Source organism: Acomys minous, assembly GCF_964271855.1.
Source record: "Acomys minous genome assembly, chromosome: 16".
Classification (NCBI taxonomy): domain Eukaryota; kingdom Metazoa; phylum Chordata; class Mammalia; order Rodentia; family Muridae; genus Acomys; species Acomys minous.
In genome coordinates this window covers 25,975,369-26,119,082 of record NC_140498.1, presented here as the reverse complement: position 1 = coordinate 26,119,082, position 143,714 = coordinate 25,975,369, and the positions used below count along the sequence as shown (strand labels likewise).

General features: G+C 44.1%; 3 protein-coding genes and 1 long non-coding RNA gene across 9 annotated transcripts in view; 3 read left to right on the top strand and 1 right to left on the bottom strand.

Annotated features, from left to right (window-relative positions):
• IL12B (interleukin 12B) overlaps positions 1 to 3,872 on the top strand; it is a gene marked incomplete at both ends in the record, with an annotated part of 10,445 nt that extends 6,573 nt beyond the window's left edge. The window contains 3 exons of the mRNA XM_084762319.1: positions 628 to 845; positions 2,067 to 2,269; positions 3,744 to 3,872. Coding sequence (XP_084618445.1) covers positions 628 to 845; positions 2,067 to 2,269; positions 3,744 to 3,872 — 550 coding nt within the window. The remainder of the gene's footprint in view (positions 1 to 627; positions 846 to 2,066; positions 2,270 to 3,743) is intronic.
• A 32,041-nt stretch (positions 3,873 to 35,913) lies between these two features.
• On the bottom strand, positions 35,914 to 53,344 carry UBLCP1 (ubiquitin like domain containing CTD phosphatase 1). The gene is made up of 11 exons (XM_084763360.1): positions 53,265 to 53,344; positions 50,312 to 50,509; positions 49,499 to 49,590; positions 49,063 to 49,148; positions 48,869 to 48,984; positions 47,212 to 47,310; positions 44,959 to 44,996; positions 44,373 to 44,471; positions 41,577 to 41,693; positions 38,494 to 38,621; positions 35,914 to 36,984 (listed from the first exon to the last, which is right to left on the bottom strand). The coding sequence occupies exons 2-11, from the start codon at positions 50,463 to 50,465 to the stop codon at positions 36,957 to 36,959; spliced, it is 957 nt and encodes a 318-aa protein (XP_084619486.1). The 5' UTR covers positions 50,466 to 50,509; positions 53,265 to 53,344; the 3' UTR covers positions 35,914 to 36,956.
• LOC311586991 lies at positions 53,338 to 91,319 on the top strand. 4 transcript variants are annotated; one of them, XR_014775724.1, is made up of 8 exons: positions 53,338 to 53,596; positions 61,828 to 61,919; positions 62,559 to 62,679; positions 65,457 to 65,543; positions 71,741 to 71,916; positions 81,928 to 82,019; positions 90,588 to 90,720; positions 91,015 to 91,319. It is a non-coding gene; the product is annotated as an uncharacterized lncRNA (long non-coding RNA). The 4 variants fall into 4 exon arrangements; XR_014775725.1 differs by lacking the exon at positions 62,559 to 62,679 and having other exon boundaries at positions 53,341 to 53,596; XR_014775726.1 differs by lacking the exon at positions 71,741 to 71,916 and having other exon boundaries at positions 53,342 to 53,596.
• Positions 91,320 to 97,546: 6,227 nt separating this feature from the next.
• RNF145 (ring finger protein 145) lies at positions 97,547 to 140,429 on the top strand. Of its 3 annotated transcripts, none has more exons than XM_084763843.1 (11): positions 97,547 to 97,732; positions 103,093 to 103,309; positions 108,339 to 108,447; positions 119,476 to 119,567; positions 125,370 to 125,605; positions 128,334 to 128,509; positions 130,274 to 130,414; positions 132,276 to 132,458; positions 134,997 to 135,144; positions 136,386 to 136,742; positions 138,849 to 140,429. In XM_084763843.1, the coding sequence occupies exons 2-11, from the start codon at positions 103,126 to 103,128 to the stop codon at positions 139,209 to 139,211; spliced, it is 1,989 nt and encodes a 662-aa protein (XP_084619969.1). In that variant the 5' UTR covers positions 97,547 to 97,732; positions 103,093 to 103,125; the 3' UTR covers positions 139,212 to 140,429. The 3 variants fall into 3 exon arrangements, with proteins under 3 accessions (XP_084619969.1, XP_084619968.1, XP_084619967.1); XM_084763842.1 differs by having other exon boundaries at positions 97,619 to 97,757; XM_084763841.1 differs by lacking the exon at positions 97,547 to 97,732 and adding an exon at positions 98,139 to 98,157.
• Positions 140,430 to 143,714: the final 3,285 nt, after the last annotated feature.

Below are 143,714 nucleotides of genomic sequence, written 5' to 3'. Positions count from 1 at the left end.
AACAAACTGAACAGTATCTTTATCTGGCACTCAGATTTAAGTTAAAAGGGGGATTTCAGAGACACAAATGTTTCCTTTATAAGCATCTTTGTCACTTTAATTCTTTATACTTAGTACCTATCAATATTATGAATGATATAGAGAAAATTTAAATTTTTTTTAAAAAAGATTTATCTATTATGTATACAATGTTCTGCCTGCATATACACCTGCCCACCAGAAGAGGGCACCAGATGTCATTATAAATGGTTATGAGTCACCATGTGGCTGCTGGGAATTGAACTCAGGACCTCTGGAAGAGCAGCCAGTGGTCTTAACCTCTGAGCCATCTCTCCGGCCCTGAAAATTTAAATTTTCAATATGAGGGTTTTAAGCAGGTTCTCTTGCATTAAAATATTCCCAAATTCATTCAGGCCAGAAATGTAAGTTTTAGTCTTTTACAGCTAAGTTTCCACTCCTGGAAAGGGCTGGGGTTTTTTTATTTGGTTGTTTTCAGTCTGAGGGTTTTGTTGCCCCTCCCACAGGAGAACTCTAAACAGCTGGATAGTCTGTTCTCAGACTGTAGCCACCAGGCACTTGTTCTCCGATCCTGTATATACAACACAGAACTCTTTCTGTCTTGGCCAGCTCCCCTGACTCCAGAGCAGTGACATGTGGAGCAGCGTCCCTGTCTTCAGAGAAGGTCAGAGTGGACGAGCAGGACTTTGAGCAGTACTCGGTGTCATGCCAGGAGGACGTCGCCTGCCCCACTGCCGAGGAGACCCTGCCCATTGAGCTGGTGCTGGACGCACAGGAGCAGAATAAATATGAGAACTACAGCACCAGCTTCTTCATCAGGGACATCAGTAAGATTTGCATGGGAGTGTGTGTTTGCCTGGGAAGCCAAGATGCCTGGGAAGCCAAGATGCTATTTGTCACGTGTTCGTGATGCCCTTGGGTATAGGACTCACCTGCGTTCTTTTTCAACCTGCACCTCCTGAAAAGCATGATACAGACACTACTGTCTACATTTTTACAGAGGAGGACATTGAAGGGTTAAGGCACCTTTCCCCAGATTTCAAATCTCACAGGCCAGCAGGCCAGACCCAGATCTGCCCAATGTAGCAGTCATTTTACGACATGTCTAATCTGCTACCCAGGCAGATGATGCAGCAAACCCAGGAGTCACTGAAGCATAGTACCTGTTCCCAGAGCCACAACTTTCCCTACCAACTGCAGTTTTCACGACTCTTTTTTCTCTAGCATGGAAATGCATATGTATGGTTATAAATTCCCTTGGGCATTTGCTTCTAAGTCAACAGGCAGAGGGGTTGTCATCCTCGTTTCCTTTACCATGTACCCATGGAGGGCTCATCTCGATAGGATGTGGTGGGATTCGAGAACCAGATTCAGGATTTGCAGAAAGTCTGTAGTCCATAGGGATGCGTCTTATTCATGAGAGATGGCCAGAAAAGAGACCTCTGAGGAGATGACTTTTGGCAGAGGCCTAAAGCAAAGATGTTGGTAGTATTAACCATACTACGGAGGGTATTTGTGAAGTGTCTATCAGGAACCATATAGTCATGGTGTGGAATGGGGCTAAGCTTCCTGCACTGGACCGCACTCCACAGAGGTCCCTCCATGTAGAAGAAAGTGCCACTGGATGACCCCGACACACACTGTATCCTCATACAGAATCCACTGGGGGGCACATAATGGATTGTGAGGTCTGGGTCAACTACATGCTTAGTATAAAAGTTGGGGATCAAACCCAGAGAGGGTGTCCCTGGACGCAGAGCCCAGATACCAGTCTTTATTAAGCAGGACAACCCGACCATCAGGGACTGCCAGTCTGTGCCATGAAGAAAAGGTTCTAAAATATAGGGTGTGGCTAATAATGGCGACTTCCTTGTATGGGAGAAGCCTCCTCAGCAGGGGTCCCTCACAGGTGCTGCCCTAGTGCTCAGAGAAGTGAAGGAACTGTCCTAGAGACTGAAAGGAGGAGGAGGGCTCGGTCATCTCAGAAGCCTAAACCCCGGCTCCAAAGCCCTGCCAGGGTCTCAAAGGATGCTTGTCTTCTTCTGCAGTCAAACCGGATCCGCCCAAGAACGTGCAGGTGAAGCCTTTGAAGAACGATGAGGTGGAGGTCAGCTGGGAGTACCCTGACTCGTGGAGCACTCCCCATTCCTACTTCTCCCTCAAGTTCTTTGTTCAGATCCAGTGCAATAAAGAAAGGACTAAGAAGAAGAGGAAGAAGACTGAGGTGGAGATTGAGAGGAAGTGTAAACAGGTAGGATTTACGAGGCCCATGCTGCAGATCCCAGCAACCAGGACTAGAACCGTGCTAAGGGCTTTCTGCATGTGTCACTCACAACCTACACACACACACACACACACACACACACACACACACACACACACACACACACAAACCCGAAGGCAGCCAGTATTGCTGTCACCTCTTCACAGAGAAGGACAGTGGAGCTCAGAGATGCTATGACTTGTCTAAGTTCGCCCAGCTAGAGCAGCGACAGAACCAGGACCCGGTGTCAGTCTGCTGGAGGCAAAGGCGGTTACCCCAACCACCCCAATCCTTCCAGTAATCAACCATCAACTCTCAACTCAAATTATCCATGATATAGAGACCTAGTAGGATCCAGGAACCTAAAATGACTAACTCAACTAAGTGAATATAATAAGTGCTTAGAGCATTGGTTCTGGGCTTCACCCATTATGGATAATCCCTACTTCTCTAATATACTGTGCAATGCTTTCACTAAGCAAGGTGCCCACACCTACCCAGGCTAATGTGGTGGCTTTCCAGCCTTCTGGCCCTTAACAAGGGATCTCTTGCAAAGTCTGGGCAACAGTTTCACAGAACAGTTAAAATAAATGGCTTTTTCCTACATACATTGAAAATGTGGCAACAATTCGGGTCAGAGATTAAATCATTCCTTTAAATCAGTAGCCCCCAAAAAATGAGGTTATTTTGAAACAGTTTGACTGTTACCTAAAATCTTGCTAAGTTTCAGCCCAGTGTACATTTATTCAATGTACATATCTTAAATAGGTAGTGCTGAGTGCTTTCTACTTGCTAGAAACCTTCTACACATTTTATATAAATACTGTACTTATCTGCTGCAATTCTTAGAGGTAGGCATTATCATGGGACCTATTCATAAATAAGGAGAAAATACAAAGGATTTTTTTCGGGGGGATCCAGAGATCCAAAGACATTTTCCAAAAGCACCACAGCTGTTCAGTAGCACCGCTAAGATTTAAAGTCACCTTGGTAAACTGCCAGGCACGGGGGGAAGGTATTTCTTGATAGCCAGAAGACAGCTAAGAAAAGTTGGTCTCAGTCCCAACATCAGCTTCATATTCTGTGATTGCCTACGAGGCCTTGCTGCAAGGCCGCTACTCAGAGAGATGGGAGGTGAAGCAAGTCATTGCTGTTGGTGCTTACGAAGTAGAAAAGTGAGGCAGGGGAGATAGGTGAGTCATGCTGAAGCGAGAATCCCTGAATTCTAACTCCCAGAAACTATATAAAAGCTGAATCATAATGCCTACAACCCCAGCTAAGGGATGAGGTGGGACACACACACACACACACACACACACACACACACACACACACACACACACACACACACCTCTGTTTGTAGCTTCTGCCAGCAGGTGGTGCAAGGGTAGCATCCCAAGGCAGGAACATGCCAGCCTGCCCTGTATTGCCTAAAACTCTTAAACTTCTCTCTCCTTTGCAGAAAGAGCCATTCCTAGTAGACAAGACCTCTGCCACAGTTGAATGCAAAGGTGCAAAAGTCTGCGTGCAAGCTCAGGATCGCTACTACAATTCGTCATTCAGTAAATGGGAGTGTGTACCCTGCAAATAGGTGAGCAGGTCTAGGAGACCCAGCCGTACCCACATAATCAGTGGTGCTGGTGAAGGACAACAGTGGGAGCTGGGGGTTGGGCGGGGGGGGGGGGTAGAGTTCCTGGCGTAGACATACCAGTCAGAAACACATTTGTTCATTAGCAGATAGTAATTTGATGCCTATGTTAGGTCAGGCACCGTCCTGAGGCCAGGGATATTGCAATAAAGAAAACAGGCATGGTCCTACCCTTGTATGGGGAAAGGAAAGAAAGACTGGATGAGGAAGACACCAGCAGCCGGAGTAAGGGGGACTTGGAAGTGCACAGAAGTTAGAACCTTGTCCTCAGGGCTTTAGGGAATCACTGAAGCATTTTTAAATAAGGAAATTTCCTGATCAGATGCCCTTAAAAAAAAAAAAAACTCTTTCAAGAAAAGCCTTGGCAAGCATGAAACCAGGTGAATTGGAGCCCTGTAAGAAAAGGCTGGGTGTTCTCACATGGAGACCCCCAAGACCCAATGGCTGGGGATCATGTATGGTGAGGAGCAGGAGGGCGTTGAGGATATGTTCCTGATCAACATGGACTTACCACATTCCTTTACAGGATCCAATCCCAGGATGCAACATTGGAAGGAAAAGAAGTGGAAGACAATAGGAAAGGAAAGTTTCACCTCATGATGGAAGAGACCCCCAAAGCTATTTTCTGCTTGGCTGCCTTTTTCCAATTTTTAGGTTCAAAATGACACCTTTGCTATATTTCTACATTTAAATGTTAAATGCCTGCTGAGACAAAGGGCTAATTTATGTACAGATATTTTAGCATTCTACTTGGTTTTATGCTATTGAAATATTTAAGTAATTTATGTATTTATTAATTTATTTCTATATTTATCATTTGTATACCAAGATGTACTGAATATTTCATGTTCTCATGACCTGATCCACAGGGATCAAAATATAAGCTTGTTATCTTTTTAACAACTCTTCAACCGAGGCTGCATAGGTCCGTGGGCTTTGGGATAACCAGTAAGAACATAACATTCTGACACAAGCAGTTGTGGCCAATACAGACACAGGAGGCATTTGGAAATGTGAAGAAGATGTGAAAAAGATTCTGAAGAACTCAGTGCTAGTTCCAAACTTTAAGGAAGATTTCCTAGATGTGATATTGATAAGAAACCAGGGCCACATGTTTTTCTATTAGCCATGGGTAATATTGGTCCAATGCTAGCCTAAATTTAAAAGAGTGTTTTAAAACTAGAAATTGAAATCCAGGTTTGAGTAGGTAGCTCAGGGGGCAGTGCTTGCCTAAGACTCTGAGGCACTAGATTTGGTCCCCAGGACTCCATAAACTAACATGGCGCTGCTACCTTAATCCCATCCCTGGGGGGCATTGAGAGGCAGACAAATCTTAAGTTCAGTGTCCTCCTCAGCTATATAACAAGTTCAAAGCCATCCTGGACTGCGTCCTATCCTATCTCAAGAAGAAGGGCAAGGAAGGGGCAGGTGGGGGGGGGGGAGTTTACTGGCTGCCTCCTCACCTCCAGTACTCATAAGACTTGGGAGCAGAGACCTCCTAGGTGTCTGGAAGAAAAAGCAGCTCTTGTAAGATGAGGGGAAAGATAAGTGTAGTTGTGACTAAAGGACATAAAGCCAAGAGTGGCTTAATAGCCACGCAAATGGATGCAAATAAAACCCTCCAGCATCACCATTTCATGAGCCAGAGTGAACCTAAGGTGCAGATATGATGAGACAAGATCCATCACGCCACAAAGGGGTACTACTGCTGCATAATGGCATTAACGGCCATACTTCTTGCAATGACTGCGCTTGTTTTCCATCCGTTTATTTATTGTTTATTTATTTATTTATTTATGCCTTCTGAGAGCAAATGAATAAAAAGTCTTCTTTGCAGTCATCGTCTTGTACTTTCTTGGCTGACTCAGGCATTCCGTTTCCAAGCCTATGTGGGTGCATCGCCCTCACCCCCATCTTCTAAGAACAGCTTCTCCTTGAGGTGATTTCATTCCCAATTGTGCAGAGTGGCTCTTTCCCTTTATAGTATTTCCAGCATCGGCATCTTGCTGAGCTCAAGGAAGGTCCCTGCAGGGGCTCCACTAGGGCACAGAACTGCACTGTGCCCTCCTTAGGGTTTTGTTGCTCCATCACCAAACCTAAAATGACCCCTTTTCTTAGTTTGCTCTCTATTGCTCACCATTACCAAAAGCAAGCTGGGGAGGAAATGCTGTACTGCAGCTTACAGCTTGCCGTGCACTGTGAAGGGAAATGAGAGTAGAAACTCAAGATAGGAACTGCCCCACAGCCTTGCCTATAGGCCAATGCAATGGGGAAATTTTCTTAGTTGAGGTTCCCTCTTCTCGATGACTCAAGCAAGTTGGCAAACAACAACAACAACTAACCAACCCACTCCTACCACTAAGTGAGGTAGATGAACCTTGTCCATGTCTTCCCAGTTCATCCATTCATCAACAGGATTTATAGACATCTGTATCATGACTTGACTTGGTGCATTCGCTCTTAATGTTTGGGGTTTCCAATGACTCTCATGTTATTTTCCTCTTAAAGAGTGCCCATTCCTGACATTACTTGTAAAACAAGGCTGAACACATTTACTCCCATTAAATGCTAAGATGCTCGGCATATATGATGTTTCAGGATCTCGACAAACTGAACAGAAAAGTCTTTTTTTTTTAATCTGTTTTTAAAACAAAAACTTCATTACCAGGAAGAACATGGAGGCCGCGATAGAAGCATTAGGCTCCTAGAAGAATCACAACTGCCAGAGAGAGGCAGGTGGTCAGGTCTCAGTGCAGACGCTCTTAGAAACTCCGAGGCTTACGCAGGTAATTATAACTGCATTGAGGTCAAATGTGCAATGGCCATGTCACTTCTGGAATGGAACCTCTCACAGCACTCCTTTCCATCCTCCAGCAGGTACATGCTTCCACTCTGACGCCGATACAGATGTCCCATTTAGAGCTAAGCAGTCAACAACCATTCATTCTTAACACATGGATCAGTTGTGAATTTCTGCATTAACTGCTGCCCACAGCAGAAGCTTCTCTGGTTGGGGTTGAGACCAACACTAATCAACGCGTATCACCACAAATATTTAAGAGGCAGGTTTGATGGCATGTCCACTTGGCAAAACAATAGTTGTAAGTAGTGCCATGACTTCACAAACCATTGCCACTTGACCGGGTTTGTACCAGGCATGAACTCCTATTATGAATCAGGCCTCAAATTCAAAAGAAAGTGATGATTGGTTGCCACCATACTGTTCATGCCACTGGTGCACCAGTGGGCACAACGTACAAGGCAGGACAGGATTGCAGCATTCTGGGCACTCCACTGGGTAATACCACTGATAACTTTTCACTCTTTCAGAGGCCTGCATTGTACTTTCCAGCACTATGAGAACTGGCCAGCAAGAAGTTTTCAGGTCAGTTCCAGCTTTACTTTTCTATGTCCTGACATCAGAGTGGTCTGCTTTTATAAATAAAGTTTAATTGGAACTCCTCCACTCCCAAAATCAAGTCTCTTTATTAAAAAAAAATCTATTGAAGATCTGAGCAGAAAAATCTCAAAATGGAACCAGATGGCCAGGGCCTAAGCCAGACCTGTTATGTGAACACGTGACCTTGAACAGGGCATCAGGCATGATCTGCTGTCTGTCCAATCAATATCCACTCCCAAATTCCTTCTCCTTTTAGAAAGCTGAGCACACACTTTCAAGGCACTCTCCCTGCTCAGCAAAACCAAAGAGGCCGTTTCTGGCCTATGGGAAGTAAGAAAATTCTACTGGAGAAATGCTGAGACACCCTGGCTTTCCTGATGAGAGATTAAAAACCATGGACGTCACTGTTTCTCTCCTTTCTCCCTTGAGCAGACAAAACTTGAGAAGCTTCAGAGGGACATCTGGTACTTGGGAGGAAAGCAGTAGAGTCTATTCAGGTAGATTCTGGACCCTACTGGCAACGTCATGCCATTAAACAACTCTCTAATAAAGAGCTACCCCCGGAATACTTCTTAGTGATGTCTTTATAGTGTTCTTTATAACAAAATGCCTCAGGCCAGATAATAAATTAAGAATAGAGATCTATTCAGTTATGGATCTGAAACTGGGAGATCCAACGGTGTGATGCCCGTGTCTGCTGGGGATCGTTCTGTTATGTAACATGCTGGAAGCCATCAGAGGGTTCAATGTAGCTTTTCTTATCTTCTCACAAAACCCCTACTGCCACCATAGAGCCCCCACCCTCACAGCATCACCTAATCCTAATATCTCCCAAACAGGAGAGCCTCACCTTCAAATACAGTTAACACATGAATTTCAGTATTACATTTTTCAAGACATAAGTGACACCCCAACAGACTGGGAGAAGATCTTCATCAAGCCTACATCTGACAGAGGGCTAATATCCCAACCAAGGACCATGCATGGTGAGGACCTAGACCCCCAGCCCAGATGTAGTAGATAGGCAGCACAGTCTCCTGTGGGTCCCATAATATGGGGAACAGAGACTACTTCTGACATGGACTCTGGTGCCCATCCATTGATCACTTCCCCCTAGTGGGGCGACCTTGCAAGTCCACAGAGGAAGAGGATGCAGGCAGTCCAGATGACACTTGATAGGCTAGGGTCAGATGACAGGGGAGGAGAGAGGTGAGGGAGGGAGGATGGGACCAAGAGGAGATGAGGGAGTGGGCTATAATTGGGATGTAAAGTGAATAAATTAAAAATTAAAAATTAAAATGTTTTGGTTTGAGGTTTTTGGGGGGAATGGGGAGGGTCTCATATAGCTCAGGCTATCCTCAGATTTACATCCTATGTTGCCAAAGATATCCTTGGAACTTCCAATCCTTCTGCTTCCACCCCCTAAAAGCTAGAATCACAGGCCTGCACCCCACATTCAGTTTTTAAGTGATTCTGATCTAACTTAGGGCACACTACAGGCTGGGCAAGCACACTACCAACTGAGCTACACCCCAACCCAACACATGAAATGTGGGGGAACACATTCCTTTTGGCCACAGGAGAATGTTGGGAGATTCTCACACAGTTGTGGCTCAGGAAGAAGACAACAAAGACAGAAAGCAGAAGTGTGACTTTCCAGCCAACTTCCACCTCCCAAGGCCCTGCCACCTTCAAAATAGTGCCACATGCTGGGGGGCAAGTGTTCAACAGATGAGGCCATGGATGTGCTCCAGATTCAAAGCACAAAAAGGTACACTGCTTATCACCAGAAAGGAAAAAAAAAATGCTAATTGTGCACTGTGTGTTGGTTTTTAGGGGTGAGGGTGGAAGGCCAGATGCTGATGTCCAGGTCTTTGAGAACTAGGCTGAGACCGAGGAATCATCCATCAATGGGGGCGTGGGGAGGAGATAATTTGACATAAAGTCCTCTTCTTACAAGTAATTGGCAAACCCTCCTCCATGTGGAGCTACCCAGACGCAGTGATTCCCCACCCCCTGACCTCAGGGACCATACAGTCTGTTAGGAGAGTGTTTAATACACCGCTAAGGTGAGTGAATTAAAACACAGCCCAGCTCTGATAAAGGTATTTGCACAATAAATGTTTCCTTTACGGAGGTTTCCAGCTCCTGGGAGGAGCCTTTTCTTTGTCATCTTCCCAGAACACAGTCGTTTAGCATAAACCTATCGATTCACCTTGCCTATAAATCAGACTCGAGCCTTGTCCTTCTGTTTCCACACAGCCCTTCTTCCCGGGCAGCGTTTGTGAAGAAAATGTCTTTAGACAAGAACTTTCTCCAGAGGGTCGTATTATACCAAGGAAATTAATTCCCTCTTTCAGGCTCATAAAATGCAAAACGAAAATCAGCATTGGAGCTGAAGGCTGAAGGAACCAGGTGCGCATACTGAAAACCCTTCTTCTGCGACAAGCGCGCTGGAGGGGCTCATTTGCATTTCCCTTCACGCGGGGCGCCGGGCCCGGGTTCTGCAGAGTCGGGGCACTCTGGCTGCCCTCCCGCGGAGCAGTACAGCTTCCGCACCGGTAGATGCCAGCCTTGTTGGGCTTGAGAGCTCCACAGCTGTTCACCGAGCTCCTGCCTTGCCTCACAAAGAGCGCAGACCACCTCTAAACTCCACCCCACCTGGCACCTTCCCCAGGTGCTAGTAGAAGGTGGTAACCAAAGCGTGAGAGAGGAGTGGGTATCTCTACACCAAATGTCCTCTAGTGGCCTTGGGCTTGACGGAGAGGGACACACTGAGGATGTCCACTGTGGTTGTTGGGCTTCTAAGGTCAGACACAGGAGAAGCGATCCTAAATCCTCTCTTCCTCCTTCCTCATGGTTTAGGCCTTGTCTTTTTGTTTGTTTCTTTGTTTTCTTTTGTTATGTTTTTTCGAGATAGGGTTTCTTTGTGTAGCCTTTGGCCTTTGACTCACTTTGTAGACCAGGCTGGCCTCGAACTCACAGAGATCAGCCTGCCTCTGCTTCCCTGAGCGCTGGGATTACAGGTGAGCCCCACCCACTCCCAGCTTGGATGGTATCTTGATGTAAAGCTATGTTTCTCCACCTACCAGGCACATGGCAAAGACAGGGCTCCCAAATCACAGCACGCACGCAGAGCAATGGACTGTTTCCCAAACCCATGGGGCACTTTCTAGAACACTCTGCTTTCTTCAGCCATGGCCAGTCCCTTTCACTGAAATCCATCCACCCACCCACCCACCCCGTCACACCCAACATCACCCCGACTCCCCACCCCCTCACACACAAACACACACATTTCCTCAGAGGCTCACAACCAAAAGTTGTCTGACTGGTTTTGAGCCGGAGTCTCTTTGTTCAGCTGGGCGTCATAAATGAAGTGCCACCACACAGAGTGATTTGGCAGGAGGCGTGTAACAAGAGTGCCAGCTGCACCTGCAAAGCTCTGGTTCTTTTCAAGCAGAATTTATTGGTTTATTTTTCTGTGTAATTAAATGTTAAACTTTGGGAGTTCTACTATGAGAAGCAGACAAAAAGCATAATTGTCCCACCCCAGTCTCCCCTCAACCCGACTTCCCCACAGAAAGCCCTGGACTTCTTGACAGATACCCCCTACAGCTTTGTAGGAAACAGTTGAAGAATTTCTGGCTCTGTAAAAGGAGAAAAATGAAGGCAGTCTGGTGCCTTGCCCAAGGACTAGAGCCTGATTGATGCCAGTGCTCAAACTTGAACTTGGAGCTCCTGACTCCCGTTTTGTCCGTCCCTTGTAATGAGTCATAATTCCCAGGAGATTGGCATTAAAATGGCCAGTCTGTCACCAGAGTGAGACAGCGCGTTAAAATTTACTATCTCCTACCAGCGCGCTGGCACTAATTACCTTCTCAAAATAGTTGTCCGTCTCCTCGGATCACGGTGTTCAGAGCCTGCAAAGTGGCTTTTTTTTTTTTAATTCCACACCATGAGAAGGTGGAAAAACACCAGCCGCCGTGTGACTTTGTGTGGTGGGTTTTCTTGATTGTGTTCTTGAGTCATGGAAGCGAAGCCCAGAGCACACCTGTAAGCAGGGTTCTAGATCGGGTTTCCTGAGGCAGGACGACCCACCCTGTGTGGGTGACAGAAACTGAAGAAAGATAGGCAAAGAAAGTGAGGACTAGCCTTCATCTCTCTCTGCTTCCTGACTGCAGATGCAATGTGTCCAGCTGCCTCTGTCTCCTGCCACCATGACTTCTCTCCCTGACGGACTGCACTCTCCAAGTTTGACTCAAAAGGAACTATTCTTTGTTCTTATCAGATGTTTTGTCACAGCAACTGGTGCAGCTTCTCACCATGGAAGTGGTCCTGGCGTGGCTCGTCCTGCACTGCCTGCTGCTACAAATCTTCAGCAGCCCTGTGCTACTTAGGTCAAAGTTATGCCTGCTGCAGGCACACAGCCTCATGTCAGCCCCCTGTGGTTTGGCAGCAGAGAGCAGGCTGTTAAAGTCCTCACTTGATGCATTTGTCATCTGTTCTCAGAAAAAAAAGACGGTGGTGCCGGGAGAAATTGAAGGAGAAGGAAGAGTTTCTTTCTGTTGTTTATTCATTCTTTCGTTAGCAAATAGTTACTCTGCCTGCCACTGTGTGCGGTGCAAAAGAGCCCACATGAACAAGGTGGGCAGAAGAACTGCCCTTTAAGTAGCCAGGTAGGACTTCCAGTGTAGGGAGGAGGACACCAACTCACCCATAAAACCTTCAACCCAAAATTTGTCTTGCCCACATGAAGTGTAGGGATAAAGATGGAGCAGAAATTGAGGAAATGGCAAATCAATATCTGGCCCAACTTGAGACCCATCCCATGGGAGAGAGCCAACCCCTGTCACTATTAATGATACTCAGCTATGCTTGCTGACAGGCGCCTAGCATAACTGTTTTCTAAGAGGCTTCATCCACCAGCTGGTGGGAACAGATGCAGAGACCTCCGGGGCTGAGCTCAGGGAGCTCTGTGGAAGAGTGGGAGGAAGGATTGAGGGTGAGAGCACCAGAGGGGTCAAGGACTCCACAAGAAGACCTACAGAGTAAACTAACCTGGGCCCATGGGGCCTCACAGAGACTAAGTCACCAACCAAAAAGCAAACATGGGCTGGACCTAGATCCACTACACATATTTAGCAGATGCTTGGTCAACATATGAGCTCCCTAACAATGGGAGTAAGGTTGTCTCTGACTCTGTTGCCTGCCTTTTGATCCCTTTTCCCCAGCTAGGCTGCTTTGTCTGGTCTCGATGAGAAAGGATTTGCCTAGTCCTACTGTGACTTGAGGTTCCAGGATGGGTTGGCACCCCTTCTCTGAGAAAAGGGAGAGGGGGTCATGGGGGAGGGGCTTAAGATCATGATAAAAAGCAATTAGATAGATAGATAGATAGATAGATAGATAGATAGACAGACAGAGAGAGACAGACAGACAGACAGATCGAGATGATAGATAGATTTTAAAACTAGATCTTCCAACCTAGACAAGGTCACAGATAACCTAAGGATAGTATGTGTTGCATGCTTGCCTAGGTGAGGAAGGTAGTTATAAATTGGGATACTTTGAGCTGCAGGTAAGAGGGCCTCTATTAAAACTGGCTTGAGCAATAAAGGGCATGAAGGATTAAAAAAAATGCTAGGAATTCTGGCAGTAAAATGTAGCACAATAAATTAATCCAGCAATCCAATGACATCATCTACAAGCTCAGATCTTTTCCCCCAGCCTTAAATATTTTGTCCTTCCTCCCACCAGGTAGCTGCTAAATAACCAACCATCGCACCTGTTTCTTATCATGCATCAAAACTGGAAGGGTAGGTCTCTTCTAAAGGAGTGTTTGTTTGTTTGTTTGTTTGTTCTTCAACAATGGAAGACAATTGTCCCCAGAGTCCCCTGGCACATGCCCACATTTTAACTGTAACAGGAGCTTAGAGGATAAGAAGCTGGTCTTTCCGCCCACTGAGAGCAGGAAGGACCTGGGTGTGGGAAAGCCCATGGTGTGAGACGACTACCAACAGTGCCTGCCACCAGGTCCATCGTAGAGGAGGAACGTGAAACCCAGGCTTGCAGGGGAGGCCATGTGGCAGAGAAATCTTAGTCCCCTCTGGTGTCCACCCTAGCTCAATTCCTGTGGCTGTGATAAAGTAGTCTGACAAAAACCAACTTAGGAGAGAAAGAAAGGGCTTGTTTTAGTTCACAATTGAAGTTACCGTCCATTGAGACCTCAAGATGGCGGAGACTTTTGAACAATTGGGTACACCACAGCCAGGGTCAGGAAGGGAGGGAAGTGAAAGTATGCAAGCCAGTGTGCTCAGGGCAGGGCAGAACTGATAGGGTTTGTTGAGGGTACATGAAGGGTGAAGGGGAAGAAGTGAGAAAGAAGTGAATCCATTGATTACTAGCACTCTCCAAAGACAGATAGACGTAGACAACAGGGCAAGATAGATATCATCTCTAGTCACAAAGAACAGAGAGACTTCTCTCTTAATCAGCTTGGCCACTGGAGTCACCATTCTTCTACAGGGACAAGAGCAGGATTGAGCTGAGGAACAAGCAAAGAGAGCAAATGATTGCCACTTCGTATCTGTGGATGTTCATGGCTCAGTCAGTGGCGGGATCCTCTAAGACTGAACTAATGGAGCCTGGACTATCTGTAGGATTTGGCCTGGGTGTAGGGACTGGGGATCTCCAGAAGACACAAGGCAATGCCACGGACTCATTCAGATGGTGGAACTATAGCTCAGTGATCAAAGGCATACTTAACATGCTGAAGTGAGAGGCCAGCTGAAAACTGGGACTGCCTTTCCCAAGTCATGCTGGCTGAACTGGTGCCAGGAAGCGCCAGGAGTGCGCAGTAAAGATAATTGAGTGAGGGAATGGCTGAAAAGGGCAAATGAATGAAAACCAATAGGCAGTTCTCTCTTAGACTGTTCTATATAGAAAGAGAGGAAAGCCCTGCTCTCTGTCTTTTTTTAAAAAGTCATCCCACAGCCGCAGAATGTCCTCCCTTGTGGCTTCAATGCTGAATTAAGTCTCTAGTTTCCATTTAGATTAGTTGGTGCTTTCAAAGGGGAGCCTCTCCCCGGATGACTGATGCATTCTCTTGGGAGGCCTCACAAGTCTGACTTCCAGTGTTTCCAAAAAGGTAGATATTTCCTTTCACAAGGCTGAGGTGGTTGAAGCCAGCTGGGCAGTAATGAAACTGGATATGGTATCCACGTGTGCAGTCCACTGTGTTTTGTCCTTGGAGATTATATATATGGCGTATGCCAGGAAATTCATAGGAACCTGTCGTGGTTTGAATACGAGATATCCCCCATAGTGTTGAGTATTTAAACACTTAGTGGTCCCCACTTAGTGGTGGTTTGGGGGGAGGTTTAGCTCATACAGCCTGGCAGGAGGAACTCACTGCGGGGCTGAGTTTGAAAGTAAAAAAGCTTTGCCTCCCTTTGTTTTGCCTTCTATATTTCATGTTTCTGCCCACCACGTGCACTCTCAGCTTCCTGCTCACATGCTTTCTCTACCGTGACAAGTCTAACGCTCTGGAACCATAAACCAAAATAACCTCTTTCTTCTCGAGCTTATCTTGGTCACAGTGTTTTATCACAACAACAGAAAGGTTAATTACTCCAGCAGCCATCTCATATATAGTAGGAAGTCTATGGAATTAGAATTCAGGAGAAATAAACCATTGCACAGGTAGTTAGGAATATGCTGACGTCAGCTGAAGAGGCCAACAACATGTTCTTCCACTTCCCCACTGCAACCCCAAGACGGATGCAAGATGATTAACTCACCTACTCGATGCATCAATTCTCTCGACTATGCAGGGCAGTAGCAATGCCTACTGTAAGGGGGCCTGAGGCAAAGAGCTCAGCGTAGATCCCTAATATCAGGGTCTCAATACACGGCTACCTAGTGCATTCATTTTCCAAGGCTCCTGTTACAAAGTAGCAGGTGGCTTAGACAATAGGTTAGCAACTTTTGAAGGCTGTGAGAGATGGATTTGAACTGTGCCTCTCCCTAGTCCTTGGTGTTCTGCTGACTGGCAGACACCATGCAGGAGGAACTGCAGTGGGCAAGTGAGCTTCCTGGAGACAGTGCACCATGTTTTACACAGATGCGATGGATGTACCTCAGAGAAGCACAGCTCCCCTCCCCACGCCCCGCCCTGGGGTCCGGGGTTCGCCTCTGGATTGCTTCTTGCTGCTGCTGTGCCTTCTCATGTTTGTCATGGTTATATTCTTCCTGTGTCTAGCATGGTGTGACTGGGCTTGGGGAGACCCTCACTGCCTATAATGTGGTGTGAGTGTTTCTTTGGGCAATGGCCACTCTATTGGGCAATTTTCCTGCTAAGCAGTATGAAGATGAACTTTCACAGAATAATATTCTTTAAACAAATTAATGATTTTTTTAAAAAAAATTCCTAATTTGATTTAAGTCATTTTAGCAAATTGGGATAGTTGATAAGAAAGATTAAAGACTTGGTTTAGGGCCGGGCAGTGGTGGCGCACGCCTTTAATCCCAGCACTCGGGAAGCAGAGGCAGGCGGGTCGCTATGAGTTCGAGGCCAGCCTGGACTACAAAGTAAGTCCAGAACAGCCAAGGCTACACAGAAAAACCTTGTCTCGAAAAACAAAAAATCAAAAACAAAACAAAACAAAACAAAAAGACGTGGTTTAGGTTGTTTTACCAGGAAAACATAATAAAGATAAAAGTAAGAGTAAAATGTGCCCTTTCTTTGTAGAGTAGTGAGGGCTGTACAGGCTAAAAAAGAAAGACAATGACGTCTCATGCATTACAGGCACATAGCTCTGCTTGTGGAAAGGAAAATAGGCTGGAGACAGGTTATGATCAAAGAAAACATTCATTCTACGTTGAGTCTGTGACCCTTGATCTTGTTATCCAAGGATGCAGTCTCAGGTTTTGCTGTGCACCGTGAATAGGCAGGCTTACGAGCAAAGAGTGAAGGATACTATTATAAGTATAACAATAGCGAATAGATGATTAGGCGGTTTAGCCGAAAAAGGTCTCAAAAAATAAGGTGTAAGAGAAATGATTTATTTCTTGGTAATCAGGTAATTTGTTTCTTGGTCATCAGCTAGCATAGGAAAAAAAAAAACTAGCTACAATAGACTTAGCAAAAGAATTATTACCTTGAGGTTAAGATGAAGATGTAGGAAAAAAAAAGATAGATGGGAAATGTTCAGTTAGATGTGGGTTTCAAAGGAAGAATATATATTCAAAAATCATGTTATAATTTCTCTCTGTGCAATGATTTTAATGTTTTTGAAGAATAAGAATATGTTTTGTGGTGATGGTTTTTAGAGAATATGTAATTCGTGGCTATGAGATGATTTTTTTTCTTATGTAGAGAATTTTTGTCTTAGGTGGTATAAAAAGGCTGAAAAGAAAAATAAAGTTGTCGGGGACCTTGCTTCACTCAGCAAGTGTGTGTGTGTGAGTGCATGCATCTGTGTGTCTCTGTCTGTCTGTATGTGTGTGTGTGTCTCTCTGTGTGTCTGTGTCTGTGTGTATCTGTGTCTGTGTGTCTGTGTGTTTCCCCCTTTCTCACTGGCCCCAGAGAATTAAGTTTTGCTCTCTCAGAGAAAAAGTCTGCTGAGCTATTAGCTTCTGCCTCCACACATCCTCCTCAGTGTCTGTCCTATTGAAGCTACCCTTCGGTAGCTTGCAATCCTACTGTCCCTCAGCTTTCTTGCACTATCCTGTCTCTGCCTATATCTTAAGATAACTCTTTGTGTCCCCATGGATCTCCAAATTTCTACTTCTAATAAGAACACAAGGAATAGTGGATTGACGACACACCCTACTGTATAGGACCTTATCTTAATAATTATATCTACAGAAGCCTGCTTCCAGCACGTGTGAAAACACCAAGTTGCAACTTTCTACACTATGTATTTTACAGAAACATGTTCCAACCTTAACAGCTAGGCATTATGGCATTTAGCATCACTATCATATTCATTGCCAAGTAAAGATATGTATCTTTCTTTTTTTGTCTTTCAGTTTTAGTTTATTTGAGGCTTTAAGATATTTGTTGGTATCAAGTCTCTTCTTGGTAGCCTACTATCCTTCCTCTGATTGCCACCAGGCCTCACCATCAAGGGGACACGGTCAAATATGGGGCACTAGAGTTCATGTGAAAGTCAGTCCCCGCTCTCTACTCAACTGTGGAGAATGTCCTGTCCTTTGGCTACATCTGGGGAGGGGTTCGATGTTTACTATGATCATATAGAGGGGGAGGAGGTCTCCCTCAGTCACAGATACAGGGGAGGGGAATAGGGTGAAAGCAGGAGGTAGGGAGGAATGGGAGGATACAAGGGATGGGATAACAATTGAGATGTAATATGAATAAATTAATTTTAAAAAGATATTTGTTGGTATTTCCTATTACTGTCACAAATTTTCCCTAATGTTAATATAATTGTGCTATAGTTATCTACACCAGGAATTAATGTTTGCACAACATTATCACCTTACTCCTACATCTTAATTCAGATTTGCCCCACTAATGTCCTTATGGTGGTGTAAGATCCACTCCAGAATTCAATGTATTTAGTTTCTTACCAGCACTTCAACTGTAGGAAAGTTTCCTTGGTCTTCCTTATTCACACATTTGCCCTGGCACTTTTGAAGAGCAGTGGCCAGTTTGTTTGTAATTATCACTCAGATTTGTCTTCTTTCCTCATGGTTGCTGTTGGTTGTTGTTGCTGCTGCTGCTACTGCTGCCTCTTCTTCTTCTTCTTCTTCTTCTTCTTCTTCTTCTTCTTCTTCTTCTTCCTCTTCCTCTTCCTCCTCCTCCTCCTCCTCTTCCTTCTTCTTTACCAATAATCCCACACTGGTAATCTTATTTGTTTATTCATTTGCTTCTTTTTTCTGTATAACGGGGGAGGGAGCTGAGCATGCTATATCAGAATATAGAGATCAGAGATCGACTTCCAGTCCAAGATTGTTTGGTTCTCCCACCATGTGAATCCTGGAGACTGAACTTAAGCTGTCAGGCTTGGTGGGAAGCACTTTCACCCCACAGAGCCATTGCCCGGGCCCCTCCCATCAGCCATCTGTGTGCCTTTCTCAGTGACTCCTATCAGGAGGCTGCCAGTGTCAGGGTTGGTGCTGGTAACTTTGGATGGTGTCTTCAGGGATTCTCCGCTGTGCAGTCAGTCTTTTCCCTGTGGGATGAAGATTCCTTCTGGAGATACACGGTGAGGCTGTGTGAAACCCTGCTTAGGATCACACTTACACACAATAGTTTTGTTGCATGTCGCTAATACTGGCTTGTAGGAATCATTGTCTAGTAGTGATTTCTTATTTCCAGCCATTATCAGCCTGTATTCTATTGTGATTTCTATTATAATATGTAGGAGGAATGTATATACTCTTCCCATTACTACGATTTTTATTTTAGTTTAAACCTTTCTCTAACTTTATATACTATCAGAGAGCATTCTGTGGGCTCACTAGGACTCAGTTCTTGAGTCTGCCCACTTCTGAAGTGTCCTCTACACGATACACAAAGGAGGGGGGGGCGTAGAAATCCTTCTTTATTTTGCATTTAAACCTATGACTTCTCATTAATAGAACCTTTGAAGGCCCAGTGTGCCAGATGCTTCTTGGGGCAAAGAGGATGTTTAAATTATTCAAGAGAACTGTTTTTATACAACTGGATATACACATAAAAATTAATGCTAATTACATACAAATTCTAGCTATTCATTAAAACAAGCCCCAAGGCATTCCAAAAGTCCTTAGTTGGCCTAATGTTATTCTAGGTGCTTGAAAACAAATCAGCCTTTATTTAAAAAGGAAAACCCTGAGATAAGCTTTACAAAAACAAGTACCTGCACTAGCCATGAGCACATCCTGCTTCTGTTGCCCGGGTCTCCTTTTTTTTCTTTCTCCCAGGCATCCATTCCACAACCATGTATTGAAAACCTACTATGTGCCAACCAGATCTCTAAATGCTAGGTTGAAAGCTGGAAGCAAATAAAATTAAATTAAATAACCTCTGTGACTCCAGCTTCCAGTTTCATAGGAAAAGAGATATTGTCTATCATGGCTGCATGATGAAAACTTTAAGCACAGAGGCACAGAGGTGACACAAGAGACCTGCCAATTGGATAACTTGGACAAGGAAGCCACCTCAGGTGAGGTAGAAGAGGTCAGGTAGAACAGAGACCAGAAAGAAGGGACAGGAAATGCTATGGCTTTAGGGGAAGGAAAATTGGAGAAAAGTAAAGGACAGCACTGGATAATGGGGAAGGTGAGGGAGGGGCCCTTTTTCCATAGCCCACTCACCTTCTTTTGGCTAAGTCTTAAACTTTCTCCGCTTGGTATTTCTTAAGAGCCTTGAATATTTTCTTGTCTAGAAAGTCAGTCAGTACATATAATCCAGCTAGAGATAAGTGGGGAGAGAGTAGTGTAATACTGCTTTCTCCATATTTTATAGTATTGCTTAAATAGTGATATGACATGTATTTGTGCATAAGCAGAGATTAGGGGACAACATTCAGAAGTCAGTTCTCTTTTTTAAAGATTTATTTATTTATTAAGTATACCATGTTCTGCCTGCATGTACACCTGCACGCCAGAAGAGGGCACCAGATTTTACTGTAGATCGTCGTGAGCCACCCTGTGGTTGCTGGGAATTGAATTCAGGACCTTTGATGAGCAGGCAGTGCTCTTAACCACTGAGCCATCTCTCCAGCCCTCAGTTCCCTCTTTTTACCACGTGGGGTGCAGGGATCAAACACAGGTCCTTAGTTTTAGGAACAATTTCCTTTACGGGCTGAGCCATCGCGGGGTGGGGTCGGGGGGGGGGCTTTTTCTTTCGTGTGTATTGCGTTTGCTGGCTGCGCTCACCGCCCTCGTACCCTTCCGCTTCCGCACTCAGAGCTGGACAAGCTGCTAAGAGAAGCAGGAATACTTTCCTGTGAGTAATGGTAGGAAACAAGACCACAGCCCCCCGCACTGACTTGCACAGACAGGCATCCTGACCTCCACCGGAACTAGGGCAAGATGAGCCGTTCTCGTACCAGGCCCTTCCGATTAGACGTAAACTCACCCGCTAGTAACGTTTGAGCTGTTGTCTATTATGACCATCTCTTCTTACCACTAAGTTTAAGTATTGTTAACCTCTCTTTCACCTTCCTGTTAAATGTTGGTTCAAGAAAACATTTGTTCCCTTTTTACTTCTTTCAGACAGCATTCCTCTGCGCCAAAGTATTGACGGTGCTGTGCCCCGTGTTTTTTTTTTTTTTTTAATATCTTCTTTGGGCATCTGTAGAATCTTCAAGCATTCTTTAAAATTATAAATATAGGACTGGAGGCATGGCTCCATGGTGAAGAGTATTGTTGCTCTTGAGAGGACCGGGCCATGCACATGGTACACAGAGGCAAACAGGAACACCAACGTAAATGTAAATAAAAAATAAATAGGTAATTTTCAAATTATGACAACACCTCCTGGAGCTGTCAGCAGTGGAAAAAGGCTGTGATCTGCCAAAAAAACTAAGTGCATGGGCTGATAGGAAAAGCGGTGCCCACCTCCAAATGACTGTCCAGTAAAACTAAATTGAACAGAGATTGTGTCCATACCTTGAATCTTTATATAATGAACTACAACCTATTTTAGGAATTTTTTTTTTCAAACGAATAGCTGAGTTTCAGCCAACAGCAATACCCAAACTTCAGACTATCCCAGACTGCCAAGCCATCAGACTTAGCCAAATAAGGCTAAGATCCAGCTGCAGGGAGCCAAGCTTCTCTGCCCGCCCCACGCCCCCTTTTCTATCCTTAAAGTTTCCCTCACCACGCTGCATGATAGTCACTAAAAGTCACTAGGGAGGGCTGCCAAGCTGGTGGAGTGTTCTTCAGGATCAACTATCTATCAAACTTAATGTGTCTAAAGTTTTCACAGCACCCATACATCCTAAGGGACAAGCAGCCTCGGGGGTGGGGGGTGGGGGGTGGGGAATGGCAGCAATGGTGACAGTAGAATTTACAAATGGATTGATGTGCCTTGGCTTGTAAAGCTTTGCCCCATAGATCTCATGGCTGATGTCATAGAAAATGCAATGTACGCTGCGAAACCCACTGTATGGTGGGCTTTGACATCCCTAGGTGACTCTGTGAAACACACACTGTGGTCTTCTTTAAAGAAGGTTTAAGTTTTCTAGACCCTTGCCCATAAATCAGGAGGACCAAGCTGCTTGGGACAGGCATGGACTAGCCTGCTTTGCAGGGTGATGTTCTGAAGCAAGTTGTACATGTTTAATCAGCCTGGAATGTTCTTGTATTGAAGAGGTTAGAATTCAGAACATGCTTGGCTGATTCCACAATTGGGCTTAATTGCTACTGATTCTGATGAGCTGACATCTGAACTCTGGTCCCCTGGAGGAACTATATGTGTTGTTAGCTGCTGAGCCATCTCTCCAGAACTTAGTAAAAATCTCTGTAGCAACAAACAAATAAATAACAACAGACATTAATTAATTAAGGTACAGACTTGGGAGATACATGTAGAAAGTGAGCATGTATGTCTTAGTCTCTTTCAGAATGATGTCATGGAATGTCACATACAGGGTAGTTCATAATGAACAGGGATTTGCCTTATCGATATGACTAGAACGGCCATGATTAAAAAGCTGCATTTGCCAAGGGCCCTCTTGTGGTATCACACCTCAGAGAAAGGTTGGCAAGCAAGAAGGGGCTGAATTGGCTTTCGTTATTCATTTACTTTTGAACAGGCTTTCATGATAAGCCAGCTCCCTCAGTGAACGTGTTAGTCAGTCCTTGAAGGCAGAGACATCGAGACCAACTCCCCTCTCACAGGTTCCTGCCCTCAGCCCCACAGGACTTGCCATTTAGTGTTTAAGGCATAGGCTTTGACAGACATGTGGGAACCATAGCAACATGGCAAAAGTATCATCAGCTGTATGTATCAGGGTCTGGGGAAGATTTCACTTTTGACTAGACGGGCAGGAAAAGGGCCTGAAGCAAGGGCAAGGTTTACTGCAGAAGTCAGGCCAGTGCCTTTTTCCATTGATAAATGTTTCACGTGATTCTTTTTTTGGTGGTACAGACGTTAGAGCTGAGGGCCTCCCCGTGTCTACCACCAAGCTGCGCCAGCTCCTCTCGTCACTTTGCTTTCTGCGAAAGAGAAGGAGACACCTTACACATTTGTTCCTTATCCACATAGGCAGCTTATACTCTGTTCTCTGAATTTCTATATCTGTTGTTAGTCTATGTAAATATGCTGGCACATATCTGCAATCCCCTGTAGGTCAAAGCAGAAAGGCCAGTGGTTCAAAGTTACCCTCATCCACATAGCAAGTTTGAGTCCAGCCCAGGCTACATGAAACCCTTCCTTCCAGAGAAAAAAGGGGGGAAAACTAAAAATAATCCTTATACCAAAGAGGCTTATTTAGGGGATACATATATGTACACAGTATACACACATATTCTGGTCTCCAACAATCAAATCTGACTCAAATCAAATTCCGTTGCTGTGTCCTCACCTCCATTACTAATGAACTGGAAGTACTGTTTGTGGTAAACAAATAATTTTTTAAATGTCAACCAAATTTTTTCCCTTTTTGGTCTCTCTCTCTCTCTCTCTCTCTCTCTCTCTCTCTCTCTCTCTCTCTCTCTCGTGTGTGTGTGTGTGTGTGTGTGTGTGTTTGTGTGCTTGCTTTTGCATGCTATGGTCCTCCACATTCTCACCCTTATTCAGCCATTCATTGCCTAAAGAAATGGGTTGCGTAGGTAAAGGTGAAAGAGAATAGAGAATCTCTATTGACTCTTGAGTCTCAGAAGCAAGGCAGTGGGCTTGAGCACATGCAATGATTCAAGCAAACCTACAAATCCCTCTTCAACCAATGAAGGACAGAGAATACAGGGGGAAAGAGCCTGGCAGGGAAACCTGAAAGAACGCTGTTGGTCAGTGGTGTGACTTGACTGTATAGTGTCCCCAAAGGCTCCTGTGTCCCAACACTTGATCTCCAACAGATGGTACTGTTTAGGATAATTGTTTAGAAGGTGGAGCCTTGTTAGGGGAGTGGGGGTGGGCCTTAAGGCTTTATAGCCTTGCCCCACTTCATGATCAGTCTCTGCCTCTGCTGAGGCAAGGCAACCCGCCAGCCTTCTGTTCCTGCCATCATCTCTACATGCCTGCCGCCATGCCTTCCCCACCATTTTACACTCTACCCCTCTGCAACAAGGAAATCTCTAAGATTGTCTGCTTCCTGCCACTGTTACAAATATCAGAGATAATTATAAGGATAAAGGATTATTTTGGCTCATAGTTTCTGGCGATTTCTGTCCATGATTGATTGGACTGGTTGTTTTTGAGTCTGGTTGCTTTTGAGTCTGTGGTGAGGTAGCACGGCATGATGGTGGTACACGGCACTCTAGTCATATTTTGTCCAAGAGCAAAAATTTCTCATCATCTCCTTTAGAGGAGGGTAGAATCCAAATGACCAAAAGTCTCCACAAGGCCCCACCCCTTAAACTCCCCATCTCCCTGAGGTGCTGCTCTGAGGAACAAACCTTCAGCACTTGGATTTTTAGAGGACAGTCGGATCCAAATTGCCACAAACCTCTATCATAATATGACAAATGGAGCTGTGATGCTGCTCAGCGGTGACATTCTTCCTGTGCAAGCATGATGGCTTGAGTCCAGGTCTCAGGAACCAGCTCAAGACCTATGTATATATAACGTCACATAACTTCAGTGCTGAAGGAGCAGAGACAGGTACTTCCTGAAAGTCATCGCTCAGCCTAGCCACATCAATAAGCTGTAGACTCGATGAGAGCTCCTGCCTCAGAGTGTAATGTGAAGCCATCGCTGCAGCTGGAGCAAGGATAAAAAGCGCTTCCAGCCGCCATTGGATAAGCTTTGTTTTATTGGATAAGCATGATAATCAATGTAGAGACTTGTGGCTGCTCCGGGTACTGAGAATAAACACACAGCCCTATCCAGGACAGCTGCAGCATCCCCTCAAAGGGTCAGCCAGGTGAGCCAGAATCCCCAACTAAGCCAGGCATGGACTTCTGACCTTGGGACCTATGAGGTAATAAACGTGTGATGCTTATACTGTAAATGTGTGGTAGGTTGCTATGTGGTTTGCTGGCTAGCTTCATGTCTACTTGATAGAAGCTGGAGGAATCTGAGAGGAGGAGAACTCCATTGAGAACATGCCTCCCTAAGAGCTGACTTTAGGCAGGCAAACCTGTAAGGCATTTTTTTTTTAATTAGTGATTGATGGGGGAGGACCCATCCTATTGTGGGTAGTGCTATGCCCGGGCTGGTGGTCCTGGGTTCTATAAGAAAGCAGCCTAAGCAAGCCATGAGGAGCAAGCCAGTCAGCAGCACTCCTCCACGGCCTTTGCATCAGCTCCTGCTTCCAGGTTCCTGATCAATTTGAACTCCTATCTTGGTTTCCCTCAAAGAACTTGGGATATATAAGGCAAGTAAACCCTTTCCTACGTTATTTTGGTCATGGTGTTTCATCACAGCAATAGTAATGCTGACTAAAGACTTGTAGGAATAGAAACATGTAAAGGTGTTAAGTTCTTGCCATCTGTGCATGGAAAATAGCCAGCCAGGGTCTTCACTCCAAAGCCCACATTTACCAGCGTTCTACTCTGCCTGTCTGTTCACAGATAGAACTTTTAAGATTGTTTTAGGACCCAGCAGAACTCTAATACACAACTCAGGTGAATTCCTCAGGTCAGTCATACAGAAGGACCTTCCCTGGCTTGAGTCACATAGCAGACTACATTTATCTTTTCATGTATACAGAGCTGTCTGGGAGAACAGTGACCATGTGAGTTCATCTGGGCACATGTAAGACATGAAATGCCTAAGGGACACGTGACTCTCTCTACACTAGCTGCACACACAGAAGGGACTGATGTGGTGGTTCCCTGGCGACATGGGCAGCAATAGAACACTGAGCTTCACTTTCCACTTGCTGCTGGGTGATATCAGTTTTAACACCTCCCAATGTCCTAGGAACCAGAAGGGGCAATCATGTAGTCTCCAGCTCCCAGAACTCTCTGGGAGCATCATTATAAGAGAAATATTGGGGCATTTAGATCCGGTGCTGAGCATGCCTACTCTTCTTTTATGAAGGCATTTATAAATGATGTGAATCAATTTACTATAACACTAAAAGCAGAAGGCACTTAAGAGCTGCATCAAAACATCCATCATGCGTTACAGGGATCTCAAACTGCAGTAGTAAAACCCCACCCCACCCCTTCGCATCCATACCCAGGATCTGAAAATGTCTTCTTTTATAATAAGCTGTCATGACATTGTTTTTCTTATCACAATATATCTCCCTGTGAAGGCGAATTGAAACCTCAGCGGGAATGCATGATGTCCTAAGTATGATCACTTGGAACCTCGTGGCAAAAAGGGGAGAACCAATACCCAAAGGTTGTCCTCTGAACTTCACACACACACACACACACACACACACACACACACACACACACACACACACACCATGCACATACAAACTAAGTAAATGTAACGAAAAACATCTCACCCTTATACTTATGTCAAAGAAACTCAATAAAGCAGAACCCTTCATATGACAAAGAGATATGCAGAGACTCTGCTGCCTTTTTAAGGTCAAAGAATTTCCAAATCTCATAAAACTTCACTTTTAAGCTCTGTCCCTGAAAAGATTTTAAATACCTACTAGTTGTAAAGAGTTTTTCAATTATTTAAGGATCACTGTAATAAAATAAGGATTGTTTAAATTGTTCCTGAGATATTTCTCTGACATTTGGCTGTTTAGGATGAGATAACGCTGCCATTTTAGTTGTGTTTTTAAACAATACTACTTCTTTATTTCATGTTCTCTCTCTCTCTCTCTCTCTCTCTCTCTCTCTCTCTCTCTCTCTCTCTCTCTCTCTCTGTGTGTGTGTGTGTGTGTGTGTGTGTGTGAGAGAGAGAGAGAGAGAGAGAGAGAGAGAGAGAGAGAGAGAGAGAGAGAGAGACGTGGCCAGCATGTGAAGGGTAACTTGTAGGAGTTGTTCTTTCTTCTTATCATGTGGATCCTGGTGATCAAATCATGGTGCAACAGGTGCTTGTGTTCATTGAATACCTCACCTGTCTGACTTAGTCCTCTTTGAGTTTTTGTGTGTGTGTGTGTGTGTGTTTGTTGTTTGTTTGGGGCAGGGTCTCCCTGTGTAACCCTGGCTGTCCTGAAACTCACTGTGTAGACCAGGCTGGCCTCCAACTCACAGCTATCTGACTCCCAAGTGCTGGGATGAAAGGGCTGCCCCACCATGCGGGAACCTATTGCTATTTTTTAATCCTATCATATTTTTGTGGTCTCACAATTTTAATAGCATGAAGATGGCCAATTCTTGTGAAAAGATTTTCTCAGAACACACTGAACAAATCCATATGTGGCATTTCTTTACTGCGTTCTAAGACTTTGCATATTTTATTTCTCTAATATATAATGTTTCAAACTAGCCATGATGTGAACAGTAGTCTTTTATGAATATATAAAGAAAAAAAGCCCGAAATGATGTTGTTACAGGGCACTACCGGCTGAGGACCGCCTCTGCCCTCTTCCCCGCACCGCCTGTGCCTGCCTGCAAGAAACCATCTGGATTAGGCTTGTGGACTGCTGACACTGCCTCCTAGAAGGAGCAGGTGAGGACACAAATTAGAGTCTCACTTGAAATTCTGGCCAATCCTCCTGGCCAGCTGCAGGTTCCAGGAGGTGTTGAGAAGACATAGGCAGGGTAAGTGAGATGAACATCCACTATTGGTAAAGGCCTTCCAGTGCAGGTGTTCTGAGTTCTCCCGTGCTTCCACAGTGAATTCTCACCCATGCTCTGCAGGTAAACTTAATCAAACCATCGGTTCACCATATTAAACTTACTGTAGCTGTAGTTGGGGACTGTATACGGGAGTGGAGAGACATTGACTAGGGTCCCCAAGTGAGGAATTCCCACCACACATACACATCACACTGCCAATCCTGACCATAATGCAACTACATGGTAGTTACCTTGGGATGTGAGATTATACATATTTTTGTAAAGTTACGTATGTTTCCAAGACAAATAAAATAGCCCATAAAATAAAAATATTCATGTTTAGTATTAACAATTTCGAGGACCAATATGTTTCAAGGTAAGCTCATCAGAGAACATGCACCAGTACTCTTAAAGCCGAACTCAAAGTCTTTATTGCTGGCCAGCAGCTGCACCAGGAACTTGCCCAATTCATGCAGCCCCAAGCCCCATTCTTTGTCTTTTATGCACTAACACCACATCCTAATTGACACACTTTGGTTAAGAAGCACAACTTTCCCCTGCCTCTGTGTAGCCTTGGCTGTCCTGGACTCACTTTGTAGATCAGGCTGGCCTTGAACTCACAGTAATCCACCTGCCTCTGTCTCCCTGAGGAATGTTCTGGCTACAACATTTTTATAGGGAAAAATAATCAGGGTACTTCTTCCTGAATTTGCTTTGCCACATGATGCATGGCTCAGGCCGGCCCATGTTGGCTGTTCGATGTCAGAAGTCTGCACAGAGTTGACGGAAGTCACGGACGGCTTCCCACTGTAGGAAAATGATGAGCTTCGTTACGTGCCGGCTTGGAAACACTGGGTTCTCTGTTCTTCACACTGAGTCCTTTACTGAGTGAGAGACACGGGAGCGTAGTATTTCCCTTGCACGTACACAGCCACTCGCTCCTGTAGCAGAGATCTCATCATTTTGTTCCCACTGGGTACTTGGCACATCATGAAAGCTCAATAGTAGTTGTGAACTTAAATAATAGAACGAAGAAACGAACTTTCCTCTGCTTGCGTTGGAGGACTTTCAGGAGGATTTTCATCTAAATACAGTCTGTAGTCCCCTGACTGGTCCTGGCCTTTTATCTCTAAAAAACCATGGCTTTTTTAAAAAAAAAAAAAAAGGTATTCCCGATCAAGCCCAAAGCCTCACACATGCTGGTCAAGGACTCCACACTTGACCTAAACCCCAGATTGGCCACAAGCTTTCTAGCCTCCAAATCTTTTCTCTACACAAGAGCTGGAATGATTTTTATTAATTTTTTTAATTTAAGTTATCTTCATATGCTATACTTTGAACATAGTCTTTCCCCTCCCCCAATCTTTTCTGACCCTCCCTACCCACAAAAATTCATATTCTTCTTTCCTCTCTCTCAAAGGAAAAAAAGAAAAGAAAAAGAAAAAGAAGAATAGACAAACAAACAAACAAACAAACAAAAAAACAGAGCCAGTAAGGCAAAAATATCAACAACTACTTCTGGACATGGGGCCTGCCTCCGGAGTATGGCTGATGTGCCCAGTGCCAACCCACTAAAGAAAACTGATTTCCGCTTTCCCAGTAGATATCAATTATACATAGCTTCTTGGTGAGGGGTGGGACGCTATGTTCATTCCTCTCTCAGTGCTGGGATTTTGTCTGGTTTGAACTTGTGTGGGTTTTGTGCATATTGTCACAATCTCTGTGAGTTCAGAACAATTTTTATAAAGTTTTTTTTAAAGATTTAATTTTATTTGCATGTGTTTGTGCATTGACATGTGAGTATTTGCACATGAGAAAAGCTGCCTGCAGAGGCCGGAAGCTGGGGTTACAGGTCGCTGAGAGCCACCTACAGTGGATGGTGGGAAATGAACCCAGGTCCTTTGCAAAAGCAATACATGATGTTCTTAACTGCCAAGCGTCCCATCAGGCTTCAGACTGATTGTCTTTACATCAGAAAATTGATAACAAATAACAGCTCGCAAATACTCTAAGAGTCACTGGATCACACTTTAAGTGGAGAGATTTCCTAGTGCAGAAATTCTATCCCAATGAGACTGTAAGCACAAAACCAAACAAAAAACACTGTCATCCCCACTTTTAAATCTTACAGTGGACCTCTTATGCCCCTTAGTGTTCACCAGACTACTTCCCGTGACCTGCAGAACTGCACCTTTTCTGTGGACTCAATTACCTCCCACCTCACCACTTTTATCCCATTAGACCCTAAATCTGACGACTTGACCCTGCCTGCAGGTTTGTCACCTCTTTCCACTGTAATCTTCTCCACAAATCCTGAATAGCTCTTTCTCAGATCTCTGTGCAAATGCCACTGTTAGGCCTGGAATACGGTTCCATTGGAGAAGATGCGCTTGGTGGAAGCTTGGTCCTCCGTAGGTTAGTGCTGGCGAGTGGGGCCTCTAACAGGTGGGTCTCACAGGCAGGTCAGGTGGGTAGGTGGTGTGCTCTTGGAAGACAGGGCAGGAAGCCACCCTGCCTGGCAGTGGGCACTCTTCTAGCCCAGTCTCACCACTGTTGTCCCCCGCAGTGTGACAGAAGCAGTAAGCCCTCTCTCTGCATGGGCTGCACCATACTGTTTGGACTTTCTCGGCCTCTCAGACTGTGAGTTTAATAAACTTCTTAACAAACAGCCTGTCTGGGGGGGGCGGGGGTTGGTTTGCTCTGTTCCTGTGATCACACACCTGGACAAAAGCAGTTTTAAGGAAGAGAGGGTTTCTTTGGCCACAGTTTCAGGTTATAACTCATTATTGTGGGGAAATCAATGCAGGCACAGGAAGCAGCTGCTCACAGCCATAGCCAAGGGCAGAGAGACAATGAATACACATACGCCTGCTCCTGCTCAGATGATGCCTGCCCCTCCCCCCCAGACACACTTAACTAGAGCAGGACTGAGCTACAGGGAATGGTGGCCACCCACAGTGGGTCTTCCCACATCAATCAACAGGAAGCAAGGCAACCCGTGTCAGACCAGCACAGAGGCCAACCTGACCAGGACACTTTGCAGGTGATTCTGGGTTCGATCAAATAGACAAATAAAACTATAGGGATGGAGCCATGGTTCAGAGATAAGGAGCACACGCTGCTCCTGCAGAGGACTCAAACTTAGCTCCTAACACCCATGTCAGGCAGATCACAACTGCCTGTAAATCTAATTCCAAGGAATTCAGTACTCACTTGCACTCACGTGCACACACACACACACACACACACACACACACACTAAAATGTATTACATTTTAAGCTTCTTAGAAAAGCAAAGTAGCCAGGCATGGTGGCACATGCCTTTAATCCCAGCACTTGGGAGGGAGGAAGAAGCAGGTGAATTTCTATGAGTTTGAGGCCAGCCTGATCTACAAAGAGAGTTCCAAGGACAGCCAGGGCTACATGAGAAACACTGTCTTGGGGGAAAACAACAACAACACAAGGTAATATTCAACTTCTTTCCTTCTAAAGTCCACACTTGCTGATGAGAATTTCAAGAACAGGCCAGCTTGGCTGGGCAAGTAGGTCAAGGGTAAAGAGAGACCCGCAGTTCCGTCCATAGCACTGGAAAATATAAGGAATGGCACAGCTCAGTAACAGACATGAGGCTTGAACTGCGCTTGGTAACATCTGACGTTCACAACAGCCTTTGCTTAAGTCACTTGAGCCTCTGTCACCCCATTTGATCTTTGCAGAACAGTTTTCCTGTCAGTACTCCGTAAGAAAGACAGACAAGGGCAGGGCTGAGGTCCCTTGCCCAGGGACCTCCTGCCAGGAAACAGGAACCCCTTCCTGAACAAATACTTGCACTTTCTGCTCAGAGTCTTAGAGGGGACACCATAGCTGTCCTCCTTACAGAGGCTACCAAAAGCCATAGCCTGAAGTGTGGGAGCCAGGGGAAACTTAGATTCAACGAAAACCTGGTCACCTTGGCTGGGAGATAGCACAGTGGATAAAGCACTTGCTGCCCAAGCGTGAGGACACAAGTTCAGATCCCCAGCAATACAGGAAGCCATCTGGGTATAGAGACCTGCCTCTAATTCCCATGGTCTGAAGGCCAAGACAGGATCCTCAGAGCAACCCGCCAGCCAGACTAGTCTGTGTCTAGGAGCTGTGAGTTCAACTGAGAGACACTGCCTGGGTAAATAAGGCATACAGTGATCAAAGACATCCAACACCAACCTCTAGCCTACACACACACACATACACCACATGTGTGTGAGAGAGAGAGAGAGAGAGAGAGAGAGAGAGAGAGAGAGAGACAGAGAGAGAGAGAGAGAGAGAGACAGAGACAGAGACAGAGACAGAGACAGAGAGAGATGCAAACATTCTCACTCTAATGGCCCACATGCCTCTGAAAAGTCATCAGTTTAGTCTTCCTTATCCAGGTTACACACACTGGTTTGACAGGTGCTTGTTGCAGATGTGTAGACCTACAAGAACATCTCTGAGGCTTAGTAACTTGTGGTTTGGGAATTTGTAAGGTTTATGTTATTATTGTTAATTGACCGTGCTAAAAAGCCGTAGGTTCTAGGCAGCACAGTGGTGTGTGCCTATGACCCTGTATAAACCCAGGCTGCGCCCGACTGATCGGAGGTACGGCTGGGGAGGTTTTTAATTGTAGATGTGAGGGTGAGTACAGCCAGATGCATCTGCAAGATTCCAGACTCAGGAGAGAAAATAATAAACTGAACTTGGCCAGGAGTCTGGAGTGGACCATGAGAGGAGAGAGGGAGAAAAGAGAAGAAAGGCAAAACAGAGTACGTGGCCCCAAAAACCGTAGGGTTATATCGAAATGAGAAGCTGGAGAAGGGAAGCCTGTGAGCTGGAGCTTAGAGTAGGGGGCAGGGTGAGAAGAGCTGAGAGCCATAGGGTCCTTTCATGCTGTCCCGAGGCCAGCATGCGTTTGTTATGCTAATAGGCACCACACGCAGACACACACACACACACACACACACACACACACAGCCATTTGTCCCTTCAGGCAGTGCTAAGGAGTGGCTCCTTTGGTAGGGGGTTCCAGAATCTGGGGGAGAGGACTTTCTTCTGGGCCCAACTGATCCCAACACCCAGAAGCCTGAGGTGGGAAGATCTCTCACCTTTGGGGCTAGCCTGGGCTACCACAGCATCACTAGATCTCAAAACAGAACAATAGCCAACTTTTCATTCTTTTCAAAGGGAATAAGCATCTTTATTAGATTTTTATTTAGAGAGAGTACGCACACCATGGTGTGCATGTAGAGGTCAGGGGATAACCTCTTGTCAGAGGTTTTCCCCTTCTGCCATGTAGAATCCCAGGGACCAAACTCAGGTGGTTAAGCTTGGTGGCAAGTGCCTTAACTCGCTGAGTCGTCTCACCAGCCCTGAATCCATATTTTAAATAAGTTAACAATTTATATCAGGAAACTTCTTTAAGCTCAGCATTTGAGAAGTGCTTGCTTACTTCCAGATGTAAGGGTCCAAGAATCACTAAAGAAAGACCCCAGAGCAAAAGCAAAGAGCAATCACTCTGCAGAAGCAGCCCACACGCAGGGGCCAACCACTCAAACAAAATGGAGACCACGAGAGGAGAAGATTGCAGTGTTCTTTTAAAGCCAGTTATGGGATTTCGACCTTTGTTAGGATCGGTTCGGCTCATAATAAGAGGTACTTGTATGTTCCTGATTGGTTCCGACCTTGGGGAAGAAATGGTCACCTCATATCTAGTTTAGCCCCAGGCCAGATGTTGGGGCAGTGGCTAATTGCTTGCCCTTTTCTGAGGCTTTTTTTGAGAAATGTAATGATCCTTTCTGGGAAACCAAAAGTGAAGGCTCAACATGGTGGCCTAAATCAAAATGAAGTAGATTTGGCCTTTTCACCAGAGTTAAAAATGATGTGGCTCAGCGGGTGTGGTGGGAACCAGTTTGCATCCCCAACACCGAGACAATGCCAGGCAGACGTGGAAGCCCATTTATAATCCCTACGCTAGGAAACAGAGTCAAGACTATAGAACAGGCTAACACCACACATTCATGTCAAAAAGGAGAAAGAGGAGTAGATGATTGAAGGGGTGAAGGAGGAAGAGGAGGAGTAAGGGCAACACCTACTGTATTGAAAGGCTTCTAAGTTTTGTGGGAGGTTTTGTTGTTGCTTTGTTTTGTTGAAGGAGTCTTGATAGTACCATATTCTACAAAGGCCGGAACAGGCATTCCTAGTGATGCGTGTCTAGCCTGCAGGTCTGAGAGTCATCTCTCCTTCCTCTTCTAATGTACCGATCTGTTGTTAAGTCTTAGGTCAATCTAAGAATCTAAAAGTTCTCTTTTAAGTTCAAAATACTCAACAGCTACACTAAGACCCACATAGTTTCCCCCAAAGCTACTGTAGATAACAAACACTCAGCATCTAAAAATTAGATTCTTACTAAATTAGTTATTTTTACTATATTTTACTAAATTAATCTTATTAAATTAGATATTATTAAACAGCTAAGCACCTAATGTTCAAAGGCACCTCTTAAATTTTGATGTACAAATACTTATGTGGAAACTGTTATTATCATCTGTACCATGAGAGAGTTCTGGTGATGACCTGATAAGAGAAAAATCTTCAATATGCTTATTTGCTATTCATGGTGTGTATGTTAGTGTTGTGTCATGGTGACAAGATACCTGAGACAAACAACTTACAAGAAGGAAAGGTTTAGTTTAACTGGAGGTTTCATCAAATGGCCAGTTGACTTATTTCTCTTAGGCATTTGACAGAGACATGGTAGAGAAAGCTGTTTACCTGGGTAGGCAGGAGACAGAATTCGCTTCTGTAGCAAAACCCATGGATCTATTTATTTATGAGGTCAGTGTCCTTGTAGTCCAATGGATTCCCTGCTGGGATGCAAGTCTTCCAAGCATGAGTTGGGAGGGTGCCTTGAGAGCCAAAGTAATATTTTTTTAAATTATTTTATTTATTTTATTTATTTATTTATTTTTGGTTTTTTGAGACAAGGTTTTTCTGTGTAGCCTTGGCTGTCCTGGACTGGCTTTGTAGACCAGGCTGGCCTCGTCTACAAAGTGATCACAGTGATCTGCCTCCCGAGTGCTGGGATTAAAGGTGTACACCACCATGCCTGGCCCCCCAGAGTAATATTTCATTAACAACTAAATGACACTATCTAAGCAATCTTTTTTCCCCCCTAGTCTCTCGCCTCTGCATAGTTCTACCCCTACAGAAGAAAACTAGCTCACCCCCCATAATGGAACATGCTTCGCTTGCTTGTTGCTCACCTGCTGTCTCCCCTATAGGGCTGAATGTTATGGTAGATAACATTCAACAGCCCACAGTGCTGGCTAATGCAAACACAGAGGGTCCTGGATCTCAAACCATTCTTCGAATGTAAGGTTTCATGATGTTATGTAGTTGTCAGGCTAAATATACAGCACTAGATATGAACTATTTTAATCTTGGAATTATTTCTGGTAGAAGTGAGTTCTACCAGATACACCATTGAGTGGTCCGTTGTATGTCACAGAAATGAGTCTTTGCCTTAAGTCTCAAGAGTTAAAAGGTAAAAAGGGCCTCATATCCTGTGGAATTTATTAATCACACAAAGCCCGTGATCCCAAACGGCAGGTGGTTAATAACAAACTGGCTAGTACTTTGGTTTGGGTGCCCTCTGCTGGTAGGAAATGCACATGGAAAGCCCACCTGGCTAGCTGTAGAGTTGTGGGGTTTAACGTAGATTTTAGAAGTCTTTTTTTTTCCCCCGACCTATGTTAATAACTTATCTTTCAAGTTCAGCTCACTTTAAAGATGAAGCCCAGTCAGGCTTGGTGGCGCACACATGTCATCCCAGCAGAGGCAGGTGGATCACTGTGAGTTCAAGGTCAGCCTGGTCTACAAAGCAAGTCCAGGACAGCCAGAGTTACACACAAGGAAACTCTGTCTAGAAAAACCAATAAAAGAACGATAGATAGAAAGATAGAAAATAAATATGGAGCCCTTCCTTCTCCATTACTATTTGGAATAATAAACTATAATTACATGAGAAAAATGAAACAAGCCTTAAAAGCTCTTAAATTAAATGTTCTAGTCTAGGGCTGGGGCAATGGCTGAGTGGGTAAAAGGGGCTCCATATAAACGTGAGGACCTGTGTTCAGATGCAGGGAAGGGAGCTGGAGATGTCTCAGTGGGTGAAGCTTGCCACCTGAGTACCGAGGAGCAGAGTTCAGATTCCCTAGCACCTACACACAAGACAGATGTCTGTAATCCCAGCACTCGGGGATGGAGATAGGGAACCACCTGGCAAACTGGCTTAGATTCATTCTACCTGGTTCAGCAAGAGACCCTGCTTCAAGTAAAGTGAAGAGCTATCAAGAGAGATGTCCTGTCAACTTCTAGCCTCCACATATACCCACATAAACATTCACACACACACACACACACACACACACACACACACACACACACACACACACACTTTAAAATTATATTGGCCCTTAATTACTTTTTAAACAAATTCCCAGACATTAAAGAAACATTTTAATAAATTATTTTCATTAAGCATGGCTATCTAATTTGTCACTAAAGCCAATTTGAATGTGTACAACTGCACACTTATTTTAAGATCACAGCTGCAGCTGACCTCCAACTCTGATTCTTTCTGCCTCTGAATGTCAGGCTCACACTTCCTACCCAGGGGTCCTTGCTTGAACATGGTCGGGGACTTGACAAAGAGGTAATGTACTTGAGACATTACAGAACAGATAACCAATGTTTTATGAAAAGATATTTATTATTTACACCACTGAAATAGTCCCATAAGAACAATGTACACCGTTCATTTAAAAGGAGCAATTCCCTTCGATACAAGAACTGTATAAAGCAATACTGTCAACACAAAAGAGCAGTCACATTACATATCTGCAGGCGTGAGCATTGCAAGTAACAGGTATCTTTAATCTCATGGCTAGATATGTCTGCTGCAACGGTGTTAGTAGTTAGCAACAACACACAGCTGGAGTAGGCAGAAATGCTATCCATGCTTCTGAGAGTGGAGTTGGAGAAAGTGCCTTTTTACTACTGCGGTAAGCTGTGTTCACAACTATGGTTTAGGCGGAAGTGTTTCTAGTTAGCCACCAAAAAAACCATCCTCTCGTCCTGTAGTGCTATTTCAGTCTGCTTGATGCCCTGTTGTCATCGAGGGCAGTCCTTATCACGCAGATGCCCTTCGTTCTTGAAGAGCAGTGACACAACTCCAGCTCCAAGATCTTCCAGGTGGACTGCAGAGGAGGAACTCTGCAACACGGAAGAACAACTCTTGGGAGTTCTCAGCATAACAAACCGGGTTATTTCTTAAAAGCTGGTTTGGGCTTTTTGGCTTTGCTTTTGGTTTTAAGGGGGAAAGCACTAGCTAGTTTGAAGACAGATTTGGTCTCAGACTCAGGCAGCTGATTATACAAGGAGACAAAAACATAAGAGCATAAGACAAAACTCATTTCCAAAGTCACAAGATGACACTGGTAGATATACTTTTCTCCACCTTTCTTTTTCCTATTTTTAGAGGGTTTAGAAAACACCTCAATAATCAATACCAGAAAACATTTTCTTCAAAAGTAAATTAACAATAGAGGGAAGAAAGAACTTTCTTTTTAACACTTAGTTATGATCTTCAAAAAAAAATACAAAATTAAATTTACAAAGTATTGGAAGACCACAGCTAGGCAGCCTGGCATCTGCTTCAGTGTCCAGCACAGTCATGGTAATGCCTAGCAAAGAAACAAACATCCAAGGATCTCCAACTGTGAGTGTAACTGTAACTACTGCCCTTGCTTCTTTGATAGATACCTGCAAGAAATGAGATAAATATGTCAAAACCAGGTCAGGCTAAACTCATGAAAACAACCTGCCTTTCCTACCAAAGAACTTATTTCAAGGGTAAGCCTTGCAAGATGAGTACACTTAGTAATTACTCTGAATTGTTGAATGCTATGGTCTTCCTATTTCACAGGCTCAAAGGTTAAGTAACTGCCAATTCAGGCTGCTCAGATTCACAATTAGCCTTTGGAGGTTGCAAGCATCAGTTACCACCATATGCCTACCTTCCAATGTTAAATAGTATTGTGATTTCTAACTAACTCAGACTTTATCTAAAGATCTTATTTTTTCCTATATAAATATAGTGGGATAAATGATACTAAAGGGAGCCATACACATGCACACACGCACACATACCATATCAATACACACACACACACACACACACACACACACTAAAAGGACTCTGGTCAAGAGTGTAGAGGAGAAAGCTGTAGCTCAGAGGTACAGTGGCTGCATAGGAAGCATATGGCTCTAGATTCAATGGCCAGCACTACAGAAAGTGATCAACTCTTTCCTCGTATTATTCAATAGGATCTACTACTAAATTAAAACTGCCAACCCTTTCTTACACAGAGGCTACTATCATAGCAGTGTGGAGACAGAAGTGGGGAACAGATGGGTTTTACGGTGAAAACTGCCCTGTCTGTGTGGGTGCTGCGTATCACTTATCTGCATGACTCAGTTGCACCACCCATTTTCCCAAAAGGTCGTTAGACATCACTAAGAAGCTCCGTGTCAGAGTAAAAAGCCAAGAGTGGCATTTGAGGAAGCAAAGTGCCCTGGCAACTTCTTCTGGAGCTCACACTGGGATCAGATATTTAAAGTTCTGATAAAAGTAGCCTTACTTGTAGAGCATACACCCTTCTATGGCTCCAAGTTTTCTCAGCTGCATCATACTGATGTTGGTTGCAATTTAGAGTGGGGTTTTCCATGGCCATACGTAGAAAAAGAGACCAGAAGACTCTACACAAAAGTCATGAGCAACTGCTTTTCTTCTATTTCTGCTGCTATACACAGAAGTTCCTTGTGGTTTTAAACTATGCCACCCTGACACAACTTATAGTGACAGTAAAATCAACTCCTAGTCATTCCCATGTGCTGCATGCGTCTGACTCCAGCAGCTGGGATGCTGAGGCAGGAGGACTATAATGTGAAGCCAGCACAGGCATCACAGAGACCTTCTGCCTTAAAGAATCAAGGTGGCAAGAGCAGGCCATCCCGAGGGTGACCTGGTAATTGTCACTAAGTGACTTGCCAGCCTCTCAAGTTCACACTACTAGAATATTAAAGACCTGAAGGAATGTGGGTTTAAGAGCAAGTTAGGGTTAGAGCAAATACCTTTGAAGGGATGGCAGTAGGTTAAAAAGAATATTTTAGAATTTCCCCACTTTTCATAAAAAATTAAGAGCACAGTTGGCACTGCTAACATGTTCCCACTTGTTGGTATAAACAGCAAACGGCGCAGTTAGCACTAACCTTTCCCAGTACTTGTGGTTCAGCTCCAGGAAGTCGTCGAGCTTGGCTATCTCCTTGAGGTACTGAGTGAGCTTCACCAGCTCCTTGTCTTTGTCACGGTTTAGATGAGCTTTCATGAAAGGCCTTATCTGTCAGAAAACGAACAGACTTCACCACATCTTGTGCTGCGGCAGGACAGCTAACAAAGGCTTGTGCTACTACATCATCTCAGTCAGTGACTAGGCTAGAATACCAGTCCAAGCGACTTTCATACCACCCAAGCTTAGAAGATAAGAGGTCTAGGGTATAATTTTAGCTCTTCCACCTATTCTCCCTCCAGGCTAACCTGACACGACAGCCTCCTCCAGTGCTGCATCCTACCCTGCAGCACTGGTCACACTTTACTTCCTTCTGTCATCTGAGTGGCTTCCATTAACTTGATATCATTTACACCATCTACTCTGTACTGAACCAACCCAGACTGGAGCATGTCCTAAGCACAGTGGGGTTATCTCTACTCAGCACTCCTCTCTGAGCTTTCTCTACTTTGTTTATTCGGTATATGCCTGTGTGTGCCATGTGCACATGCAGAGGCCAGAGGAGTTTTCAGGAGTTGTAGGAACCAGGCCCAACTGGGCTGCCTGCCTGTCTTGCTGTTTCACGTCCTGTTTCTAGCAGCTTCTGTGTCTGTGTTTATGTTGGTTAGCTAGTCATGTTTACTGCTCTGAGAACGCACCCCTCCCCTCCTCGGGACATTTCCTCCTGTGCGCAAACACCTCTTGAGGGATTTCACCTGCGAGTGGCATTCCTGCTTTGTTGCCTATAAGGCGGCTCTTTGGACAATGAATAAAAGCTGCTGCTGCTCACCTAGCACGAAGGAGAGAGAGAGAGAGAGAGAGAGAGAGAGAGAGAGAGAGAGAGAGAGAGAGAGAGTGTGTGTGTGTGTGAGAGAGAGAGAGAGAGAGAGAAATCCGCAGTCCCTCGCCCTTGACGAGAGAGAGAGAGAGAGAGAGAGAGAGAGAGAGAGAGAGAGAGAGAGAGAGAGAGAGAGAGAGAGAAATCCGCAGTCCCTCGCCCTTGACTCGGTACCGCCATGGCGCGGGTGCCACAAGGAGTCAGTTCTCTCCCTCCACCATGCGTACCCTGAGGATGGAACTGCCGTCATGCAGGCCCCACTATGCCCTTCTACATAGCTGAGATTATTACATATTTATGCCAGTTTTCCACCGCATTTTGCCATAAACATTGCACTATGTTATTTATCTATAAAGATGAGCTTCCATAAAAACATCTGTCAGCATGTTTTCCCAAATTATAAGGTTTGATATATTTTATAATATTAATATTTCATTTAAAAAGCATTACTTCAAAAAACTGTAAGTCAGGAAAACAGATAAATGTGAGACTGAATCTTGACCATAATTATGAGTTATTTAATTTGACACATTTGGGGGGGTGGTTAGAGAGAGGGTTTCTCCATGTAGCCTTGGCTTAGAGATCTACCTGCCTCTGCCTCTGCCTGCCTCCCAAGTGCTGGGATTAAAGGCATGTGCCACCATGCCCGGCTTAAAATTAATTTTAAATCAAATATAGGTTTGGGGTTTGTTTCAGAATATTAAAAGACAGAAGACAAGAGTACAAAGTAAACACACTTGCTTCACTTCTCTTCCAAGCCAACAAGCTGAATCTGGGCTAAAATCCAGGGCTTGCACCACCATTCTGACACACACTCACTACACACTAAGAACAACTCAATAATTTATAAAGGCTCTAAGGGCCTACTTTCTACAAGTTCCTGTCCCTTGTCTTTATCCAGAACCTAGCTGGCTAAGAAGTTCAAGACAGAGGGAGGAAAAAGGCTTAGTACCAGGATTTCCACTTCACATGGAGACATCCTCACTGCTGTCACAGAGCCTCTGTGTTCACACCACACGGCTGCATTAGTAGCCACAGGCATGAGAAGAATCCAAGCTCCAATGTTCTCCACTGCAGGGTGAAATGTGTCTAGCTCCTACACAGATTTCATGGACTTGTGCTAAGATTATCACTAACCCAGGAACTAAATCAAATAGATCCTGTGCAAATTCTGTCAAACACCCACTGTTTACACAATTCTGAGCAAGCCTTAACTTTTCATCCTAGGATTGTTTCTTAAGAAATGGGACAAGTTGCATGTGGTTCCTACTATCTCTGGCACCTGATAATTCTAAGATCTGCACTTGACTCACAGAAATCACAAAACCCTTATTAGTTTCAGTTTAAAAGAAGAAAAACGAAAGCGTTCCTAGGGCCAGCTGGCCAGCAACTCTTAAGGTGTACACTCCTAACAAAACACCCGACTTCACTTCTGCTGTTGCAAGTCAGTGTCAGTAAGACCAGGCTGCTCCCACAGAGCCAGCTAAGACTAAACATTCAAGCAGGCTGCCTAACGAAGGACACAGTGCAAAAGGCAGCATTCATTTTCATTTGAACTTCCCAAAAAATATTTAAACTCCATTTGCTCGTGAGCATGAGACTGTAAGCACAGGGGGGCTGGGGCAGATGGCTCAGTAGGTAAGAACACTAGCTGTTCTTGCAGAGGAGCCATGTTTAGTTCCCAGCACTCACAAGGTGGTTCACAACCATTTGTAACTCCAGGTCAGTGATGTGATACACTCTTCTGACTTCTGGTGTGTAAGAGACAAATATACATTCATCCTGGCAAACAGTCACACATAACAATAAATAGTCTGTGGGATGGTGTGTGCGTCGTCATGTACCACTTACCACTTCCTTTCCTGAGATACACGAGGCGGATTGCAACCACTGTTTGAACATCACAGAATACACTCTCTATCTTACTGTCTGCCGAAGCCCAGCGGTGTAGCCCACTGCTCCCAGGCCACCAAACCTCATGTTACTGTACTAAATACCACAGGCGACTATAAGTCTCTACATAAGTCATGGCACGGTAAAAAAACATTAGGCAACAGGACATTTTCAGCTGTTATCTTACAGGACCTGGGCTAACACTCGCTGTCCATTATTAACTGAAATATCATCCAAAACTTGATGACACTCCACAGCTCAGCTTACATGAGCCTAAAGCAAGTAAACTGACTTACCTTCAGTCCATTTTGTGGATTCATTAGAAAATTTCTTCCTATGTCATCAAACATAATGGTGTTTTTCTTGCTGTAGAACTCAGAAAACTTTCCCCAAATGACACCAAGAGGCTTCACCTTAAAATAAAGGTTTGTGTTTAACTCAGTATGTATTCATAGCTTACCACATCCTAAAAGCACAGCAAGTTCCCTCCGACCTGGAGGGCTACAATGGCTGGGCACCGGGCACCATGCAAGCCTATACTGCTCACCATTTTGTGCATGTCTAATTCACCTGACCCTACTATAACACTTTCCATAACTTTCACATGAAGATTCTGGGCAAAAGAAAAAAAATGGAGGTATTTCCTGGGCTAATAAATACCTACCTTTCTCAAGTCCTTTTGGACTAGGAACATCTAAGTGACGAAAACCACACTGGGCTCGTGAGTTAGTAATTTAGGTATCTTATTACGAAATAAAAATCATGGGTTTTTTGTTTGTTTGTTTGTTTGTTTGTGGGGTTTCTTTGTTTTTGTCACTTAAGAGTCTCATTCTGCAGCCCGGTTGGCCTCATATTCCTCCAGACTCAACCTCCTGAGTACAGGGAACACAAGCGGTTACCAATGTAGCCAGCTGATTTTTTGTCTTTGAATCACCAGCACCAGTGCCTGATTCCTAGGGCATTGGATCCATGAACTTCAAAAGCACCAGATTTTAATTCCTAGTTTTGTTTCAGAATCTCTAGTCTAGGACTACAACGGGACAAAACTCTATACAGATACATCCGCTGACACTGACATGGTTTCTAAAAGTCTCACACAACGAAAACTGATAGCAATGCTCCTCTAGAAAAGGGTCACAGCTCTGCATGAGGTAGGAAGTATCTTCCTAGGACACTGGCTCTCACCCTCCCTCGGGCCATGGCCCTTTAATACAGTTCCTCATGTTGTGGTGACCCCAACCATAAAATTATTTTTGCAGCTACTTCATAACTGTAACTTTGTACTGTGATGAACTATAACGGAGATGTCTGCCTTTTCCAGTGCTCTCGAGCAAGCCCTGTGCAAGGATCATTTGAAGAACCTGAAAGAGGCCGCGGCCCACACACTGAGAACTGCTGTCCTGGAACAAGTGCTCACTAGCTACAACCCTGACTTCTACTTTGAAGAGTAAATACAAATGAATAAACCATTCAGAAAATGCCTTAAACACACCAATTGTTAAAAAGCAGCTGCTTCTTAGTTAGTGGGAGGAATTCCAGTCAGTGACATGAGATCAACAGGCAGCCAGGGGAGAAGAGCTGTCCCTGGTTCCTTGATTCCTCCTCAACGTCACAGGAAGAAGTATTTTTCTTCCCTAGGAATACTATTTTAATTTTGCTAAACTTTTTTCACCTAAATTATTTTCTACTAGCTGTTTATTCTTGAAACAAAACTGCCCAATTCTTGAGGCAGAAATAGAGGAAGCTGACACAGTCAGCCTGACCCTGGGGTTTGCAGGGAACTTGTCTCAGAAGGTCTGACAAGACTGTTCAGACACCAGGACTGAACAAGATGAAATCCCACATCTTCTTGGAAATTAAGCCTAACACACCTTGTTCCCACCCCCACCCCCCCAAACATGGACTACTTTTAAAAAATGGCTGTACTAGTACTGCTGACCACATAGTAATCTGAAACTGCAGAAAAACACAGAGGAAGACTCAAAACTATGTAGCAACTATACAGTCTAAATCACTTATCTGAGGCTTGCTTTCATTTTTAAGTCAGCCTCAGGAAATTCACCACAAAGCTGAGGGGAATCCTAGACTAAACAAAGGCTGAGAACCATTCCCACTGGCCCGCAGACGCCATGTTGATACTCCTTTTACTTGAGTCCTTAACCACTCTGCTCCATCAGTGGAGTAAGTGGGCTGCACCACACACACAACCCAAGCTCTTCACTCCTAGCCCCTGGCAGTTAGCTGGTGTTTGAGGTCCCAGTTACAGCCCTGCTGTGCTTAGCGTTTCCTGAGCTTAGACTGTAGAAGGTATGCTAGGCCATAACTATGCCTCTCTCCTCGTATGCTGTAGTTCTTGCCCTGAACAAGTCCTCACACTCTTAGGCCACTCTGTCTACATTACCAGTGACATCACCCAGGACTGCTCCAAGCAGGCTGAATGCTCTCCATTCCTCTTGTTTTCAAATGCAGGAATGACACTTCCCTCATCTCTCTAAGGGTGCCTTTTGCAGGGCCTTGTAGAGGCAGTCACTTGAGAAGTAGACCATGTTAAATGTCCTCATTTTTAAAGCCCTTCTCTGATGTCCTGCTGCTATTTTCTATGAGTATGCATGTAGCCTGATGCCTATATTATAATACACAAGTTCCTTCTAGACAGCAGTGAGTACTTGTGGTTTGTTTTCAACATACTTAGTAATATTCCATGTTCTTCTACTGTATCTGACAATATTTCACTGCCATTATCATAGCCTTGACATAGTGTCTTTCTTGATAGCCCTACTTGTACCATTACAATTCATTTTTTAAAAATTTAACTAATAATTTAATTTTTTGAGAAAGGGTCTCATTATGTAGCCCTCACTGGCCTAGAACTCACTATTTAGACCACGCTTGGTCTTGAACTCAAAAAGATCTGCCTGTCTTCTGACTGCTGCAAATCTTTTAAATACAATTTCTTTGTCAAAATTCAACTATCATTTTATTACCTGTTCAGATCAAATTATAAATTCTTTCTAGTTTTCTTTCTGTCAGTTTAAATACAAAAGTTCACTAAAGATACCCTCATCCTGAACAAGCGTAACAGGCGCCCTTACGTCGATGAGCCCTCTCCTCGGGGTATGCACAGTTATCATAGCAGCGCTGTCCAGCATGAAGGTGATCTTATAATTGGCATTGGTGCTCACTCCCAGTTCCTGTAACACAAATGTTCATGAGGTTAAAATACAAATGTGGAAGTCCTCAGGCTTCTGAACATTCTCGCTGCAATTTCTCAAAATGCCAATTTTCTGCAGTAACGACAGCCACGTTTTGTTACACAACAGGAAAAGTATTTGTTCTGCTGAACTGTGTCAGTGAATAAACCGGAAGTGGATTCATTCCTAAGTGGCCATTTCTAGAAACAAATCACCTGCTCAGTGTCACGCAGGAGAGTAAAGGGCAAAGCAAACATTACAGGAATATAAGGGAGGGAAAAGGGAGCTTAGCTTCTCCTTGAAAACAGCTTAGGCAGTCAGAGCACTCCACCACTAACCAGGCTCACACACACCTCTACTCCCAGAACTGCCTTTCCATATCTACTAAAAGACAGCCAGTCAAATGAAATTGATTTCAATTCTAGAACCTCTGATCTGTCAAACGTGATTTCAAAACATTGTGAAATGACTTGTTTCTAACACTTACTTTCATTTTAGCTTCAATCCACTTCATATTTGTTGCAGCTAAAACATGAGGAATAATACAATACATATGAAAAGTTTGAGTTTCATTTAAAATTTTTTTCTTTTTGAATAAATAAGCTTTTTAAGCAATACCACAACTTTAAAAACTTCACAATTAATGGACCCTAATAAACCTACTTTAGTGTATTTTTTTTTTAAGAATATAACTTAAACCACTTATTTTAAGACAGAGATAATCGTGATACTAAAACCCCAAGTCCTTTCAATCAGCCCTGTCACTATTCTTTATTCATTCCAAACCAAGTTTGACATGTGTGGTTCTTAAGTCTCCCTGGCATCGGATCCAGGCCACACATAACCACATGTAGTATCAGCATTAAGTAAACTAATGGTTTGTGTCAGCAGTCTGTGTGGAAGGCCAGCCAGGACTAATGCCTATGTGTACTTTGTCAGTCTTGGCAAATTAAGCTCATTAAGCCCAGCATCTTAAAAGCATAAAAAATCCCTCTACATTACATACTGCTCCAACAGACACAAGCTTCAATCTTTGCACAATCTCCTGGTCTCAACTTATACTTTGCATGCAGAATTAGTCAGTAAAACGGTAAATTTAGTGTATCACATTTACAATGAAAACAATCATAAGAAAAAGTTAACTAGTACCTGTTCTGTACATGCAATTTCCAGATGAAACACAGGAGACACATGGAGTAAACTAATTGTTCATTGTTAAGCAATCGCTGTACGTTAGTGACAGTGCTAGTTACTATACTGTTACATCTATTCTTGTCATCAACCTAAAATACAAGTCAAGTTACGACTTCTAGGTAAAGAACATGAGGTTCATAGAAATTAAATGACCTGCCTGATTTTACAAAGGACACAATTAATATCCTTGTGTATTTAGTTAGCACTAAAGTGAAGTACCCCCTTTCAACCTACAACCATAAAAAAATTTAGCAATACCTTATTTTAAATATATGACATAAAGATTGTCTAAATGTTTAAGTCTAACTTAATTAACATTTAGAGGATTTTTCTTTTTTTCCAATGTTAAGTCAGAATGCAGAGAGAGAGAGAGAAAGAGAGAGAGAGAGAGAGAGAGAGAGAGAGAGAGAGAGAGAGAGAGAGAGAGCGCCCGCACGAGAGCGAACAAGCGAGAACAAGCGAGCTCTCTTCTCCCAAATTGGACAATGAAACCGCCACACGTTGACCATGTTTTTAAACAGTTGTATACCCAGTGTCAATGAAAAAGGGAAATGCTCTGGATCACAGGGAACGTACAAAGGAAGCTTACAGACTGCACCTTTTTGGCTACTCATCAAATGCCTCCCACATACTTTTATACTTGACGGGGTCTTATTCCATACATGGTCACTCTCTGATTTGAAGTTGCCAAAAAGTAAGTTCAGTTGTTTATGATAAATAAATCAATGCATTGCTTCATTTAACTTGAAATGGGATGACAAGTGTCAAGCAAACTCAAAGCATGACCTCCGTGGTACAGCAAGTTTCTACTCTGCAGCAAACTCATGGTGTATCATGGGTCTGCATGGCCTCCAATGTCCAGACCTCAGCATCAGGAGGCCTGCTTCTGTCGTGTACTAACTTCTCCTGAAGCAATTCACAGTTCTTTATTTCTGTCCACCACTAAGATTTTTTTTTTTTTTTTTTTTTTTTTGTTTTTTTTTTGTTTTTCGAGACAGGGTTTCTCTGTGTTAGCCTTGGCTGTCCTAGACTCACTTTGTAGACCAGGCTGGCCTTGAACTCACAGCGATCCGCCCGCCTCTGCCTCCCGAGTGCTGGGATTAAAGGCGTGCGCCACCACGCCCGGCTCACTAAGATTATTTTTAGAAGAGTGTATGTCTCCAAATATTTTGAAACTAGAGTGAGGGAGAGGGAGGAAAGCATTAAGGATTAAGGGCTAGAAACATAGTTCAGTAGCAGAATGTGTCTCATGCAGGCACAAAGTACGTAGTTCAACCTCCAGTACTACAAACACACATAATTAAGTACTTTTACTCTAATACCATGGCCTATTCTTGTCCTAGACTCACCTATCTCATTGCTATTAGGCAAATACATGTATACTTCATATAATGACATAAGAAAGTCAAACATTGTTTTAGAAATTTACTTTAAAAAACTTTCACATTGAAACAAGTCTTTTAAAGTCATGTTTCCCACAGTAGAATAATACTAAGTTACATTCTTAGTTCCATGGAAATCTAATAAAAAAAAAAATTAGGCTTACACCAAATAACAATGTCATAATCTTCATATGCAGATGTTAGAAATTCATGAAGATAGGGTCTCATTAACTCTACCCCAGTCTCTGCACAAGACCTATGATCTAAAAGAAAGCGGATCATACAAACAATCATTAGTTTATTGTCAGGGAAGTACTATAGAGTAAAATGACTATAAAGAGTAGTTTTTGAGACACAATACACACAACTGCAAATCACTTGACACTGAGGACAAGCACATGTTTTGCAAAGCACAGGATTTAATGCCCTTGGGCTGCAGCTTCCGTGCATCAATTCTGTGTAACATGCAAAGAGCAACACGGAAAATTCAGGCTTCCATGATCTGCTATGCATTTTTCCTCACCTAGTTTGAATAGTATTTACAATAACAAATAATAAGTGAGTCCGCACACTCACACACACTCATCCTGAGGAATCAACTTCACTGCACAACAAGTATAACCAGTTTTTTAATTCTTAAGCAAGGTGCACATTAGGTTACAACACATTTAACATCTAGGGTTACTAGAAAATTCTAGTATCAGAAATTACTTATTCCCAATACCAGAGGATAAAATAATGCCTTTCTTTTTCAAGTGACATAAGTAATTTTAAATTTAATGACCACATTTAATATTTTGATGTCTTTTAAAAAGTGTGTTTATACGTATGTCCTTTTTTGTTGTTGTTATTTGTTATGAATTAAGTACATACCGTGCTGGCTAGTTTTTATGCCAACTTCATTCCACCCAAAGTTATCTAGGAAGAAGGAATCTTATTAAGGAAAATGTTTCCATACAGTTGGCCTGTAGGCAACCCTGTGGTGCCTTTTCTTGATTGATGATTATTGATGTGGGATATATTTAAACAAAAAACAAGGGTAAAATAGAAGACTTTTAAAAAATAGTCCTCATAAGTGTTAATCAGGGTTGAGTTGGTTAAATTATGACACATCCATATCTTGTGCCCCACAAAAACGTATTAGTGTACACAAATATTTTTAGGTATGTGGCTTAGTTGGTGTTTCTACTGCTTTGATAAGACACCAGGACCAAAAGGCTCTATAGCTCTCAGGTCACAGTCTTCAATGGAGAGGCAGGAATTCTAGGCAGGAACCTGTAGGCAGGAACTAAAGCAGGAGCCATGGAGGATGCTACTTACTGCTTTGCTCCCAGAGCTTATTCAGCCTGTCTTCTGATAGCACCTAGGACCACCAGGCGAGGGGAGGCACCACCCTCAGTAAATGGGCGCCCCCACATCAATAATCATCAGTCAAGAAGAGGCACCACAGGGTTGCCTACAGGCCAACTGTATGGAAACATTTTTCTTAGTAAGATTGCTTCTTCCTAGATAACTTCGGGTGGAATGAAGTTGGCATAAAGACTAGCCAGCACGGTATGTATTTAATTCATAACAAATGACAACAAACGATGTACATATAAACACACTTTTTAGAAGACATCAAAATATTAAATATGCCATCTTTTGCTCTTAAATTATAGGTAATGCCTTTGTTTGCTTATCTGTATTTCCTAAATGAATGATTTCCTTTTATAAGAATAAGGGAAGTTTTCAAACACTTCATGCGCACACTGAGTTACTGGGGCAAAACCCAAAACTGTTCTGGGTAAAAGAACAATTGGAGCACCGTAGCTGACTCACCAAATAAAGTGTAATCAACATCCAGTACCAGGAGCTTCTTCCCTTCCCTGGGCGGGTTCAGCACTTCCACCTTGTACTCCTTGACTCTGCGAGAGATCTTCAGTAAGTTTTCTTCCCTAAGAGAAACGGTAAGACCAGATGACATTCCCCTCTCTCCTCACATGGCAATGTCTTTGAATGCCAAAAGCACTTACCTATTTTCTACTTCAACTACTTCATCTTCAATTTCGAAGTCATTGATGACATCATCATTGTCAGGGGGAGGACATAAGACGTCTTCCTATTAAGAGAAGAAAGTTGTGTTTCACCGTAACAAACACATATTGGCAATCTGAGCTCCAGCACACACTGTGGGAAAATCTCCACTGCTAACTACTTGGTCTGTATGTCCCCTGGGAAGATCTGCCATGGTAAATTTTACCACACAGGTTACAACTAACTAAAAAAATAAAAAATAAAAAAATAAAAAAATTACTTAGCTCTGCTGAGTTAATACCACATTCACCATGCAGTTCTTTTTCACTGAGCATTAGATGGAAAGTTTTGCTACAGTTAAAGCGATGCTGTAACAGTGTAGTGTACATCCTAACACCTCCAAAGGGGCAGACGGTAACAAAAGTAAACATTTACCAAGCTCTCCTCACGAGTTCCCATCATCATGATTTTAGTATTTGGTTTCAGTTTGAGAGCTCCAAGCTTAACATCATTTTCTGCAGGTTTGCCTACAATACAAGCAAATGACTGTTTTCTCACTAATGTTCAGATGCTGATTTCACTATTCCATTACATAAAAGCCAAACATTGATAGGTCTGGTAGTTTCGCGTTTGTTTCTTTCTTACATTTAAAAAAAAAAAATCACTACTACTAAATGTGTGTGTAGCATATTCAGTAGTATCACAGTAAGTCACAAGTAACACAAGGCTTGTGTCCCTGCGTCCTATCTGGCACGTTAGTCTATTACCTAAGCAAAAGCAACCCATGCTTTATTGCTCAAGAAAGAGATGGCGTTGTTCTAGACACCTTGAAGACTAAGTTACAGACTTTCTATTACTGCAAACTCACCTGTCAATGATATAAAAGATACACGTCAGCTAGACAGGAACAACAGCAATAAACTACAATCTCCACTTCTGAAAAAGGGGAGACAGTTTGCAAAGAACACAAGGGCCAAGGCATAATGAAAGGCAAAGTGCAGATGCCTGAAATAAATGAGTCTCATCTGGGCTTTCTGTGTCAAAGCCTTAACAAGCAAATACCAACTGTCAGGGGAAACAAATTCATCCAAACAGTAGTGGTACTTTCAACTAACTGTTCATTATTCTTATTTTTACCACTGAAATAAGTTTAGGAAACTTTTTTTTTTTAAGTTTCTTTCTTTTTTTTATAAGAGCAAACGTGAAAAGTAGTAACCAACAGTGTAGGAACCGTGAAGTAGGGGTTACCTTTAACCTTGAGCCCCAGGAGTTTCTGGCGCTCTGGGAGCACTCCCGTAAGGGTCTTGAGGAACTGCTTGAGGTCCAGCACAGTGTCGTCTTCTGAGAGTGTAGTCACCGAGTACTCCTGGCCACCCCACTTTACGATGATGGGGAGCGCCATTCTTCAAGCATGTGAAGCAGTAGCTTTCCGTCAGAACGAAACGCCTAGGAGACAGGCATGTGCATGAAGGAATGAAAACTGACAGGTCGAACACAAACTTGAGATGTGCAGCCTGAACTCTGCTGTACAGTCTGATGGTGGAGGTGGCCGCCTGTCCTCAGAGCAGTGCTCCCAGAATCCTACCCGTTACAGTTTCCTACTCACTTCGGCTTAGAGTTAGTACGTCCTAGCACTCTTTTAGATTCTTCCTCTTGCTCAACTACAGAACACGGAGCCACCTACCCACTCCTGCTCTGCTTGGCTGGGTCTATGCTGGAGGCAAGCCCCTCCAAACAGACACCCACGCTCAACAAACATTAGAAAGGCACTCAGAGGAGCCCTGAACCCAGAGCAAACTCCCTGTGCTCAGATCCCAGATCCGCACTGACTATGTGACTATCTTGCTTTTAGCACACGCCTTCCTCCTCTGTCAAACAGAGGAAGACTATCTGCACCTTCAGGCTCTTGGGAAGAGTAAGTCCATTAGCATTGCTACCTCACAAAGTACCTGGTAAACTGTGCACATCTCAACTAAATACATTTAAAGCTGGCCACTGATTATGTTCCAGGCAGTCCCAGATAATACACCATTATGTGTTTTTTAGTTTATGAATTGACCAGATGTACAAAGATCATCTTACCTAATAAAAGTGTCTGATAAGAATATTATCTTCCCATTAAGGAAGTAATTACATCATCTACCCACAAGCACATAAGCAGTGTGGGTTTTCTGACTAAAACTCACCACACTCTATACCCATCACATCACAACCGCCTAACTCGAAAGTGGATCTACGGGAGGTAAAGCATCAAATTGTTTTGTTTAGAAATCTGATCATATAGAGTCAACCACACATGGCAGCTGCTATTCTCCCTAACAACTAAATGTGGGCTGCTTGTCCCATAAAGCTTTCAACATTTGTAAAGCTCACTTCCTTCATAGGTCTGAGAACTGAGTACTGGCATTTCGTGATGAAACAGCTGATTTACTGTTCATGCAATCATCACAATCAACTGGGAGAGAAGGTCAAGTTTAATTGACAATTTGCAAAATCCTAACTTGAAAAGTCTGTTACCGTGCTCATTAGGAAAGAGTGACAAACCCAGATTCACAGTGGCTTATGAGTTTCCTTTTAGACCCACATTTACACTTAGTCACATGTTAATAAGGATCTGCAGAAAATATACAGCAAGCGAGCCAATTTAGGACAACAAATGCCACTTTAGGCTGAACCTGCCCCAGGAAGTGTTATGACCTTGAATTAAAAAGGCATGTGGGTCAAACTGAAGTAGTTTCCATGTCGTTTTTCTGTAAGACACAGAAATGGGAATGTCTTCTTAAGAGTTGGGAAGGCATTTGGCTGTGCTGTGCTCATCTGTGCTGTGGTGAGCAGAACAGAGCTTGGGGACCATGAAAGTGTTCTCAAGGAGCGACTCCCAGCCAAGAGCACCGACCAGCCTTGATAAAGACTTCTTGGAAGTGCCAGGAGAGGTAAAGGGAACAGACCTAATAATGTACATCTGAACTCGTCCTACTCCATCATTTCTGAAGCACGCTCAAGTCTGAGCATGCTACTGCTCCAGGCTCTTCCATGCCACCAGCTTTAGAAAAATCTGCCAATGGCGTGGGCTCCATTTACTTAAGAGAGAGCAGGATTTGGTAAAGAACTTATGCCATACTGTAAGTTGACAAATGCCCAAAAAAGCTGGGCATAGAAAACAAAGGTTATACCAACTTTTATTGCTTAAGTTCTTAAACTTTTTTTTTTTAAGTTTTGAATCTCATCTCATCACTACTGAGAATCATGCAGAACATAAAAGCATGAGCATTTTTATACTTTTTTTTCCTCATACAATCCTAATATCTTATCACATTAATCCCCCAATGGGGGTGGGGGGGTGCAATCAAACTCTAAGAGCACATTTTTATGGGATTATATAATCGACATATATTTAAATTTGAGTTCTGCCTAACATCCTGTGTTGGCTTCGCCTAGAAAATTCTTACCTCTGGCCTTCAGCCTGCTGATCCCTAAGATGACTCAATTGCTATGTACATTTTGGTAAGCTATAACACCTGACAGCACTTTACAAGCTGCAAGGAGCTAAAAGAACGGCAGTGGTGAGAGAAGAGCATGTTAAGCACCGTAACTAATTTAATCTTCACAATCTTGAACTAACAACTGACCTCACTGTACAGATTAGAAATCTGCAAAGTAAGTCACAGCGACTCGCCCAACACCGCATAACTAAAAGCAGCTAAAGGCGGCAATTTCAAACGTAACCGTGAGAACTTCTCATCGGGCCAGGAAAAAGTGAGTGTGCAGTGTTGGGCTCTGGGTCTGGGCACCGGGCAGCACTAGCCGTGCGGGGGATGCAGCTAGGACGAGCCCAGGAGAGCATCCTTAGGTAGGCAGAGACCCAGAAACAAGCTGCCCTAGGACGCCTTCGACAACCCACGCGTGAGGAGGGCGAGGAAGATCCAGCAAGAGGGAGGAATGAGGCCGGGGGACACATTAACATTCTAGGATGTGGGGAGCTTTGGGATCAGGTGAGAAGGCCGGATGCGAAGGCGGCGGCCACGACCCGCAGCGCGCCGGGACAGGGGCCTCTGGGTGCCGGGTGGGACAGCTGCGGTCCCAGCCCACCCGGCCCACAGCGAAACAAACCACGAGGCGCATGCAGTAAGTACAGTGGCAACCCCCAGCCGCAGCGGCGCCTTCACAGGCAGGCGCGCCGGCTAATCCCGCGTCCCCTCACCTGGAGCGCGGCGGAACCAGCTACAGCGGACGAAAAAAGCCGGCCGCAGCGGAACCTAAGGAGACCGGAAGTAAGGGGCGGGACCGGAACCTGCGGGCGGACCGGAAGTGTGTGGTTGAAAACGGAAATGTGCTTTAGTGGGGGGGACAAGGCAACAGCTTGTATGGTTTCGCCTCACAAGCTTAAATCCGAGCATCCTCGGCCAAGAATCTCCGCAGACGAAAAAGCCGAATCTTTTCCAGACTGTGGCCTCTGTTTAAAAGACTCTCCCCGCCCGCCCTTGCCCGGTTCTTGGGTGGCCAGCGGTCATTCTGCGCATGCTCCGAACCTGGGTAGGTGCTTTGGACTTGTGACGTATTTTTATCGCCAAAGCGGAGCTGTGTGGATCCTGTGCCTCTGGGGTTTCTTTTCGTGCTGAGGTCTCTGCCACTTTCGCGTCTGTGGCTCTTGCGGCAAGTTCCAAATGAAGCCGAGGAAGGGACCTTTGAGAACCTGAGACGAGACTTTTTCTATTGACGCAAGGAGCCAGTAATATAATTCTGGGATTTTAGAATTTTACCCACTCCAGGGGAAAACTGGCCAAAGTGATCCAGACCCTCAAGGAACAAATGTCTGTTTTGACAACTGTGGTCTGGATTGGTGTCAGAACCCCACCCACTCATACCTGCTTTGCCTCTTCCTTAAGTTCAAGGAAAGCTAATTCCCTTTACAAAAGAATTTCATGCTTTAATAGAGACAAGTGTTAAGGAGTTAAGTGTTAAGGAGTTCGAAAACATCGAGAGAACAATTAGCCAAATTGTTATTTTTAAGCAGCCGCTGCCCTTGGTTCCCATGAACTAAAAGGGGAAGAGGAATTTTAAAGGCAGGTTACAATTACTTCATTCCTGTGGAATTTACAGCTATGTGAGGACTGCCTCACTCCCACGTGCATAATGAAAAGTGGAGTCTACAGAAACCAGGGCTAGTGGTTAATCATTTCATAACGATGTCACTGTTCTGGGGAGGAGCCAAGGAGTGAGAGTTGCTAGAAACTTATGCTTTAGGAATTTAGAAGGGATGCCTCACATAAAGTGGAATTTTCCTTAGCCATCCAAGCAGTCTCTAGCTGAGTCTAGAAATGCCTCATGTCTGTATCCCAGCATTGGGGAGCTGCAGAAGCAACAGAATAGTCAATAAATTAGAAGTCGGTCTAGGCATAGAGAATTCTAGTTCCAGTCCTGGGCTAAGGAATCAAAGAAGCCTCAAAAGAGCAGAAACCTTGTCCATTCAAGAAGTTCCCAGTACCACTTGTTTGAGACACACACACACACACACACACACACACACACACACACGCCTTAAAAACTAAATTGAAGAATGTTTAAATCATTGGCCCCTAGGCAGGTGTATCTGATAATTTATAAAACTTCAAATTTGAATTCAATCCCGGAGACCCACAAGGTAGAGCCAGCTCTCAGACTTCATGTGTATACCCCCACAAAAAAAAATATTGTAATTTAAAAATTATTTTTAAAAAACACACAAAAAAACATTTTCTTAAACCAGTTTCTTTACAAAGGGAAGGAGGGGGTATTAAATAATACTGACCGTGTGTGTGTGTGTGTGTGTGTTTCCACCACACGGGGACCTAGTAAGAAGAGGGTTTCACATTCCTTGGAGGTGGAGTTAAGGGTGGTTGTTACTCTCCACATGAGTACTGGGAACCAAACCCAGGACCTCTGCAAGAGTCATGGCTCTAGTCCCATCTGGAGTGTTCTTTAGCTAAGAGGTTTGGTTTTTGTTTTTGTTTTCTGTACTTAGTGATAACAAGTATCTAATTGTTCAAAATAAATTCTTTGCTCTCTTTAAAAGAGAAAAGAATTTCTATAAAGCCAACACTGTAGGCGTTTAACCATCAAAACACAAGAAACTGATCTCCAGAATGAATATGCTTTTTACTCCAGTATCTCTTTCTTGCTTTGCTCACCCTCTGACTAGCTTCTTGTCATGGCCTGATTCTGTTTTCAACACAAACAATACATTTGTCACATCTACAGCACTTCATAAGGAGGTTCTTGTTTTGATGTTTTAAAAAGCCATGTTTCAAGAGCTCTAGTAACTTAGCCAGTACCAGAATACAAATAATAGTAGCCAAGTGTCTAGTGCCATTTCTCAAAAGGAGCAGTGTAGCGGAACAGTTTTGTCAAACACCCAATCAAGAAGATGGCTCCGTGCCTGTTACCTTTCCTTCTTGTTTTTTGTTTTGTTTTCTGGAGGTAGGTACCAGACACAGAACACTGCGTATGCTAAACAACTGCTCTGCCATGAAGTACATCTCCAACCCTCAGCTTTGTCTCCCTGTGGAGCCCTTCTGGGCTCCGGAATTCTTTATTCTCTGGCCTTGGCCTCGTGCCAGGTTCCTGGATTACAGGCCTACACCAATATGACAGGCCCTCCAAGTTTATTTCTAGCTAGTTAAACCTTCATGAAATGAAAAATATGGTTAAAACCATTGAAAGGCAAGCTGGATGGCTCAGGGGTAAAAGAGGCTACCACCAAGCCTAACAGCTTGAATTCCGGTTCTGTGGCCCACTCAGTGGAAAGAGCCAAGTCCTGTGTAAGAAAGTGTATATGCTTTCACACAAAACAAAATGAGTAAATGTAAACCTTTTTTAAAATTTTTAAAGAAATCATGGTATAGATAGAAAAGTATTGTTATGTCCTAGGAATGACTGCAGAGTTGACCTAGAAAAGGCCTCACAGCAGTTTAAGGCAGCCAATAAGAGAAACTGTCACTGCTCCCTGGAACTTCTCCTAACGTACAGAGAGTAAATGATAATCTTGCCCTCTCCTGGTGTCTTTGCAGTAATAAAATATCTGTAAAAGGCCTGGTACATGGTTAGTTGCGGGGTCTAAAAGACTTAAAAGAAGTAGCCAGTTTTATAAACTTATATATTAAAATGTAGATATTACTATGGTCATAATTATTTTGGGAGACCAAAGGACATTTCTATTGGTTATCTTTTCTCAACCCAATTTTCTTTCTCCAGTGATTGCTTTCTCTTCCCTCAGAAGGTTCTGGAGGACACACATACTATATATACATATGTATGCATACATATGTGTGTATACATATCACACTACATATGTATGTTTACAAACAGATATATTCATACATGTAGTGTCTGTTATTTAGCTCACCTCTAGCACTGCATTTCATATTTCTGTCTCCAAATACCTACCTCTTTGCCTTTTCTTGCCAGCAATCTCCATGCTAAAAATGGCTAGAATTTTCCCCACAGGAGAGATTCTACAGGCCCTTAGCCAAGCCTGGCAAATAACATCTCTTCTCTATTCAGCTTGCTCTGCCAAAACAACGACTTAAAACTTCCCTCCCCAGACTCCAGCCCTTCAGTTACTCCCTTGTTCTAGGCAGGCGGTATTGGCCCAGATTTCTGCAGTTCTGCTTCAAACCATTTCAAATCTATAAATGAAGCCCTGTCTGCAGTCACCTTCGCTTCCTTTGCTTCTGAGTGAACTGAGGCAGTTTCCTCCAGCCAACGCCAGCCGTGTGCTTGTGTTCTGACTCCATCCTTAGCAGGAAACCATCTGTAAATCCGGCATCCCTCTTCTCTTCCTCATATTTTTAACTTATTTTCCAGTCTGCTTCCCTTCAGTGAGTGATCAGTGTGTCTCAGTGTCACGCCATCACCATTACCAAACTTCCTGTCACAGGTTAATACTTGAGCATTTCTTTGGAACATTAATAAAGTAACAGTCCCACCCACTGTACTGCAAGCTTTGTGAGTAACTGCACCATGCTCTAGTTATTTACAGTTTTAGTCCTAGAGCCTAGCATGATGTTGGTTAAAGTTGGGACTCAATAAATATATGATGAATTAGCGAAAATATGTTAAAACATGCATCTACATGTAATACTGTATATCAACTTACACTCATGATTACATAAGTATAAGACTCAGTGTTTGGAATGTTCTAAAACATGCATATTACAATGTCAGCAGGTCATAGCATTTATGTGTTTTGGCTTTCCATTACTGTGACAAAATACCCAAGATGATCAACTTGAGAAGAGGAAAGGTTCACTTGTGTTGTTTCAGAAGTTCCACACATGACTGATTGTCCTTATTAGTTTGAGCCAGTAGTAGCACACAGTGTGTAAGAGAAGGTGGGCTCTTCACCTGATGGAAGCAGTAAAAGGGGCTGGAAGGAGTAAAGGTCCTAATATTTCAAGAGTACATCCAAATAACATCACTTCCAGGGTTTCTGTGACCTTCCTGTAGTGGCAGAAGCTGTGGGAAAGATAAACTTCACATGACCTGGGGATTGACATTCCAGACCCAAGCGTGTGTGTGTGTGTGTGCGCGCGCTCGCGTGCATCAAGATATGTATAAGTTACACAGATATATTCTTACCACAGTTAATTTCAGTGAGTATACTTAAAAATAGCTTATGTTTCATGTAACAGGTGTATATATGTACTGTCTATGATGTTCCTAAAAACAAAGGTTTGTTTTGTTTTCCACAAGATCTCACTCTGTATATTAGGCAGGCCTGAAACTTCTGAACTCCCTGCCCCACCTCCTAAGTGCTGCAATTATAGGCATGTGCCATCATGCCTGTGTACATTTTTTAAAAACAGGTAATAATAGATTCACAGGAGGTTCCAAAAGGGAACAGGTGCATTCTGGACCCTCTCTCTCTCTCTCTCTCTCTCTCTCTCTCTCTCTCTCTCTCTCTAAGTGATTTCATCTACATGTTGTACAATGTATGTGCATGTAGCTCTCTATCTCTTTATCCTATGTAAGGTTATATAGCCACAACTCGAGTCAAGATCCAGAACTGTCACATCACCATACATGTCAGCTGTGCTAATCTGTTACTGTCTCTGAATCTCTGGGCAGAATGTGCAGACAATGAGAGCACGCAATACAGGCCCCTGACCTCAGTAGCTGCCCAGACTTTAACACAGCTGATGTCCTGGTGGAGGTCCCACTCAGGCTCTAAGACTCAGCATGTAGACTGCACCACCTAGCAAAAGGGAAACAAAGACCTAATCCATCAGAATCCATGCTTCTGAAAAGTCTCTGAATGACTGCCTTTGCTCTTTGGATTTGACAGTTCTTCCAGCGAATTATTTTTGCTAACTTAGGTGTGTCAATCCAGGATGTGGTTTTTATGCTTAACAGCTCACCGTGAGAAAGGCTAGGGACTACACTGAGCTCTTGAATACTCAGTGTACTTGAGAGTTGACCAATGCAGAATTACTATTGGTTTAAACCCATGTCCAGTAGGTTTTTTTGTTTTTTGTTTTGTTTTGTTTTGTTTTGGTGGATGGTCCATAACAAAATGGTCTTTTTAGTCTGTATAAGGCTTTAAGATCCACTGTGATGACATGTACAACAGTGGCTCACTTTCTTTTATGAGTCAGTATGAATCCCTGGTATACAGTTATCACAGTTTAACCATCCCCTATTGGATATTTTGTTTATTCGCAGTCATGTGGCTTTTATAAATGAGGTAGAGCATTTAGGTGTGATTGCTGATATGCTAAGGCTTACTTGCTCTCATTCCTTTTTTGGCCTCTGTTAGGTTTTTCCCCTTATCTTTCTGTTGCTTATGTAAATATTGTTTGGAATTTCACTGTAATTTATGTGTGGAGTGTTTGACTTTTGGCATACATTTTTTAGTGTACTTACCTTTTTATAGCTGCAAGTCTAGTGTTGCATGTACATGATTCACTGCAGTGACAAGATTATACTGGTTCAAACCCCAAGAACTTGAGCTTTGTTTAAGTTTCTTTACTCTCCCCAATTTATAGCCATTGTAACTGTGTACCTATAACTATATGGAACAATGTTATAACCTTTGCTTCTATCATCAAACAAAATTTAGAAATTTCCAGAGAAGTCCATTTTATCAACTCAGCTTCTTTTCTTTTTCCATTGTCTTTTCTTCCCTTCCAATGTTCAGTATTCTCTTTATCTTCTTTCTTGTTCGAGTACTTTGGCAGCCATTTTCTCAGGCAGGGTAGGCATAACAATAGAAAATGCATGACCACAGAAGCAAGAAGTAGGCTAATCTCATTCTCATACACTCTAAGGAAGCAGAGGAGAAAGAACAGGAAGTAATGTACTTCCTTCACGAAGGATGCACCTCCTAAATGCTCTATAACTTCCCCAAACAGCACTACCCCTGAACCACATGTTTAAACACACAATCATAATGGGGACATTTAATATTCAAGCTGCCACAATATCTACTGATTGTTTGGGTTTGTTATTTTCATTTGTATGGAAATTCTCCAAATTGCCGAGTGCTGAATCCTATCTTACTATAGCCTGATTATGTTGGTGGCTCTGGACCACACTGAAGCAGAAGCCACTCAGAGAAGACAGAGTGAGAGAATGGTACAAGTTAGCAAGTGTAATAACCTCAAGAGGGATATCTCAAGTGCCCTTGTTCCCACCAGGGTCCCCCTCTCAAAAGTTTCCAGAACCAAACTGCCATGTGGAGCACAAGCAAACTTAAACAGAGGACCTGTGAGGGCATATCCTTTTTAGGCCATGGCAATGCCAATGAAACCATGCAAGGGTACTTTTCTACTAACTACAATAGATACAGGATCTAAAAAGTTTGTTAGAGACTCCTTCCCAGAAAGTTTGGGAAAGCATAGGTTCTCCTATCTAATTTTTTGTCAAGTTGATACAATCTTGAGTTTTCTGGGAATAGGAACTTTAAATGAGAAAAAAAATGCCTCCATCAGATCAGCCTGTAGACAGGTTTGTACAGCATTTTCTTGATTGAAGATTGATGTGGGAGGGCCTAGCCTACCATAGGCAGTGCTATCCCTAGGCAGGTGGTCTTAGGGTGTATAAAAGAGCAAACTGAGCAAGCCATGGACAGCAAGTTAGTGAGCAGCATCCCTCCACGCTCTCTGCTTTAGCTCCTGCCTCAGAATTCTTGCTTGAGTTCCTGTCCTGTCTTCCCTCACGGATGCATTGTCACATGAACATGTAAGGCAAACAACCCTTTCCTACCCAAGTTCCTGTTGCTCATTATGTTTATTACAGCAATTGAGAAGCTAACTGAGACTTAGGTGGTACAGGTACCACTGTCTACCACATGCCCAAAGTCCCAAACTCTGAGAAGGAATGCAGGCATGCAGTGTAAGTAACACTGTTTGCCAAGGCGGGCATGGCAAGTACCTCTCACCATGAAGGGAAAGTTCTAAATCCACCTCGAGAGTTTTCAGGTTTCAAGAAAAGTCCAACTTTTCAAGAGGATTTCAAAATGAAAATGAGACATATATATTACCATATAAGCACACATGCAAATATAGGGTCAAAGTTACCAACAAGAAAGAAAAAAATATCGTTTTATTGTACTTATTCTGAAAGAATGCATTTTCCCTAGATCTACAAAAAACACTTGATCATAAAAAGAGGAATTCACTTTTCTGGGTTAACATTCCAATGTGTGTGTGTGTGTGTGTGTGTGTGTGTGTGTGTGTGTGTGTGTAAGGAAATGAAAACTCTAAGTTAAATTGATTGCAGAGTAGAAGATCTAGACTTCACTTAATGTCACTGATGTATTTTGTATCAAGAAGAGGAACAAAAGGGTGGCGCACACCTGTGATCCCAGCACTCAGGGAGGCAGAGACAGGCAGATCTATGTGAGCTCGAGGTCGGCCTCGTCTTTCAAAGTGAGTCCAGGACAGCCAAGGCTACACAGAGAAACCCTGTCTCAGAAAGCCAAAAATAATATAATAAATGAAGAAGAAGTAGATGAGGAAGATGAAGAGGAGGAGGAGGAGGAGAAAGATGGTAGCAGCTGACAAGGAGCTGAAGCCCTGAGTGCTGAAAGTGGAGATGCCTCGAGCACTATGTCAAAATACCCTCTTTGAGACAGGGGTCTCGTTTCTTGATGTCTCAGCCACAGTGTGCAAAAATTTCCTTAATAAATATTCTCTAAAACCTAGTGATGGAATCTTAGCTGAAGATGAGCACAAGGAACTTTGTGTGTGTGTATGTGTGTGTGTGTGTGTGTGTGTGTGTGTGTGTGTGGTTTCAATTTTCTTTTTTATTTTTATATTTTATTAATTTATTCATATTACATCTCAATTGTTATCCCATCCCTTGTATCCTCCCATTCCTCCCTCCCTCCAATTTTCCCCTTACTCTCCTCCCCTATTACTGTGACTGAGGGGGACCTCCTTCCCCTGTATATGCTCATAGGGTATCAAAACTCTTCTTGGTAGCCTGCTATCCTTCCTCTGAGTGCCACCAGGTCTCCCCCTCCAGGGGCCGTGGTCAAATATGGGGCACCAGAGTTCGTGTGCAAGTTAGACCCCACTCTCCACTCAACTGTGAAGAACATCCTATCCATTGGATAGATCTGGGTAAAGGGTTCGAAGTTTACTGCATGTATTGTCCTTGGCTGGTGCCATAGTTTGCACAGGACCCCTGGGCCTAGATCTGCCCATCATAGTGTTCCTCTTATAGGTTTCTAGGACCCTCTGGATCCTTCTATTTCCCCATTCTCCCATGCTTCTCTCACCTAGAGTCCCAGTAGGATGTCCTCCCCTCTGACCCACTTTCCTGGTGAGTGAAGGCTTTCATGGGCTGTGCTTTTTGGCCTAGTGTCCAGATATAAGTGAGTATATACCATTTGACTCTTTCTGCTTCTGGGTTAATTCGCTCATTATGATCATTTCTAAGTCAATCCATTTGTCCACAAATTTCAGGAATTCCTTGTTTTTAATAGCTGAGTAGTATTCCATAGGAGCACAAGGAACTTTTTTGATAAATTTGTAAAAATATAAGTCAGAATTGAATGGTATTTGCTGGTAGCTAGAATTCAAGCACAGCTTGAATAGCTGGGTGACTTCTTGGGTGTTGGGACTTGGTGGTGACCCAGCAGGCGTACAACATTGGGATGGATGCAGTCTTAGTTAGGGTTTCTATTGCCCTATGACTACAGTAACTCTTACAAAGGAAAACATTTAATTTGGGCCTGGCTTACAGTCTCAGAGGTTTAGTCCATTATCATCATGGCAGGAAGCATGGAAGCTTGCAGGCTGGGCGTGGTGGCACACACCTTTAATCCTAGAGGCAGAGGCAGGCGGATTGCTGTGAGTTCAAGACCAGCCTGGTCTACTAAGCAAGTCCAGGACAGCCATGGCTATACAGAAAAACCCTGTCTTGAAAAAAACCAAAGGGATAAAAAAAAAGGAAGAAAGAAAGAAAGAAAGAAAGAAAGAAGGATCTGAGAGTTCTTCATCTTGATCCACAGGCAGCAGGAGACTGTGCCCCACTAGGGAAAAAAAAAAACCAGAAGCTGTCACTTTTGCTGGAGAGCAAGGGTTTGAGATGACAGACATTAAAGAGACGGAAAGACATAAACTCATCCAAAGGTAAGCTCAAAGAGGCAGTGAACTGTGGTCTTTGCCCATAGGACTGATGCCACTGTAACAGCTACAGAAAGCTCACTGCTTTTGATGTCTTAAGACCAGATAGATATTCACACTGAAGGAGCCAGATATGCATTTATTGTAGGATTTCCTCTCTCACTGTGCTCTGACAGGCCCCTGACTGCATCTGTGCTGGGTCCTATGAAGCAAGCATCATAGATGATCTGACTGTACCATAGTGAAGCTGTGCCCAAAGACGAAAGAATAGAGAACTCAGGTTGGGACATAGTGTTGTGACCACTTCCGGACAACCCCCATGGTGATAAAGGAAGAAATTATCTGCCATCTTTTCCAACTATAATTGCGTTCTCATTTTTGAGGGCACAGAACTTCTCCTAGAATCTTCAGTCTCTCCAGAATCTGTAACAAAATATGTTTATTTTCAGTTTGTTAGTCCCTCTTAAATGTCAAACAGGAATATAACATTTCAATAGAAAGTGTTATTTCATTTTCAATTCCTTTCTGAATTCATTTATATTTAGCAAATTGGTCAGTTTTTAAAATATTTCTGATTTAAAGTCAGGAGCAATTTGATATAAGACTTTTTAAAGGGATTCAAGCATAAAACATCAATATTTGGTCTTTTATATAAATATACTTAATTTAGAGGTGTTCAGAGGTTTGTGCGTACACACATTGATAAGTTACACACACACACACATACACACACACACACACACACACACACACACACACACACACACACCTGAAGACTGGTCAAACAAGGTACAGAAGTGTTTATGATAAATTATTTCAAATACACTTCTCAGTGTGCATTGGTCCATGGAGAACTTTGACAACTCAAGTGATTTTCCTGACTTTGCATTACATTACAGTATTAAAATCCTGACCTGCCACTTGCTTACGGTCCTCTGTAATTTGACACAGATAAAAGCTTGTCATAACACAGTGGGGAAGATGAGTAAAGATTTCCTTATGGTTGATGCCTAGGTGCAGCATGGGCCCCTCCTTTGATGGACTGAGACACTGTTTCCAATGTGATGTGTTAGTAGAACAGTAAAATACGTGGTTTTATTTACATCTAAAACCACGTGCCCTGGAGATGGAGTTTTTGTAATCATGGGAGCAATCATTTCAGACATCCCTATCCACAGAGTCCAAGCTAATGAAACTGAGATGAATTTTAGCATAATATATTGGTGCTTAATCAACAACCAACTGAAGATCATGAACATCAAATTGTTATGATGTGGCGGTATTTCCCATTATGAGAGCAATTTCATTTGTTTGCTTTTTCTATCTGCAGTGACTCATAAGTGGATAAATTAATGTCTCCCATGCTTCAGTAAATATTGATGAAATGTCTAGACAGTTCTAGTCCAAGCATTCACAACATGACAAGCAAGTTTGATCAGCAGTCAGCCAGGGTGATGGACAAGCTATCCATTGCTCTATTCATTATGCGTCTGATCTACAGGAGACGTTTCTTTGACAATGTGTTTGTTCCCAAAGATATAAAATGTCTAGAAGCAGTTTTGTTCAAAATTACACTCATGACCTTGAAAAACATCAATTTCCCTGACTCCAACTACCCTGCTTGTTAAAGTGAACTTCTTGTGTAAACAAAAAGTTTTTTTTTTTTATAAAGTTGTATCTTTCAGAGCTGTGGTGGTTTAAGTAGTTCTCAAATATCAGCCTTTAAGCCCAGCACTTGGGAGGCAGAGGCAGGTGGATCGCTATGAGTTCAAGGACAGTCTGGTCTACACAGTGAGTCCAGGACAGCCAAGGCTACACAGAGAAGCCCTGTATTGAAAAACTAAAAAAAAAAAAAAATCATGTTAGTCATGTAGTCTGGAAATAAACTTCATACTGAAGTAAACTACATGCTGACAAACATCACAGAGAATTTAGATTTAGCATTTAGAATTTTATTTATTGATAACATCAATACGGTAACATCTTGATATTGGGTTAATGTTGTTTGTAGTAGCTTTTTGCCTTTTTTTTTTCTAACTTTTGAGTTCTGAGTGCAGCCTTTAACAGCTGAGCCATCTCTCCAGCCAGTAAATTTTTGTTTTTATTTTTTAAATAAAATCAAGCTCTGAGCTCAGTCTGGTGACACATGCATACAATTCTAGCACTTAAGGAGTAAGACAGGAGGACCAAGGGTTCAAAATCAGCCTCAACTACTTAGCACGGTTAAGACCATCCTGGCTTATGTAAGACCCTATCTTAAACAGAACAAAGCAACCTCCCCTCATAAAGGAGAACAGAAGTCCAAGCTCTGGTGACTTCCCTAAAAAAATAAAATTTGTTCTGTTCACCTTTTACCAGTCCATTCTGGCTTGCTTGCAATGGCATCAGACTGCTTTGGTGTTTGGCAAACTCTCCCCAGTTCACCTTTATAGTGGCACTGTTTGATGGACACACTTTGACTAACACGGCATTCTGTGGTATTTTCCATTTCCTTAGAGTCATGCTGTTGCCAAGAAGGATGACTAACTTGACCTTCTTGCCCTGTCTGGCCCTCTTGAGAGTGTACCTGGAGCCTGTGTGCACTTGCTATGGTTTTAGTTGTTGAGCTGCTTCCAACTGGAGATCCCCCTGCCTCTGTTCCCTCTGTGCTAGAATTACAGAGGTATGACAGTACGCCCTGCTTTTTTTTTTCCTCCTTACTTTTTCATAACCAATTGGAGCCAAGAGCTGACTGAATATAATGACCAATGTGATCTTCTTTTGTTGCTATCTTTCTGTCTTAGGTACCACATGGCCCTCAACCAGTAGCAACTACCATGGTTGCCCAGGTGGAAGAGAAGAAGGACTCCCCATAATTCTGAGCCCTCGAAGTTAGTGTCCGGAGTTCTAAATATTATTTCTGGTTTTAAAATCAGAAACTAAATCAGGCTAGCTTGAGTCCAAAGGTGTGGGTGAGGAGTGTAGAGAGAGATTGGTATAGCATAGAACCACAGAGCATTAGGTGAATATTGTGGAAGTAAGAACCAAGCCAAGCTTGAGGTCTCAGCAATAAACCCATAGGTCTCACCCCTAGCATCCTGCTGTCAGTATGACTCACGCTCCATGTCTCTGTAGTGCTTAGCTCCAAAACCTTAAACTCTGTTGACCTAACTCATCCCTTGTCTATTTCTGAACCAATCAGTTCTCTGGGGGAGCCAATGTCTGTCAGGGATGGGGGCTTCTTCACAGGCTGAATTCTGACTACACAGCTAGGTACAATTACAGACTTAGTTCTTTTCCTGCTAGGTTCCAATATTGCTTTATATTCTTTTCTTTGCCTTATAATTAATTCACAGTTCACCCACCCATTCTATAATGAATGTCACATTGTATCCATAAGCAAATAATTAATTTTCTTCTCCCTTCATATTGCACTTCTTTGGCTTTACATAAATTTTAAGTTCTGCCTCTTGAAAATATATTTTCAGGTATCACTATCACACGTGGATACATAAAAAGTATCAAAAAGTTCCAAATTATTCATGGTTCTCAAATCCTGAAGTGTTTCATATTTTAAATTGGAACAGCTACCCACATTAATTTCTCCTTAGAACTGCTTCCTCCAAATTTGATTACACTTTTATAATTCCAATCTTGACATGGCTCACAGCTGCTGCTCCCCTTTTGACATGGTGAATCAAATCTCTCACTCTTCTTTCTGTAACTCCCTCATATTACTCATTAGTAGTCATAAGCCCTAATATTATAGATATTTCATTCAGTTATTTAAAAACCTTCATGCATATGGGTGCATGCCCAGTTACCAAGATGTACAGCACATGTGTGCAGACACCTGTGGAGACCTGAAGAGTGTGTCATATCCCCTGGAGGCAAGATGCGGTGGTTTGAACCCCTCCATGAGGGGACTGGGAACCTGTGCCTCCTGCAAGAGCAGCAAGGGCTCTTAATTTCTCAGCCACCTCTCCAGCCCTTTGATTCAGTTCTTACAACAATTGTATGGGTAGTAAAAATGTTTCTTCATTGTCACAGAAGAAAAGTGATGAGCAAACTGTATATTCAAGGTTTTGCTTGAGGTTTGAGACCACCACCAACAGCTGTCTGTTTAACATAAGAATTTCTTGCCTCCAAGTTTTATTTGCTTTAGTTTCTGCTTCCTCAGCACTGCTGAGAAAGGAAGCCTTAAGACCAGTCAATAGCCACACACGTTACCACCCTTCCTAAATGTTCATTTTTATGACTACAACACAATACCCCAGACATGGGAAATTGTGAAGGAGGGGGGCTTGTTTGGTCTATGAGTTTGGATGGCATGGTGCCTGCATTGGCTCAGGACTGCTGAGAGGCCTCTGAGCTGCAGCGTACCATGGCAATGGGGAGAGCATGTTCAGGAGCAAGTGTTGGTATCATTAGACTAACAGAAAGGTAAGGAGAGACCTCATTCCCAAGTCCCGTTCAAGAGCATTCCCGCTAGCCTCTACTTCCTGGGGATCCATAGCTCAGCAACACCGCATTGCATAAATCAGCCCCAAACCATAGATGTATTGATTTTTGTTGCCAAGCAGAGTTTACCGTATGTGAAATATGCTACTATTCCCTTCATATTTTCTCTGCAGTGATAGGCATGACCAAGAAGAAGAAAACTCCAAACATTAACAAGCAACCTGCTTGATTTTCACTGAGGAGGGTAGAGAAAGGGGAAAAAGAGGAAGTGGCAATAAACCGCTCTATCAAGTCCTCCCATTTTTCTTAGTTATATCCTATCCTAGTTTGCATCCTGTTGCTGTGATAAAACAATGTGAACAAAAGTATCTTGGGGAAGAAATGATTTATTTGGCTTACACTTCTAGATCACAATCCATCACTGAGGGAAATCAAGGCAGGAACCGTGGAAGCACGCTGCTTACCGGCCTATCCTCTAGATCAGTGGTTCAGTTTATTATTATGTAGCTCATCCTCATCTGCATAGCATAGGTAGCACCCATAGAGGGCTGGTCCCTCATACACCAACTAGCAATCAAGAAAATACCTCAGGCTGGAGAGATGGCTCAGAGGTTAAGAGCACTGGCTGCCCTTCCAAATATCATGAGGTCAAGTCCCAGCAACCACATGGTGGCTCACAACCATCTATAATGAAATCTGGTATCCTCTTCTGGCGAGCAGTCGTTACATGCAGACAGAACACTGTATATGTAATAAATAAATAAATATTTTTTAAAAAAGAAAGAAAATACCTCACAGACATATCTACAGGCCAATCTGATGTAGGAAGTTTCTCAATGGAGAATTCCTCTTCCCAGGAGCCTCTAGTTTGTGTCAAGTTGACAATAAAAACCAAGCAGTACATATCCTACTTCCAAATCTTTGCTAAAAATGAGCTCACTCTTTGGTAATTCCACTGCTTATCTTGCTTTTAAGTTAGTGATTACCTGACACTTGCCAAGATCAATATATGCAATAATAAATGCTTTTCATTCAGGTTGAATATTAACATTACAACCTGAGAAGATAAGAAAAACAAGATAACATATTTTAAGTGCTTAAGGTCACACCTTAAGTCTGTGGAGTATTATATATAAACTCCAGTAGTTTACTTTTAAAACCACATTCTTTCAACGGAATAGTAAATGCATAATTTTAAATTTTCAAGTTAATAGTAACAGAGGAGATTAATAAGATATTTTATTCAATACAATGTATCTAAAGTATTTCAGTATCTGATTAACACAGAAATTAATGTGATTCCTACAAAGCTAAATCTATTCTTGCTGTATCATGTGATGATCTCATTAGTATTTATTCAATGTCGTTAAAAACTTATATCTACACAAGAACATGTACCATAGATATGTATAGTATTTATAGAACCCACAGGCCCCTCCCATGTCATATCCAACCTCTCCACCTTGCCACACCTTTGCACCCAAGCTAGCCTGGTTAAGTTTCTGCTATTTAAAGCCAGAAATGAGGGACTGGAGAGATGGTTTTGCAGTTAAGAGTACAGACTGCTCTTCTATAGGATGAGGGTTCAATTCCCAGCACCCTCATAGCAGCTTACAACCATTTGTAACTCCAGTTCTAGGGGATCCAACACCTTCTTCTGGCCTCTGTGGGTATCAGGCATTAATGTCATTCATATACACGAGTACGTGCAGACAAAACACTCATATACATAAAGTAATAAAAGAAATAAATGAATAAAACTAGTAATCATGTCTCAAACATGAAGGTCCTGCCATCCTAGTTTTGCTGTGGATAGCACAGTATTGTATGAAGTCCTTTTTTCCTTGGTTCTGTGCCATTGTGTCAGTTACGCATACACACACACACACACACACACACACATGTGTGCATGCATGCAACATACACACACACACACACACACACACACACACACACATACAGGTACGCATGTATATGCAGCTATATTTGAACATCCATATCTGTGCATGTCAGAGCCCAGAGGTTAACCTTGGATGTCATCTTTCCTCAGATACTGCCCATGTCACCTGTTTGTCTGTCTGTCTTTCTTTCTTTCTTTCTTTCTTTCTTTCTTTCTTTCTTTTTCTTTCTCTTTCTTTTCTTCTTCCCCCTCCTCCACCTCCTCCTCCTCTTCCCCCTCTCCCTCCTCCTTCCCCCTTCTCCTTCTCCCCTTCCCCCTCCTTCTCCTCCTCCTCTTCCTCTTCCTCCTCCTCCTCCTCCTCCTCCTCCTCTTCTTCTTTTGAGACAGGGCCTCTTATTGGACTGGAGCTTACTATTTAGACTAGGCTAGTACCAGCGGGACCCAGAAATCTACCTGCCCAGCAGTGAGGTTACAAGCATGTGCCAACAAAAACAGCTTTATTACATGGGTTCTGGGCATATAAACTGAATCGCCATGCTTGTACTCCAAGCAGTTTACCACAGAGCATGTTGCATGTTCTTTTTCCCTGTAAGTAGGGACACATAGAGCATGACGGGGACACCACCCATTCAGTCACATGAGACTTATTTCTGTTTTGTGGTCTGAGTATTTCAGCTGTGGTCATTTTCAGATCCCAACAAACTGAACTTTGATGTTTCTTCAGTATTTGAATGGACTGAATTTCTTGGGAGTAGGAGGAAGTCCCCTACAGAACGAATGGTCAGCTTATCCTGAATTACCAAGACATGTGCATATCTGAAACTATGTTTCAAAGACCGAAGAATAGAGAAATAGTAAAGAATCATTTCGAGCCATGCCATAGCTCCCCTGCTTCCTAGGGATATTCCTCTGGACCTGTTACTTCAGCTTTTTTGCTTTAGTTCTCAAATCAGTAAAATTGACATAATGACGTTTATCTCACAGACTAATCTCCTGGTATGTGTTGACTGCTTGGTAAATCCTGTCTTTTCAACGTGTCTATTTTACAGTGATTTATAAGGCAGCCCTCTATACCTTCCAGTAATTGAATAAAATGCTATAGATTATATTTTAGGTAAGTGCATGTAAAAGGAGTTAAGCACGCTCAAATGTTAATGACATCCATTTAAAAAATTCTTTCTAATAAGATACTTTCTGGTAATTATATGACATTGCATGGATCCAGGCAAATTTCAGGAAAACTGGAGCTTGGGGAGTCCATCTAAAGTACAGAGTTCCTTCCTGAAGATAGAGGATTTATATTGTTGCTCATTTCCTTCTCCATAGACGTTGCTTAATGTCCTCGGTGGCACTGTTCAGATTCACTCAGGTCTTGTCAAGAGCTTGCCTCCAATGTGCTCAAAGCACGAGGCACCCCTGCATCTGGGAACTCAGCAGTAGAGACGACCTCTAATGAGAGGTTAGAGTCCAAGCATTCTTCTTACTAAGCCCTGACCCTATTGTGCACATCACACTCAAGGCTTATTGTAATTCATATCGCGCATGTTTCAGGTTCTCCATAGCACATGTGGCTGGTGGCCACTGTTCTGAACAGCGTAGCTCTACAACACTCTCTAAATACTTAATTTTCCTCCCATAACTTTTTCTAGCTTATATATTCCTCCATTATGATTAGTTCACATTTTAATTTCTCCAAGTTATATATGCAGCAACAGAATTGAAAGAATTCATTGGGAACTAGAGGGATGGACCAGCATTTAAGACTAATGTTCTTGCAGAGCACCCAAACTTTATTCCCAACACCTCTGTCTGATGACTTAAAACAGCCTAACTGCATTTCCAGGAGGATCAGATACCTCTAGCCTCCGTGGGCACCAACACACACACACACACAGAGAGAGAGAGAGAGAGAGAGAGAGAGAGAGAGAGAGAGAGAGAACTAATCTCTAAAGAAATAATTCCTATCATGACCCTTGGAAAAAATTTCAATTATGCTACCAAAAGGACTCCGAACTCTCATAAAACTAACATAAAAATCATACTTCATTTGTGGGGATCAAAACAGACGCAGAAACTCACAGCCAAACATTGGATGAAATGTAAGGAACCTTGTGAAAAAGTGGGAGGAAGGATAGAAAGGACCTGGAGGGGACAGGAGCTCCAAAGGAAGACCCAACAGAGCCAACTAACCAGGGCCCAGAGGGGTTTGCAGAGACTGAAGCGCCAACCAAGTACCGCGCATGGACTGTACCTAGGCCCCCTACCCAGATGTAGCCAATGCGCAGCTTGGTGTTCATGTGGGTCCAGGGCAGGGATGTCTATGGCAGGGACTTGGCTGCCTGCTTTTTTATCACTCCCCGCCCCTGGCGCGGGTGACTTGCCAGGCCACAGGGAAAGAGGATATGCTCAGTCCTGATTCAACTTGATGTGCTGGCTTGAGTTGATTGAGTGGTGCGGGGGCGGGGGGGGGGGTGGAGGGGGAAGAAAAAGGGAGGGAGGATGGGACTGGGTGGAGAGGAGGAAGGCGGCTACGATCAGGATATAAAGTGAATAAATAATTTTTTAAAAATTATACGGTACTTCATTTGTGAAGAAATTAGTTGTATTTTTGTCTTTAGTCATTAGTGTATGTGTGTGTGTGTGTGTGTGTTTAAAAAATTTCTTTAATAAGGAGTTTAGTTGCTGTTTAGTGTTCATTGTCAACTGACTCGGTTTGGGATCTCCTAGGAGACACCCCCAAGAGCATCTGAGTGGGCCGTTCCAGCTAGGCTTCACTGAAGAGGGAAGACCGGCCCTGAACAGCTAGTATCATCCGGTGGCCTCTAGCTGAGCTGAGTGGAGTGAGCTGAGGCAGCTTGTCACATTGCGCCTGCACTCCGGAAGCAGAGAGAGAGGAATTGTTGGTACAGTTTGCTTCTTCCTTCTTCCGTTTTTTTACTCAATCTTGGACCCCAGCCCGTAGCCGTAGAATGGTGCCACTCGTTAAGGTTTGGTCTGCCCTCCTCAGTTAACAGTCTCTCCCTGGCCACAGATGTAATGTGACTGGCTGCCTCTCACCTCAGCCTCTAGTGTCTTCCCTGAAATAATGGATGGTTTGCTCTAACGTGAGCTGAAATAAGCCCCCGCAGCTTCCTTAAGTTCTTTTGTGAGTTTTGTCACAGCAACAGAAAAGTAACTTGCACGGTGTCTGTGAGTCAAACTGCAACTATTCGCTCAGCATTAGTCGGCAAAGCTAAGTGGCACGCACAAGCTGTACTAGTTGTCAGAGGCTGGAAGGACAACGATCTTGTAACGGTCTGAAAGAAAATGGCCCCAAGACACTCAAGGGGAGTGCAACATTAGGAGGTGTGGCCTTGTTGGAGGAGATGTGGCTTTGTTAGCGGGGAGGTGTGTCTCTGCAGAGCTGGCTTTGCACTGTTTCTTCCTGCTGCCCATGCGTGCATGCGTCTAGACCTAGAACTCTCAGCTACCTCCCAGCACTGTGTCTGCCTGCCCACTGCCATGCTCCCTGCCATGACGGTAATGGACTAAACCTCTGAACTGCAAGGCAGCCCCAGTTAAATGTTTTCTTGCTGTGGTCATGGTTGTCACAGAAAGACCACTCTATGACAGACCCCCTTCTCTGAAAGAGGAAGTGAGATCTCCAAATTAACATTAGCTTAATATTGTTTTTTAAAATTACCTACTGTATTACCAGTAGGCCCAGCTAGCGATCAATCAAGACACAGACACTTGTTATATTTTAAAATAGCCTTAGTTAACCTGGGGCGGGGTAGATATCAACCCTCTAAACTACCTCCCATAGTGGGACAGGCATGGGATCCCTGTCTCAATCCCATGCCATCTACTTTCAATAAATTTTATCAAGCTACCTCCCATCCATAATCCCACATACTTGTTAATGTTCTTCATCCACCCACGCCGGCCATGTGCTTCTCCTCCATCTAACCCATGGCAGCCTTCCTCTCTTCCCTTCAGGTCTCTCTCCTTTCTTCTCTTGGCAGTCTCCTTCCCAGAATTCCTCTCTCTCCTAGCCCCACCTATCTCCTTTGCCCTGCCCAGGTGGGATGGCTTTTTATTAATCAAAAGTTGGGTCACACAGACAGCAAGCATTAATTAGCATCAAAATACATCAGACCATCCCCCCAACAGTTTGACTTATAATTTTCCAATTTTAAGAGAAAAACTTAAATATCGCATTGTTATGCATGTGCTGGGGTGGGCGTGTGGTGCACATGTGTGAGTGTGGGTGGGGAGTGCCCTGTGCATGTGGAGAAGTCCTAGGAGGCACTTCCGTCCTCTCACCTTTCCATGGCTTCCGGGGTTCAGGTCTCCAGGTGAGCACAGCCAGTGCCCTTATCCACTGAGCCATCCCACTGGCATATAACTTTTTAACTTTTTCAATTTGTATTTTCCTCCCAGGTCTTGTGAAAGGAGGTCTTGTGAAGCAAGACAGCAGGGCCCCCCCACCCCCAGAGCTGTTGGCCAACTATGCCATTGTGTGTGTGTGTGGGGGGGGGAGAACGGGGCATATCCTCTGCAGCTGACTACTAAGTGTGATGCCCCGCGTGTATTAAATGCACTTCTGACCGGCAGCAGGCTTACTGATACGGAAAGCCATTGTAAGTCAAGAGTCATCGGTGTGCCTGTGAGAGCGTGTGACGTAATTTGTTACCGCCTTTTCCAGTTGCCCTCTGTAGTGATGTGCCAGTCCTACCTGCCACCATCAGGTGCCACCCCAAGAAGAACCTGAGTGGGTGCAGGCTTTCTTTCTCCTGATTTTCATGGAATATTTTGCCTTTAATAAGTATAATATTGTGGTGCCTAAAAGAAGATTCACATCTCTACAAGGCTATACGTCATGTTAGGGAAAAGACATTTTAAAATGTAGGTTTCCCTCGATTGCCTCTTAATCATGCAGATTAAGAAAAAAATGTCTTCTGCAAGAACAGCGCATACTCTTAGCCACTGAGCCATCTCTCCATTGTTCTATAGTGCAACAACTCTAGAGCCCAGGATGCAGAAATAAACTTTTAGCTTTAAATCTCTCCTTGTGCTACAACTGCCTGTATAACATTTGTAACTCCACTGCTGTTCTGGCTCTGATGAATGCCAGCAACTGAAACCCCATCCTTATGTGATCTAGAGACCAAAGAAAATTAAATTTTCTTTTAGGCTCATCTCTGAACACTCTCCTAAAATTTTTCAGTTCTATTGATCTCCCATTTGCGAATCATGTAATCAAATAACTACCCCAGGAAAGCAAAAGATGAAAAAGTGCAAAAACACTTCAGGAGGTAAAAATTATTGCCATTTTCCAAATCAATACAATAGAAGAGTTAAGCAGCAGCACCGAAACACTATATTTCATGTAGAAATTAAATAAAATGGAATCAATTTACTGATAAAAAGCCTCACTTGCAAAATGCGTGTTTGTGAAACTCTGCCCTGAGAGCTGGAATTACAATACACTCCGCTGTGTTTCCACCCAACACCTTGCCTCATCACTTAAGTAGAAGCCATGAAACCAGAAGAAAATATTGACATTTACTTAGGAAGGCAAAATTCTTACTGTGTTTCTAGCTTGTTTTAGTGAGCACATCAAGTTGTTTTGTTGCTTTCAATAGCAATAATAAAAGCATTATAATTCTCCTACTGCAAAGTGGAATTAAATGGTAACAATTTACTCTGGAGACTTTGCATTGAAGTTGACTACTACAAAACAGTATCTTAGAATTTCCATTCTGATTACACTTCCTTTCGTGCATGGATTGATCACTTAATGACAATGAAATCAAGATAGAATGTAAGAATTCCATTGGAAGGAAACAAAAATCATGTTGTAGTCTTCAGAAATGGACCCACCAAAGGCTGGATCACCTTAAGGTACACAGTTTCTCTCCTTTCTTTCTTTCTTTCTTTCTTTCTTTCTTTCTTTCTTTCTTTCGTTTTTGTGGATTTTTTTTTCTCTGTCGCCTTGGCTGTCCTAGACTTACTTTTGTAGACCAGGCTGGCCTTGAATTCACAGAAATACACCTGCCTCTGCCTCCCTGAGTGCTGAGATTACAGGTTTTCACCACCACACCTGTGCCCAGCCAGCTTCTCTTTTCAAATTGTGTGAACGAGAAACTAAGTCCAGTACTTGCATAGGATGTGCTGTGGAAAAGGTTTTGGGATGGTATATACTGGCTTATTAGGCCATGACAGGAGGGCATCTGTCTGGAAATTTCTCCAGGACTGATCCTTAATACTTGATTTCTAGCAGAAAACTAAAGAACAACAGAGCCTGGGAGGGAAGCGGCTTCCATTTCTGGTGGGAGGATTGAATCAAATTCAGTGCCTGTGACCTCCATTCCATGGTGGCCCTGTCTTGCCACCATGAAGGCACTAATAGATCAGGATAGAGATGTCCTGATCCAAGAGTCTGATTTTGATCCCCAAATGCAGTTTGGGATCCTTCAACCATCTCCACCTTGTCTTCCTCCTGCTTGGGATTCCAGGGCCTCGTGAAGCTTTGCCAAATGTCCTTTTGGAATATGATAGACATAAAGATGATATTTGTAAGGACTTGGAAATTACGTTCTCCTTGATCATTCTTCTCAAGAATAGATTTTATTTTCTTGACTAGTCAAAGTTTTCCTCAGCCAATGGAACTCTCAGCCGTGTGTGTGTGTGAGTGTGTGTGTGTGTGTGTGTGTGTGTGTTCATACTTATACAACTGATTTTTCTCACTTGTGTACATAAATCTTTCATCTATTTAGGAATCATCTTCTCTTTCCATTGTCAGTCATTTTAAATAGAGCATGGCATGAACATTTTGTTTTATTGATGCAGTTTAGTAATAACTTTGAGTCTCTTAAATGCTCTGGGACCTCACTTTCAAACTGAGTTTTTCTGACCACCACAAAGCTAATGCATTTTGGAGACTCTTAATTTTATCAGTAATTTCACTAGTTATTTTGCATTCTTTAATAATTTAGTATAAATTTTATTGTCTCCTCCCACCGGGGTTTTATAGAGATGAAGTTACCTCAGCCACTAATTTCATTGAAGCTCTACTTCAGGAGACTGGAGAGATGACTCAGAAGTTAAGGGCACTGACTGCTCTTCCAGAAGGCCTGGGTTCAATTCCCAGCCCTGACATGTCAGCTCCCAACCATCCAACTGCAATCCCAGGAGATCTAATGACCTCTTCTCGCCTTCACAGCATTGCATGCATGTGGTGCACAGACATACATGTGGGAAAAACACCCATACATATAAAATAAATATTTTAAAAATAGCTCCATTTTAATAACTTAGATACAAAACTTCACAGTCATGGTTTTGGGACTGATTTCTTAAATGTGACATGTGGGAGACAGAAGGAACAAAAGAAAAATGATGAATAGGTCTACATCAAAAGTAAAAACATTTATGCATTAAAGGATATTACCAATAAAATGAAAAAAATGACCTGCAGAATAGGGGTAAAGGTGACGTCAGCAGACATCTAATAATGGTGTAAAGCCAGAAGAGTTAACGGCCTACTCCTGACTGCACAAAGAAGGCCCTCCGAGGTAAGCAAGGGGGATGGTGAAGCATGTCTCCAAAGAAGGCATATAAATGACCAGTAAAGACGGAAAAAGATTCCCATATCAGGTGTTATTGGAGAAATGTGAATCTAAACTTCAGTACGGCTGCCTCCTGCCCATGTGATGGTTTGACAGGCCATCACATTCATCATATTCTAGACAATGAAACACAAGGAATACTGGTAAGAGTATGAACAAATAGAACCCATTGGTGGGAATGTTAAATAACGCAGCGGGAAATAGTTCAAAACGTTGAGGACAGAGCTGCCACGTGAGTCACTAGTTCCCCTCCTAAGGCCATACCAGGAGGACTGACAGAATCGTCAAGCAAGACATATGCATGGTTGCTCAAAAAGTGTTATTTTAATAGGCAAAAAGTTGAAACAGCTGGGCAGTAGCTGTCGGTGTACACCTTTAATCCCAGCACTCAGGAGGCAGAGGCAGACAGATCTCTGTGAGTTTGCTGGACTACAGAGCGAGTCCAGGCAGCTAGGGTTACACAGAGAAATCTTGTCTGAAAACAAACATAGAAACAAAAAGTTGAAACAAGTCAAATGTACATGCATGGAGGACCATCGGAGAAGAGTATGTGGTAGATGTGCACAATACGATGCTACTCGGCCATGAACGGAAAGGCATATGAGACTTAGTATATCCAACACGATGAACCTTGAAGTCATAAAGGCCAATGGTGAGTGTTCTTCAGTGCAACAGGGCCCTGTTGTGCATGGCCTAGGGACCTAAGAAGCCAAGGCCAGATACCTATGGTCGTGGAAGATTGACTAGAGACAGTGGGGGACAGTGGCTCTCTATCTACAAGCTCAATGGCAGAGCTGGAAGGTGAGGTAACCACTATTGAGATGGGCTGTGGTGGTTGGAGCCAATGAAGGGCCTACACCTTCTGTGCCTGTCCCTCTGGCCCAATCACTTCATGTGACGCCCACCAAGTTAAGAGGGGTGGAAGCACCCCTTCTCCCATCTCTGACTCCAGCTCTGGTAGTTTTAACCTGGCATTAGTGTGTAAATTAAGGGCTGATTTACTATGGGACTTTTTCCATTAATGCCCACAGAGAGTGAGTTACTGCCACTACAGCCTTTGTGATCCCATTTACATGTCATGATTAAGGCAGAAAAGTGCCTAGAGAGAATTACTCATCACTAGGTGAGGCAGGAATGGAGAGCAACTATTTAAAGTGTGTGGAGGTTTTTGTTGGTTTTCCTCCCCAGGGGCCAATGTTACAAGAATTTCAAGTCTCCTTAAGAATTTGGCAAAACTGAAGGTTTTTTTTGGTTTTGTTTTGTTTTTTTAAAGCCCAGAGTGGTGACACTTGGGAGGCAGAGAAAGGTGGATTGCTGTGAGTTCGAGGCCAGTATGGTCTACAAAGAAGTCCAGCTATACAGAGAAATCCTGTCTGGAAAAGCCAAACAAACAAACAAACAAACACAAAAAAAGCAACACAGGAGGTTCAGTCAACACCCCTAAGACCAAAAGAATAGAATTTACAGTTCAAAAGATACAGATATTAATATGCAAATTAGGAAAAAGGTACTTTTCTTCCAGTGTCCCACTGCTCCCGATAAAGCTGAAACTAAGCCCCATTTCCTGGAGACAGAATCCAAGTGGTAGGGAAGGTGGGGCCAGAAAATGTGCCAAAGCCAGACTGGATAGCTTTCTGCTTCTTGTTAAATTCCCTTGCCAATGCTACACAAGGACCTTTCTTGCTTAGTATTTCATGTAGTATGAGAAGGCAACTCAACATTTTCTGAAAGTGGTGGTAGTGGCGCTGCTGCTGCTGCTGCTGCTGATGATGATGATGATGATGGTGCTGATGTTAGTGATGGTGGTGGTGCTGCTGCTGGTATTGTTGTTGGTAGTGGTGGTGCTGCTGCTGCTACTGGTGTTGTTGTTGGAGGTGCTGGTGCTGATAGTGGTGGTGGTGGTACTGCTGCTGCTGCTGGTGCTGGTAGTGGTGATAGTAATGGTGGATTCTCAGGAAAACCAGTTTCCATGGGTTGAGTTGGGAGGGCTGCTCCATTCCTAAGGTCTTTCCTGGGATTCTGCTCAGAGCCTCGCCCAAAGGCTTGGTTCCCAGTGCCACCCTCCTGGTCCCCAAACTCCAGCGCTTTCCCCAAGACCAGATTGGCACCTAGGCTCTCACTATCTACATGTACCCCTTGAGGGAATTCTTTTGGCAGGAGTCAACTCTAAGCTCCTTCCAGAAGTCATCATCATTCATAGAAAACCTGGAGCCAGCCGGGTGTGGTGGCACACGCCTTTAACCCCAGCACTTGGGAGGCAGAGGCAGGCGGATCACTATGAGTTCGAGGCCAGCCTGGTCTGGTCTACAAAGTGAGTCCAAGACAGCCAAGGCTACACAGAGAAACCTTGTCTCAAAAAAAGAAAGAATGAAAGAAAGAAAGAGAGAGAGAGAGAGAGAGAGAGAGAGAGAGAAAAGAAAAAGAAAAGCTGGAGCCAGCCCTTCTCTCAGTTTCACAGGCTGCAACAAGAAGTCCCAGCCGGAGGCAGTTGTCTGAGAGCTAAAAGACCACCGAGACCCTTGAGGTCGCAGTGCAGTTAATGTCTCATCACTCACAAGCACGCCTCCAATGCCCTCAGACCCATGAGAAACAAAGAGGAAAGGCTTCGGGGAGAGGGACCCCAGAGACCAGAACTGTGGTTGTAGGAAACCAGGCCTGTCTTTTCTTTGCTTAGAAAGCCTGATGACACCAGGCAGTGGTGACACATGACTTAATCCTAGTACTTGGGAGGCAAAGGCAGGAGGATCTCTGTCAGTTTGAGGCCAGCCTGGTCTATAAAGTAAGTCCTGGACAATCAAGGCTACACAGAGAAACACTATCTTGAAAAACCAAACTAAAAAAAAGGAAGGAAGAAAGGGAGGAAGAGGGATGGAGGGATGGAGGGAAGGAGGGAGCGGGAGAGAAGGGGAGAAGGAAGGAAGGAAGCAAGACAGCCCGATGCCTTTATCACAGTGAAGGAGCTTAGTGGGAGAAGTCCAGGGATGTTCAGTGCCCATGAAACAGAGTGTTGCCAACGTGGGCTCTACAAGAGTAAGTTTCTTTTTAAACGATTTATTTAATTATATTTCCATATCTAATTATATTTTAGGTGTCAGATCCCTTGGAATTAGAGTTACAGATAGTTGTGAGCTGCCATGTGGATGCTGGGAATTGAACCCAGGTCCTTTGGAAGAGCAGACAGTGCTCTTAACCACTGAGCCATCTCTCCAGGCCTGTAAGTTTCTTTTGAGTTGACAAAAATATTCTGAAATCAGAGTAGCAGTGGTTGCAGGACACCGTGAGCATACCTTTTTTAAAAAAGTATTTATTTATTTGCATTGGTGTTTTGCCTTCATGTATGTCTGTGAGAGGGTGTTGCATCCTCTGGCATTAGAGTTGCAGTTACAAACAGTTGTGAGCTGCCATGTGGGTGCCAGGAATTGAACTCAGGACCTCTGGAAGAGTAGGAAGTGCTCTTAACCACTGAGCCATCTCTCCAGCTCCAAGCATACCTTTTTAAAAGAGAGACTTTGTAAAAGAAAATGATTAATTTGTGTTTCCTGAATTTCACCTCAGTAAAACCGCCATTGTATTAGTCTTCTAAGCAAGCTCCTCTGTCTGCCACGCAAGCGAGACCCTGTGGACAACTCTGTTGTCCAGGAGCAGAAGCCTAACCTCAGATTCCCTGCGAGTTTTCACCTCTGCAGCTGCTGATTCGCTTCCTTCCCTTTGACTTCTTGTGAAGCACACTTGGATTTTGTGAAGCCAGGCTCTTGCCCAAACCACCTTTCTTTTTTTCCCTGCCATGCAGTTGCCTCATATGTTGATTTTAGGGCTATTTTAGTTGTAACTTTTTTTTTTTTTAGGTATTTTTTTTGTTGTTGTTGTTTTGAGACAGGGTTTCTCTGTGTGTACCCCTGGCTGTCCTGGAATCGCTCTGTAGACCAGGCTGACCTTGAACTCACAGAGATCTACCAGGCTCTGAGTCCTGAGTGCTGGGATTAAAGGTGTGCACCACTACCGCCTGTTAGTTGCAACTTCTTGCACTTAGATTGCTCCTGCATTTTCTAACAAGCAGGTCTCTCCTTTTCTGTCACTCTCAACTCAATTGGTTCTGAATGCTCAGATTTCTCTTAAAAATCCATCTTGTAAACTACAGGCAAACAGTGGCTTCTGAGGAAGGGAAGGCCAGTCTTCTCCAGGGACAACCCCTGTGTTTGTCCAAGTGTTCAGCCCTTAACACATACAAGTAACACTAAATGGACTCAGCGGAGGATATGTGTGTTTGTGCGTGTACACGCAACAGTAATAATTAAGGAAGAGAACGTGAGTTTGAGAGGGTGTGAAGAGGACATGGAAGGAGTTAGAGAGGCTAGAGCGGGTGGTAAAAATGATGTAAATAATTACGCATGTATGAAAGGACCAAAAAATTAAAGTAAAAAGAACTGATATTGGGGGCTGGAGATATGGCTCACTGGGCTAGAGCACACTGTCTGTTCTTCCAGAGGTCATGAGTTCAAGTCCCAGCAACCACACTGTGGCTCACCACCATCAATACCTTCTTCTGGCATGCAGGTGTACATGAATATAGAGCACTCACACACATAAAATAAATAAATAAATGTTTAAAAAACAAAAAACCTGTTATTTAATCCTACAGTAAAGAATAGGATATTTTCAGATTATTGTTAACAACCACTTTTTTTTTTTATTTACGATTATTTGATCTCAGTCTGCCTTTCTAGAAAGAATGAAATTAGGGGTGTGGAGATAGCTCAGTGGTTAAAATTACTTGCTGTGCAAGCATGAGGACCTGAGATCAGATCCCCAATGCCCAAGTGAAAAGCTGAGTGCACATTCTCATTTTTGGAACAGCACTGGGACCCAGGCTAACTGAAGAATGGCTAGCTCCAGGTTCAGTAAGAAATCTTGTCTTGGGAGAATAAGGCAGGCCATAATAGATCAGCACATTCAACATCTTTCTTCTTTCTTTCTTTTTTTTTTTTTTTTTTTTTGTTTTTCAAGACAGGGTTTCTCTGTGTAGCCCTGCCTATCCTGGACTTGCTTTGTAGATCAGGCTGGCCTCGAACTCATAGTGATCTGCCTGCCTCTGCTTCCCAATTGCTGGGATTAAAGGTGTGCGCCACCACACCTGCCACTCAACATCTTTCGATAGCAAATGCACACCCCTGTGCACACTTGAACACACACACACACACACACACACACACACACACACACACACACACACACAGAAAATTTTTGATTATATCTGGATGGGGTTTAGAAAGACATTGATATGCTTTTCTTTCTTCCAGGAAGGCTGGAACTTCAACATCCAATCTTTTGTGTTTGGAAGAAAACCAGAAGCCTCAGTGTGACGGAGCACGCCATGGTGTGCACAGCACTTAGAGGTATTTACTCTAAAGGTCAAGAAGCGTGGTCCCAGTCCATCCTCTCATGCTTCACACATCAGACAGCGCCCTTTACTCAGGATACCTCAAGGAAAGCCCTTAATTATGAGCTCCAGGGAAGCCTGGCACCTTCCTTCAAAGACTCATTATGGTTGGTAATCACATGCCTGTCCTTAACCAGCGGTAGCCATTATCCTTAACTTGGTGTTAAGTCAGCCTTGGTTTTCTCCGGCTCCCACCGATGTGTCATAGTCCCAAACTATACAAGAAACTACAGTTAAATCATGTAAGGTGTGACTTTCTGTGGCTTTCCTTTCATGACCTGGCATCCATCTACTTGTCTGTGAAGCTGTGTTCTTCTTCACCAAGTTATAAAATTCCAGGGTGCAGAATTTTAGAATCTAATGATAATAGAATTTTCATTTCTGTCACTTTCTGGTCCTGTTTTGAATGCTTGTGGGTTATGGCATAATGGGTTTCTCAAAAATATCTGGAGCTGAACAGGAGCAAAAACACCACTTATTTTAGGAATGAAATTGCTTGGTGCATGCTGTGCGCTTACTTGACCTTGCTGAGTGGTGTAGTAATTCCCTACTACTGTTGGATAGTAGCCCAGATGGAGTGATTGATAAACAAAGCAGGCCTGTCTGTCTCACAACTTTGGGGGCTGAAAAGTCTAGTGTGAGGGTCCTTGGGCTGTGACACATCATAAAAACCACCAATAACACTCAGGAGACTGAGAAAGGATGGGGCCCAAACATATCCACTCACCATGACCACATGGGGAGTAAGTGGGCTTGAGGGTTGGGGGCTGGGGTAGGTGAGGAGAGCATGAGGACAGACATGGACACTCAGGCTGCTCCAGAGATACTAACAATCTCTCTTCAGGGGGTACATGGGACACATTTCTCCTTTCTTTCAAATTCCAGGTATTTCATAACATTGCGGCCAGAACCATTTTTCTGAATTCCAGTCCTAATTATGTCACATTAGTGAGCTCATGACCTCCGGCTCCCTTTAAGCATTGGGGTTCCTAGGATTCTATACTTGGTGTTCTTTGTTGCTCATGTTACTGGGTGATTTCATCCATCCGCATGAGTCTCAGCTTCCACTTAAGTGACGATGACTCACAAGTGTGTGTCTTTTCTAAACTCCAGACCCACATATGTAGCTACTGGTCTGACAGCTCTGCTGGTGAGTTATAGGGTGCTTCAGAGCCAGCAAACCCAACACTTGTCCCATCATCACCTGCCCAACTCTACCCCCAGCAGCTACCTCTGTACAGATTTGCTGGAAGAAGTACCTCTGCACCACCAGCCCACCACACCCCACCACACCCCACCACACCCCACCACACCCTACCACATCCTGCCAAACAGAGCCACAACTGAAGACCAAGTGTTCAAGTGCACGAGCCTATTTGGGACCTGTGCTGTGTAGTTTTATGTTACCTTGACACAGCTAGAGTCATGTGAGAAATGGGAAGCTCAGTGGAGAAAATGCCTCGGTAAACTCAGTCTCGAGGCAAGCCTGTGGGGCGTTGTCTTAATTAGTGATTAATGGGGGAGGGATCAGCCCATTTTAAATAGTGCTACCTCTGGGCTGGTGGTCCTGGTTTCTACAAGAAAGCAGGCTGAGCAAGCCATGGCAGAGCAAACTAGTAAGCAGCACCCTCCGCAACCACTGTCCACGACCACTGACCGGCTCCTGTCTCCAGGTTCCTGCTGTTTTCCAATTTCTTCCTGCCCTGACTCCCTACAATAGTGACCAGTGATGTGGAAGTGTAAGCCGCATAAACTCTTTCCTCCCCAGGTTGCTTTGGTCATGGTGTTTCACCCCAACTAAGACAGGACCTGGGAGTCTTATCCTCTCTATTGCTTTCCCATCTGCAACCTTCAGGAAAGGCACGTGGGGGTATAGCTGTCCACCTGTAGAGTTGCTAGAAATGTCGTCTTTTTTTTTTTTTATTGCTTTGTGTACTCTATAGAGAGTGCATCCTTTGTTCGCCTGTACCAGGCGGTCAGTCCTCTTCTGCTGCTTACTCCTTTCTATGTCCTTGGAACATATGCATACATACCCTCAGCCTCACCCTTATCCCATTCAGGCAAGAGTCTGAGGGCAAATGGCGGTGGTTTCCGATAGCTATATCTTGTCCAGTCTAATGTTTTTTTCCTTGTACCTAGAGTTCTTTCCACCCGTTCACTCACTTTACTTGGTCAACCTCTTTAAGATTCGGCTAAAATACAGCCTCTCTCTATGGGAAGCTGTCTCTCCTTTTCCCAAAGCTGAGTGTAGAAGTCCTGCCATGGTCACATTGCACTCTATATACTGTGTGTGACTTTCACTCCCAATTACTGTGTCTAAAGTGGTCTTTCTCACTTTCATACCCCATGATCTCCAGAAACATAACTGGTCCCTGACTTATGGTGGAATTACATACCACTAAAGTTAAAAACAGTATCTCCAGAATGTTAGCCTGCTGAACATCCCAGGTTAACCACAGAATCTCAGAGAACATTGCACTGGCTGGAAATTGCAGCTCACTGCCACTGACCAGTGTCACAAATGAAGACCTCAACATACATCACTAGCCCAGAAAAGAACTGAAGTTCAAAAACTAAAATTCTACTCCTGTTGACTGTGCGTCTTGTCCCGCCATTATAAAGACCAGCCCTCTTACATCACAGAATATCTGCATTTTAACCAACAGCGTGAGCTGATGACAGAGTTGTGTTGTGTGGAGCTTTAAATTCTATCAAACACTTAATAGCATGAGGAGGGATTTGGAGCATGCCCTTAGTTGGCTTTCCTGGTGCCCTCCTATGAACTCTCTATATGTCTTGTAATGCTGCATCCTGTAACATTCACAGAGACAGGAGACATTTCTGAGGTCTAAGTAACACCCAGAGCTCTTGTTTCAACAAGATAGTTACAGAATCAGGCTAGGAGGTGTGGCGGGGGACGCACACGTTTAAGCCCAGCACTGGGGAAGCAGAGGCAGGTGTATCTCTGTGAGTTTGAGGTGAGTCTGGTCTACAAAGCAAGTCCAGGACAGCCAGGGCTCTGTTACACAGAGAAACCCTGTCTCAAAGAACCAAAAAAACCAAAAACCAAAACCAAACCAAACCAAACCAACAACCAACCAACCAAACAAACGACTTGACGGTACTTCAAAAGCGGTGGCAACAGGCGTAGAAGAAAGGACTCCGTGCTCTCCCTGGGAACAGGAGTCAGTTTACAGAACACTTGCAGTGATCACAGAGAGAACATCTCAGTTTGATTCTGTGTCATCTGTATTTCAGACGTCCCAGCTTTAGCTCTCAAGGACTTCAAGTCCCTTTAATTTTTCCCCATATTATTGTAGCTCGGATTTCTGAATTCTGTTGTTATTTTCTGGTGAAGCTACATGACTGGAGTAATAATTAAGTCTCTGACACTGGCACTATCTCTTAGCACAGCCTTGGCTGTCCTGGACCTGCTTTGTAGACCAGGCTGGCCTCAAACTCACAGAGATCCGCCTGCCTCTGCCTCCCTGAGTGCTGGGATTACTGGTGTGCTCCACCAAGACCACCACCACCACCAGGTCTTATAGACACTTTCTGCCAAGGGCTTCTCACAGTTGCCCCTCTGTGCTCATGTTAATTTTAACAGTCCTGTGAGTGTTCCACCCCATCACACAGAGCTTGGTGCAGTATTCCTTTAAATAGTATTTGTGTGTTGAAATTTCAAAAAGAGCTGGAAGTACTGATGCGCTGGTAAATGTTCCAAAACCTTCTGTCTGGGGAAAGATTTATTTATCTATTTTTTATTTTAGTCTTTGACTTTTCATATGTGTATATACTGAGATGGGATATTTTTATCCCCTGGGCCCACTGAAACCCTTTTTCTTCCCAACAGTCTGCCTCTTGCTTCAATTTTTTTTTTTTTTGGTCTTAATTTACCATAAACCCTCAGTGAGAGGTGGAGCCTCATGAGCAAGCCCCTCCTCTGTGTATGTTGAATCAGTGATGGGACTAGTCATGTGAAAAGGTTTTGGTTTAGTTTCTTGTTTTATTTATTTTTTTATTTATTATTTTTGAGACAGGGTTTATCTGTGTAGCCTTCGCTGTCCTGGACTCCCTTTGTAGACCAGACTCACCTGGAACTCACAGAGATCTGCCTGCCTCTGCCTCCCCGAGTGCTGGGATTACAGGTGTATGCCTGGCCTTCTCATTTTTCACAGGTAATGGTAGCGGCTCTGAGTTTTGAATACAGAGTGCAATTGCTTTAGAAGACACGATGTCCAAGCACTTCTCTCGAACTCTGGTTCTTTCCACTCCCTCTTCCACCGTGTTCCCTAGGCAAGGGGGAGGGGCAGATGCCCAGTTAGAGCCTGACTCCATAGTCACTTACTCTCTGCATTTTGACCAACTATGAGTCTCTATATTAACTGCCAGCTACTGAAAAAGGAAGTTTCTCTGATGAGGCTGTATATGATGTTATGCTCACAAGGTCTTTAGAAAGACATTCTAAGTAAACTCCTTTTTCAGGAGTCACCTGGAATCCTGTAAATGGGGTACAGGTTTCAGTGACATCGTTCTCCCCCACATCTCTAGCAAACTCTTAAATCACCTACAGTTCCCCTAGTTTCCCCTGTATCTTTTCCCTCTGTCCCTTCAGTCTTCTCGCCTCCTTCATGCCCAATGGGTACCTGGAGCTCCAGGGCTCCCTGAGAGGCCACCACCACCTCCCTCACCCTTGACCTATGTCCTGTTAACTGGAGGACAGCCCTGCTAGCACCAATAGTGGCATCTCTTACCAACCAATCTGTTGACTCTTTCTTTCCCAGGAAGTATCCCACTTGGGGGACAGGGTGGAGCCATTTAAGTACATTCATCTTTCTCTGTGTATGACTTGGCCCTGTGCAATCAGAAGCCAGGCTGATATTCAGCCTAATGGACAGAGCTCTGGCTCTCTCCTTTTCCTTTGAATAGACTCAGGAGCGTGTTCACATGATTCTATTCACTTACTATAGCCAAGAAGAAAAGCACCGTTATCAGGACCAAGGCTGGAGCCACTGCCTGTAGTTAGGCAACTTAGCAGCCTAATCAATATCCTCAGCTGCTGGGCCCCACCCACGGAGCCTTCCTGTAATTATCAGAGAAGGGACCATGGAGACCACATGATAAGCTGCTTCTTAGAAGGCATGAACAGGTGTGTTGGACAGCATGCCAACTTTGACAACATCTAGAAAGTTACATATGTCAGGGAAAGCTTAACATTATTTCAAAGAAGGTGTGATAGTTCATTTAAGAATGGCCTAGGAGATTAATTAATAATTAAGCACACCTCTGGGTGTGTCTGGGAGGACATCTTTATAGACCTTTAAGTTCTGGGGGGCACTGCTGTAATGAGTTGGTTAGTCCCTCGATGGACACATCATTATGATAGCATTGTCTCAAGATGTTACAAGGCAGAAAGTGGACACTGGAGAGGGGCATGTCTCCTTAGTGAGAGAGAGAGAGAGAGAGAGAGAGAGAGAGAGAGAGAGAGAGAGAGAGTGTGTGTGTGTGTGTGTGTGTGTGTGTGTGTGTGATCCTTTGCTGCCTATGCTTATGAGAACTTCCCTGTATTTTAATATTTCTTGTCTCTCTTGTCATGTTTCCTTGACGTCTTGTTGTATGCACTCCCTTTTTTCTGCTTCCTGGCTCATAGTGACATAAACCATTGTGTTCCTCCACAACTCTACACCATGGTGTATTGATACCTCTGAGGTGATGAGCCAAAATAAGTAACTCCTCCTTTTAAGCCGTCCTCTGGTATTTTGGTCACACAGGTGCAAATGTAATATAGAAGGCTAACAAAGAGTTTCCTGACATCAACCCTGAACTTCCTGATGGGTGGGTTGTCCACGGAACTTATTTTGTTACCCCACAGTCAACCTCTGATAGCAAAACAAAATTGCAAAACTTATCCACAGGCCCCTAGGCTCCTGTAAATAGCTACTAGACACTGGGGTTGGGGTTATTTGATTATTGGGACAGGGCAAAAGAAATGGAAAGTGAAGTCAGCTGTGGTGGTGCATGTCTTTAATCCCAGTACTCGGGAGGCAGAGGCAGGCGAATGGCTGTGAGTTCAAGGCCAGCCTGATCTACAAAGAGAATCCAGGACAGCCAAGGCTAACACAGAGAGACCCTGTATTGAGGAAAAAAAAAAAAGAAATGGAAAGGGTCCAATATAGCCAACATAGATAGACTTCAAGGTGTAAGCCTCAGGCCGGGTGGTGGTGGATGCAAAATATGTAAACCTCAGTTTTATTTGGTGATTAGAATACACTACATAGTCAAATGTTAATTAAATGCCTCAGTCTCAATTCCAAAAACAGGAGTTTGAAAGCCAACCAGGGCTACACAGGGAGACCTTGTCTCAAAAGGGAAAACAAAACTCCAAGTTATTTCAGTCTAGGAAGATCCATGGCCGCTTCTGCTCTCTCTCCATCTGGGTATCTTCCTAATTATGCACATCAGTTTCTGTGTCAGACTCCATGTAGGTGAAAGGCAGCAGAATTGGTGGCCTTGTCTCTTTATTTGTTGGTTACATCTTGGTTAATGTCTTTTTTTTTTTTTTTTTTTTTTTTTTGGTTTTCAAGACAGGGTTTCTCTGCATTAGCCTTGGCTGTCCTGGACTCGCTTTGTAGACCAGGGTGGCCTCAAACTCACAGCAATCCACCTGCCTTTGCCTCCCAAGTGCTGGGATTAAAGGCCGTGAGCCACCACACCTGGCTAATTATTATTATTTTTTAATAGCAATTGATTGAAAAGGATATGTAGATACACAGCTTAAAGTCACCTAGTTGATGAAAGAGAGCTCACCATGTCACGGAATCTCTCATTGCTTTGTGAACCGGTTTCCATGCCTTGACTGATAGGGGAGCCCAGCCCCTCAGGTTGCCTCTGTGCTGGAGAGCATGTAATACACAGTAGATATTTCACAGAATTAGAACTGTTCTTGACAGCTCAATGGGTGGCTTTCTTTAAAAAAAAAAAAAAACAAACAACAAACTAATCAACGGTGACAAGAAGTGGGTGGCTCTCTGTGGATTGTCTGGTGATTTGTAACACTAGTAGCTGTGCTGGGGGAGGATTCATCTGTCCCAAATCGCCACATGTCACCCAGACTTTTACCTCCAGTTTCTCACTGCTGGGCCACGCTGCCAGCTTACTTAGCTCTATTGTACAGGCCCCCAGACCCTGAAGCTTGGTGGTACTCTTTCCTGTGTGCTCTTGCTCCTTTGTCTTAAACATACACTTTTCAAGAGTGAACGTCAAATTAAAGAATCAAATGGCTTGGGACTCGACTGCATATAACAGAGAGTACCACCTAAACTGCCATAAGTAAACAAGGCACTCTATTGGCAAATTCAGTAGGAGAGTTGGGTATAGGCCTGTCGTTAGACAGGGTTAGCTAGGTCTCACACCCTGAGGCTTGGTCTTGGGTTTATTTTTCTGTCTGAGCATTAGACGCAATCCCCGAGATCCAGTGATTTCATGTATATGGATGTTTTGTTGCTGCACTACTTTACATATGTGTGTATGCACATGTGCATCTATGCGCACAAAAGTACAAGTGATCTCAGAGGCCAGAAGTGTTGGATCATCAGGACAGTGCGGTTACTTACACGTGCTTGTGAGCTATCCAATGTGGGTTCTGGGGACCATGCTTGGGTCATCTACAGGAGCCATCTTTCCAGTTCCCTGTAGAGGGAACGTTTATTTGACACAGGCTTTCATGGAGTTCAGCCTGTGGAGTTAGAACTTTGTAGTCGAGTATGGTTTTCAACTCCTAACCCCCCTGCTTCTACCTTCTAGGTATCGGGCTTGCAAAGCATGCATCGCCGTGGCTAGCTTTTAATGTTTTTTACTTTACAAGGGTGTGGTAGCAATATTAATAGAAACCATGTCTCTAGTTTTTAACTTTTCTTTCTTTCTTTTTTTTTTTTAATTTTTTTTTATCTTGGGTGCTTTTATTTCCATGATGAAAATAATGCCGTTGATGGAATTTATGACTAACAGCAGGCATGCACCTCCACCTAAAACTGTTAGTCTTTGGATGGCTTAAATCGTTATCATTTCCACACATCTGTGAATGTTTTGTATCCTGATATACAGAGTAAGTTAGCTTCTTCCTGTGGCTGACTGGGAGCAGACTAGAACTCATGATCTAGATTCTCTTATAACGAAAGCCCTCTGGATCCTCAGGCTGCCTGCTCTACCTTGAGACCGTATTTCCAATGTGATATTTTAGTAAATCACAGCATAGGGAGAGAAACAGTCTAGCAAGCTGGATTGCATGAGCACCCCATAATTTTTCTTTAGCTCTGATAGTCAAACTTGAAAGAAAGCTCACAGTTAAAATTGTAGAAAGCAGTTAAGGGACCTCGAGAAAGCATAGTCCCATGCACAGTGATATGCATCTCATAATTCCATTTATCTGTCAATTATTTTCACATGATTAGCTCAAAAATACAACCACATACGTATGATTCTCAACTCCTCCCGTACATAAAAATTGGTCTTTGTTCATTCTCAGGTGACAAGATGTCCCAAGATGATTAAAAAAAAAAAACAAAAACGGGAGTCAACCTCCCCACCCCCACCCGCCAGCCGTTTCTTCAACCATCCCATCAACAACACTTCATTTCTTGGAATACTTTTCCAAAGAGGTAAAGGTCTTCTGGGAAGACAGGTTTGGACTTTTGGTCTGTTCTAGTCGATTTCAGATTAATTGGCTTGTATCGATGAAGCCCTCAACGCCTTTCACAAAACAGGCCTCAGCTCGACTGGCCAACTTTGGCGCAGGCTTACTCATGGGAGGAGGAGGAGGAGGAGGGAGAGGCAGAGGGAGGAGGAGGAGGAGGAGGAGGAGGAGGAGAGGGGCAGGGGAGAGGTAAGAGGAGGGAGAGAAATCCGCAGGAGCCCAGGTTGTTTAACTTTTTGTTTTGTTTTGTTTGCTACAGGGTCTTTCTATGTAGTTCTCTGTCCTGGAACTCACTTTGAGACCAGATTTGCCTCAAACGCACAGAGATCCTCTGGCTCCACCTTCTGAATGCTAGGATTAAAGTTGTGCACCATCATGTCCAGCTAGTTTTTAACTTTTACTCTTTTACTGAGCTAGTGATTCGTTTTGGGGCACTTTCAGACAGCTGGGCAGCCATGCAGCCCTGCCGTGTCTAGAGTGAACAACCCACACTGCTGTGCACTGTGTTGCTAAGCTATGATGATTGGCAAGTCAAGTGTATTAAATGAACCTGCAACTTCAGTATTTTCAGTTCCAGGTTTATCATTGCACAACCCCACTGTAAGATGAGGAACATTTGCATAGACTTCCTCTCTAAGGTTCAACAGGAAGTTTTTCCTCCTAACAGTGCAATCAAAAGCTCTAGTGTTCATTGCTTTCTTTTCTTTTGCTTCTTTTTTTTTTTTTTCCAAGACAGGGTTTCTCTGTGTTAGCCTTGGCTGTCCTGGATTTGCTTTGTAGACCAGAATGGCCTTGAACTTACAGCAATTTGCCTCCCTCTGCCTCCTGAGTGCTGGGATTTCTATGCTGACATTAGAAACTTAAGATAGTCACAAATTCTACAGCTGATTGAAAATCAGGCAAGGCGTGGAGGAGTAGGGATTTTGCTCTGTGGCAGACTACTTGCTTAGCATGTACGAGGCTGTCCTCTGGAACTCCAGCACAGTAAGTAAGTAAGTTAATAGCTTTGTTGAAAAGCAACAAAGTAAAGCTGGCTCGTCTATTCTAAAAAACAAAGTAATGAGTCCAACTTGATGGGTCCCTTGCTGGAAAAAAATCCTATCTATGAGTGATGTTTTGAAGACTGGGACAATCTATTGGCTGGACCACAGAAGGATTAGAAGCATCTTTCCTTGTCTGATGTGATGTATTGGCAGTCAGTAATTTTAAAGAAAGCAACAGAGGCAGGTTTAGCATACACAGGGGTGGACTGTGTTGGTGTCTACAGCCAACCCTCAAATAGATTAGTGGCACACACAGAGAGACAAGGCACCTACAGGTGACACTGGCAAGTGTTGAGTCTGGACAATGTGTAGATGGGTGGCCATCCGAATGCTTTCTCAGTTCTTCCATAAATGACATGTTGGTGGAAAATGTACAGCGAAATCAACACACACACACACACACACACACACACACACACACTCATGCACGGGCATGCACACACGCACACTAGCAATCACCAAACTTGCCTCACTTTTCTGTTGTTTCCTTCTGAAGTCTCAGATAGGTTCCATAAAAGATGGAGAGACTTCAGCTTATTTTGGTATTAAAATTATATACAATTTATCACTTTTCCAACTAAATATGAAAAGTACTTATGTAGTACCAGCTATGTGTCTACATCTCTGTTCATAGGGTGCTATAACTTCATTTCGTGTGCATTTGTGCATATGTGGATTTACTTGTCTGTTTGGGTACACAAGAGCACACGTGTCCAGGAGAGGGAACAACCCCAGGTGTTATTCCTTACTTGCAATCCCTATTTATTTATTTGGCCTAGAATTTGCCAGTAGGCTAGGTTAGCTGGCGACTGAGTCCCTGGGACCTGACTGTCTCTGGCTCCACAGTGCAGTGATTATAAGCATATGCACCATGGGACCTGACTGACTGTCTCTGGCTCCACAGTGCAGTGATTATAAGCATATGCCACCATGCCCAGTTGCTTTTCATTGTTGTTGTTGTTTGTTTATTTATTCTTTATTTTAAAGTTAAAACAGAATTACACTGTTTACCCCTTCCCTTTCTTCCTTACAACCTCTCCCACATACCCCGTCCCTCAAATGCATGGCCTCTTTTTTTCTTGTTATTGTTACATATAGTTACAAATGCATAAATGTGTAAATGCATCTTGCTGATTCCATTTAGTGTTGCTTGTCTGTATATGTATTCAGGGCTAACCACTTGGTATTGGATAATTAACTAGAGGGCTCACACCTAGAGAAGACAAATTTTCCCCCTCTCACTTTTCTGAAAATACTATGCTAAATGAACTAGGCCAGACTCATGCCCCACCAAATACTGTCCCCTTCTTATAGCTACTACTGCTGTGAAAGGCAGAGAGTTCCCGATTGTTCAGAGCTAAGAAGAAGAAAGGGCTTAGAGTGACGGTTAATGCTACTCTTCCCCTGAGATGTGATGAGCTGTTCTAAGACTGATTGTAGTAATGGTTGTATAACTCAGAATAATTAAAACAAAACAACCCTGAGTGGATGGGAGGATTTAGGTAAAGACAATGGTATGTAAATCCAGCTGTTACATGTATAAGAAAAAAGGAAATAATGTCCCTGCCTCAGTCAACGTTCAATTGCTGTGAAGAGACACCATGACTACAGCAACTCTTATACAGGGAAACATTAAGTGGGGGCTTGCTTATAGTCTCAGAGGTTCAGTTCATTTATCGTCATGGCAGGAAGATGCTGGAGCAGTGACGGAGAGTTCTACATCCTGGTCCTTAGGCAGAGAGGAAATACTGGGCTTAGCTTGGGGCTTTTGAAACCTCAAAGCACATTCCTAGTAGTAACACCCTCTTCCAATAAGGCCACACCCCCGAATCCTTTCAAATAGTGTCACTCTCTGGTAACCAAGCATTCAAATTTATGACCCTATGAGGGGGTGTTCTCATTCAAACCACCACTGCCCCCCTTAACGGACAATGTTGCCCAATGACAATCATTTTCTTTATAGAAATAACTTTAAGAACGAAACCATGAGGATAGTTAGGTGGAATGGGACTCTCGTAGAGACTTTTAATTCAGGCAGTTGATATGTGTGTGTGTGTGTGTGTGTGTTTATATCTATGTTGCATACATGTGAGTATGTTTGTCTGCACATATGGAAGTGAGCAGGCCCACAACAGAACAGGCTTTCAGTTCTCTTCTATCTCTCTGTCTTATTATTGAGAGTCCTTCGTTTAACCAGAAGCCATTATTTGTCAAGGCTGGGTGATCGGCAAGCTCTTGAGATACACCTGTCTCTACTGCTGGATTTTAAGGTATAGGCATGCACGTTCAGCTATGGCTGGCTTTTTTTTTTTTGAGACAGGGTCTCTCTGTGTAGCCCTGGCTGTCCTGGACTCGCTTTGTGGACCAGGCTGGCCTTGAACTCACAGTGATCCACCTGCCTCTGCCTCCCGAGTGCTGGGATTAAAGGCGTGCGCCGCCGCCGCCACCACCACCTGGCTTATGGCTGGCTTTTAAAGCAGATGCTGGAGAATTTAAATTCAGATCCTCAGGTTTGCAGAAGCAACCTCTTACCCACTGAGCTATCTCCCTAGCCCCCTTAAATTCTCAGTAATTCCAATAATTTTAACTGGATAGAAAAGATCTCTAATATCCAGAAAAGAATAGTTTAAGATTAAATGAACACATGAAAATTGCCCTTCCCTTTAAATTCTGGCTCTTAGAATTGGCTACCAGAAGTCTTTGTAGGTTGTTTTAGTGATGTGAAATCTGGGCTATGAGATCTGGATTCTGGATTGAGAAGGCAGTGCCCACTGGAGTGGCCATCAGTTACATGCAGCTCTGCCACAGAAGCCTATTTCTGTTTGGTTATTAGCAACAGTTGGATGTGTAAGGAATTTGGGAGCTAGTCTTTTAGAATGACTAGAACTGCAACGAATATGCATGGTTCAGAACCTTGCACTGACTTTCTCCGGGGCCGTTGGGTGCATTTATGAAGAAAGGAACATATCTTCAGAACCTTTCACGCTCTGTCATTTCCCAGTCATAATCCATCACTTCTTTCCTATTAGCTCCCAGGCTGGTTCCTTTTATGACCAAGTTGTGGCATTTGGGCATTTCCTTAAGTCTGTTCCAATAAATGCAGTTCCTGGTTTTTCCTGCTTTGAATGGCTGAGTGTTTCTTTCCAGGAAGTACTTAACTTAGTGACCCTTCTCTTTTATTTGAATGACCCTCCTCTCCCAATCCCAGCTGGGTTCTTTTTTTTCCCTTGGGCTTTTCTTTTTCAGTTTGATTTACTTACCAGCTCCTGGATCCTTCCCCAAACTGGATTAACAGCAAGGTTCCTGCAGTAACCCTTTCATTACCAGAGTAATTTTCTTCACACACTATTTTGAACTTCAGCATTTACAGGCTGTGCCTGTAAAACTCAAAGGTAAAAAAGGACACCTGACTTGCTTCTGCTTCTACTTGTCCAGTGTACTTACGGTGAATTTCTTAAGCTTCGAAGCCATTTTCTTTTCCTCTAAAAAGACAAAGAAAGGCAAGGACTGAGGCAGGCCTCCCTTACACTTAGGCAAAGCACAAATCTAATGAAACAGTATCAACAAAATTCTACAATTTAGCCAAGAGAAATCAAGGCAACCGATTCAAGTTTAGTGTTACATGCATTTTGAGTTCTTTGTTCTGTGTTTTTGGCCACATGTTTTCTTGACTCAGCCAGTAGCGGAACTTCGAGAGTAAAAACCAAGGGAAGCTGTTGCTAGTACAGCGTCTTCCTGCTGCAACCATTAGCCACTAGGGACTCTCACTTAGTAGGCTATATACAAAGACGATTCTAAACCACCGCTCTGCGATGTGACAGGTTTAATGGTTATTCCAAAGTGGCCTAAGGAATCTGAACAAAAGTGGTTATAAAGAATTATGAAAAGAATTCCCAGAAATGTTTAAGCCCTGCTATGAAGCTAGCATGTGACAGTTACTGCTACTCACCACTTTGGCAAAATTAGAGCCACATGGGAGCAAGTCTGTGGAGGGCATTATCTTGATTACTGTGATACCATCCCTTGGGTAGGGCATCCTGGGCTGCGCATGAGTGAAGAAAGTACAGCTCTGAGCAATAGCATGCATGTATTCTCATCCCTTTCTGCTTCTTGGCTAGGGATGCAAAGAGACCAGTTGCTTCAAGGCCCTGCTGCCTTGACTTGCTCCATGATGGACTGCACGTTAAAACAGTGAGCTGATATAAATCCATTCTCCCATAAATTCTTTGTGGGTTTTTTTTATCACAGCCACAGGGAAAAAAAGCTAAGACACAGTGGAAGGGAGAGGGTATGTTAGTGTGAGTTTTACCGGTCTCTAAGATGGCATTGTTTACATATTATTATTTTACATGAATGCATGCAGTCTGTATGTCTGTGCACCATGTGTTTGTAGTGACCATGGAGACCAGAAGAGGGCGTCAGATATCCTGGGGCTGGAGTTACAGCCAGGGCTGCCACTTGGGTGCTGGGAATTGAACCCAGAGTTCTCTTGAAGAACAGAACATGCTCTTATCATCCGAGCCATCTCTCCAGCTCTGATAGGATTGTTTAAACACAGAGGTTGTATTTACAACTTTATAGCAAGGGAGACCTAGAGGTTAAAAAAAAAAAGTGTGTGTATCTGAACACACAGAGACACACAAACATCAAAGACACTAATTTTTCTCTTGTATAGCTTATAAGGTGGAAGAGGCTGTTGGCAAATTCAGAATGAGCCCGAATAGTTGTAACATCTTACAAATTACTTGGTGTTCCATCTTCTGTTACCTAGGCACTGTCTAATGAAAGGCTACACTAGTTTCTAGTGGCAACTGATTCTCCAGGGACTAAATCAAAAGCAAGAACAACAGAGCAAAACGCAGAAGGTAATAGCGAGGCAGGGAAATATAGAAAAACGTAGTAATAGATCTCTGCAAAGGTCCAGCCTTAGTCCTCGGGTGAATAACACCCATAGCCAGCCTGGGGCCTTACACTATGGCAACAGTTCTTGCTCTAAAAGCTTTGACATTTAAAATACAGCAGGCATGTGCCAGGTTATTAGGAGACTAGAGCAGAACAAAAGGGTTTCCTGGCTAGGGAAAGGGTGTGTGCACACTAACGTGTTTTGAACCTTGAACCAAAAGAAGCGACAAACCCTTTTACACCACTTATTTTCATGTGATGGTTAATTATTTGCATCAAATCAAGGAGTCCGGAATCAGTCCTTGGGAACAATTCACTCATCCAACTTTTTATTGTGCGTGGTCTTTGATGCCCTGGAGACAATCTTAGTCCAGTCAAGGAGAGTTAAAAATTGCTCCCAGGGCTTGCACGCGGCAGGGACCAGCCTTTCACATTGTTCCACGTGGTCCCAGCAGGTGAGTGTGGGTGTGGGCGCGTGCAGCTCGTGGTGTCTGCGGAGTGAGCGCGAACACGTGTCAGAATGGTTGGGGTCACAGTGCACGTCCGGGTGTCACTTCATCCTGCCTCGCCATAGTCTCCGCGGCCAGCACCAGAGAGAAGCCGGCGTCTCAGACCCACTCACCGGAGGCGGTGCGGGAAGAACCCGCCGTCCGCGATTGTTGAGTGAGTGGGCGCCCTGGGGCCGGGCGATGGCGAGCTCGTGCGCAGGCGCAGAGTGCGCGAGCCGGCGGGCGCCGCAGAGCGCGGGGGGCGGAGCCGGAGCGCGGGGACCAGGCCATGGCGGCCGCCGGGCGCTGGTGCCGGCGCTCGGCCTGGGAGCGCCTTTGTCGCCACGGACGATGGTGACCTCGAGGCTCGGGCCGCTGCCGCTGCCTCTGCCTCCCGAGACTCCGCAGCCGAGGCCGGACACGGGAGAGCCGCAGCTGTGAGCCGCGCATACCGGGCCCCCCGCCGTCGCAGCCGAAGATCTCACCGGAGGGGCGGGAGTCGGAGCCGGGCAGCAGCGGACACCGCCATCCCCAGTACCGCTCGGTAGGCAGGGAGGCTGCGGTCCCAGGTGACTGCAGTCAGCCGGGAGCATCCCGCAGCATCCCGCAGGCCTGATGCCCACTGCGCCTCCCCTCCCCCACCCTCGCTCCTCCCCGCCGCGCCCCCTCCTCCTCCGGATCTTGGCCTGGGCCTGGTCCCCTTCGCTCTGCGCCCTCCGGCCCACCCCTGAGCAGTGGATCGGTCTCCTGCTATCTCTTCGCAGATCCTCGTACTCGCCCCCGGGGCCTCGTCTGCCTACTCCCCACCCTCCATCCCTTCTCTTTAGCCTGCCTGGAGACGGAGAGAACCCTCACATTCCTAAGATGCTCTCACTCGGGCTCACCCCTCTCTGCTTTCCAGTACCCCGGCTGCAAGGCCTTTCCCGGTCTCTCTCGCAGAGGAGCCCCAGTCCTGGCTCCTTTGCTCAGGTTTGCCTTTCTAACTTTCCCTCTTGTATTTTTTGGTCCACTCTTTGCTTCCAAGCTTCCTTCCCTCTTTCCTGGCGTCTTCCCACCTCGCAGCCCCCCCAAACTCAACCTAACCATGTACAGGAGGTGCGAGGTTGCTGGGTTCAGAACGACCTGCCAAGCCCATCCAGTAAGGGGACCCCCCTGGCTCACTCTTCACAGTCACGAGCTGCTCATCTCTCTCCTACTGTGTCCTGGTTCCTTTTCCCGCTTGCCGTCCCTGGGTTCGCCTTCTCTAGCTCTGCTTTCCTTCCCTAAGACCCTTGTGGAATGAACCGCCATTCTATTTGGGGGTTAGGATCTTGGCTTCACTCTTCTAAGCACGAGTTTCGTTATGTGGCACGGGAGACCCAGCACCCTTGGCGAGACGAGAGCACTCTAGCCTCTCTTCCTGGCAGAGTTTCTGCTCCACGTAATCCCCTAGCCTTGGGGCTGCTGCATCCGCGCCGCGCTGTTGTGCTCTGCTGCCTGCTTGCCGGGAGCTGGCTTGGGGTTACTACAGTTCAAATGTATCTGAGAAAAGCAGGCGTGGGGCGGGGAGTGGTGCGGAGAGCGCGAGATGGGGCGGGGGAAGGGGCCTTTGCAGTGGGAAGGCATCAAAGATTAATGGATGGCTTTGCATCGCTGTCTGCAGTAAACAGGAAACTAGTCTGAAAGGAAGGGGGGGGGGCGTTCTCTGTGCGTGTGTCTTTATTTTATAAAATACCGAGTGTGCAGTTTTGTGAATCTTGAACCAGGTCCAAAAGGATGAGCTGTCGGTGCTGCAGTCGTGACCCAGGCTGAGCAGCCAATGGCAGAGGTAGCAATGTTTTCCTTTGCTCTGTCAGTCCCTTATGGGGGACGGGTGGCGCTTACACGTGAATGTGGACTCTCTCTTATCGATAGGTGTTGTTTGTAGATGATGAGGAATCACAGGATTGCTAGTGGTTTCTGTGGAAACGAAGTACATACAAAGTTAGCTAGCAACACGGTGGGAGTAGGGAGGACTAGCTATATTTAAGACGTGTGCCAACGCTTATGTAAGGAAGTTCTTTCTCTTTCCTAGTTTTTCCTTTCTGGGAGGAGTTACTTAGGGTTTTAGGGTCCAGCTTCGCCCTCTCACTTTTTTTTTTAAAGGACTCAGCATCCCAACAGATGGACAACCTCCCGTTTCCCCATCAGCTAACCATCAATTTTAGTTGATTTAAATTTTGTTTTAATTGCTGGGGGCAAAGATAGAAGGTTAATGGTGATGGTTTTGTTCATCTTCCTTTGGATGAAGAAAGGTGTAACTTTCAGCCCTAATTTACCTATATTATGAATTTAAGTCATCGATAATTTTACTTTGAGTCATGAGTTACTATTTTTGCTTTTCCTTTTTAAAAAGGGAGTTACGAGTTGTGTTCCTTTCTTTGTTTTTATTTATTTTTTTATAATACATTTTCTTTTTTAATTTAAGATAGGTTTCCAGCAGAGCCCAGCCATTACATTTTTTTTCTTATTGTTGATACTTCATTTGGTTTCTCCCTATTCAAAACTGAAATGTTGTGGTTTTGGAAAATGCAGAATCGGGATTCCTGTTGCCCAACCCACAAATCTGAAAATAAACTGCACTTTATACACGACATTGCTAGTTCCACATCTTGGAAAGGCATTTTTTGAAACTGCCATTAGGTTTTGGGTTTTGGTGAGCAGTTTCTGGGAACACACTTCAATGTTTGGCTTCCGTGCTGTATAAAGTGGGCTTGACTCATCCTTAGCTTTTGCATTGCTTGTAGAGATATGATGGAGAATTCATTTCCAGTTCTTTCCATAACTCGAGGGAGTTTTAGGATCTTACTGGAAAGGTAAGAGAGCCGAGAACTTTTATATATTTGGATTTGAGTGTGTCAGACCTGCTGTTGATTGTTGAGTACTATAGCTTTGACGGAATTGTGACCTCCAATTTTATAAATGCTTATTTTCCTTGCTTGACCCTAGGCCAGGAAAGTAACTAAGCGTGAACCAATCAGTACGGATATGTAACTTCTATTATTTAGTCAGTGTTTTGTGTGGGCAGGCTGCTGTATCTCTGTGTTGGTGTGGAGGTCAGAGGACATTGGTGAGTAAGGTCTTACCTTCAACCATGTGGGTCTCAGGGACTGAACTTGTTCTCAGGCTTGTCCGCCGCAAGCATCTGGAGCTCTGAGCCGGCCATCTTGTTAGCCCAGAAGGCCGCATTTTTGCCTTAATGTTCTTAAAGCATAGTAGTTTATAAGGTGTAAGTAATCTCAAGCTTCTACAAGCGTGGCAAAGAGCTCTGAATTTTGTCTAGATGTTGGTTTAGTGCATGGAGCTGGACTGCAGAGCAGTGCCATTTGTGATGGTTTCCACATACTTATGCCCACTTCAGATGGGTGCAGAATTACAGTGTTCCAGGACATGGGGTTGATCTTTGCTGTTTTATGTGTTTTCTCCATTTACTTCTATGGTGCATCTTACTAATGATTTACAACAGGTCCAGAAATAAACAGATCAGTGAATAAGTAGTGGATTTGTTTTTAAGAGGGCTGACTTCATTGACGCCAGTCCCTTTAGACGTTTGGCTCTTGGTTAAATGTGCTTATTTTTGTTTTTTCCCATATTCTTCTATACTGGCAGCTTTAGGGACCCAAGGTTTCTTTTTTTCTTTTTGTTACATTGGGGAGACAGGAGCGGTGGGTGGGAATTTCCTGAGAACTAGTAGGTACCTTTCGGCTACTGGGTTTCTTTTGTACCACAGACGATCCCTGGAAGGATTAGTGTTTTTTCCCACCTCTTTCAGAGCTACAATAAATGGGAAATGTATTCATTTTAAAAGTAACATTAAACACAGAGGAAGGCTACAGGTACTGGCCACGAACATTAACTCAGTAATGCCCGCTTCTGTTTGTTAGACAAATGGCAGTAGTGATTTATATTGGATTCTAGGATAGGCAGAAAGTCCCTTTTTCCAGCACAGTATTAAGGCTACGTGCCACAACATAGTTCTTCTTCTTTTTCCCTCTAGATTGTAGGACATCCCGTAGATATCCTCAAAAGTTCAGGTCCCATTCATAAATGCATATAGCTTATGAGCATCCTCCTATATGCTCTATATAATATGAATTAATCGTCATTCAGGCAGAGGCCTGGAGGTTATAGGTCTAGGACAGCTTGTGGCAGTTGGTTGTCTCCTTCCACCACGAACCTCCCAGGGTTTGGACTCAGGATTTCAGGCTTGGAAGCAAGCATTCGTCCCTTGCTGAGCCATCTCAATTGCACATACCCCATGTTCACACCATCTCTCGATTACTACTTACAGTGTATGAGGTAGGTAGGTATTTTTCTATCGCATTACTTAGGCATCAGTGACGAGAAAAGGACTGTATATATCCAGAACAAACGTTTTAGTATTTTCAGGCCAGGATTATTGACCGCGCAGTTAGACTGTGGCTACGCAGGGCTGACTATAGTGGCAAGAGTTTCTCTTCAGTTGTGGTCTCAGCAGTGTGGTTTGCAGTTAGGTCTGGTTGTAGAGACGCTGTTTTTCGTGATAGTTTTCTCCTTAGGACAGACTTGCTCTGTTTCAGTTCCACGGTATATTTTTGTGTGTAGGAAAATGATTAAAAGCTCTTACTTATTTCAAGTCCTCAGAATCACTGTCTTTATAAAACAACAATAGCATATTATTGACAGCATGTTTACAAATGTAACAACATTCTCATTCTGGGAATGATTGACAGAGGGTCATTAATAGGCTCTGAATGATGTGCTAAGCCGGATTCCTGTTAGTTCACAGTGTCAGAGCTAGGGAGTTCTGCAGTTCCTGAGTACGACAGTGACAAACACTTAACTCTAGCACAGCAATCTGTCACTATAATTTCCTTCACAAATAAATGTTTTCATTTCTCCTGTAATGTCTGAAATTACTGCCAAAGCTGGAAATGTGTTTAGCTTTCTCAGCAGAATTCTTAAAAGGATATTGTCAGAGCCAAGAGTCCAGAATTCTCCTCCTTGCTCTTGAAGCTGTCCTTTACCCACGTGGGTTTGCCCTGTACACACTCCTCAGATTAATTTGTAGCTATTTCATCAAATTGTCCCTTTAAGATCCTGATAACTGCTTTCCAGTTCCTTCCTTTCCTTTCCTCCCTTTTTTTTTTTCCCTTTCCATTTTCTTCATCCTTGTCGTTCTCTAAGCAGAGACCTTCTGGACCCATTGCTTGGCATCTCCCGTGGCCATGCAAGTCAGCTACCATGCAAGGGAAACGTTTGTTGAGCCTCATTTTCCTCCTTTAAAGAGCGACTATGAGGATTCCAAACTAAGTGTGGACAGAGGAAACGCATCGCAAGATAGGTTTCTTTGTGTCATCATTGAGAATTCTCTGCAGTGCGTAGTGTATGTTTGGTATCAGTTGGGATTGTTAAGGCGCCAGGCTTCCCTCACAGGTGCAAGGTCATGGGCTTGACCTCCAGCACCTCAAGAGGGAACAAAAGGAATACTTAGCACTTCAGTTTTGATTATGAACGATTGAGGATACAAACTGGCACATGTAAGGTGCAGAGAACTGAACCCATCACACTTTCATTAGTGCCTTAGGTTTTTTTCATTTAGTAAATATTTAAAAATTCCTTCTTCTTCCATCTCAAATAATTACATAGGGAAGGTAGTTTCTTCAAAGTAGCATTCTCATGGGCTGTTTTTGTTGCTAAGTTAGGAGATTTGAAGCTAGTGGTTTTAAGTTTTGAAGCATGGACGTTTAGTTTTGAATCGTGTCTGAAACATTTACATTTTGATGTAAAATATGTGTTGAAACACAGTAGGCGTGTTTCCAGGACAGCCCATTAGATTCTCGGGAGGCTCTGGAGGGTGGTTCACCTTCACAACTTTTTACATCTCGTGTGTCTTCTGACTTTTAGGTCTGCTCCAAGAAAACAATCAAAAACAAGAACATGGCTGCAAAGGAGAAATTGGAGGCCGTGTTGAACGTGGCCTTGAGGGTGCCAAGCATCATGCTACTGGATGTCCTGTACCGATGGGACGTCAGCTCCTTTTTCCAGCAGATCCAAAGAAGTAGCCTCAACAACAACCCTCTTTTCCAATACAAGTATTTGGCTCTTAATATGCATTATGTTGGTGAGTGTCCTCATGCGTTTTTCTGGCTTTATGATGAGTTTTTTTTCCATTTTTATATTTAAAAAATTATGTATTGAGATTATAATATAGTTACATCATTTCTCCCTTCTTCCTCCCTCCAAGCCCTCCCATGTACTCCTGTTCTCTTTCATACTCATAACTTAAAAAAAAAAACATTAATTACCATTACATCTATTTTTTAATTTGGATAAAATATGCCTCCAGTACCTGGAGTTGATTGTACTAATGGAAGTGTTAGTGAATCTTGTTTATAGTTTTACCATTTTATAGGAATTACTAGAACCAGAGGAAAATAGGATTTTATTTCACTAGCATAAAATTGGAAGGCATGAGTCAGGCATGGTGGTGCATGCCTGTAATCCTAGCACTCCAGGAGGCAGAGAGAGGCATGCAGATCTCTGAGTTCGAGGCCAGCCTGGTCTATAAAGTGAGTCCAAGACAGCCAAGGCTACACAGAGAAACCCTGTTTCAAAAGCAAACAAATAAACAAACAAAATAAAGAAAGAAATCGAATAGGTTCTGATGCAATTGAAATCAGCTCTGGCTTATAATTCAGGGAACTCAATTGAGCCTTCCTAAATGCATCGATTAGGCAGGCTGTGGTAGGGGGTAAGCACAGCGATTGTGTGATAAGGTATTTTGTTGTGTGATTGGGATGCCTCTGTCAGAGTATTATGTACACTCTGGTGCTTCAGTTTCCAGAATTTACTCCTAGACACATTGTAAAAAGTCTCAAGTGTCCCAAGTATTGCATTTGCATTCAGAGATGAGAACATTAAAAGCGTTTCCCTCCTGTCCGCTCTTCATGCACTCCTCTGAGCTCTTCAGAGTAGCTGGTACTTCCTTGTGTGGAACTACGTATTGTCTGTGCGTGTGTAAGTCAGTATGAATACACGTGTCTCCTTTTTCTCTGTGATGGATGCCAGCATAGTGGGCCTGGCTTGGAAGCCTCTGCTCTTTCTTGTTTATGTGGAAACGACGTCACTACTGTGCTCAGGTGCTTGAGGTTTTTGTTTTTGTTTTTTGTTTTTTTTTGAGACTGGGTTTTACTATTTACCCCAGGCTATTCCCAGATGCACTCACTGTCAATGCTGCCATCCTCCTGCCTTAGCCTCACAAATCTACTTAAGATGTCTATAAAGGTTTGTGCTTTTTTTGTTTGTTTGTTTTTAATGCTGGCACAATGTAGTCTGCTAAATTGTAATAGTCAATTTAAATGTCCCCCACAAAGCATTTCCCCAAATCTCCAAGGATTTTTTTTTTTTTTTTTTTTTTTTTTTTTTTGTCCATTTGATAAGCCTCTCTCTCAAGAGTTTGGAGATAGGTATGGAGCTGCATGCTTAGAATCCCAGCACGTGGGAGGCCAAGGAGGTAGGAGCCAAAGTGTGATGCCAGCCCAAGCTGAGGACGAGTTGTATCATATTAATTTTGTGGTTTGATTATTATGTTGCACTCTTTGCTCTCTTTGGGACTGATCTGCATACGCAGGCCATGGTGTGCTGTTGAATAGTTTTTTCTAGACAGCTCTAATGCGTGTGTATGAATTTAGCTCACCTTCTCCTCCGTGATGTACTGGATTCTGTGTACGCGCTGGTCCGATCCACACCTCCTCCTGCTCTTTTAGTCTTGGGTGCTTGTGTCCAGTTAGTCCAGTTAGACACGGAGGCCTTAGATTATATTTTGTGGCTCGAGCTAGTCAGTTTCTTCCTTACTGCTTTCATTATTAGTTTTCTTTTCCTTCCTTTCCCCCTTCCCTTCATTTCTTAGAATGAGAGAAAACCTTTTAAAAATTGATTTTTTGTAAAAATCAAAATTTTTTCCAAAAAGCCAGACATAATTAGAAATAACTGTCAATCCAGTTCTCATCAAGACTCAAAATGGCAAGTTTTCATTGGTTTTCTAGGAGAGTTTAATTACCTAGTTTCATTCCTTACACAGAAACCTGTTGAAATTTTACTGCAGTTATATTGTTAGTGTGGGATAATCGCATACGGAGGTTCTTTTCTGTGAAACCATTGGCAGCCTGCCTATATTCAAGATTTATTTTGGTTTAGAAAAACAGCATCTCTCAGTGGCCTCAAACTGGCTAGGAGGATAGTCTGGATGGCCACTGACACCCAGGGGTCTACCTGTTTCTGCCTCCCCAGCACTGGTGTGTATGGTAGGCACGCATCACCACACCCAGCCTTTTGTTTTGCTTTGGGCCTGGGGATCTGAGAACTTAGTCTTCCTGCTCACTTTGCCCTAGTTTGCTGTGTTTTACTAAAACACTGACCAAAAGCCACTCGGGAGAAGAAAGGGTTTGTTTCAGCTTATACTTCCAGGCCCATAGTTGAGGCAAGTCAGGGCTGGAACCCAAGGCAGAACTGAAGTCCAAGCCATGGAGGACACTGCTTGCTGCCTTGCTCACTGGCGCACGCCTAACTAGCTTTCTCATATAGCCCCAGCTCACCTGTCCAGGGACAATGTCACTCATGGCGAGGTGTGCCACCAGCATCACCCCTTAGTTAAAGACTATCTCCCAGAGGTTAACCAGATCCAGGCAGTTCCTCATTTGAGGTTCCATGCACCCAGGTCACTCAAGGTTGTGTCAAGTTGACAATAAAAACTAACAAGTACCCCTCCCCCCCTCTCCAGTTCCTTGTCTGACTTATGTCTTTATTCCTTATGGCTCTTCTTCTCGCCCTCTTTGAGACAGGCAGGGTCTTGATAAGTAGCTACTACTTGGTTTGTAGCTCAGGTTGGTTTTGTCTTGACCCCTCAGCCCTCTTTGCCCAGCTTTATAGGCCTGTAGCACTATGTTCGTATTTAGGCTCCTTAGGTGTTGATGTTCAGATCTGTGTTCCATTCTCATCCTGGCTTGTTTGGGTGATTGCCCTTAGTTTTGACAGTGAGTCTCTTTCTGTTTTCCACTGCCTGTGGATCACCTAGGTGTGCGTGGAGTTGGTGTTCTTCCTCTGTGACCCATGCCGGTCCCTTCACATTCTACCTTTTTGATTCTGCTGCCTTATGAAGGCGGCATTTCTGCTCTAGAGATCATGAGCTGCTTTCTGCTCACACGGGGGTTGTCTGTTAACCTGTTTTCTAGCTGGTTCTTGACCTTCAGGAACTCAACTCTGACCACCCACTAGATTTCTTCACTTGGGCATCCTGGGCATTTATCTTGCCCTCAACTGCACTCACACCGTGACCACAGGCCACACTTCCTCTTCCTCCTGTGTTTACTGTTTTAGTAGCAGAACCATCCTCTTGATTACCCAAGCCAGAAAGTGCACAACCACTTCCATTTCCGTGTTTTCAACCACTCACACAGAGAGCAACACCTAGGTCTGTTTAGATATCAGTTTCATACCTGACTGCCAACTCCATACCCAAGCTGCTGTTGTGACAATAAAAATTAGTGCTTACTGCCCGCCCTAGGCCTTTGTCTCATTTATTCCGTATGACTCCTCCGCCCTCCTCCTCCTCCTCTTCTTCCCTTCCTTCCTTCTTTCCTTTCTTCCTTCCTTCTTCCCCTGGTTCTTCCCCAGTCCTACCATCTCTCCAATAATAGAAATCAGTAGGTTCATCAGTATGCGAAGTGTTCTGGTTTAATTTCTATTTAGTGAATATGAGTGTTTTGTCTTCATGTGTGCCTGTGCACCCTGTGCATGGCTGGTACCCATTGAGGCCAGAGGGGGGTATTTGGCTTGCTGGGATTGAAGTTGCACACAGTTTATGCTGGGAATCAAACCTGGGTCCCCTGCAAGAATAAGTCCTCTTAACTGCTGAGTCGCCTCTGCAGCCCCAGGCAGTAGTGTTTTAGGCAAGTCAAGTCGTAGCTTTTGTATGCTGCCAGTTTACCTAGTTACACGTTACCATTGACCTGGCTCCACCATTATGAATCTTGTTTGGGGTTGTTTGGTTAATACGTTCTTTCAAAATCAAGTTGTGAGCTGAGTGAGGAGTTTCCAGGGTGGAGGAGGAGCAGGAAAAGGGTGGTTTGTACCTGTTGGCTGTGTGAGCACATAAGTGGGCTCTGTCTCAAGCCCCTTGTAATGTCTGTTTAGAACAAGAAGTAGGGTTGTTGTTGTTGTTTTTTTTTTTTGGTTGGTTAGTTGGTTTAATTTTTGTTTTTTCTTAACAAAGAGAATTGGGAAATATTTTGTGGGTATTGTATCTCAAAAGAGTATCAATGTTCAAAGCAAGAGTAATTGCTTTGTGAGATCCTTTATGGGCCCATAGAGAGGAGCAGTTGTGTAGAGGAAGCTGAAAGAGAAAGTGGAAGTGAGAAATGAGAAGTCAAGAGGAAACCAGTGTCTCCAGTTGAAGCATGACAGTGTTGCCTGGGGTCAGCAGGATGTGGCTGGCCTCTGGGCTAGAGGAAAAAGGAGAAAATGGGTTGTAGCAGAGGAAGGGTTAAATAGATGATGAGAAAATAAAAGTATTGGGTACAAATGGTTTGAAATAATGGAGTGAAAAGGTTCATCGACAAGGGGAAATTGCTGTGAAGACGGACACTTTGGGTTTTCCCTTCCCAGATGGGGAGGAGCCTTGGACCATGCTTTGGGGATCTGTGTCAGGTGGTGGAGGGATGAATGGGATGATGGAGGTGGAGGGACAGGGTGGGGGTAGGGGGTGGAGGGGTGAGAGCAGACTTGTGGGGTGGGGGGTTAGCTTCTGGAGATGGAGAAGTCTGGAGGGGCACATCCACAGAGACAGTGAGAGAGTTGGTGTAAAACAGGGAAGGAGGCGCAGAGGAAAGGGGGGCGATGGGAGGAGGCACGGCGTGCCTTTGTGTGCTGCCTCTAATCATAAATAAAGATGACACAAAAAGTGACAAATGCTGTTTCCAGTTTTAAAAATCCATAGTGATACTTTTAAGGTGAATGAACCTTGGTAGTGAAATTAAAAAGATAACCTCTATTTGTTGCTAGCTACTTGGGAAATAACTTTATTTCAACTTGTTTCCAATATAACTACTTGGGAGGCGAAACTGCAATTCTTTGTTTTTGTGTTTCTGCTGCAGGTTATATCTTAAGTGTTGTGCTACTCACTCTGCCCAGGCAGCATCTGGTTCAGCTTTATTTATATTTTTTGACTGCCCTGCTCCTCTATGCTGGACATCAGATATCCAGGTAAGGCTGCAACCCCACTTTTGGAATATGTGATTGAATCGGAAGTTGTTGCTTTTTATTTATTATTTTTAGTGTCAATATAGCGTTTTTCATGAGTACTGTTACAAAGCTAAAAGGCTTAGGTGTCTTACTAGTCAAAGCCTGCTAAAGGAACAGAGCAGATAGCTTGAGTAATTGTGTTGAGAGGGTGCTTTACAGGTGCAGTGGGGGTAGGCTGACTGCTGGTCTGCAGTCTACATCAAAGCCCAAGGAAGTCAGCTCTACATCTGTGGGGACACTGCTGTGACAGGGGCAGTGTGAGGAAAGCAGGCAGAAGCAACACTCCCTTCTTCCATGGCCTCGTACCTGGGTGGTCCTTTCACTTCAAATAATCTGGTTACGAAAGTCCCTCCCAGCAGTGGACAGCCAAGATAACATCAGTGTTTCCAACACAGATATTTTTGATAGCTGTTTTCCCATAGATATTATCATTCAAGATTAATAGCTGGAATTATGTTGGGATTATGCTTTTGTGGGGGAGGGGACAAAACAGAAAACAGGCCTTAAGGTTATATTTAAAGATGAGCTTCTACGTCACCGAGAAAAGATTTCTGCAGATAGACTGAGGGCGGGTGCCTCCCCCTGACGTCAGCCAAGTCCTGTCTTCCTTAGGAAGACGTCGACTTGAAATGATGAGAACCAGTGTTAAGTTGCAGAAGTGTAGGTGGGTGGTTCCATCATACTTGGTGGGGCTAATTATGTCTGCCAGACTAAACTGCTAAAGCTGAAGTCTGCCGTCTATGTAAGGTTCGTGCCTTTGGGATAAAATGTTATCGGGTAGTTGAACCTAAAGCAATGAGTGTAATGGAGTAGTGATAGAAAAGAATACGTGTAAGAAATACCTGAGCTGTCACTTGCCCCTCGTTAGTAGTCGATCCACTCACTTCTCAGATTCCCAGCTTGTTTCTTCATCACTCAGTTCTCTTCCGTTTGTCTTCCCTGCTCCTCCCCGGTGAGCGGAGTGGTGCCTGGAGGCACTGCATGCATCTGAGTCAGTCATCCTTACTGCCCTGTGATGTCTAGTCACACAGTCTGGAACTTAAAATCTGCCCCCAGGTTTCTTAGGATCCTCACAGTGTTCAACATGTATACATACATGTGTGTGCATATATAGTGTTCAACTCAAGCTTGGTTGCTCAAGTGGAGACAGTCACCTTGGTCGCTTTGGGTCCTGCATCATGTCCCTGGGTTTTTCAGTAGAAACAGCTTCCAGTTATTTTGTGTAGCAAAAAGGCCAAAGCGGCCTCACATGGTACCCCCAGATAGCATACTTCTTACTCATTCTAAACAATAAGATGCTAAACAAAGATAGGGTTTCTCTGTGTAGCCTTGGCTGTCTTGAACTCACTTTGTAGACCAGGTAGGCCTCAAACACACAGCAATCCGCCTGCTTCTGCCTCTTGAGTGCTGGAATCCTGTCCATGCAATACACTCTCCTTAGGACCAGGGCTCTGGAGCTAGCATTTCAGTGTGCAAAGAGTATCTAGACACGTAGGAGCCATGCAGTTCATTCTTAGGTGGAAGGCTAGATGGCTAGATACATTAGGATGCACCAGGAAGATAAGACTTGGTTTCTACGTGTACAGAGATGGTGATGACAACCTTCAGAGGAACATGGGCCTCAGATTTCTTTGCACACTTCTGGCAGACAGTAAAGGCTCACTAAAAGTTCAACTAACACTCTTTTAAGATACGTCTCAGTCATGTTTTGTGAAGGTTTTCTTGTGCTATTAGTCTTTTAAAGGTACTTTTTAAATGGTTGAGCATTCTGTGGTACAGCCATGAATGATCCTGGCCTTTCAGAGAGAATCATCAAGAAAATTTCAGAAATCAACGCAGAGTTATCAAACTGTTGTTTTTGTTACATCATAATCCTGGGTGAAAATGATGAGCATTTCCATGTGGTTTAATGGCATAGTGATGACCTAAAACCTGTAATTCTCTTTTTATTTTCAGTATTACCAATCCACCAGTTTCCAAATGGGGCAAAATCCTGTTATGTAAGGAAAGTGGGGTGAGGATGGGGTGACACCTAGAACAGCTTCAAGGGTACAAGGAAAAAAAACCTTTAGAGTGTGGCAATTGGAACTATTTAGTTCAGTGAAATGTGTAATGTTTTTAATTTTAAATGTATAATGTTTGTCTTCATCATTAGAAAGTTAGAGAGTACCAAAGGCTACATGGAATTTGCATATTTTACAGTGGGCAAGAACCGTTTCCCATCCTAGTTCATCTTCCTCTTCCCGGGGCACTTGGGGAGCTGCAGATGGCATCTTGGGCAGGAGACCCACAGGGACGGGCGGCTCTGGCTTGAGGGAGGGGCATGACTAGTGGAAAAAGGATTGTAGAGCCAAGTTTGTCAGCTCAGTGAACATGCTGCTGAGGCAAGCTGCCGCTCTGAAGCCACAGACAGTGCCTGTCTTGGAGTTTTGGTGCTGAGTGACTTTGAAGGTAGGACACATTCTAGTGGTTTCATCACTGTAATTCGCTGTCTGTTGCTTTCTCATGAAAGGTTAGCAAAGATGTGCTGCCCTCGAATTATCTGTGACATGTCACATTTAACAAATACTGATGGTTATATTTTGAGATATAAATGTTGATGTCTTTACTTTAAAAATAGTGACATTAAAATTTCAGGTCACTTAATTCACTGCTTTCCAATATTCACAATGTCACTTTACTAACCAAATAGAAATAGTTTTACATTTTGATTTGCATTGGTGTCACACTAGGTTCATACAGCCCTTTAAAGTCTGCAGCTCAGTTCAGTGGCTCATGGTCCTGTTGCAGAGTTGTGCAAACTGTGGCCACAATGTTATAGACAGTGGTTTTCAACCTTCGTAATGCTATGATCCTTTAATACAGTACCTCATGTTGTAGTGACCCCAACCACAAAATTATTTATTACTTTATAAGTGTTATTTTGCTTCTGTTACAAACTATAATGTAAATGTCTGATATGCAGGATAGCTGACATATGATATAAATCCTGTGAAAGTGTCAGTGCACGTGCAGACGCCAAGCACCAGATATCCTGGTCCACCACCCTGCCTTGACAACAGGGTCCCTGGCTGAACCCGTTGCTCAGCTTGGCTGGCTGGCTGGTGAGGTGGGAACAGCTTGTCTCCACCCCTGCAATGCTAGGATTACAGGACGTGCACAGCCATGTCTGCATTTTTATGTGGGTGTTGGAGATTCTGATCCCCAGGCTTTCACAGCAAGTGATCTTTTCTCCCTAGTTCCTATTTTATCTTTTTAAAAAATTAAAAATTTTTTTTCATTAATTTATCTTAATCTGTACAAGCATGGTCTTTGGTGCTGGGTTTTAACAGGTTGATTCGTATTACAGTATTTTGGCTCCTTCCTTTCCTCCTCCTTGCTTGTCTCTCTCCCTCCTTTTTAGGGGGGAGCAGTGAGGTGCATCTAACCCAAGGCTTTGAGGCAGCCTCTATCTATGAGCTGTAGCCTCAGTACCCTAATTCTTTTTCTGGCCAGTAGTATCCATTGTCTAGCATTAGTGCAGTTTTTCACCTGCTACCCCTCCCCCCCCCCCCCCCCAATGCATGGGCATTAGGTCACTTCTGCTTTGGGGCTATTGTACTGTGGCCATCTGTGTGCTGGTTTCTATGTGTATATGCAGTTTTACTTTTCTTGGGCATGTATCTTGGAGTAGGATTACTAAACTGTACAACTGTATAGTCTCCCAATTTAGCCTTTTTGTTGTTTGTTTGTTTGTTTGAGACAGGGTTTCTTTGTGTAGCCTTGGCTGTCCTGGAACTCACTCTGTAGACCAGGCTGGCCTTGAACTCACCCTGAGGGCTGGGATTAAGGGCGTACACCGCCACCGGCTCTATTTAGCTTTTCTGAGAACTACAGGGCCGTTTTGTTTGTTTTCGTTTTATTTTTGTTTCTTAAGTGACTGCTGTCCTGCAATTCTATCGGCAACACCACATGCATCTCTCCACACCCTTGCCAGCAAACACTTTGACTCTGGAGTCTTCGTCGTGCGTGTGAGGTGGCAGCTCATTATTCTTAGGATTGTCATTTCTCTCTTGGCTAATGATGTGGGGGCGTCTTTTCATTTACCATTTATAGATCTTATCTGGGAAAATGTTTACTTGAATCATTTGCCATTTGTTTTGATTAGATTATCTTTATTGTTACTGAGTCCATATATACTCTGGACATAGGCTCCCTACTAGATAGTTTAATAGATAATTTATCTCCTTCACTGCTATATAAGGCAGTGTATGGGCTGGTGAGATAGCTCAGCCCTTGAGGTCTCAGGCTTCCAACCGGAAGGACATAACACAGTGCCATTTGCTCCTGGGGGGATTCAGTACGTGGGCAATCTCAGTAATTAAAGTGCTACTTTAGAAACTGGCTGTCAGAGATATTTATCAATAATGATTTTCTAAATTGAAAATTTTGTAAGCACTTGGAAAGCTGGGCATCTGCTATTTTTTTTAATGTTTAAAAATTTATTATGTATACAGTGAGTACTGTCTGCACTTATAACTGCACACCAGAAGAGGGCACCAGATCTCATTATAGATGGTTGTGAGTCACCATGTGGGTGCTGGGAATTGGAAGAGCAGACAGTGTTCTTAACCTCTGAGCCATCTCTCCAGTCTTGGGTTTCTGCTTTTGATGTTGTTATTTATATTATGCTGATGATTATCTGTGAGTAGGAACCTGTTTGGAATTTGAGTGTAGACACAGTTTATAGTACAGAACAGTTAAGTGTTTAGAACTCCATGATTCTACTCCGTGCAGTACAATAAAATTCTTCCCATTTGGGCTGGAGAGGTGGCTCAGAGGGTAAGACTACTTCCTGCTCCTCCAAAGATCCTGAGTTCAATTCCCAACAACCACATGGTGTCTCACAATCACCCATACTGAGAACTGGTGCCCTCTTTTAGTCTGCAGGAGTACATGCGGATGAAATACTCTATACATAATAAATAAATCTTTAAAAAACAATGAGTAAAAATTTAAAAAATAACTTGCCATTATTTACGTGTGTGTGTGTGTGTGTGTGTGTGTGTGTGTGTGTGTGTGTGTGTGTTGGGGAGGAGATGTACCACAGTGCACATGTAGAAATCAGAGATCAGCTTTGGAAATTGATTCTCACCTTCCACAGTGTGGATTCAAACTCTAATTGTCAAGCTTGGTGGCAAGCGCCATTAGCCACTGAGCCTGAGTATCATAAATATTTTTAGTAGTATTCTAATTTAACCTCATTAAAGCTTAAAAATGTTATATTCCTTGATTTTAAAGATTGTGGAACTCTACTTCTCACGTGCGGTGGTACGGTTAATATATATCCCAGTATGATTACTACTTTAAAGTGGAGACAAAACCTTGCAGGTTGCTATAAGCTTGTGGTTATGTTTCACATTGATAATTATGTGTTTTTCTCAAAAAAGAAAGAAAGAAAGAAAGGTTAAACTTTAGTATTCTTACTTCTTGGTTTACGAGCTAACGTACTGAGTTCACATGCAGCCTTCGTTAAGTCCCCACTAGAAAGGGTTCTCAAAAGAGGAAAGGTATATGATTTCATCCTGGCTGGATGGGTGCAGAGCTTTGCTCTCAAATACCAAACATCCCCAAGAATTTATGTGTAAGGGAGAACCAGGTAGCTCTCCATTCTATGAAAAGATCTCCAACTGGAGTGGTAGGAGAGGGTGTCTCTGTCCTGGGAACAGTCACATTTTAGACGTGTTCAGTCTCTGTTGTGGAGACTGTCCCGGCTCTCTATCCACTAGGTACCAGTAGCACTGCCTCCCGGGCAGTCTCACAGCCCAAACCTGTCCCTAGCCATCACTGTGCACCTCCCGGGACCCAGACTGCACTTACCCGAGAGCTGCTGCTGTGAAGGGAGGAGGAGGAGGAGCTTTGCCATATGTACTCGCAGGGTTAAGTTTTGACAGGAATAAAATTGACCAGTTTTCGATATCCCCGTCCCTCTCTTGGACATCATTAAATTCAAGTACCAAATATCTATCGAGGAGGCTGGATAGGTAGTAAGTAGCTCAGGCACCAGCCAGTGCTAAGGCTGTGGTGTGTGTGTGTGTGTGTGTGTGTGTGCGCGCGTGTGTGTGTGTGTGTGTGTGTACATTAAGTGCTTGAACACCTGAATGGGACCTCTTATATGGGTACTTTTTATTTGTTTATATTGCAAGCACTTGGAGCTCCCTTCTTTGTTCTGTACGAAAGTAGATTAGGTTTCTTTGAGACCAGCATCTTTTGAAAGCTTCTTGTAAGTGGCCAGAGCATACAGACTGTTCCCACACTGTCTAGGGACCACGTCAGACCACTTAAGAGGCCGTTGAGTAAAGGACTCAGCCACTAGTTGTAGTGGCGAGTGAGCTCCCTGGATTTGTTCTTGTTGTTTTGTTCTTTTTGCTGTTGCTGCTATCCGTTTATTTTTAGTGGGTTATTACTACTTTATAGCAAGATTTTTTTTTTCTAATTGCAAGGTGTCCTTGACGGCTTCTTTGTGCATCTCACACGTTCTTTATCCCCCTCCCCAGCCCCCAGAGCTGTTGTAGTTGACAGTGAAGAGGCCACAGTACTAGAGAATATTGTCCGCGTGTTTGGTTTGATGTTGTAGTGCTCAGGTTCCCTGTCAGCATTGTACACATTACACAAATGAAAAGCGTCCCTGGAGGAGAGACCCTGGTCCCTGAGGCGTGGCAGGACTGCCTGCTGTGGCTGGCTGGGTGCATTGACCACCATTTACATCTTCCATGCTGGAAAGTGCTAATAACCCTCCTGACCAGCTCCTTTCTGTACCAAGTCAGAGCCCCTGGCTGAACCCAGAACTCTCCATTTATGGCCATCTAGCTGGCTGTTTGTTCCCCTCCCTCTCTGCCTGCGGCTATAGGTGGTCCCTCTGACTCGCTTTTACTTTTACGAGAGCCCCATTCCTCCTCATGCATGCAGGGCAAGTGCATTATGCTCTCAGCTGTCTTTCCCACGTTCCTCTTCCCTTCTCATCTTTGCTTTTTTCCTCTTTCCCACCCCGCCTCCCTCTTTCTGTAGTGAAACAAGTTCTCTGCCTCAGTCTGAGCCGCATTGAAGGCGCATATAAGGTGGACATGGAAATGTTGACACGGGTCCTCATTGCAGTTCTGTATAGTGAGTGTGCAGGGCTGATCACCCAGAAGGATATCTCCTGGCAGTTTCCCTGTGAGCTGACCCTTTCACCACAGTTTCACTTATGCAAGCTCAGTTTAGCTTGGCTGGTCCAAGCTTCTGGACTTGGCTGTCTTCCTGAGGCCAGCAGATGGGTTCTGAAGGCCTATCCTGAGAAAGACAGACTTGATGAAGGCTAAGAGAGGTAAAAGGACGAGGAAAGATGCTGTTTTCGGGAGTAGGGCAGCCTATGCGCAGGAATAGGTTGGTCTGGAGCTGGGAAGGTGGTGACATTTAGATGGAGCCACGCCTGGGTCCTAGAGGGTGGCAGGGCAGACACCAGCAAGAGGGAATTGGTCAGGGTGTTGTGCTTATAACCCCAAGGCTGGTTATTCCACTGGGGTGTGGACCTCCCTAAGTGTCCTTAGCTCAGCAACAAAATACATGTATAGAGCATGAAAGAGAACGAAAGTAATGAAAGGGATTAGAAGAAAAGGCTTTAGGATCAAAGGAGTGCAGTATAGGCTTGGCTTTTATAACAACTTACAAAGAGAGGAAGAAAACAAGTGTTACACACTTGTTTCGTCTAACTGGTGCACAGAACCAGTTAGACGGAAAGGAAACCGGCGGTGTAGAGGGTGAAAGAGGTAATTTTTAAATAGAGCCATGAACCTAAGGATTCAGTTGTCTCCAAGCTTGAAATGGTCATAGACTTGTATTATTACTACAGCACTTCATCCAGGTTGTAATTCACAGGTTGTGATTGTGAGAGTGGTGGTGCTTATAGCTCAGCAGGGCGCTGGGATTGTACATAGACAATAGTTTCTGTTTGGGTTACAGTTTCTTCTGTCCTGGCTAGACAGACATTCTACCGCTGAGGTATGCCCCACCCTACACACGTACCACCCTACTGCTCCTTGAAAGTTTTGTTATATGATAATAGGATTTAAGATTAAAGAAAAAAAAACCCTCAAAGACCAAGAGAAGCTTTTAAGAAGGTGAGTTAACTGGGTGTGGTGGCTCACGCCTTTAATCCTGGCACAAGGGAGGCAGAGGCAGGTGGATCTCTGAGTTCGAGGCCAGCCTGGTATATAGAGAGAGTTCCAACAGCCAAGACCACACAGAGAAACCCTGTCTAGGACCCCTCCCTACCCCACTCCCCCCAGTCAAAGAAAAAGAAAAAAAGTGACCTAAAAGGCGGCTTTTACGTAATGTGACTACCTGACATTCCATGGTGCAGTGAGAAGTTTAAAGGAAAACGTTGAGAATAAAATGTGGATGATAACAATGGCAAATCCAACATGGTCCTCCTCTCTACAGTCTCTGTTGGATTCCTGAGACCCAGGCCCGAGGAGCCTCTTGTGCTAACATGGCTTTTCTGTTGATGTGAAATTCCCATGGCAGAATGCAGACACATACTCACTGCTTTAATTTAATCCTCAAACATTGTCATTACTTCAAAATAAATCCCAGGACTCCTCCTTAGTCGACCAAGAACTACTATTGAAGGGGACACTTTTGTCATGCTGGCTATCTCTCCTGGGGAGGAGGGAGCGTGTCGGGCACCTGGTGGGTAAAGGCTGCTACTGCCCTGCTTCCTTTCCAGGGTGTTGCAATACCCTGATAGAAAGCAACATGGGAGGGAAGGGGTTATTTTGCTAGCCTATAGTCCTACTGTGCAGAAGTCAGGGCATGACCATAGAGCCCCACAGTCACAGTCAGGAGGGAGCAGAGAGGGACCCTTTCTTGCTTGCTTCCTTGGTCTCAGCCAGCTTTCTCTAAGCTCATGGGCCCAGGTCTTGACGTGGTGCTGCCTTAATCAGGGAGGGGGGGCCAGTGTGGAGGGGGGGTGTCTTCTCATCTCAGTCAAGACAGTCCCCTACAGACATGTCCACAGGCCGGCCTGTCCTCAACAAGTCCTTAGCTGACTGCTTTTTTAGGTGATTCTAGGTTGTAGTAAATTGACATTTAAAACTAACCACCGTGGGCAGTTACGTTCATTTCTTCACCTCTAGCCCCTTTCCTAGGCCTTGGCAATTTCTAGTATGCTTTCTGTCTGTGATTTTTCCCTGTCGCCTGTCTAAGTTTGAGCTGGGTCAGCATACAGAATGTGCCGTGGTGACAAGGAAAGAGCTGGGCTCCAGGAGCCTGGGCAATGCCAGGACTCAGTCATTTCTCCTTTAGACAGAGTTTGGTGCCTGAGTAGCCTTTCAGAGGCATTGTTGAGTGTTGATGGTGTGTGTGCTCTTTGCCTGCTTGCTCTCCCCTACCCTGGGGACTACATAAAGTTGTCTGGCTGTTTGCAAAGATCACATCTGCGCCTCTTCAGAACTGATGTTTTTGGGGCCCGCCTTTCGCTTAGTCTTTACCCACCAGGTGCCAGTCACGGTCTCTCCTCCCCAGGTGAGACAGCCAGCATGACAAAAGTGTCCCTTAGACAGTTGTTCTGGCTGACTAATGCTGACTGAAGTCTTTCCTCTTGAGCTTCTGGCTCTTTTCTTTGAGTATAAATGTGAGTACATTGTGTGTTAGAGATAATCATCAGAGGGTGATAAGGGAGCGGTGCTCCATAGCTCAAAGCCGTAGTCACTTCCTTTTAATCATTCCTTAAGCTGTTCCTCGTCTTTTGAAAAAGATTAGTTTTAAATTTTTAATTTTGGCAGCCCTCTCCTGCTTGGTTATGTAAAGCTCATTACCAGCTGACTATGCTATACTAAAGGAATTCAACCTGATTGCCTAACTGGAAGTAATTTCATGGAAAAAGTAAATACAGAATTTGAGTTTGTTAAAAAATATTCAAAGCATTTTAAGTATCTTAAAGTACAGTGAGTAAAATATTCAGCAGTTGAAGAAAACAAGGTAGAATTATTTTTCACAAACTCTGCTTATTTAATATAAAAAATTTGGCTTGGCTATCTTACAGCAGCCCCGTAGAACTTACCAGATACTTAAGATGCTCTTTTGTGCCTCCTGCCTGTATTTTCTGAGTATAAACAGTTCTCACATGAGTGCTTAAAGTTCACTGTTTCTCTCCTCCTGAAGGAATTACATTTAGAAGGGTGAACTGATCTGATACTTGTCTAAAAATGGAGGTACTGGAACTGGAGAGAGGCTTCAGCTGTTAAGAGTGGGCACTCCTTGCTGAAGACCCATGATTGGTTCCAAAACTCCAGCTCCCCAGGCGATTCGACGTCATTTTCTGGCCTCCCCAGGCGCGGCACTTGTGTACAGATACACACATATATACATCTCATTAAAAAAAAAAAAAAAAGGAAAAGAAAGAAACCTTTAAAATGTAGGCATGATTTTCCTCTTCTTAGATATTTTCTTAGGTATCGTTCTCCTCATAAATCCTTTGCAGGTTTGAAAGAATGGCTGTGAGGGATCATCATACTGTGAGGCAGTTTTCCAGCTCGCTTGTTGTTTTATGATAGCTAGTGCAATAGTTGTGGACAGACCTCGGGGGAAATAAGACGGAAGTGGCGACGGGAACAAGCCAAACGAGGAGGGCACTGTCCTGTCTGTCATTAGACATTTTCTGGTCCTTAGTTTTGATAGATGATGTCTCAACAGCTTTAAAACAAAAACAAAAACCAGCTATCAAATATTGAGTAGGGGATGGGAAAAAGGAAAATCCCATAAAATACAGTTTGCACAGCCATCTCTGCTGAGTTAAGTTCAGTCTGGGTAAGCTGCACCTCTTTCTGTTGTGTGCAGGATAAAGTAAAGGCCTCTCTGTATATTTGTATGTAGGCTTTCCGGAGATATCGAAAGAGAAGAGAGTTCTCCTGAGTAGGTGACTGAGGGCCTCCCCTCATACAGTACGTTCTCTTTACTGTTTTTCTTCAGGGACTACGTCAGGAGCGAACTGGAGTCTGCCTATGAAGGACCAATGTACTTAGAACCTCTCTCTATGAATCGCTTTACTACAGCCTTAATAGGTAAGTACTAAGAAGTAAAGGCGTTGGAACTGATCAGTTTTACCTTCTCACTGTAAAAAACTGACTCATAGTCATTTAAACATAAACTAAAATTTTGAGTGTGTTCATTGACTCACAAGATTAAGCTACTGTTTTGTTTTGGGTTTTTGTTCGTTTGTACTTAGGGCTTTGTGCTTAATTTTTTTCTTTTGTTTCAGTTGTTTAAGACAGGGTCTCACATGTTTCCCAAACTCGTACCCCTTCCCTCTGCTTCCTGGATTCTGTTCTCACAGGCAGAGTTGTGCCACACCTGGCTCTGGTAGAATTTTTATACTTCTACTTTCCTTTTCCCCCCTCTCTCTTCCCTCCCCTGTCCCCCCCCCTCCTCTCTCTCCTTTCTTCCTTGCTTTATTTTTGATAGCACCTCATGTGGCCCAGGCTGGCCTTAACTCACCAGGTAGCCAAGGATAGCCCTGAGCTGCTGCTTCCCTCCCCTCCCCCAGGGGCTGGTGTTTTACAAAGTACCGGGGCTTGAACCCAAGGATTTGTACTGGCTTATGTCAGAAACCAAGAGTGATTTTGTTGTACGAAGAAACATACAGACAAAATGAAAGAGGCTGGACAAGCAGTTCTCCTTGCACAAAAGGTAGGACAGAGACCAAACCTGGCCAGCAAGCTGAGCTCACCAGGGTGGAAGTGGGGGTGGTGGCTGTCTTCCCCATGGGCTGGGTCTGATTCACACCTTTTGAAATTGGCTAGTTTTAAAAGAATCAGCACAGCTGGGTGTGGTGGTGAGCACCTATTATCCCAGCACTCAGGCAGAGGCAGGCCAATCTCTTGAGTACTTACTTTGAGGTCAGTCTGTTCTACAAAATGAGTCCAGGACAGCCACGGCGACACAGAGAAACCCTGTCTTGAAAAACCAAAACCAAAACCAACCATCCAAAAGCAAAAACAGCACGAGGGAAGCTAAGGAAAAGGATGAGGTCTGGAGTCAGTGTTAGGAGAGGGCAGCCAGGCCTTCTCAGTGGACAGGAGCTTTGTCAGGTGGAGAGATCAAAAGGTTAGCTTAATAGGTAGGAAATGCATGGAACTTAGGGTTATAATGAACAAACTGCCTTTATAGAAAAAACAAAACAACAAACAAACAAACAAAAACTCGTCACCCTACACACTATCAGGCACTCTACCAACCAAGCTTTGTCCCCAGCCCACCTTCATTTCCTCAGCCTACACATGCTCCCTCCCTCCCTCTCTCCTCCCCTCCCTCCCTCCCTCCCTCCCACTTTCTCCTTTGCTCCCTCCCTCCCTCTCTTCCTCTCATGTCCCTCCCATTCCTTCCTTTCTTCCTACTCCTCCCTCCTCCCCTTTTCATTCTTCCCTCCCTCTTTCCATTTTCCCTTCCTCATTCCTTTCGTGCTATATTTGCTGAGAACATGCTCAGTGTGGATGTGTGCATGAGTGTGTGCTGTGCACGCGTGCCTTGATGTGTGCGTGTACATCAGAGGACAGCTTACAGGAGCTGTTTTTCTCTTTCTGTCACATGGGGCCTGAGAAGCCCACTGAAGTTGTCAAGTTTTTACATAGATGTTTCTTATTATTTGTATTTATGATTATATCAAAAATAGTTCATAGAGGCTTGTGGTTCTTTAAAAAATATCCGGGGAGATTAATTTTTAAACAGCTAGTCATTATTTTGAAAGGCTAAAGTGAATTAGATAATGTTTCTGATTCACTTATTGCTATTTGAAAGTGAGCATCCTATTGTCAGAAATAAAATCCTGTACGTGATTGAAGCAGAATGTTAAAAATAAAGTGCTAGCTTAAAAAGAAATAGACAGTCCAAAGTGAGCCACCTACCCCTGCCATCCTGAGACCCCTCAACAGGAAGTGCGGGAACTGACTCTCAGGCCACACCTCCTGTAAGACAATAGTAAAGAGAGGGAACTGTCTGAAGAGCAAGAGGTCTTCTGATGTGATTGCCCAGCTCTTCGCACAGAGACGACTCGGAGATGGACCATGGAGAGAGCTGTGTATCTGGGAACTGATCCAGGCTGTATCAACTAAAGTTCTGCAATCCAGAACCTAGCTACACATGCCTTCCACACATGGAAATGATACTCTTCCACATTACGATGTGCTCTGTGTGCAGAACACACTCAAGTTTTACTTAGTGCAAAAGGGTATAAGACATCTTTTTAATCTCTAGTAAGTGCTAATTTAGGTATGTTTGGTTATCTAAAATATATTTTTACTTGATCTTACCTCTTTCCTATTTTTGAAAGGAGGCTCCTGGAGAAAATGCACATTCTATATGTAGCTCCTCTCCTGCTCCTGATGTGACATCCAAGGCCAGCAATGGGCCTGTTGAGCTTTTGAGTGTGGAGTGAAAATTCCTTGCATGGTTTTCCCTGCATAGTCTGAGTTGGGAAGGCCGAGGAAGCCTGGGGAAGGGTGGCGAGAAGCCCGTCTGGGATTTTCTCTTGAACTTCACAGTATCAGTGCCAAAACCTGCCAGTAGCTCTTCCTTATCCGGCAGCGGGGTGCTGGAGGAAGTCCTAGAGACGAGGACAGTCTTAGGAGGAAGACCAGTTTGGCCTGTTCAGTTCAAAGGGCACCAAAAACAACATGAGCTCAGCCACACTCCAAACAGGAGTTGACCCACTTCCCCCACCACACCACAGAGTCACAGAAGGAGCCGCAGGCAGCGCTCTTCCTGCCCAGCCAGTTGTAGGTTGTTTATGTTAGCAGAGGAGGGGAGGCCTCAACTGTGTCCTCTCTCTGACCTCCTTCTCCTCCTCTCTTCTGTCCCCCCTCCTTACCCTCCTTTCTCATCTCCTTCTCTTCCCCCACCCCCCTCTTCCTCTTTTTCTGTTTCCATTGTTTAGTTATGTGAGGCAGTCTCTTTGCTCTGGTCCAGGCTGGCCTGGTTATATTCTTACTTAACTAAGGGTTAGTTGGTGAGGAAATAAAATGATATCCACGCTATATTCAAGTGTTTGTCTTCTCATTGATTTTTAAAGGAAATTCCTGCTTTTGTTTCAGTAAAATACTAAATCTTTGGATTAGAGATACAGCTCCATGGTAGAACTGTTAGCCCAACAGGACAAGACCCTGGCTTCCATTCCCAGCACTGCAAGAAGAGAACTAAGAAATCCACACAAAAGCAGCCATGGTGTGCTAAAACCAACCACCACTGCCACCAGAAACCAAAGAAACTAACAACAGCAAAACCCCAAAACAAAAAAACCAAAGACACTTAAATGTGCCATGATTTCTTGGAGGTTGCAACCTTCCTGGAGTCATTTCTCATTGTGGAATCCTGAATCCAGAGAGTACAGAGTACAGGGTGATGCCAGTTTACCAGCCTTACCCCCTGGCTTAGGCATCGTAGAAGGACCAGCTCACTCGAGTTGCAGGGGGATTCTACTGTGATTTCCTTGCAGAAGCAGGGTAAATAGTCCTGAGAAAATGCCTTCTGCGTCATGGTCTCTGAAAGAAGGCATGGGAAGTGTCTGCAGTGCTGAAGTAAGCCCTGCCTGTGCTGGCCTGGATGCAGGAACTTCAGAGCTGGGGGCGGGGAACTTTCTGTCATGCTGACCTGGGCAATACAGGCAGCACAGCACAGCGCTGAGCCCACTGAAGAGAAACAGGGCAGGGTGTCTCACCACCAAAGCACTTCCTTGCAGTGTTGGTTTTTCTGCTTTCACTTTCTGATTCTGAGTAATTTAACAAAAGCAATGCACTCAATCTCATCATCAGAAATAGGCTGCTTTCATGATGAGAGTGAGTTTCCTCCTGCAGCTTCTCCGCCTGCCCCGTTGGCCCCAGGCCCCTTCAGTTCCTGGTGACCCCCCCTTCCCTGCCGTGTGCACTTCCTTCTGTAGAGCCACCTGCTCCACTGTGTGCATTCTCCTTTCTAGAGCTTTCCCTCTCTCTGTGTCTTCTCATTCGTGTCTTTGAAGGAGTTGTGCTTTGGTTTTGCCTTCCGATTCATCAGCTCTGTCTCCAACCTGTTTCACATTTTAATTTTTGTTCAGTGTTCCTTCTGTCTCAGGCTGACTTGTCTTATTGGCTCTTTCTTGTCTCTCCTTTCTGTTCGTTTCTCAGATGGAGCGTTTATGCTGTTGGAGGAGGGTTTTGTTCTAATAGTTCATCTGACGGCGTATGTCATAGCCCATAAGCTTTTTTCCTGTCAGGCTTCTAGTGTACACCTGAGGTCCTGGTGCATCCGGGAAGACTCAGGCGGGACTATCCTGAATGTAAAGTGAGCCTGGGTGACACAGTAAGACTGATCTACTTTGGGGATTTAACCTAAGTGAATATTAGGAAACGTTCCCAGTGTAAGCTTGCTGAAGTATATTATAAAAATGCAAGTGTGTATGCTTATTCCTGCGAGCAATTCACAATTATCTGACTTGGAGAAAAGGCTAAATGCCAACATACTCAACATAATGCGCCTCATGGTAATAACACTAACTGCTCTAGTGTAGACCTGTACTAACAGGGTATAAAGTGAAGAAGTTGATTGCAAAACAATTCAAACACTTTGATCATTATACAAAAGAGTGGTGTATAATTAGGGGCTAGAGAATGTTGGCTCAGGGGTCCAGAGCACTTGCTGCTCTTGCAGAGGAGTCGATTCCCAGCACCACATCTCGCTGCTTACTACAGTCTTGGAAGTCTAACTCCAGCTATGAGGGTTCTGACTCCCTCTCTGGCTCCCTCATGCACACACGCGCGCACACACACACACATGTATGTGAACATGCACGTAACATAAACAGTAAAGTAAAAAAAAATTTAAAGCAGCCAAGCTACTACTATCTACTCATATACAGAGTAACCTGGACAGGTAATGAGTATGTTCGTGCTGTCGCACAGTGAGCATCACAAGCTGTTGTGCAGTAGGCTTCATGTTCAACTTTCTTGGTGGTTGGGTAGCTGCTAGTGCTGCTGTGGGTGGTGGGAGCAGAAGAGACTGAAGGGTTTTGCCCTCTCACTGCACTTCTTCCAACCATGACTGTGGTCATCCGCAGCCTCTGAGAAGACCCAAGTGTGCAAACTTTCCAGCCTTAACTCTCAGGATCGGTTATTTGGGAGGTTCCATGGTTTAGTTAGAGATTGAGTGCCTCAGTGCACTTGGCATCTTGTCGAGGAGGGGCGATGGCTGGACAGCCTTTATCTTGGGCCTTATGCTTTTTTTTTATGTGTAGTGCAGAATACTCAGTACCAAATACCTTTGAAAGAGAAACTGCGTGAAAAGCAGCAGCTGAGTTGCTGTGACATTGAAGTTGATGTTTAAAAATCCTTTCTCTGTTGCGCAAGCCATCACAAATGTGATTAAGAACTATAGTGAGTTTTTGGGTTTTTTTCTGAATTATCTTTAGGGAGTAAGTATTCTAAGTTCACAGATCATGCAAATGTGTAATTGCATCCAGATGCAATTAAAATCTGATTTAAAATATTGCTCCAGGGTCTTCAGACTTCTTCCAGAGTTATCAAAAGCTATGTTATCTGTAATCTTTTTTGTTCTTTTACTGTGTGTGTGTGTGTGTGTGTGTGTGTGTGTGTGTGTGTGTGTATGTGTGTGTGTTTGTTTGACAGAATTGGGGAGAGAGGTGAGCACACTCATGTCTGAGGGCAATTTGCTTTGGGAGTTCTCTCATTCCGCCATGATGGCCTGAGGATCTAACTTAGATCATCAAGCTTGACAACAAAGCTGGCCTTATAGTGTCATCATCATCATCATCATCATAATCCGTTGCTTTTCTTTGTGGGTCCAAAGGCTCAGGATTAAATGCCGTCTGCTCCCCATTTCAGGTCAGTTAGTGGTGTGCACCCTGTGCTCCTGCGTCATGAAGACAAAGCAGATCTGGCTCTTCTCAGCGCACATGCTTCCTCTGCTGGCACGACTCTGCCTTGTCCCTCTGGAGACCATCGTCATCATCAACAAATTCGCTATGATTTTTACAGGATTGGAAGTCTTGTATTTTCTAGGGTCTAATCTTTTAGTACCGTATAACCTCGCCAAGTCAGCGTATAGGGAGTTGGTGCAGGTAAGAGCTCTGGGCGCATGCGGGCTGGTACGTTTTTCTGTGAAGACTAGTTTACTTTAATTCCAGCTGTGGCTGGTGGTGACACCTCCCCACAGATTAAAGTATACTCTCTCTCACCCTGTTGGGAGCAGCCAGTTCACTGCTAGGAGGGGGGAATAAAGGGATGATTGTCTGAGTGCAGGGTATTCAGGCTCCTACCCCGAGGCTGCCCTTGACCTGTATGCCTTGGCGTAGTTACTTCTCTGTACTCTCTGGTGGGGTAGCTGTGAGGTTCAGGCTAGCTCTGTGCCAGGCAGGGAGTATGCATTATGTCCTGGCTATTATACTAAAGAAAAAAAATAAGAAAAATCAAATACCCAACAGGCAGGCCTCCTCTGACTCTAGTCTTCCTGTGTTGGCAGTTTCTTCCCTCTGTTCACCTAGCCTGTTTAAACCTGGAAGCTAGGAGGCTTGGAGTTCCGGTTTGCCGGCCCGAGTTTAGAAGCCGTGTCCAAGGCTGCCACAAGGAACATGCTGCTTGTGATTGCCTTCTCCTCTTAGCCTTTGCCCCAGGATGGATGATTCCCAGATTACACATTTAGAGAAGTGCTTCTGTTTGAGCGAATTGATAAGTGTCATGGTAAATGAAGAGACTGGGCTGTTCTCTTTCACCTCTTGGCTGTGTGTGGCACTCTCATGTACAGGAGACTCTTACATGGATTGGACCAGATTAATACCCCTGGGGGAGAGGTGCTGTCATGTGATCTGCCAGCAGATCTTGGAGTACTATTCTTTAATCCCTGGGCCTTAGCCTGATTCTCTCCTCTTTCCTCATACACAGTCATTAACTTGGGTGGTCTCCCAGAAGTAGAGGTTTCAAAGAAGAGAGATTTGCACACACTCAGTGCAGAGCTACCTCGTGGGGAAGGGCTGTGTTTGTATTTAGGATGAGGGGGGCGGGTCAACTCAAGACCTGCATTTTATCTTCGGTCGTTGTGATATGGAGCATTCTACTTTATATCAGAGAGTGGCCATTTTGTAAACCTTTATTTATATTAAATATTTAATGGCCATAAGACAGTGTCTCTATTTCTCAAGGTCATGGTCACTCCACTGGTTGCTATGTGATTCACATATCACTAGGGTAAGACGGGTGAATATACATTATAGGTTATAGAATTTGTGACCTGAGAATTGCCTAAGAATTGGATTAGCAAGAAATGGAAAATGTCAGACTTTTATGTGATCTGTTCTTGAGTGGAAAAGAGGCAGCCTACTGTCTACTTGTGATAAGTTGGCCTGTAACAGTAATGTTACAGCTAGCTAAACAGTTTACGTAGATATTTTCTAAATGGGAAAAATAGAAATTAATTGTGACTAGTTTATAGAAAAGAATATTTTACTGATGAAAATTTAAGTGTAAGAAAATAGTAAGTATGAGGCTGGAACAATGACTCTGCAGTTAACAGAGCTCAGTGCTCTTGCATAAGACCCAGCTCAGATCCAGCACACACGTGCGCGGTAGCCCACATACCTGCAACTCCAGTTCCAGGGAATCTGATGCCCTCTTGTGGCCTTGTGGGCCCCTGCATGTGTACGGTACTCACTCATGCAAGCTTGCGCGCGTACACGCACGCGCGCGCGCACACACACACACACACACACACACACACACACATATATATATTTTGGGGGCCAAAGCTGAAAGTGAGTGTGAGTATGTTTTAACATCACACCTCAAGCTCTTTCTATTTCATTGAAATTTCCCAGCTTCACATCAAGAGATGCCTTTGGCTGCTGAGTTAAGGGCTGGCAGGCCACCTGTCCCAGTGCTGCCAGCTCACCTGCGTCTGGTGCCTGACCTCGGGACTCTGGGAGCTTGCTTACATGTTTTCTCTCATATGTACTCCTCAGTAATCCATTTAGCAATGAGTAATTGCTGTTAAGAGGTTTAAGAGAGATGATTTATAAACTGGGAAACTTTGTGAGCTCTGAGGTTGGTAGCTTTTAAAGGTGTACCCTTTTCTTGGTAGTAATGAATTTGGCATAGCAAATAAATTGAGAATGGTGCTTTGAACATATGGGAGGAGCAAGGGGAGTCTGTCTGTCAATGGACATACATGCTAATAAGTTACCTTTGCTCCTAATGAGGACAACAGAAAGGAAGGACTCCGTCACAACTGTGACATTCATGAATAATCCCTGAGCAATTCCTTCTTAAAAGATTTATTATTTAATTTATGTGTATGAGTGTTTGTTTGCATGTATGTTATGCACCGCCTGTGTGTCTGGTGCCCTTGGAAGCCAGAAGAGGGCATTAGATCCCCTAGAGATGGAGTCACAGAAAGTTGTAAGCTGCCGTGTGGTTCTGGGAATGGAACCTGGGGTTTCTGGAAGAGCAGCCAGTGTTCTTCACCTCAGAGCCATGTCTTAAGCCCCGCTCTCCACCCGTTTCCTTAATCAGTTTGGTTTTCACACTCATTCTGGTTATCTTGATTAGACATGCTTGTAAACCAGATTTCTTCAAAACCTCCATTGAGGTGTTTTGGTTTGCATCCGACCACCTTCTCTCTCAAATACTGGGGCAGTGTGCTGTTGCTAACCCGTGCACACAAATTCAGTACATGTGAAACTTGTTTATTCTGCATCCACCTTGAGGGAGTTGAGTGGGAGCAAGCCTGCAGGAGGAAGGAGCTGCTTAACTTGAAGGACATGAGATCTAAGGCAGCTTCGCCTCTCTCCTCTTCAGGTAGTGGAGGTGTACGGCCTTCTGGCCCTGGGAATGTCGCTCTGGAACCAGCTGGTCGTCCCCGTGCTCTTCATGGTCTTCTGGCTTGTGTTGTTTGCTCTTCAGATCTACTCCTACTTCGGCACCCGAGATCAGCCTGCATCCCGGGAGAGGCTTCTCTTCCTTTTCCTGACAAGGTAGTTCACCCCCCGGGAGAGAACTTGGGCCCCGGAAGTCAGGTGTGCGGGCTACTTTTAGCAGTGTCACAGGGCTGTATTTCATAAAGCTAGGGTTTTCAGCCGTGGGGGCCAGGTCTGGCAGGAAAGGCATGTGTGGACTGAAGTGTGGTGGGGTGTACAGTTGCCGTGGGGACCAGGGTACAGCAAGTGACTTGTGGCTATGTTACTAAAATGACAGTCCTGTTGAGTGTTTAGTGCATGCACATGCTAAGCACTTTCCCTCCCATTTAGCCTTTCCAGCTACCTTGAGGGACAAGGACCTTTACTGCCATTTTCTATTTATAGTGAGGAGACTGCGGGAGAGCATCTCCCTGGCAACACTGTGACAAGAGGCATAGTTGTCACTCAGACTCAGTCTCAGTTCAGCACCTGTGGCTGTCCTGTGTACTTGGACCATATCTTCATAGTCTTCATGTTTTGCTTAGTACTGAGATAATAAAATAATTGGTAAAATGACTGTATCCTAAAACTGTACTGTTCAGCCCCAAAGAATTCAAACACCTGTGTTGATGTATGTGTTGGTGTGTGCACACGTGTGTCAGTGTGCACATGCAGAGAAGGGTGTTGGATGTCCTGCTGCATCATTCTCTGCCTTGTTACCTTGAGACAGGGTCTCTACGTGAACCTGGAGCTAGGCTCCTAGTTGGCAGGACTTAGTGGTCATCCTCCTGTCTCTGTTTCCCCTCTCCCCTCCCTGCTGGGGTTGCAGGTGCACACAGCCACACCCAACACTTTACGTGGGCGCTGGGATCTGAACTCAGGTCCTGTGTGTGTGTCTGCGCGCACGCACATATGTGTGCTTAGGTGTACACTGTAAAAATGAGGTGTTTTAATTATTAGTAGCTTCTGTAAACATGTAATGTTAACAAAACCAGATACATTTTTAATGACCAGTTCAATATTAAATAAGCTTAATGTTTATTTTTATGTTAATCAAAGTTTGATATTTTTTTTAAATTTATTAAAATTGTAACAGTCTTTAAATGATCTTGACTCTATCCCTGGGTAGGCTTGTAAAGTAGCTGTTGAAAGTGAAATTCTTTTATCTATACCCAAATTAAGTTAAAATTTGCTGCCACCATAGTGAGATTGATACTGCTGTACTTGTGTGGTCCTTGCTCGATAACGATTGGTCAGGTTAGGAGTTTGACAGGTACCTACCTGAGCCGTACTTGTCTTCTCAGCTCAGAAAGCTGAGCTCTTTGGCCAGCAGTTGCCATAACTGCAAGTTACTTTGGAATATTTAGCATCATGGGAAACCGTATGGTTGTGGAGGTGTGACTGAGATACTCTTTGAAATTTCCTGCATTTGAAGGTAACAGATAATAAAAAGTAAACACCCTGCTGAGATGTGTTACTGCATACTAGATATTTGCTGAAGAGGTAGAAGATTTTTAGTTAAGAATGGCAGGTGGCAAAATGGCTTAAATTATTTACGGTTGCCAGGCATGGTGGTATACTCCTTTAATCCCAGCACTCTATAGGCAGAGGCAGGTGGATCTTGGAATTTCAAGCACCCAAGGGTACATAGTGAGATCCTGCCCAAATAAATAACTAATAAAAGCAAAATGAAAAGTTAACTTGTTTATGGGGTGATGGGTGAAGCTGCTCAAGCTTGGCTCTACACGACTGTTGATGATCTAATCAAACTCTAGATGTGTAAAGGGTTAAGATGTTTTTTCTACAAATAGAGAGCTCAGCCTGCCCCTTCTCATCCTCCAGCATTGCCGAGTGCTGCAGCACGCCCTACTCCCTTCTGGGCTTGGTCTTCACCGTGTCTTTTGTTGCCTTGGGCGTTCTGACACTATGCAAGTTCTACCTGCAGGGATACCGAGCCTTCATGAACGATCCTGCCATGAACAGGTGAGCTGCTCACTTACGGTCCGAACCTTAACTATAGTAACGGTCATGAATGTCTTTTTTTTTTTTTTTAGATAAATTAAGGTTTATAGGATTTTAAAAAAATTAATGGCAATATTGGGGCTGAAGTAACTAAATTCCAATTCTTAAAATATATTTTACTTATATACATATGTATTATGACAATATTGGATATTGTGCTTTTCTAGATTTTAAGAATTCAGAAAGCTTGCTTTTTCCATTTGAAGCATGTACTCTGTTAAGATCTGATTTCTATTTGATACTTTATTCTAAGGACTTTTTGTTTGTGTGTGTGTGTGTGTGTGTGTGTGTGTGTATACATAATTTATTAGTAAACCTTATGAACTATCAAAGGATGACTTGACTGATGAAAATGCAGAACAATTAACCTTTCTTCCTAACTGAACATCCTTGGAGAAAAGCCCAGATACAAGTATCATAATTCTGCTCCTAAAAGCTTCAATGTGTAATTAAAAAAAATTTTTTATATGCATGGTCTGTGTGACATGTATATGTCTGATAACTGAAAAGGGCAGAAGAGGGGTCTGTCCCCTGGGCCTGGAATGACAGACAGCTGTAGGCCACCGTGTGTGTTCTGTGAGTTGGACCCTGGTCCTCTGGAAGATAGGCCAGTGCTCCTAACCACTGAGCCATCCCTCCAGCACCATCTGTAAATGTTTTCACAAAGGTACAGCTAGGGTCAAATCATCATTTCTAATACAAGAGCCTTTGATATCACATCCAATTATTCAAATTCCTCTATAAGATTTTTTTAATATTTTGCTCAAATAAGATTCAAATGAGACCCATGTTGCACTTGACCTGTTTTTAAAGCCTCCTTAATACTTAGATTCCTGATGTTTCTCATTTTTCTGCCATATTTTACTCGTTGAAGACACGAGGTCACTGGCCCCATAGCTTTTCAGAGCTCTGGTCTTGCTGGGTGCCTATGCGATGTTAAATAGCATATCCCACTATTGCTGTGTTTTCTTTTACCATAATTTTAATTTTGTATAGGTCATCTGTAAAGTAAATTCTTACCAGTAGGATTATTAAGCTGACTGGTTTGTACATTATACCTCAGTATTCACTGATTTATTAGCAGGTTTTCCCCATAAAAACTTTACCTGTGTACATTTTCTCAAAACTATTATGCTCACTTTCTTGCGCATTTCACTGTACTATGCAGTGTCTTCACACTTTGAAGTGTTTTCTAACGTTTTCAAAATGAAAAAATATGCATGTGAGGTTTGGTTTGTTTTTTTTTTTTTTTGAACCAAACCAATAGAATATCATAAAGTCTTGTGACCTGGTATATATTATTCCACATGAAAACTAAATTACAAGAAGATTTGTCTTTGTGTATTCTGTCTTCTATGTATTGTCTTTTTAAAAGGATATTTTCTTCTCCAAATAGAGGAGAAAAATATTTTTTCTCCAAAACAAATTTTTGAAATAAATACCTTTACATGTGTGAGTGTTATGTGGCTAGTAGAGAACTGATGCTGTAAGTCTTCAGACTCCATTGGCTCTCCGTGAGCTGCAGCAGGAGTTGTCTCAGTTATTGGCTGCTTTATTTATTTTAGAAGTTCTTTTCTTTCTTCTATTTGATGCGATGCTAACAGTGTCCCTTTGAACATGTAAGGATGTGTGTACATCAACGTGTACCAGCTCACTGCTGCAGTGGAACATGCAGTCACTTTGTACACAGATAAGATTTAGCCTGAAATGTCAGAATAGGTTTTAAAAATATGCAGTCAGCCAACAAAGCCTTTGAAGTGTGGTCTTGGAGTTCAGCGATGGCTGGAAGATGAATTTACTTCTGCACATGTCTGCCTGACAGGGGCATGACAGAAGGAGTCACCCTCTTGATCCTGGCGGTGCAGACCGGGCTCATAGAACTTCAGGTGGTCCACCGTGCGTTCCTGCTCAGCATCATCCTCTTCATCGTCGTTGCCTCAATCCTGCAGTCCATGTTAGAGATCGCAGATCCCATTGTTTTGGCGCTGGGAGCATCTAGAGACAAGTAAGGATCACCATCATCTTCTCTGATTCAGTTAATGTCATCTCCTCCCGCATACTGCCTGCAGACTGGAGGGTTGTTTAAAGGTGACAAATGGATGCAAACTTGCTGTTCACTTGGGTGTTTACTTTTCGATAGGAGGTTTTTGGCATTGTGTCTTCTTTGTTGTTTGTGTGCATGTGTGTATGTTGGGGCCAGAAATGGGTGCTGGGTGTGTTCCTCAGTCATTGTCCACCTCACTAACTGATGCAGAGTCTGACTGAACCAGAGCTTCAGGATTGAGTTACTCTAGTTGGTCCACTTGCCTTGGCCAGTCGGCTCTTCATCTCCTGAACACCGTGAACAAAAGCAGCCGCCCCGCATGGACCCTGGGGATCTGTACTGTAGTTCTCAGACTTGCACGGCCACGCTTTAGCATCTCCTCAGCCTCTGTTTCACTTTCCTAATTGGTTTTAGCTTTCTCTTTAGGATTTCTATAGTTAAAAATCACATCAGAAACTATGAAGAAAGAAACTCTTTGTTCAGAGACATTTAATGTACTTTGTATTTCAGGTTTTGAGGCATAAGAGCAACACAGTAAATGTATGACATAATGTGTGATTTTACCCTATGTAATGCTAGTTAAAGGTGAAAAAGCATTATGGGAAAGCACAAGTGAAGAAGAAAGGATTGGGTTCATAAACACAGATACTTACAGAATTGCAGCTTCCTTTGGTGGTGTTTTAGGAAGTTGTAACATCTGGAGGGATGGGCTAATGGAGATTCTTGATACCATATGGGACCAAGTAAAAGTAGGCGCTGAATCTGCGTACATCTAGTATTAGGAAATTTTAAATTATCCTAAATTAAAATCTAATTTTATTATTTAAAAATATTGTGTATTCTTCGGTGGGGTGAGTGCAGGTATGCATTCACATGTGTGGAGGCCAGAAGTTGAAGTTGGATCAGAGTGAGCATGTGTGTGTCTGTCTGTCTGTGTATGTGTCTGTGTGTCAGAGGGTGATACTGAGTTAGGGTCTCTTGATGAACGTGGAGCTCACTGACTGGCTGAGTCGCTGTCTGTCTAGTCTTGAGGCTCCTCTTGTCTCTATATCTGCTGCACTGAGATTACAGACATGCTGCCCCAGCAGGCTTTTCCCATAGGAGTTAGCCGAGCGCTCTAACGACTGAGCTGATGAAGCAGAGGCTGTAGCCCTAGAAAAATCTTTTAAGACCTAAAACCCAAACTATTATTTCTTCAAAGACATTGCTTTGCATACTGGGATGCAAAATACTTGGTTTAGTGGTAGAGAACTTGCTTAGGAGGTTTGGAGCCTTTAGTTCAATACCTGGTACCTAAAACAACTACACCAAACTAACAATACTATTTTGCCTTGTAGTTTATACAAGAAAGTCCATAAAAGACTGGTTAAAATTCAGTGTCACTATTTTTTCCCAGCATTTTACCCACATTTTGATGATTGGTTCTAGAACTACCTTTGGAGTTATTGCTTGGAGAAAGCAATAACTTGGGAGGTAGACTTGTGAGAGCAGATTTGTAAGATAATTCAAATTAGCATTTTAGTTACAGTTTGTCTGCTTTGCTTCAGTTCCTGTCATCTGCACAGGCAGACATTTTGTAAAGTTCTCTTAAAGTGCTGTAGCTGAAAAAGTCTGGTCAGTGTCTCTCCAGGTCTTAGTCTCAGTGCTCGGTGTTCGAAGTTAACTACACTTTCTGGGGATTTGCTCTTGAAGTTCAAGGTTTGTCCATCAAGCACATCGGGGGTGTAAGGGGGGCTCAGCTAAAGAGCCATTGCCCAGAGATAAAAATCAGGGTGCTTTGGCCTAGCTACAGTCAATAACTTTGTTGTTTCTGGAGGTGTCTTTTTTTTTTTTAATATTTATTTTATGTATATGAGTGCTATCTGCATGACAGAAGAAGGCATCAGATGCCAGTATAGATGGTTGTGAGCCACTATGTGGTTTCTGGGAATTGAACTCAGGACCTCTGGAAGAGCAGACAGTGCTCTTAACCACTGAGCCATCTCTCCAGCCTTCTGGAGGTGTCGTTTTAAGAATACATTAATTAACTAGCATATTAATGGAAATGCTAGAACACTGTAGAAGGTTTGTAAAAAATGAGGGGGAAAAAAAATCCCCTGCTTGCAATACAAGCGCTGACCAGCAGGTGTGGCTCTGTGTCCCTTCAAGATGGTGAACCAGACTTGTTCCTTCCTATACCAGACCTTAGGGGAGAAGCCTTGCCTCGGGTCTAGGCCGTCATTTGGAGTTGGTACTCATGGCAGCAGCAGCACAGCCAAGACAGAAGCTGCCCTCAGGTGTGGGAGGAAAACAGAGGTGGACTATTAGGTGCTCCCTACCCTCAGTGGTCCTCGGTAGTAAATGGCCAGCAGTGGCTCCAGTGAGTGGGAACAGTCACAAGAGACCAGTAACTCACCCAGAGTGAGTCAGAATGAAGGAGCAGCCGTCGTACTCTCTCCACTCTGCGGAGGAAGCAGTTAGTGGAGGGCTTGACTCTGAGAGACTCTTGTGTCTTTCCAGGAGTTTGTGGAAACACTTCCGCGCTGTGAGCCTCTGCTTGTTCCTCCTCGTGTTCCCTGCATACATGGCCTACATGATCTGCCAGTTCTTCCACATGGACTTCTGGCTTCTCATCATCATCTCCAGCAGCATCCTTACCTCCCTCCAGGTGAGCCGCACACTGACCCTGGGCCACCCGCTTGCTTGTAGTTCTTCCTAGGGGAGGAGTCGGAGCTTCTCCAGGTGAGTGAGGGCTTCAGGCAGCCATCGCTTCGCTGTCGCCTAGAGCATACTGCATTCATGTGAGCCAAGTGGCTTGTGAAAACCTCTATGATTATAAACACGAAGCTCGCACACCATCAAGACACTTGTTTTAGTGAGTTCTGCCTAGCCGCGTGCTCTCCATTTGTGGGAGTGAGATAAACGCTTTGCTTTTATTGTGGTGAAAAAGATTGTATGTAGAGTCAGCCAGCTGGACTGAGTTTAGGTGACCCCACTCTTGATGGCAATATCTGCTTCATGATAGTTATGACCCAGTGAACACACACCGCCTTCTCTCAGTCCAGACTGAGCAGGGTGTTGACTTCGGACATGTCAGTGTCAGAGGTTTTTCACAGCCAGTCTGCTCTGGTGCTTGTCAGCCCTGACATCCATAGGGAACACAGTGCCCCCTGCCTTCCAGCGTCCTCACACTGACTCGGTGCTGGCTCCGTGTGGGGCCCAGGGCTCAAGCTTGTTTCTCCTGGACAAGCTGTACGCAGGAGCATCGGGGCTGCCTGCCTTCCATCGCCGCCTACTTTCTTGGCCTTGAGAGCCTGCCTTCTGGCATCGGGAGGCCTAGAGGCCTGCTTCTGTATTTCTGATGCCATCTTGGCAAAAGGTGCATTAAAAAAAGAACAATGTAATTAAGCCTTTCGCTTTTGCTTTTCAAAATGGTAATAATATAGGATTATCTTATAAATCCTAAGCTGATAAAAAAAAACCGTAGCACTGAAGTATCCTGGAGCATGTTGAGAATGGGCCTTTCCAAGTAAAGGCTTACTCAAAACTCACACAATGCACACACATGATATATGCATAAACATATAGCTAATGTATGTACCACACAGACATGTATTTCATACATATGAACAGCCTTGCCCACACATGAGCCTCTTGTGCTCACAGAGGACTCTGCTGCTGGTCAGTAAGAGGTAGAAGGAAACGGTCCTGGACATGGTGCTTTCCATGCTGGTCCTTGTACAAGGGAAAGCTTTGGAGGAGCAGGCGGATGAGGAAGGTCAAGGGGAAACTGAGCGGGTAGGGTGCGCCTGAGGAGACTGGTTCATCGAATCATTTGAAGAATTTTTTTCTTACCATCACATTCTATCATAGCATACGTAATTCTCCCTCCCCCACCCCCACCCCCAGGTTCTGGGAACACTTTTTATTTACGTCTTGTTTATGGTGGAGGAATTCCGCAAAGAGCCTGTGGAAAACATGGATGATGTCATCTACTACGTGAACGGCACCTACCGCCTGCTGGAGTTTCTCGTGGCTCTCTGTGTGGTGGCCTATGGCGTCTCAGAGACCATCTTTGGCGAGTGGACCGTGATGGGCTCCATGATCATCTTCATCCATTCCTATTACAACGTGTGGCTCCGCGCCCAGCTGGGCTGGAAGAGCTTCCTCCTCCGCAGGGACGCCGTGAATAAGATTAAGTCTCTCCCCATCGCTACAAAGGAGCAGCTTGAGAAGCACAACGACATCTGCGCCATCTGTTACCAGGTGACCTGCTCGGAGGGAGTCGCCGGGTGGGCTCGCTGGGGTGGCCCTGGGCAAGCACAGCACGAACCAGTTTCAATGTAAATTCTCAGGCCCAGTTAACTTCTGGACTTGGAAAAAAAATGATGGGGCTCGTAGATTAGATTCTTAAAGACCTAATATAAATACATCCATTTTTTATGTCTAAGTTCAGTTTTAATATAGTCTTTCAAGTTCTAATTATTACTGTTTTCAACATTATTGCTCACCCATAAATAAAGGAAAAACAGGTTAGGCGTATTTTATATTTACTGCTGACTACACACACAGGCACAATGTTCACATACATGTATGATTGAATATATCCTAGCTACCAGGAGTCAGCGACTTCTGAAAAGTGGTGTGCCAAGATTTTGACTCTTCCTAATATCTTCTGGGTGGGGAAGAAGTGTCTGGACTTAATGCCAGTGGCAAATGAACACGGCTCACTATCAGAGAATTTCAGTCCTGTGGGGTCTGGGGAGTGTTGGTAGAGGCAGCCTGTGAGAGTGCTGCTGAGGAAGGACAGACTGCCTGCCTGCCTGCCGTCCATATGACTCTTGCTTCATATCGAGATGATGGTTGCCCTATAGTACAGGAAGGCTTAAGAGAGCTTAAGTCATTCTGGAAATCTATAAAGCCTAGAGTTGGGTCCCGAGTCACCTGTCACGGGGACTGAGCAGCAGCACTTAGCATTAAGCTACACTGGTGGAGGTGTGGGCAAAATTACCTGGCAACAGCTGCAACCAGGCCCTGTGTAAAAATCACTGCAAGTGTAGGCTGGTGGCAGATAGCTACAGATAGTGACAGTGTGTGTGTGCAGAAATGTTTTTCCTGCTGGGCTGCCTCATAGCTCAGATTTTGTGGGTAGGTGTTTATGTGTGTGTATATATAAAACTACCAGTGATACACTTTTTCCCCCCACAGTAACATAAAGCTTCCACTTTTTAAAGGGTGTGCTAGCCAACTCTTGAGTACTAAGGCAGGCATGTGGCCTGCCCATAATCCTCTCCGTCCCGGAAGTGGACTCCATGTCTTTTGTAGCCTCTCCATGCCCAGAACAAAGCACAGAAAAACCAAGTTTGGCGCAGCCAGCTTCTACAGCCAGTCTCTAAATCTCCTGTGTTGGGGTCTGAGAGTCCTCTTTTTGTGTCCCCTGTTGTCACATCACTTTTTTTGAAGTGCTGGATCTACCTGCTGCTCACACATGGAATACAGGAGTGGAGTTGCTTAGCTTCCTGGCTGGCTGCTTTTTGTGTGGATGGCTCCCTGCTTCAGAGTTGCAGCACCCCCACCCCCCCTCACCCCCCAGTGTTACCAGTTCTTGGCAAGGAATTTGGGGGATGTTCACACTTCCTTGTGGATGTTAAACTGGTTGAAAATCCAGGAATTGTACATTCCTGTCTTAGGCCCTCCCTCTCTAAGGAACACTAATACCAAAAGAGGGTGTCACTATTCCTGTTTGTCAAACTTGAGCTCCTGAAAGCCACATGAGGGACTTGTTCAAAGTATAGATTTATGGTTCTGGGTTCAGGTTTTCTAACTCAGTAGGTCTGGAGCAGCCCAGGAATGGTGTGAAACTCTGAGGAGCGCTGGCTTAACACAGAGCAATTTTAAGTGTCTGTAAACTGGCTCTGATACAATTGCCACTTCCTTGCCAACACTCTGGTGTTCTGTGGCTGAGTTTTGTCTCCTTGCATAAAGTGTCATCATGGAGTAGTCTTTAGCTGCGCTGGTGCACAGTTGTGGAAAAGCCCCGTCTGCATTAGACTTTCTGACGTTATAATTATTCTTGTCTTATACCAATGGCTCACATCCTTGTACAGCATACTGCAACCTTTGCATTTAGTGTTTAGAATACAGTTCCTTCCTAGCTCCACTTTGTCTCACCATCCACAGTGGCTCTTACATCTCTGTGTAAGGCACCTCTGATGGCAGCTTTGTTAGCAAAGCCAGACAATTGTCAGTTCTGTGCTTCAGGGTTTCCATTTGTGCTGCAAAGAGATGGTGAAGTCAGAGTTTGTAGGGGTAGCATTAAAATGGTTGACATGGTTGATGTTTCTGAGGATCCTCTTTTGGCCTTTCTTTTAGGACATGAAATCTGCTGTGATCACACCTTGCAGTCATTTCTTCCATGCAGGATGTCTTAAGAAATGGTTGTACGTCCAGGATACCTGCCCTCTGTGTCACTGCCATCTCAAAAACTCCTCTCAGCTTCCCGGACTGGGGACAGAAGTGGCCCCACAGCCTCCTGCAGGGGCTGAGCAGAATGCTGTACGTCAGGAAGGTCCTGAGCCGCCGGACCATGAGCGGCCACCAGGGCCAGGGACACGGGAAGGTTCTGGGGACAGTAGTGAGCACAGCAGAAGCTCAGCCAGCCAGGAAGGGGCTGCTGACCCCGGAGAGGATCCTCGGAGCACAAAAGGTGATGCGTGCCCTGTTGAGTCCGCCTAGAGGAGAAACAGCCTTGGAGCTCCGTACTGTGGAGAAGGCCGCCCAAGGGGGAGTCCACACTCAGATCTAAGGAGTGAACATAGGACAGGATGAGGCAGGAACGTGACATTCCACGGATCTCCTCCAGGGGCACTCAGTGGGCGCCACGCGCTCGCCACCCCACTTTGTGTTGTAGGAGGAATTTCGAAGTGCACACTAATCAAAATGTATTTATACGTTCCATGCTGATGTTTTGTAAAGGTTTGCCAAGAAAATTCAACCTCAGCAACTTGAGGAGCGGCCCCTGATTTGCGAGGGATAATGAAATCAGGTCTGAGTGTTTGATGGGCTAAGATGATGAAGATGTGGAGGTCAGCGCGGGAAGAGGAAGGCTGAGGTGGAGCTGGCTTTTCCCTTCCGGTGGGCACGATTGACCGGCGCTTTTCTCTGCTCCCCTTTCCCTCAGTTGATTGGAACCACCAAATGATTCTGGAGTTTTCTACAGCTCTGCAGTGAAGTCAAAGATGTAGAAGCACTGACTGCACTCTAAGATGGAGGCACGAGTTCATCGTGACGTGCTTCAGAGAAGGGGTGGGTGGGCACTGGGCCTTGCGGGTGCATTCATGTCTCCTGAGACTCTTGAACTTGATGCTGGAGTCCTCATTACTTTGATGTATATGGAACTTTTGTTAATATATCGTATACTTTGTTGGCTGTGTGAAGTAAACTAAAACTCTAGTGAACACTTTGGAGTCCACTTTAACAAAGGAGGCCAAAGTGGGAGGGGCTTTAGGGCACTGATAAAGGCCCTGAGTGTACTGTTCAATCCTGTGTAATGTTTAATTCTCGAAACTGAATCAAAAGCAGTGTTAAATTATGGCAACGTCTGCATTTTGGGAATGAGTACTTAACTGTATGATCCCACTCTGCAAATGCCACTTTTGAAGCTGTTAATACACTTTGCACACTTTCTTTGACAAGGATGTGTCATATTTAAATTTTTACATTCATCATGGCTACAGGTAGAACTGGGGAGGGGGGAATGTAATTTTTTATGGGATTTTGATATGAAAAGAAACTAGTCATTTATTTATACAATAAGCTTGGCTCAAAAAAAAAGTGTATTTCAGACTTGGTATTCCTAATGTGGGATGTGGTTTTCTTTTGTTTTTAGTAGCAAATTTGGATGTAGACTGACAGACATAGCTGAATGTCTTAATAAATTTAAATTTGAAGATAGCTGATGTGTCCTGTGACGTGTTTACACTACAAGTGTTCTGTGGAGATTCCCTTCCGTGCAGTTTCTCTTTTAACTCAGAGACAGTGTGTGTTCTCTCCCCACACATGCTCTGCAAATGTCAGAATGCTTTGAGAAGGTCCAGTTGGTCGATGTGTTTGAGACGGGTTTGTGCTGTGTATCCTTGGGTGGCCTGGAACTCCAAATGTAGACCAGCTGCTTACATGAGATCCACCGGCCTCTCCGTCCCGAGTGCTGGGGTTAAAGGCGTGTACCAGGATTAGTGAAATGTTTTTAATAGTACATCTTTAACCTATTCTTTGAATTTCATACATGCAAGCGGTGTATCTTGATCATACACATCTCAGCTCCCACCTCCCGCTCCCTAAGGTGCCCCACCTCACATCCTCTCTTTACTTTTCTCTCTAACCAACTGGGTCTAATTAGCATTGCCTGTCTTGTGCGGTGACCATAACCATAGTAAAGTCATGAGTGCAGCCACCGCGTTCTGTCCAGTAAACAGTGCTTCCCAGCATTCCTCACCCTCTGCCCCTTCTGCCCCATCCTCGGTAAGGTGAATCTTTCCTTCTTCTTCTCCTTCTCCTTCTCCTTCTCTTTCTTCTCCTTCTTCTTCTTCTTCTTCTTTTCCTCCTCCTCCTCTTCCTCCTCATTTTTTCAAGACAGGGTTTCTCTGTGTAGCCTTGGCTGTCCTAAACTTGCTTTGTAGACCAGGCTGGCCTCGAACTCACAGCGATCTACCTGCTTCTGCCACTCGAGTGCTGGGATTAAAGGCGTGCACAGCTAAGCCTGGCCTGGTGCTGTGAGTCTTAAACCCTGGTGGTAGCATACTCAGGCCTGTTTCAGAAGTACTTTTGGAAAAACAAGGAAACAACCTAAGAACACTGCCCCCCCCCCCAACCCATTTCCGGTTGTCCCTTAAAAACTACTGAATCATCCAGCTGGGAGGTTGTAAAATGCAGTTGAGATTCTCTGGGTTGGTGTGTCCAGCTACAGTTAGAGAGCATGTTAGAAAGTAAAGCAGATGGCTCCCCCTAGTGGTGGTGAAGTTACTATTACGTAGCTGATCTGATCGGGAATTTCATGGTTTTCAGTGTTCCTGTGGAAGGTACATGTTCAGGAATATTACTGGTGCTCTGTTGAAGGAAAAACCCTGCAGGTAAAGTTGGGAGTCATCTCTGGCATGTGTACCTCGATAACTAGAATAGAGTACCTATAGGGCAGCTTGCTGAAATCTGTTGCCTATAGGATCTCATTCTGCTGTAAAGAAGGCCTGAGTGCCAGATTCACTTTATCTAGCACATTGCCAAGGCAGTGAGCCTTTCAGCAGCCTTTGAACATATAATTAAAACTGTATCCCTTTAGACAGGTGGTGATGACGCATGCCTTTAATCCAAGTACTTGGGAATCAGAAACAGGCAGTTCTCTTGAGTTCAAGGCCAACCTAGTCTACATAGTTTCAGGACAGTCAGAGCTACACAGAAACCTTGTTTTAAAACAAAAAGCAAAGCAAAACAAAACACTGCATCCTTTGCTTAACTGAATCTTGGAGTGAGACAAACCTGAGCACCCACAGTGGTTTTAAAACACTGCTTGTCCCTCATGTATGCGTGTAGCTGGCAGAGGCTCATGGTTGCTGGCTGGAACCTAATGGTCACACCATTGGGGCAAGGACACTGGCTTGAATAGGAATGGCCCCCATAGGCTCGTATATTGAGTGCTTGGTCATTAGGGAGTGGCAGCCACTTGACCTTGACCTTGGAGGAAGTGTCTCTCTGGGGATGAGCTTTGGGATTTCAAATGCTCAAGCCAGGCTCCAGTGGCTTGCTCTCTCTTCCTGATGCCTGCTGATGAGGATGAACTCTCAGCTCCATCACCAGGACTATGTCTGCCTGCACTCCATCATGCTTCCCACCATGATGACAATGGACTAGACCTCTGAAACTGTAAGCCAGCCCCTATGAAATGTTTCCCTTTATATGAGTTGCTTTTGTCACCGTGTCTCTTTATAGCACTAGGACACTATGACAGACACCATCATCTCCACTCGGCATCTCCTGCTTGGGACCACGCAATGGCTGCCCATGTGGAAGCTGTCTTCCAAGGCCTGGACAGAAGCAATCTCATTAGCTAGCACACTGGTGGAGCAACAACTAATTTTATATATGTTTTTTCAAAAAATTGGTATATACTTCTGACTCCACACTACTGAGATTTAATGTTGCTCGTTCTGATGCACTGGGGTCAGACTGCCCACCTGGGTTAGAGCTCTCCACCATGTAGGGTGCGTGGCTGCAAATGATGTTGCCTATTGAGCCATCTTACCCTCGTGTGTGTGTGTGTGTGTGTGTGTGTGTGTGTGTGTGTCCACATGTGCAGACAGAGGACAATCTGTAGGAGTCAGATCTCTCTTACCATGTGGGTCCCAGGAGTTGACGTCAGGGTGTCAGACTTGGTGGCAAGTATCTTTCCTGACTGAGCCATCTTGCCAGCTGACTAGCCAATTTTGATAATATTTTCTGTCTGTCTCTCTCCCTCCCTCCCTCCCTCCCTTCCTCCCTCTCTCTGTGCCTTCCTGGCTCTATACTTTGTTCCTTTCCCCTCCCCCTAGGAACTGCCTGCTAAGTCCTGCAGCTTTTCTACACCTTTGTGGCTTCTACAGTGTTGGACACCTTCCTTGGGTGGCGCTCCTGGTTGTTTTTCCTTGTCCTTTATCCTTTCCTCACCTTGTCCTGTGCCATAAGTGTCTCTGTGGCTCCTGGAGCCTACTTCTACACCCTTGAGGCTCCCACCACGAGGACAACTTTCTCCCTCGGCTCTGGTTGTCCACACTGGTATGGGTCTCTCTACTAGAGACACTTACTGGCTCCCTTTCCCCGTGCACTCTCCTGGCTGTCTCTGGTTCCGGCCAGCAGCTTCTGCTCTCGGAGCTCTTGGAGCTTATAGGAAGAGCCCCCACAGCGTTAACATTTTGCAACCCTCTCTCTCTACCTCCGTGAACACAGATCTTATTACAGCAGCTTGGCCTCAGTACACATCAATGGCCAAAAAAATTGGCGAACTTGATTTCCAAAGTCTTACAAATTGTAACAACTGCTACCACATAGACAAATGACTCCCAAATACCGTATATCTAAACTCCACTCTACACCTATTCTTAAAAATACTTTATCTCTATATTTTGCTATGCTCTCCTCTCAGAAAAACCCTTTAAGATTATGCTGTAAACCAGGCATGGTGGCACACATCTGTAACCCCAACACTCAGGG

What these genes read in the sequence shown, in the direction of transcription:
- RNF145 (XM_084763843.1), top strand. Translation starts at nt 103,126, where the DNA reads ATGGCTGCAAAGGAGAAATTGGAGGCCGTGTTGAACGTGGCCTTGAGG. An exon ending in TCTTAATATGCATTATGTTG is followed by an intron (nt 103,310 to 108,338) that starts GTGAGTGTCCTC and finishes TTTCTGCTGCAG; the next exon opens with GTTATATCTTAAGTGTTGTG. An exon ending in TCTGCGCCATCTGTTACCAG is followed by an intron (nt 136,743 to 138,848) that starts GTGACCTGCTCG and finishes CCTTTCTTTTAG; the next exon opens with GACATGAAATCTGCTGTGAT.
- UBLCP1 (XM_084763360.1), bottom strand. Translation starts at nt 50,465, where the DNA reads ATGGCGCTCCCCATCATCGTAAAGTGGGGTGGCCAGGAGTACTCGGTG. An exon ending in CCTGGGGCTCAAGGTTAAAG is followed by an intron (nt 49,591 to 50,311) that starts GTAACCCCTACT and finishes CTTGTATTGTAG; the next exon opens with GCAAACCTGCAGAAAATGAT. An exon ending in CGAGGAGAGGGCTCATCGAC is followed by an intron (nt 41,694 to 44,372) that starts GTAAGGGCGCCT and finishes CTTTATTTTAAG; the next exon opens with GTGAAGCCTCTTGGTGTCAT.